This window comes from Culex pipiens, chromosome 3, assembly GCF_016801865.2.
Source record: "Culex pipiens pallens isolate TS chromosome 3, TS_CPP_V2, whole genome shotgun sequence".
In the NCBI taxonomy this organism is placed as follows: domain Eukaryota; kingdom Metazoa; phylum Arthropoda; class Insecta; order Diptera; family Culicidae; genus Culex; species Culex pipiens.
In genome coordinates this window covers 171,376,268-171,520,446 of record NC_068939.1, presented here as the reverse complement: position 1 = coordinate 171,520,446, position 144,179 = coordinate 171,376,268, and the positions used below count along the sequence as shown (strand labels likewise).

The 144,179-nt window shown below is 35.3% G+C and overlaps 7 protein-coding genes across 11 annotated transcripts in view; 3 read left to right on the top strand and 4 right to left on the bottom strand.

Moving 5' to 3' along the window:
* Window positions 1-3,317: 3,317 nt before the first annotated feature.
* Window positions 3,318-4,719, bottom strand: LOC120423976 (cytoplasmic 60S subunit biogenesis factor ZNF622). Its single transcript, XM_039587971.2, has 2 exons — window positions 3,797-4,719; window positions 3,318-3,735 (listed from the first exon to the last, which is right to left on the bottom strand). The coding sequence occupies exons 1-2, from the start codon at window positions 4,580-4,582 to the stop codon at window positions 3,379-3,381; spliced, it is 1,143 nt and encodes a 380-aa protein (XP_039443905.1). The 5' UTR covers window positions 4,583-4,719; the 3' UTR covers window positions 3,318-3,378.
* A 6,458-nt stretch (window positions 4,720-11,177) lies between these two features.
* Window positions 11,178-12,389, top strand: LOC120423750 (uncharacterized). The gene is made up of 2 exons (XM_039587667.2): window positions 11,178-11,346; window positions 11,418-12,389. The coding sequence occupies exons 1-2, from the start codon at window positions 11,326-11,328 to the stop codon at window positions 12,342-12,344; spliced, it is 948 nt and encodes a 315-aa protein (XP_039443601.1). The 5' UTR covers window positions 11,178-11,325; the 3' UTR covers window positions 12,345-12,389.
* A 10,445-nt stretch (window positions 12,390-22,834) lies between these two features.
* Window positions 22,835-132,721, bottom strand: LOC120423534 (serine/threonine-protein kinase minibrain). Of its 4 annotated transcripts, none has more exons than XM_039587384.2 (10): window positions 132,344-132,721; window positions 106,389-107,901; window positions 57,950-58,071; window positions 57,743-57,880; window positions 34,361-34,529; window positions 34,125-34,292; window positions 33,880-34,053; window positions 33,706-33,818; window positions 33,025-33,646; window positions 22,835-23,842 (listed from the first exon to the last, which is right to left on the bottom strand). In XM_039587384.2, the coding sequence occupies exons 2-10, from the start codon at window positions 107,110-107,112 to the stop codon at window positions 22,977-22,979; spliced, it is 3,096 nt and encodes a 1,031-aa protein (XP_039443318.1). In that variant the 5' UTR covers window positions 107,113-107,901; window positions 132,344-132,721; the 3' UTR covers window positions 22,835-22,976. The 4 variants fall into 4 exon arrangements, with proteins under 4 accessions (XP_039443318.1, XP_039443325.1, XP_039443330.1 ...); XM_039587391.2 differs by lacking the exon at window positions 132,344-132,721 and adding an exon at window positions 121,123-121,469; XM_039587396.2 differs by lacking the exons at window positions 106,389-107,901; window positions 132,344-132,721 and adding an exon at window positions 89,052-89,590.
* On the bottom strand, window positions 36,675-40,762 carry LOC120423555 (uncharacterized). Its single transcript, XM_039587406.2, has 2 exons — window positions 38,940-40,762; window positions 36,675-38,882 (listed from the first exon to the last, which is right to left on the bottom strand). Exons 1-2 carry the CDS (start codon window positions 39,744-39,746, stop codon window positions 37,494-37,496), a joined length of 2,196 nt encoding a protein of 731 aa, XP_039443340.1. The 5' UTR covers window positions 39,747-40,762; the 3' UTR covers window positions 36,675-37,493.
* On the top strand, window positions 121,571-123,768 carry LOC120423561 (uncharacterized). 2 transcript variants are annotated; one of them, XR_005606254.2, is made up of 4 exons: window positions 121,571-122,531; window positions 122,595-123,098; window positions 123,154-123,603; window positions 123,664-123,768. XR_005606254.2 is itself a non-coding variant. In XM_039587415.1 (4 exons), the coding sequence occupies exons 1-4, from the start codon at window positions 122,294-122,296 to the stop codon at window positions 123,615-123,617; spliced, it is 1,146 nt and encodes a 381-aa protein (XP_039443349.1). In that variant the 5' UTR covers window positions 121,571-122,293; the 3' UTR covers window positions 123,618-123,649. The 2 variants fall into 2 exon arrangements, 1 of the variants encoding a protein (XP_039443349.1); XM_039587415.1 differs by lacking the exon at window positions 123,664-123,768 and having other exon boundaries at window positions 123,154-123,333; window positions 123,394-123,649.
* LOC120423500 (uncharacterized) lies at window positions 123,705-131,074 on the top strand. Its single transcript, XM_039587344.1, has 3 exons — window positions 123,705-124,167; window positions 124,228-125,042; window positions 130,925-131,074. The coding sequence occupies exons 1-3, from the start codon at window positions 123,705-123,707 to the stop codon at window positions 131,072-131,074; spliced, it is 1,428 nt and encodes a 475-aa protein (XP_039443278.1).
* A 6,619-nt stretch (window positions 132,722-139,340) lies between the features above and the next one.
* LOC120423875 (exonuclease 3'-5' domain-containing protein 2) overlaps window positions 139,341-144,179 on the bottom strand; it is a 12,251-nt gene continuing 7,412 nt past the window's right edge. The window contains exons 4-5 of the mRNA XM_039587827.2: window positions 140,209-140,704; window positions 139,341-140,149 (exon numbers count right to left, since the gene is read on the bottom strand). Coding sequence (XP_039443761.1) covers window positions 139,528-140,149; window positions 140,209-140,704 — 1,118 coding nt within the window. The 3' untranslated portion in view covers window positions 139,341-139,527. The remainder of the gene's footprint in view (window positions 140,150-140,208; window positions 140,705-144,179) is intronic.

Sequence of the window (144,179 nt, the reverse complement as noted above, 5' to 3'; positions counted from 1 at the left end):
CTCCTGTTTTTATTTTGCTCTACTGATTCGTACTTCTTCATTCATTCTTCTATATTAATCATTTGATTCTGATTTTACTAACTTTTGATTCTCTTATCTCTCAAAGCTTTTCCACTCTTTTTTACCAATTGATACTGCTGTAACAAACTTTGTTTTTTTCCTTAAAAATATAATTTTCCTTAATGTACTAGTAATATCAAGTCTATTTATCATTCGCCTAATCTTTTTTGATTTTATTGCGATTTTTTTTATTTGAATAATTCTTTATCTGTCCTTTAAATTATCATTACTATAATCTTAGCTTGTTTTGTATCTCTTTTTATTAACTATTGTTTAATTTTACATCTAATACATCTAGCTTCTCATTTTTATTCTTTAAAATACGCTCATCATTCTTTTACTATTGATTCTTGATTTTTATAAAATAAATTCTCTTTTACTGTCTATTGTTTTCAATCTTCACCCTTTTTTTCAAACAAGTGAGGTTTGAGCCCTTACTCAATTTATGGAATGGTTAAAGAATTAACACAAATATTACTATTGTATTTTTGGTAAACTTTTATAACATGCTTAGGACCAAAAATTGTAACAAAACACCGCGACAAAAGAAATAGCAACATATAAACACGACTCAACACTAGGAAAGATTTCAGGAGAAAACAATACACAGTAAAATAACAACTAGTTTTTGAATTCAAACTAAAAATAAAACAGTTTTTGCTTTAATGAAAGTTGATAGGCACACTATAAATGATTAGGCGCTTATACTTACATCAAACCCTATGTAATGTACCACCCCCGGCCGAGTTAAAATGCGTAACCGGAAAAGAAGGTGTGCATGCCTGGCACGAACACTCAAAGCGTGTTCTAGCGTGTTGCTCGTACTGACTCAGAGCAAGGGTGAGATGTAGGTGTAAGGGCAGTGCGTGTTCGTCGGGAACCTGGTGCATAAGATCGGTCAAGGCCCGTTCTTACACTGAAAATTGCGAATTGCGAATTGCGATTCTAATTAGATTCCGTTTTAGAATTCGGATTGAGTTAACTGGGAAGAAATGCCATGTAGAATGGACCGTACAGTACCTACCTGTGCTTCCCCTGAAATGAAAATGGAGCGTGACGGAACAACAGCACGTAGAAAAATAAGGCATAATTGAATCAACAAAACGTTTTGTTGATTTGAAAATCAAGATTTTTGTTGAATCAACGCTAAACGTCAAAGCAACTTTTACAAAACAACAAAAGATTTTTGTGGAATTCAGAAAATCAAGGTTTGTTTCAACGCAAATTTGGCGTTGATTATATTCAACAAAAAAAATGTTGAATCAAACCCAAGATCAAACCTCGTACAGGCTGATTCAACAAAATATTTTTCTGCGTTAGCCTAAAAAAGGCACACCAAAACAATCGCTACAGTTCTGCCAGTTTGTTTTTTTTATACTTTTGCTCTTCTACTCATTATCTCAAATTGAAAAACGAATCTTTTGCTCCATGGACTGAACGAATTGGTTGAAATTTGAGTTTTTGCCAGGCATTTCTTTGCGTGACAGGAAAACGAAAGGAGCAGATTTAAAAAAAAAAAAACTTTACTTAATCCACCTTTAGGTGGTTGGTGCCTTCCTCGCATTCATACACCACACAGCCTCAAAAAAGTGTATAAATAACAATTATTTAATCAAAATATCTGAGATCCGGCCTCAAAAAAAGTGAATTAAAAACACTAAAGTACTTATAACTTTTGATAAGGGTGTCAGATCTTCAATCTTTTGAACGCGTTGGAAAGGTTTTTCAAATACCTTTCTAACAATATATAGCATGATGGGTTTTCTTACAAAAACCACCCTTTTTTACAATATTTCAAACTCTAGCCAAATTGTTCTTTTAGCATAACTTTTGAAGTACTTTTCCAAACTTCATAATATTTACTAGGGTCTTGTGGGACCTCAAGACGGATCGAATGAGACTAAAACGGTCCAAATCGGTTCAGCCAGTCCGGAGATAATCGTGTGCATATTTTTCGGTGCACGGACTCACATCCAGACACACGCACAGACATTTGTTCAGAATTTGATTCTGAGTCGATAGGTATACGTGAAGGTGGGTCTAAGAGGTCGAATAAAGAAGTTCATTTTTCGAGTGATTTTATAGCCTTTCCTCATTGAGGTGAGGAAGGCAAAAACCTCTCCCATTCAATGGCTTATTTCTGGAGCACATTGCAATTATTGAATCATAACAAAAATTAAATCTATCATTTTACAAAATCACATTGAAAATTGAAAAAAGAGACATTTTGGTGTAGCTCCGCTAAGAATCGGTCTAATGTGTGACTAATTAGCAATGGAATGCCAATCTGTTGCCGATTTATGACTTTTTGCTAGTGCTGGATGGTTACTTGGGTTACCTTATCAGCCTTTTACAACTGACGATGTCTCGGAAACTATTTGTCCGATTTTCAATGTAAAAAATGAAACTCTTACGAAATTTTGTGATAAAAAAATTTTCAATAAAAATAATTTAATTTTTTTAAAGTCATGCTTTACTTTTGAAAAGGTCTACAGAAATATAAAGTTTTTTATTTTATAGTGTAGACCTCGGTTTAGACCAAAAAATATTTTTTTAAATATGTTTCGAACGTGTACTGTAATTTACATACACATTGTTTAAAATTAATATTTATTTTTGAACGGATTTCAATGATTTCTGGAATTTGCTTCTGTTCCCATAAACTTTATTGTTATTTGTTGCTTTCATTTTCAAGTAATAAGTTGGGGTTATAAAATCAACTCTGCAAACACCAGATAAAAGCAATCTGGTCGTAAATTGAAATTTATAAACATCTCAAACGAGCACAAAAACGCTGCTTCGTTTATAAATGCCCAAGCAAACTAACTGCTAGCTTTGATTCCGTTCATGTTTTAGCTGCCATCTATTCCGTTGTTCCGCGCCCACAAAAAAAGTAAACCAGAATGGTAACAAAAGTTGCTCTCTTCGTGGCAATCGCCTGTTTGGCCACGTACCACATCAATCACGTGGTAAGAATTTTGTTTATTTTTCAAGTATTTCAGTTTTTAACACAAAATTTTCATTTTTACAGCACGGCCAAAGCCGCTCCCGCAGCGAGGTGTTTGGCGACGTGGTCGAGTACTTCGAGACGCTCACCGGCGGGGTGTTCAAGGTGCAGACGGCGTGGCCGGGCCAGCTGCGCGAGGATCTCGAGGGGATCGCGACCCAGCTGAAGGCGTGGAAGGACACGCGGGACGAAACGGTGCCGGCGATGCAGCAGCCCAGCTTCCTGATGCACCGTTAGAAATAATCACAAATTTTGTCTTTTTGAAATATTTTAATAAATTCAAAAATGTACACAGCTTTTGTATGAATCGCTTAGAAGTTGGTCTGCGCCCGGAAGTGCCGCTGCAGCTTGTTGGCCTTGACGCCGACTTTTTGCAGCAGTTTGGCCTGCTGGCGCTTCATGACGTGCATGTCGCGGGCGTTCCGCGCCACGGCTTCCTGCTGCGTCGAGGTCCAGCCCAGCGAGCGGTACTCGGCCAGCACTTTGTGCAGGCGCTGGGTGCTCTTCTTGGCCACGACGACGGCCCGGTTCGGGTTGATGCGTTGCTTGTAGTAGCGAAGGAGGGAACGGTGGCCGATGACGGCGCCCGACGGCAGCACCATCTGGAAGTCGTCCGCGTCCAGGGTGGGGGGAGCTTCCAGCTCCTCGTCAATGTCCATATCGTCGGCCTGTGAAGGAATTATTTTTGTTAAAAGGTGACTCCAGAAACGACCTTCAAGTAACACTTACGTGGTCCGGATAACTGCTGCTGTAGTCGTAAAAGTCCACGTACTCGGCTAGCGCGGCGCCCTCGTGCAGCATCTTGCAGTGACCCTTCTCGACCATGTGGTTCCGCACGGCGTCCAGCGAGTAGAACGTCCGACCCTTCTCGTTGCACCAGATGCAGATAAAGTCCCGGCAGATCTTCTCCGCCAAATACCCAAGCAAGCCCTCCACGTCGATGCAAAACTCCGCGTCCGGAATGAAGAACGAATGCTTCACGCTCATGTGCTTGACGTTCTGGATCAGGTCCTCGCAGTGGTTCAAACAAAACAGACAATCGTTGTTCTCGATCGGATTGTCCCAGTCCTCGTCGTTCCACTCGTCCGAATCGACCTCCTCCACCTCCCCGTCCTGCTCCATCATCACCCCATACTCCTTCTTCTCACGCGTCGACTTGACCGCAACCGACTGCTCCCCACTCTGACCATCCTCCCCCTGCTCCTTCAAAAACACCCGCAACAACTCCCGGTGCTTCTTACTGTCCAGATGCGCATCGTGCGAGTTCTTCGACTTGAACAGCTTCTTGCACGCCCGGCAGTACAGCGACTGGTCCTCCTGGGCGGCCGCGTCGTCGCTCTTTTGCTGCAGGATGCGCCGCTCAAACTCCTCCACGTTGACCGGGGGCAGCTCCGCGATCTTGCGCTTCAGGTTGTACCGATGCCAGTCCGTTTTGTAGTGCTCGCGCTGGGCTTCCGCGTTCGCGAACCGCACGCTGCAGTTCAGGCAGGTGAAGCTGGACGCCTGGCTGGCCATGGTGGTGGTGGTGGGCGACGGCGACGGGTTGGGCACTGGAGAAATTAACACGATACTTTGAACTTTTAGCGAGATAAAACAGGAATTTTGCGCAAAACTTTAGTAAAACGTGTTTGCAAGTTGTGAAATGTTGTTTTTGTTCGGGTGACGTTCGACCAGTTTGACGTTTTGGAGGGGAGCGAGATGGTTTTGGTCGATATATTGTCAGTGACGTACAAATAGTTTGAAAAAGTGGGATTAACTCGGAATGATTTAAACTTAAAAAAGGTAATTTTCTTGATTATATCTCAATTTTCAGCTTTTTTTGAAAATTGCTCAATTTTTCTATCTACTTAGATTTGTAACTGGGTGCAGAATAGTGGTTCGCAAAATGGCCTCAATTTAGAACTGTCAAAGCGGAACCAATTTACTGTTTGCAAAACTATACCAAGAAGTGGCAAGTATTGTAATCGATCTATTATTTATTTGGTCAGGAATAAAAAGTCGATGGCTTCGAGCATTTGAGGTACACTCAACCCCCGGTGGTTGGTCACTTTTTCGTTTGACACTTTTTTAGTTTGTACCCCGTTGGTTGGTCAAAGTCAAACTAAAAAGTGACGAATTGTCACTTTCTACACGGCGCTCATGCACACTATCAAAACAATCGTTTGAATCGTTAGTGTATTCGAAGTCAACAAATCTTTGGAAGCTGGTTGAAATCAAGATTGGCCCAATTCGTCGCTAACATTTCAATAAGCGCTAGGTCTCACGCAAAACCTATGTTTATGCGACGCTTTTTGAATTGTTAGCGAGATTGTTAGCGACAAATTATCAATAACTATGAATGGCACCTGCCAAATCATAATCTCGGAACTTCCATTCGGTTGATTTTCTGATTCGTAAAATTCCACCCACTTCTGATGCAATTTTTCTTCACGTGGAAATCAAAAAAGGCCTCTTTTGGCCGCCCATCGTTTAGTCTACGAACAAAAAAAAGCGAGAAGCACTTAATTTTTCAGCAAAAAATTTAACATCAATAGATTCAAAATGTTTCAAAATAAGTCACTTTAGCAGCAAAAACCCGATTTAATATCACCAGAGGTGAAATAGTGCCTTTCTTACAAAATGATGAAACTCCGAGAAATATATTGGTGCAATTATTTTTTCAAAAACATAATGATACCATCCAGTGAGAATTTTACCAAAAGCTTCGAATCTTTTAAGGCTAAACCTCAAATGCCATTTTTTTTTAATTTCAGAAGTACATTATTTGTCGCAAGACATTTAAATTTAATCAAGAAAAACATATTGGATTGACATTATTAGAAAAAAAATAAAGGGTACTCAGTCTATAATGTTAGTCTATGATTAACTTAAAAAAATATGTATCGCTATTGCACTTTGTCGATCAATTATGAGAAGCCAGAAAGAACACTTTCACGCACAGCGTAAAACGCGCAAGCGTAAAAGCGCTGGCGTTGAAGCTTCGACTTGACGACTTGTCGAGCTTTCGGGCGAGAACGAGCCGGGACTTCGAATTTGATGTTCAGTATATGATTTTGTATAAATCCAAAAATTTAATAGGAAAAAAAAGGGTAAAAATAAGACGAAAAACACTAAAATCGCTATATCTCTGGAAATACATTTTGGAAAAGCTTCAAATTTTGGGCCCAAACAGTTTATGGCGCATGTTTTCGAATGGTTTTTTGTTTGAAACTGAATTCTTTAAATTTGATAGTGTTATCTGTAAAATAGTCCAAAAAATACCTCCAAAAATGGCTTTGACCACATTTACGGGTCGAAAATTGTGAATCGAAAAATAAAATGTTCGTCTCCGACCCCACGGCTACAGATCTGGCTTTTAAAAATTGTGGGTTTTACGAGCGGTTTTCCAGTGATGGAAGACACAAATTTTTAAGAGCGGATACAGACATCGGCCATGTATTTCAGAAAAAGAGCTCTCAAAAATCAGACTTTGAGTTCCGGGTTTCGGGCCAAAATTCAATCGAAAGAACGCATCTAAACCTTCAATTTAGTAATAGGTTTTTTTCCTGGGATGAATCCTCGCCGTGCACGAATTTTTTTAGATTTCTGAAAAAAGCGTTTTTCCAAAAGCAAACCTTAAACCTTTCTTTTGTAAGAAAGGCAAAAAGTCAAACGCTCTCAAATAAAAGTGCGGAATCCAATCGATGTAAAATTTGCTGGGAAGTTTGATCGAGTCGTGAACACTCAGTTAGAAAGATAAATTTAAGTGAAATTACAAATAAATCCTTGGGGAGAATTATTCTGAATGACCCTTTACCTTTTTTGAGAAATTTACTCTGTATATAAAGAAAAATCATACAGCTATAACGTTTGAACCAACCGTCTGATCAATACCAAAATTGACTCGAATACAATTCATCCCAAATGCTTTCGATCGAGAATGGGCTGGGACTTTGAATTTGATGTTCAGTATATGATTTTGTATAAATCCAAAAATTTAATAGGAAAAAAAAGGGTAAAAATAAGACGAAAAACACTAAAATCGCTATATCTCTGGAAATACATTTTGGAAAAGCTTCAAATTTTGGGCCCAAACAGTTTATGGCGCATGTTTTCGAATGGTTTTTTGTTTGAAACTGAATTCTTTAAATTTGATAGTGTTATCTGTAAAATAGTCCAAAAAATACCTCCAAAAATGGCTTTGACCACATTTACGGGTCGAAAATTGTGAATCGAAAAATAAAATGTTCGTCTCCGACCCCACGGCTACAGATCTGGCTTTTAAAAATTGTGGGTTTTACGAGCGGTTTTCCAGTGATGGAAGACACAAATTTTTAAGAGCGGATACAGACATCGGCCATGTATTTCAGAAAAAGAGCTCTCAAAAATCAGACTTTGAGTTCCGGGTTTCGGGCCAAAATTCAATCGAAAGAACGCATCTAAACCTTCAATTTAGTAATAGGATTTTTTCCTGGGATGAATCCTCGCCGTGCACGAATTTTTTTAGATTTCTGAAAAAAGCGTTTTTCCAAAAGCAAACCTTAAACCTTTCTTTTGTAAGAAAGGCAAAAAGTCAAACGCTCTCAAATAAAAGTGCGGAATCCAATCGATGTAAAATTTGCTGGGAAGTTTGATCGAGTCGTGAACACTCAGTTAGAAAGATAAATTTAAGTGAAATTACAAATAAATCCTTGGGGAGAATTATTCTGAATGACCCTTTACCTTTTTTGAGAAATTTACTCTGTATATAAAGAAAAATCATACAGCTATAACGTTTGAACCAACCGTCTGATCAACACCAAAATTGACTCGAATACAATTCATCCCAAATGCTTTCGATCGAGAATGGGCTGGGACTTTGAATTTGATGTTCAGTATATGATTTTGTATAAATCCAAAAATTTAATAGGAAAAAAAAGGGTAAAAATAAGACGAAAAACACTAAAATCGCTATATCTCTGGAAATACATTTTGGAAAAGCTTCAAATTTTGGGCCCAAACAGTTTATGGCGCATGTTTTCGAATGGTTTTTTGTTTGAAACTGAATTCTTTAAATTTGATAGTGTTATCTGTAAAATAGTCCAAAAAATACCTCCAAAAATGGCTTTGACCACATTTACGGGTCGAAAATTGTGAATCGAAAAATAAAATGTTCGTCTCCGACCCCACGGCTACAGATCTGGCTTTTAAAAATTGTGGGTTTTACGAGCGGTTTTCCAGTGATGGAAGACACAAATTTTTAAGAGCGGATACAGACATCGGCCATGTATTTCAGAAAAAGAGCTCTCAAAAATCAGACTTTGAGTTCCGGGTTTCGGGCCAAAATTCAATCGAAAGAACGCATCTATACCTACAATTTAGTAATAGGATTTTTTCCTGGGACGAATCCTCGCCGTGCACGAATTTTTTTAGATTTCTGAAAAAAGCGTTTTTCCAAAAGCAAACCTTAAACCTTTCTTTTGTAAGAAAGGCAAAAATATGTCACGCTGGAGCTTGAACATAGAGTTATCTACGTGCGCATCTATTGCGTGTACGTACACGAAAAAAATTGAGGTTAAATTTTGTACCAGCCAGCAAAACAAACGGTGTGCTAGTGTGTGTGAGACCGGGCTTAGATAGCTCTATAGCCTTCTACTTTGCTTATGTTTACAGCTGTAGTGCAGTTGTATTAGTGAGGAGCAGTGGGGAGCATTCGAAAATCACGTTACGCATTCTGTCTTTTCAGCACCCAGATTTGTAACAGGAAAAAAATACTTCAATAATCCCAAAAATACAGAAGTACAAATCTATTTTTTTTTAATTCAAGCAAAGCTAGAAAATCTTCTATAATTTATTAAAAAATTATACTATAATTCTCGATTAAATTTTCAAAAGGTCCTATCTGCATAGGAAACCCATGAGGGATAGGTTGTTTTGAAAATTTAATCTAGAATAATTCTATTATTGAGAATTTACGAAATTACCAAAAAAAATGTTCAAAAATTACAAATAAAAACAACAAATTACTAAGTTGAAAAATTATAAAATTACCAAGAAAATTACAATAACAATTCTAACATAATAAATGACTAATTTAAACAATCCCAAAACCACCATACAAATATTTAAAAAATTACTAATTAAAAACCACAAAATTACACCAATAAGAAATTAAAAAAAACAAAAATACATAATTACTGAATTTAAAAACAGCAAAAATATAAACAAGGTGAAAAAATATTTTAACGCCAAAATATAAAAAAAACTAAAATATTGAAATACACAAATTTAGACAAAAAGACAAAAAAGACAAAAATGACAAAAATGACAAAAATGACAAAAATGACAAAAATGACAAAAATGACAAAAATGACAAAAATGACAAAAATGACAAAAATGACAAAAATTACAAAAATTACAAAAATGACAAAAATGACAAAAATGACAAAAATGACAAAAATGACAAAAATGACAAAAATGACAAAAATGACAAAAATGACAAAAATGACAAAAATGACAAAAATGACAAAAATGACAAAAATGACAAAAATGACAAATTGACAAAAATGACAAAAATGACAAAAATGACAAAAATGACAAAAAATGACAAAAATGACAAAAATGACAAAAATGACAAAAATTACAAAAATTACAAAAATTACAAAAATTACAAAAATTACAAAAATTACCAAAAATACAAAAATTACAAAAATTACAAAAATTACAAAAATTACAAAAATTACAAAAATTACAAAAATTACAAAAATTACAAAAATTACAAAAATTACAAAAATTACAAAAATTACAAAAATTACAAAAATTACAAAAATTACAAAAATTACAAAAATTACAAAAAATACAAAAATTATAAAATTACAAAAATTACAAAAATTACAAAAATTACAAAAATTACAAAAAATACAAAAATTACAAAAATTACAAAAAAAATACAAAATTACAACATATTAAAACAAAATAACAAAATTCTAGTGTATCCAAATTGCTGAAACACAAAATTCCAAAATAATAACATTATGATAAGTTTTAGTTTAACACAGGATAAAAAAAATACAAAAAAAACAAAAACACACAATACTATTTAAAAAAATGAAACTGGAAAAATAAAAAAAAAGTCAAAAGTATAAAATAACATAATTACAAAAAAAAAATTGAACATTTAAAAAACACAAAAGAAAACAAATACCATATTTTAAAAATATATATTTACTGAAAAAAACACAAAATTACTAAATTTCATAGTGACAAAAACAAAAAATACCATAATAACCAAATTATTAAAAAAAAACATGCAAAATTGCAAAATAACGATGTTTATAAATTACAAAAATATCAAAGTAACAAAATTGCAAAATGCTCGTAACAAAGGATTTAAAATGGATTTTAAATTAAATTTAAAAAAAAATTACATATAGTTGCCCTTCTTGAAAGAAAAGGTCTTAGGTCTTTCTTAACAGCTTCCAAGGGGACCAAAGTTGATCCAACGAAAAAATGTTGTCGGGTAAATTTATTTTTTTGCATTAATATAAAAAAAGTGATCAGAAATGGTTTTCAACCGTGTTTTGTACCGTTGTACATAAAAAAAATCACAGGGGGCTTTAGGGCCCTATTCAAAACCACAAAAATGATAAATTGCAAAATAACTAAACAACAAAAATCTAACAAAACAAAATTATGAAATCACAAAAATAAATTATAACTTTATCAATTACTAATCAAAAATTCCTTTATTAAAAAATCACCAAATAACAAAATTACAAAATTACAACTTAAAAAAATCGAAACATTGCTAAAATATAAAATAAAAATAAACAAAATTACACAATTACAAATTGACAAAATTACCAAATCTAAAAATAACAAACATAATATAAACCTAAAAATCACAAAATTTTAAAAATACAAAATATAAAAAATGCAGAATTACAAATAAATATCAAAATATTACAGAAATATAAAAATACTCGCTCACTTTTTTACCTATTTTCATTATGTTTTTTTGTTTTTTTTTTGTCAATGAATCACCCTAGTGCGTAATGGAGCCCCTCCCAAGTGTACCGCCAATGCCCTCGCCCATGTGTCACCTGCGAATGCGGCTGGCATTTGTTTACAAACGTTTCCATTGACAAACAGCCCGCGCGCGTTTGTTTCCTCACAGGTGGAATAATTTATTTTCGCTTGCTAATGATCGTTAATAACTTTGATTGTTGTGTCTTTCGCCTGAGTCAGCATCTCGTTTAAACAGCAGCAGCAGCGGCGCATGACTGAATTTCTCGAAAAAAATGGATAAAAAAGATCGAGCGGTGAGTCATTCGCGTGACAAAGGTTGACTGAAGTGGGTTTGTTTTCAATAGATTCTTCGTCTCCGTTGTAGAACAAACGTCGCCAGGACAAGCACCACAAGAAGCCACCTCCGTCGGCAGCAGCAGCTGGAAAGGACAAATCTTCCAAGAAGGACCAGAAGCCGGCAGCAGCACCGCCGAGTTCCGCGCCGCTAATCGTCTACGACGATCCTTACTCGCGGCGGCCAATCGAGCCCAACTGGAGCCGCGATCGGGATCTTCCCCCGGCGGCCGGACTTGGCGACTCCAGTGACGAGGACGACGCTCAGCTGCACGCCGCCGACCTCGAGAAGCTGCTGCAGCTTCCCCCTTCCGCAAGTGGCCACTTCTTTCTGAGCACCGAAAAACACTGGGCCGAAGATCAGACGGCCATCGTCAGCGGGCGGCACTTTCGGATCGACAGCAAGCAGCTGAACCTGTGCCTGGGGACGATCCCGTTTCACGAACGCAACGGTTATCCGGCGGAACTGTTCTCCAAGCGGGAGGTCGATTCCATGAGCTTGAAGGCGTCGTTCGAAACGAAAAAGTACCAGGACTATTGCCAGAAACAACAAGCCGGGAAGATGTCGGAACCTGTTCCCCGGGTGATACCGCCCCCGGTCAAGTGCCTTATCGGTCCGGATGCGCTTCCGCCCGGGCCGGAGCCACCCCAAGAGGTGGTTCAACCAGCGCCTCCCCCAAGACCAGTGCCCTGCCTTATTGGCCCCATGGCCCTGCCGCCCGAGCTGCGGCACGATCCTAACGTGACCGGAAGTTATGCAAATGCAGCTCCGTCGGCGCCGGTTGATGTGGTTCCGATTGAAGAAGAGGTTGTGCCCGTTGCGGAACAAAGCAGCAGCAGTAGCAAGGAGAACGGACAATCACAAGCGGCAAAGGCCACGGCACAGAAAGATGGGGCGACGACGAGTGAAACCAAGGAAGATATTCAGGCGTGGCTGGATGACATTTTAGACGCGTAATTTTTAAATTGAAGAATAAATGTTTGACTTTTAACTGTTATCGTAGCAAGCTACTTTTGTATCAACCAAGAAATTCCTATTACGAAAAGCCGTCACCACCAAGAAACCGATCAAGAGTTGATACATAGATCGAAGTAAACTGTGTGCGCGGTCGGACTGTTTTTTCGCTGTCACTTTTTTTTAGCATGTTTCAATTCAAACGAATTAAAGTTTCAAGAAAATACGCTTTTTATGGCGTTAACTGGTTCTAAATGTGTTGGTTGTATCAGAAGTGTCCCGATAGTGGTTCTAGGGGCACTTTGGAACTCAGAGTTGGCGGATATAAATCGTTTGCAGTGGAAGGAGTCTGCTCATGAGAGCCAAGATGCAAGCAGCACAGAAGCTTTTCGTGTGTTCCTGTGGATCCAGTTCCGAACGAACAGCTTCTTTCCTGAAGAAAAAGGGGAAACGGCAAAAGTCACGACAATATTCTCAATACATTTAAGACAAAGCCAATTATCGCTGCGAGTTGCCTGCTTCTCTAATGAAAGAAGGCATGTTGCTCAAATATCAAGAAGCGCAAAGTACCGGATTACAAAGAGCGAGCAGATCGCTTTTTTATAGAACGACCATCGTATTGGAACAGAGTTGAACACCGAACGCCAAACAGCGCTCGAACACTTGAAGGGAAACATGGACTTGATAGCATTCCATTATGTAGATAGTGTGGGAATACATACTTGATGCACGAGACAAGAAGGCTGTCACCGGGAAAAATAGAGGAGGAAATTGTTAACTGGCGTAAACGTTTCTTGAAGTTCTGGTGGAGAATGTTTTTAATAGAGCCAGAGCATGTTGAAAAGGAAACAGAAGACAACTCGTAACTTATCCAAACCTGAAAATGGGGATTGGAGGATAACCTTACCGATCAACTGATTGTGTTTGCGAAATCTATCTATCTGACCGTTTCCGACAACCTGATGAAAGAGGCGAATGCTGAAAGCGATTCCTCTGTTCAACATTAAATCGATTAGAAAAAGTTGGAGTAGGTAATGCTCGTATCATTGCTTCAAGTACTAGAAGTGTATGTAAAATGCATTTTACATTCCTACCCTACTTGAAGTTCACATCCGTGATAGGGATTTTTTTCTCCAATCCATATCAATTATTAGCACGCGATCCTCACCGTTTTCATACCAAACACCGGTTTCGGTGACAAGATCATGTTATGCCATCGGACACACGAAAACCGGAAAACATCAGATCTTGGTTTTATAAAGTCTGTAAAATACTCAGAAGGAACGTCAAATTCCAAAAATGCGGTTAAAAAATGATTCTTTTAAGTGGTACGCAGCAGAAAAGGAAAACGTTATAACATTTTTGTTGTTCGACAAAATAATGTATAGCCTCACAAAGTCGAATCTCAAAACGCAGAATCTTAAAATGCCGAATATAAAAAGGACGTGTTTGGATTTTTCTCAAAATTAAGTGAAAGGAGAGAAAAAGCCATAACAATTTAGTGGCAAAAAAATACATTATTCTGAAATTGAAAAAAATATTTAGAACTTAAAAAATTTAGATTTCAAAATTTCAAAAAAAATAGAATCCAATTGATTTTTTTTAATTTTAGAAATTTTGAAAATCTTAAATTTGAATCTTAAGTTTTGAAATCATAAATTGAACATTTTGAGAATCAAAAATTTAGAAATTAAAAAATACATGCATTGAAAAATTCTGTAATTTTTTTTAATATAAAAGAAAGTCCACGATCACGACACTAGGAAATTGAAAAATTAAACACAATTCGTACTCGCACGCAGAAAAATAAGGCATATTTGAATCAACAAAACGTTTTGTTGATTTGAAAATCAAGATTTTTGTTGAATCAACGCTAAACGTCAAAGCATTTTTTTTTTCAAAACAACAAAAGATTTTTGTGGAATTGAGAATATCAAGGTTTGTTTCAACGCAAAATCGGCGTTGATAATATTCAACAAAAAATTTGTTGAATCAAACCTCGTACAGGCTGATTCTACAAAATATTTTTCTGGGTGCGATTATTTCGTAATTTTACTTCGGATAATCTAATCACGAAATTTTAATTATTCTCAAATTTTGGTTTCATAAATTAAAAAAATTCAAAATATTTAGATTTTTCAGAATTTTAATAATTTTTAAAAATTTCATAACTTGTTTGATTTGAAAAACAAAATATTTCTAGAATTCAAAAAAATTATCGTTTTTGAATTTTTTAATTTTTTTTATTTTTTTAGTTTTATTTGATTTTTGTATTTTTTTTTCACCTTTTAAGGTATTTTTTTAATTTTCTAAATTTTGCATTTTTTGATCTTTTAAATTTTTAGATTTTTTTTTGATTTTGTTTAATTTTATGGTATTTTCAAGGGTCTTTATCATCCTTTGATTTTTTTTTGATTTTTAGCTTTTTAGAATTTTAAGAATTTTTTGATTTTTGGAATTTTAAGAATTTTAAAAATTTTAAGAATTTTAAGAATTTTAAGAATTTTAAGAATTTTAAGAATTTTAAGAATTTTAAGAATTTTAAGAATTTTAAGAATTTTAAGAATTTTAAGAATTTTAAGAATTTTAAGAATTTTAAGAATTTTAAGAAATTTAAGGATTTTAAGAATTTTAAGAATTTTAAGAATTTTAAGATTTTTAAGAATTTTAAGAATTTTAAGAATTTTAAAAATTTTAAGAATTTTAAGAATTTTAAGAATTTTAAGAATTTTAAGAATTTTAAGAATTTTAAGAATTTTAAGAATTTTAAGAATTTTAAGAATTTTAAGAATTTTAAGAATTTTAAGAATTTTAAGAATTTTAAGAATTTTAAGAATTTTAAGAAATTTAAGGATTTTAAGAATTTTAAGAATTTTAAGAATTTTAAGATTTTTAAGAATTTTAAGAATTTTAAGAATTTTAAAAAATTTAAGAATTTTAAGAATTTTAAGAATTTTAAGAATTTTATAAAATTTTAAGAATTTTAAGAATTTTAAGAATTTTAAGAATTTTAAGAATTTTAAGAATTTTAAGAATTTTAAGAATTTTAAGAATTTTAAGAATTTTAAGAATTTTAAGAATTTTAAGAATTTTAAGAATTTTAAGAATTTTAAGAATTTTAAGAACTTTAAGAATTTTAAGAATTTTAAGAATTTTAATAATTTTAATAATTTTAAGAATTTTAAGAATTTTAAGAATTTTAAGAATTTTAAGAATTTTAAGAATTTTAAGAATTTTAAGAATTTTAAGAATTTTAAGAATTTTAAGAAATTTAAGAAATTTAAGAATTTTAAGAACTTTAAAAATTTTAAGAATTTTAAAAATTTTAAAAATTTTAAGAATTTTAAGAATTTTAATAATTTTAAGAATTTTAATAATTTTAAGAATTTTAAACATTTTAAAAATTTTTAAGAATTTTTAAAAATTATTTTTTTTTGAATTTTTAGATTTTTTAGAATTTTGAGAATTGTAAGAATTTTAAGAATTTTTAGAATTTTTAGAATTTTTAGAATTTTTAGAATTTTTAGAATTTTTAGAATGTTTAGAATTTTTAGAATTTTTAGAATGTTAAGAATTTTTAGAATTTTCAGAATTTTTAAATTTTTTAGAATTTTTAAAATTTTTAGAATTTTTAGAGTTTTTAGAATTTTTATATTTTCTAGATTTTTTTTAATTTTCTTTTATTTTTTTTGAATTTTTTGTTTTTTTTGAATTTTTTGAATTTTTGGGATTGATAGAATTTTTATAATTTTTTTGAATTGTTTGAACCTATTTTTTTTTTGAATTTTTAGAATTATTTGAATTTTTCGAACATTTTTGATTTTCTTTGTATTTTTTGAACCTTCAGAATTTAAGCATTTAGGAATTTAAGTATTTAGTAATAGAAGAATTAACAAAAATATTAAGAATTAAATCAATTAATTTAATTAATGGAACAATTTTCTCTAAAATTTCCTAAACAGACAATAGGCAGAATTTTTTTATTACTTTTTATTATTTCTCGCACTCACTGTAATACACTCTTTTCTCGTCTTTATTTTTTCCGTCAATGGTTTCCACCTTTTCCACATTTGTTTTTTGTTGTCCTTCAATTAGTACTGTTTTTTTGTATCTGTTTTTTTTTCTGTCGTTTTTGCTTCTTTCATTTGTGTTTTTCTCTTTTTTCTCTCGCTAGCGCGCCACTTTCAGTGATTTCCAATCTACATCATATGTGTGTTTGTGTTTTTATGTGTTTGTTTTTTCTTTGTTTTCTGTTTGCCTTCTTTATTACTGCCTTACTCTCTTTCTCACACGCACTCTCTCTCTCTCTCTCGCTCAAACACACTCTTCTTCACACGCTCACTTTACACCTCTGCTCAGTTTCTCCTCAAATGGTTATTGCTACTTTTCGGTTACAACGCTTCTTTTTCTCTATTTCTATGTTTCCTCTCTCGCTCGCGCACCCAAAATCAATAATATGTCAGATTTTTTTGTTTGCTTTATGTCTAAATTTTTTTTGCTTGCTTTCTTGTTTGCTCCTGAATTTTTCGCTAATATTTTTTTTTGGTTTTACTTTTCATATGTTTTTTTACAAATGTCATTTTTTGTTTTGTCACATTATTGATTCATGGCTTGCTTCGCTCGTCGTCTGCTTTTTTATGTTTTTTCACCTTTCTTTTCTCGACCGTTTTTTTTTTCTGTTCAGGCTTTTTTGGGTTCTTTCTCAATTTCCCTTTTCCCCTTTTGAATCCGCACTCGCACACTCGCGCTTCTTCTTTTTCTTCTTCGGTGTATAAATATATTAATTTAGGGTTGTTTTTTCTTGTTTTGCGTTAATCATAGTACTTGTTTACTTTTTTTTTACTGCTTCGATTATTGATTAAAGAACAGAATTTCCTCTTTCTTTCTGTTTTGGTTTTTATTTTCTCTTTTTTTTCGGTTTGCTTTGTTCAGTGGAAGAAGTTCCCTTTTCTTTCTTTTTTTTCGGATCTTTCTAAATTCTACAATGTATTTGTGTGTCTGTTCTGTGTGAGTGTTGTGTTATTCTGTGTGTTTGTTAAATATTGTTATTCCGCTCAGTTCTTTTAATGCATTGTTATGTTTTGTTTGTTTTTTGTTTAATGTTTAAGTTTTGGTGTATGTTTAAGAGGGAGGGGGGATAAATGTGTCATGTTGGTACGAAACTTGTTTCTTTTTCGTTCGTTCCCTTTTTTTGGAATGTTACGCACGTGACACAATTCCGGCCCAAGGGAACAAAGCGAAACTGGCAATTCAGTGAAAAACACAGGTTCGGTTGGTTGTTTTGGCGTGACATTTATTTGACCAGCGAGATTGCCTTTCGTTTCTCCGGGGGGGATGAAAACCTATAGAAAAAAGAGGTTCACGAGTGCAAAGTTTACCTTTTGAAGGGATTTTCTTTTTCCGTTGCAGACGTTTTGTTTGCAGTTCAGAGTTGTTGTTTTTTTTTGTTTGCTGGTAGCATTTTTTTGTATTTTTTTATTATTTCTTATCAATTTGTCTTACTTAGTTGGTTTTACTTTACTTATCTTACTGGCTACGCTTTTAGTAATTAATTTAATTAATTTACTTGTTTATTTTCATTTATTTACTTTTCTAGTTACTCGCTACTTTCTACGCTTTTTTCTTTCTTCCTTTATCTGTCCCTAGAGCTTACGGCTTACATAAACGTATTGTTTTCACTTTTCTCATTCCGCTATTTTTTCATCATCTTCTCCTTCTTCTTTTTTTTTTCGTTTCCATTAGTCCTATTCGTTACTATGTACAGAGAAACATCGTCCAGTTTCCACCTTCCTCCCGCAGATTTTTTTTTTTCCGTGCGTGATTTCTCACCGACACACTCATATTATCCGGTAAATAATAATTTAATAAAGTTAATTAGTTGGTCTGAATTTTACACACCGCGCGTGTTTCACCCTCGAAAACGCGCGACAGCAGCGAGTGAGATTTCGTCTCGCCACACAGCAAAAAAAAATAAAATGTAACTAGCACAGCGTTTTTGTAGAGTGGTTTGTGTGTTTTTTTTTTACGGAATTCTTCAGTTTTTTTATGTGGTAATTTGACAAAAAAATTTGGTTACTGGTTTGCGTTTTGCTAAAAAATGTACCTACCGCGGTTGATTTACTGTTTTTTTTTTGTTCTGTTATAAAAAATGAAACACATTTGGGGGTGGTTTTTCGTTTTGCAAATAGTTGCTCTCTTTTCCCGGACAAAAGTTTGTCTTTGTCGAGTTTTTCTTTTATTCTTCTTGTGAAGCTGCCAAACAGAGTATCGTACTGAACAAACTATTTTTTTTCTTTAGCTTGTGGTGTCAACAGTCGCGCTTCAACTTGACTAATTATTTAATTTTTTCAAGCGAATCAAACTTGAGCGTTTGGTACGGTATGCCCACGTATCCTTCATCCCTTGTAGATTCTGTGCAATGTGATCCGTTCACAAAATCCTCTCTGCGGTAAACACAACACAGTAGGGCTGGCCGCTTCAATTTTTGTAACACATTCTCGGATGTACTGCTGATGTAACCAAATATTTTCAGCACGCTTTCATCGGACTGGCTGGCTTTGTGTTGGATTAGATCAGATTAGAATATTTTGTAAAAAAAACCAAACAAATTTCAAATATCAATAATCATTGCTTTGTTGAGAAAAAGAACAAACAATCAAACAGCAAGTCAACGGTCAACGGTTTTTTAAAAACTCACCACGGAAATTTTGAATTCACCACAGCTCATTTACGGCTTATTTTAGGCATGGTCCGCATTGAGAATAAGTAGATGGCTCTTATGAAAAATGATCCAATTATTTTCGATAAAAATTTCAATTAATAATTTACATGGCTTTTTACGAAATTTTATATTTTTTGAAAAATTTATTCATTTAATTTCAAATTTATTTTCAATATAAACCGTATTGGTTTTATTTAATTCGCTTTTTTGGTAACAGATTGAAACTTTTTTGGACTGATTGTAATGTACTCTAAACTAAAACGTTTTGCGACTCGTTCTAGTGAACACTGCTCGGATGAGTTTTCAAAAAGCCGTAAGAGCCACCGTGACCTCCGACACTAATATTCGTTTTTCAACAAATTGTATCAAAATTTCATTTATTTTCAGTTTGGAGCACTTAAAAGACGTGTAGATGAACAATCTTAAGCATTTTTGAAATTGGTTTTTCGTAAGTTGGGCGAATACCGATTCAAAAAAGGCTTTGTTTACCATTGGCTCTTACGTCTTTTTGAAAACTAATCCGAGACTGGAACCCCCTAGAATCAAGTAAAGAGCAACGATTTAAATTTTAAAACCGGAAATGGACATCATTTGTATCATGTTACAGCAATGATCACAAAATACCATATACATACCCACAACATTTGTAATTTGAGTATCATGCAACGGGACCATCCATAAACCACGTGGACACTTAAGGGGGGGGGGGGGTATGGCGATTGTCCACGCTCCATACAAAAAAGATTTTTTTTGTATGGACAATTGTCCACGAAGGGGGGGGGGGTTCGAGATTCCCAAAAAAGTGTCCACGTGGTTTATGGATGGTCCCAACGCAAAACTTGACAAAATCCGATTTTTTTTTTTACTTTATGAAAATTTTTATCAGTAAATTGAATACTCAAATTGCATATTTTTAAATACGCTGAAATTTTCAAAATTTGTAACGCAATTTTTTTTTCTGTGAAATTGAGGTTTTGCAGCGCGACTGTGTTTCAAATGTAGGTGAAGCCAAAATGAGGTTACTTGCCAAAAATCGTATTCTTTTCTGCTGGATTGAAGAACAAAATCGATAATTTTTCATGATCCCCTGCACTAATTTTAATGAAACTGATTGCAAAAGACGAGAATTTTTTTTTTGCTTTAAAATAATGAACATCAATTTTTGGGCGCGCAAAAATTTGTTAACTTTTTCTTTAAAAAACATGTTTTGGAACACGAAAAAATGAGTTTCCCCGTATATATCAATGAAATAAACAGTTATATAGTTGATAACAAATGTGTTAACGTATATTCAACAATTTTTATTAATTTCGGACAGACTTTTTTTGCCAAATTGTCCAAATTACTATCTTTTTCTAAATTTACAGTTTTCTCATTGAGGTTTTGCAGCGCGACTGCGTTTCAAATGTAGGTGGCGCCAAAATGAGGTTACTTGCCTAAAGTCGTATGCCTTTCTGTCGATTAAAGAACAAAATCGCTTATTTCTCATGATTCCCTGCATCAATCTTCATGAAACTGGTTGCAAAAGACGAGAAAAATTTTTTGCTTTAAAATAATGAACATCAACTTTTGGGCGCGCAAAAATTTGTGACCTTTTTCTTTAAAAAACATGTTTTGGAACACGAAAAAATGAGTTTCCCCGTATATATCAATGAAATAAACAGTTATATAGTTGATAACAGATGTGTTAACGTATATTCAACAATTTGTATTGATTTTTGACAGACTTTCTTGCCAAATAGTCCAAATTACTATCTTTTTATAAATTTACAGTTTTCTCATAGAAAAATCAAACAAATTTTGGAAAGTTGTACACCAAATTGTTGGAAATAATTTTTCTCAACCGAATCCGGCATAAGTTTTGTAAAAATATTGATTATGGAGGAAAAAACAAATTTTTTCAAAAAATCATAGGTTTACGCTATTTGTTCATAGGTGGCGACACGTGTCTTTTAGCTTTGCTGCAAATTCTCTATTGAGGTTTTGCAGCGCGACTGTGTTTCAAATGTAGGTGGCGCCAAAATGAGGTTACTTGCCAAAAATCGTATTCCTTTCTGCTGGATTGAAGAACAAAATCGATTATTTTTCATGATCCCCTGCACCAATTTTAATGTAACTGATTGCAAAAGACGAGAAATTTTTTTTGCTTTAAAATAATGAACATCAATTTTTGGACGCGCAAAAAATTGTTAACTTTTTCTTTAAAAAACATGTTTTGGAACACGAAAAAATGAGTTTCCCCGTATATATCAATGAAATAACCAGTTATGTGGTTGATAACAGATGTGTTAACGTATATTCAACAATTTTTATTAATTTCGGACAGACTTTCTTGCCAAATAGTCCAAATTACTATCTTTTCCTAAATTTACAGTTTTCTCATAGAAAAATCAAACAAATATTGGAAAGTTGTACACCAAATTGTTGGAAATAATTTTTCTCATCCGAATCCGGCATAAGTTTTATAAAAATGTTGATTATGAAGTAAAAAACTCATTTTTCCAAAAAATCATAGGTTTACGCTATTTGTTCATAGGTGGCGACATGTGTCTTTTAGCTTTGCTGCAAATTCTCTATGAAGGAAAAAACACATTTTTTCAAAAAATCATAGGTTTACGCTATTTGTTCATAGGTGGCGGCATGTGTCTTTTAGATTTGCTGCAAATTCTCTATAGAAAAATCAAACAATTATTGAAAAGTTGTACACCAAATTATTGGAAATAATTTTTCTCATCCGAATCCGGCATAAGTTTTGTAAAAATGTTGATTATGAAGGAAAAAAACACATTTTTTAAAAAATCAAAGGTTTACGCTATTTGTTCATAGGTGGCGACATGTGTCTTTTAGCTTTGCTGCAAATTCTCTATTGAAAAATACTCGTTGTTTGAAGCCCAAGTCGAAATTTTAAAAATTGGAATATTCAGAAAACGCATTTTTTCAGCTTCTTAATCATCAGGAAAATAAGTTTTTAGTACATTCTTTCATAGTCTGGAACGATTTTGTTTTGAATAAGTTCATTTTAAGAAGTAATTTTTAATGATTTATTGTCGATAAAATTATTGTTTTTCGATAACGATGATTCCGACGACGATAGAAATATTTTCGAGAACCTTATCTTTTAACAACGCTGAATTTTGTTTTTTTGGTACTCGTATAATAGGCTAGTCAAATCTGAAAGCAAGGTATATGAAAAGAGTCGTAATTGAAATTGTTTTCGAAAGCTCTAAATTACAAATGTCCTGTAGCAGAACATTAATGAAAATTAATGATTTTTTTATATTGAAAAAAATTGTACTCCTGTAAACCGTTGCGAGCCGTTTAAATTTTTGACATCGGAAGTTTAAAGTTTCTTTATTTTTTTTTTCAAAGCTGAAAAAATAACGGTATTGAAAAAGCGATTTTAATATTTAGGTCATCGATCCGAATTTAATCCAACGATCGTAATTTTTAATATCACCAATCTACTGAAAACAATCTCAATCTGATGATCATTTGCCATAATAATTGTGATTTTTTTTCTAATTTCTTTGAGGGCAAGCAGACAAAAGAAACCTAACCTCAATATTCTGATCACATGCTGGAAAATGATGTGTTGATTGCTCCCGTCTTCCATCTTTGCAGCGGCCAGGCCTACTGCGACTAAAGTCCATCGCAAAGATGAATCTTTGAAGTGCAACAATTCGCTGCTCTGTTACAGTAACCGTAATAACACTTTTTGCTCCATTATTTCAATTTCAATTCATAAAATAGCATTTAAAATCAAACAACACAGTTTTACCCCTTCTAAATTGGAAAATACGAATTTCATATATTTTCTAAACATAATGTCATGCTTCTTCCATCCACAATTGTTGAAGAAACGACCATTGACACCAAGGTATAAGTGCTCAGTACGACTACTTCTACGCCGACCATCAGTGAATAATGACCGGACTCGGCTGCACGCACACCCCAACCATGGGCGACTCGTCCCGTTCCGCAGCGACCGCGGCCGCAGCCGCCGCCGCCGCCCTTCCTAACCCTTTCGAGCTGCTACTACTACTACTACTGCTTCCGCCTCCACCTCCACCTCCTCCTCCGTTCCCTCCCCCAATTCCCCCGATCCCCACTCCACTCCCGCTGCTACTGCTAACACTCAGTGAACTCGGCCCCCCAATCACGCCCATCGGAACCGCAAAACCCCCGCCGCCACTGCCGATTCCAATCGACGAACTCGACGCCATCAGCAGCGCTGCGTCGTTCATCGAAAAGGGCGCGTACGGACCACCGATGCCGTGTAAACTTCGACTTCCGCCACCGTGACTGGTAAAGCTGCCCGACATGAGGGCTGCTGCTGCGGCGGCCGCCGCCGCCGGATCCATCCCTTGGCCAACACCAACGCCAACGCCAGCGGATGAGGTTGCGTGCGCCAGGCCCCCGACGAGGTCGATTGGCAGTGAGGTGGGGGCGTAGGAGCTGCTGGCGCTGGCGCTGGTGCTGTTGCTTTTGTGGCCAAGCAATGGATGGGGCTGCTGCTGGTGGTGCGACTGTTGGGGCGGCTGCTGCTGGAGGTACCTGCTTCGGTGGTAGTGGGTAGGATTGCTGCCGACGGCCGGCGGGTCGCAGTCCATCGCGTTGCTGAGGCTGTTGCTGGCGGAGGCGGCGTTTTGTTGTTGCTGCTGCAGTTGACTCACGGAGACGGCCGCGGCGGCTTGGGACAGGAGCAGCATACTGGTCGCCTGGGACTGCGGCAGGGGTAAGGATTGGGGCTGGTGGCTGCTGGGCTGCAACGATGGTAGACCTGACGGGGGAGAGGAGGAAAATTGAAATTTGTTAGAAAAATCATAATTTGAAAAGGTTGAACGACAAAGGTTAAAGAAAAATATGGCATATGACATGCGGTGCAAAGATGCAGTTATGAATGTCTAAAAAAAAGTATTCTAGCAATAGGTACACACTACAAACAATTCACAAATTTCAACTAAAGAACGTAATGAGAAACAAAGAAATCCTAGAAAATATCAAATCAAATAATAATATTTTTTTTTTAGAATGTGGTAGAGCTCGTAAAAAGTAAACTACTCAGCTCAGTGGTTTGAACAATAATGATAATTTTATTCGCCGTCATCAATTACGTCTACTACTGCTCCTCAATCAGGACGCCTACTTGCACCGACGAATTTTGAGAAACTTGTTAAGGATTTCCCTGCCATACCATTTTAGTAGGCGCAGGTTCCATTAGAATCGCTGACCAAATAAAAAAAAAGCAAAATCTCCCGCATTTAACGAAGCTGAACCTTGAAAATGCTAGGGCCAGGCCAGACCTACTATATAAAGTCGATCGCAAAGATGGATCGTTGAAGTGGATTGGTTATGCATTGACAAATAAAAATCATTGGAAATCCCCTCTCATGTTATTTTTTTTATGAAGTACATCAAAAATTCAAAATTACTGTGGCTCTTATTTGGAGTAAAGATCTGTGAAGTGAGTCCCATGTACACAATTTTTTTAGAAAATCATTTTAAATAATTAAAACGTAGTGATTTATTTATATTTTTTTATTAAAAAAGCAAAGGAAAAATGCAAAAAGTCTTAAAACGCCATATTTGATGAAAAAAACAAAAGTAAAAGTTATTACAATCAATTGTACAAGTTTTGTCATTAAAAAAAAAAATTTCCAAAAAAATATTGTTATTGCCCTTTGTTTTTTTGGGGCATTTCTGGAGGGGTGTGCACTTGGAGTAAAATTTGCAAACCTACGCAGAAAAGACGACATAATAACAACAAAACACATAAAAAAAACTAAAATTCTAAAAGTTTTTTACAGTTTTAAAGTTTTAAAATAAAAAAAATATTACATTTCCAAAAAAATATATGAAATTTCAAAACATTCAATTTTTGATTTTTTTTTTCAAATTCCAATTTATTTAAAATCCAACTTATTTAAAATCATTTTTTTCAAATCTAATAATTCAATAACATTTTGGAAGTTCAAGCCAAGAAGACAATAAAAAACCTTTTTTTTTTCATTCTAGAAATCCCAAAATTTCGAAATTTTTAATAATTCCGAAAAATTTACAAATTGAAAGCACAAAAAAAACATTCAAAAAATAAAATAAAAGGTTTAAAAATCAGAAAAAACAGAGATTAAAAAAACAAAAATTAAAAAAATATAATAAAACAAAATTAAAAAAATCAAAATATAAAAAAAAACAAAATTTAAAAAAATCAAAAAAAAACAAAAAATCAAAAAAAAAAACAAAAAATTAAAAAACTTAAAAAAAATAAAATTAAAAAACGTCTAAAAAGTCCTAAAATTTGAAAAATACAATGACAAATTCTAAAAAAAAACCGAAAAGCAAAACAATTTTTTTCGAAAAACTTCAATAAAAACAATTTTAAACTTAAAATTCCGCTTTGAGCATGAGATGATTGGAACAGCTTATAAATATTTCGAAGCTTTGTGAAAATTCAATGTAAAGTTCTGAAAAAACAAATTGTTTTCATAAAAACATAGATTTTTTGAAAACAAATGATTGTAAAACAACTGTATAGAAACTGACGCATAAGTTATAACATAACACGGTTGCAACGGTTTAAATCCAAACAATCAGAAAAAATTAAAAATCTGAAAATTATAAAAACCGAAATAATTAAAATAATTAAAAAAGCCAAACATTTCAAGATCAAAAAGAATAAAAAAAATAGAAATTAAAAAAAAACTTAACAAAATTTCCAATTAATAAAAATTATTTTTTTTAATTATTTGAAGTATTAAAAAAAACAAAATCATGAAAAAATTAAAAAAAAACAAAGGATAAAAATATAAAAAACGGAAAAAATAAAATAAAATAAATTGTCAGAAAAACTAAAAAATATACAGTCAACTTTCTGGTTGTCAATATCCAAGGGACCGTCGAGGAAGAGAAGCATCAGTTTACAGAACGATGCAAAATGAAGACTCGATAAAATGTAAAACACCCTTCAAAGTTTCGTTTCTCAAAGAAAAGTGTCTATGCAAGCCATGAGAAAGTGAAATTATTGACAACCGGAATAGATATTTAAAGCAAATAGAATCCAAAGGACCGTCGAGGAAGAGATTCTTCAAGCAAGAGAAAATATCGAGGAATAAAGACAACCGAAGTATGCAGTTTGAAGGGACTGAAAAATTCATCGGTACATGGGGCAATATTGATATCGAGAAGATCGACAGCCAGAGAGCAAAGCAATCCACTTTAACGACCCCCGGGTCTTTGTGGTCTCTGTTGCAAGTTTCTGCTCATTTCTAGGCGTCCGAAGGTTATGTGTGGTGAGTCACCCAAAACCTCTTTTACGCAAATGGACCGATGTTTTACTTCCCCATCCGATAGAAGGCCAGGCGGATAAGGCGGGAATCGAACCCGCGCCCCATAGCAACTTAGGGATCGGCAGCCGAAGCCGCTAACCACTGCGCCAGGAGGCCCACCCACAGCCAGAGAGTCGACTGTAATTTCAAAAAATCACGCCATTTAAAAAAAATCGAAAATGCAAATCAAACAAATTCAATAAATAAAAAAAAGCATACATTTTTTTTAGATATTCAAAATATGCTAAAATTAAGAACCTCAAAAAAGAATCAAATATAAAACAAAAACACAAAAAAATAAAAAAGAATAAAAGCTTAAAAACAACAAAAAATAAAATTAAAAAAAATAAAAAAAATCTTAAAATAAAAAAAAATTAAAAAAATCAACAAATTTACACAAAAAATATTTTTAAACTTTAAACAAAAATGCAAGTGTCTTAAGTTCTAAAATTCTAAAAAAGTACAAAAAAAAATCAAAAATTCGGAAATTAAAAAAAATAGCTCAACAACATTTCTTATTCATAAAATATCAAAAATTTAAAAATTCAAACAATAAAAAAAAACAAATTCGTGAAAAATTAAAAAGAACAAGAGATAAAAAAACATAAAAAAAGCAGAAACAAAAAAAAATTGTCCGATTTTTTTTTAAATATCACGCCATTTAAAAAATTTCGAAAATTCTAAGAATCAAAAAATTCTAATAAATCCGAAAAAAAACAAATAAAAAAATCAAAAAGATCAAAAAAATTACAAATTCACAATAAAATGAAAATAAATCATAAATTATTAAACTTAAAAAAAAAATAAAATATATATTTTAAAACTTAAATAATTGAAAGCAATATTTAAAAAAAAGGCCAACCATGCACTAACACTACCAGGGGAATGAGGTTGCAATAAAAAACACTAGATTAGTTTGTTAGTAGTGTGATGGAGTTAGTTACCTAAAATTATTCTATTGGAACACGGTTTGTTTGGCAAATTTGTCTTGAGATGACGAAACTCTACGTAACGGTGACGGTGACGCTGCTGCTGCTGCACTCGACTGGTTGATGTCGGTTTGAGTTTTCAGCAATAATAATAACAATCGTAATGACAATGTGTGCACAAAAGAACAGATGCTGCGATTCAAGTGGTTTGCTTTTGTGGTGTGGTGTGTGATTTTTCAGTGTACTTCTTAACATTTCAAACAATACTGAACTGGTTCATTGTCTCTCATTTCTCTTCCCGACTGTTTTTTTTTTTTGTTTGTTTGTTTGTTTTGTAGTTTTGTTGTGGCTGTTTGCTGGTGTGTGATTTGATTGTTTAATTTTACCTTCAAGATTAAACATTTCATCGCTCTCTACCCATTTTTTTCTAGTTTCATTCAATCTCATTCTCACAATTTTAAGCTTGGCTTAGTCCACACTTTTCACTCTTTCAATCACTCACTCGTACTTTGCTACTGAAGATGTCGACTCTACTCTTTTACCCTCTTCGAATCTTTTCTCTTTCTGGTACTCAGGTTTCTATTACTTTTTTTTCTTGTTTTATTTTCCTTTGCCTTGCTCTTTTGTTTTAGTTTGTAGTGATTATCTAAATATCTTTTTTTTGCCTTTGCTTGGAGTTCTGTACCTGTTTTTTTACTTTTTGATTTCTAACTTGGAATCTTTTCTCTGTTTTTTTTTGGGGTAGGAAGGGAACGCTACTTTTGCCGGTTACAGATTTCTTTTTTTACATTCGTTTGTCCAAAAAATAGGTGGAAGATTGAGGGGATTCCTTGCTCTGTACATCGTCGACCACCGTGTCGACCTCTTTCCAACTGTTCTGCCCAAACTATTGCTCTTGACGCTATTCTGTATGTATGTATGTAATGTACTGTGACTGTATGTGTATGAGTTCTGACTAATTCTGACTAATCCCATTGTTCATCTCTCCATCACACGACTTTCTGCCGCTGAACTTTGTCTCTCTGCTGATGTTGGTGGCCGCGCCGACTATTGTTCCTGCTGTTGCTGTTTACTGCCGTTAGCGTTACCGTTATCGCCGCTGTTAGTGTTAGAATTATTATTGTTATTATTAGTATTAATATTACTGCCGCTGCTGCTGTTGCTGTTGCTGCTGCTACTGCTCGAACTGGGATGAGACGACTGTGGTTGTGGTTGTTGGTGTGACGAAGACGCAGTCACCGCCGGATGATGATGGTGATGAGGCGGAGGAGGAGGTTGGCGTTCGCCGGACTCGAGTCATCGACGGTCGTCGGCGGCTGGAGAATGGTTTGATGTGTTTTTTTTTTGTTCGTGGGGGAAAGAGATGGCACCAAAGTAACGGTGCGAGGAAAGAAAAATATCGAGTTGACGAATTGTTTTGTGATAATTTTCAAAAAAAAACTTGAATTTCACAAAAAACAGCAAATGAAAACTAGAGGTAACATAAAATTGACAACCATCATCATTGACAATTGTTACTGTTACTATTGTTAAAACACGACGTTGAATATAACTGATTCTCCCCACAAAAACATATTCTTCGTTCAAGTGCTTGATAAAGCTGATATAACTCGTCTTAACTGCGCACCATTTTGCCACACGTTGGTTTTTGTAGATTCCATGCCGCAAAATTGTTCTCTGTATCGATCATTTCAAATAAACCAATCTACAGAATAGATCCGTCCCGCCACACTGATGGGGTCATTTTTTAGTTTGACACTACTTTTACACGGAGTTCACACAGATTTTGCTCCCCTATCTATTGGTGAAAGTACAATTATGTACGATGAGTCGAAAAAGAAAAAAAAAATGTTTCTCAAATAATCTTTGACCAACATCCAAACATGGTACCACTTTCACCAATAGATAGGGGAGCAAAATCTGTGTGAACTCCGTGTAAAAGTAGTGTCAAACTAAAAAATGACCCCGTTCGTTTGACAACAGTTGGTGTCAAACCATCGGGGTTCGAGTGTATGACAAACAAACAAACTTTTTGACAGTTTGGCAGTTTGCCTACTTTGTTTGTTTGCCTGCATTTGTTTGCAGAAAACAAACAAAGTGCGAGTCTAATAGGTAACTCCTTAAGTTGTCAAAGAGACAATCGGCCGATTTTGCGCATTTTTGTTTTTCGTATTTTTTTGAATTTTTGAAAAAAAGTTTCAAGCCATTTTTTTGTTAAAAACAGGAATATTTTTTATTTTTTTTTAAATAGTGGACATATTTATTTAGTTTCTGAAATATTGTTCTCTGGATCATTCAACCTTTCAAATATTCGGCTAGAAAAATAACGCAAAATTTTGTTTGAAAATTCCGGGAAATTTAAAAAAAAAATCGTTATTTAACTTTGAAATCCGACGATTGGTTGCCGAGCTATCTAAAATGGCTATACAGTCCAGACTGAATTATCCGATGTTTCGATTATCCGAAGGTTTGAATGGGACTTAGGGTAATCGAATAATGATTTTTTTTTCATTTTTTTTTTACTTGAACATGAAATTCGAATTCTGCGAACCCATTGTAGTCAAATTTAAATATTAGATTGCCTATTGAATTGCAAAAATCATCGCCATATAAGACACCATCCTGGATTTTAAAATTCTAAATCACTTTAGCTTAGTTTAAGATTGCACAGCAACCAAGGAAGTTGTTGTCTTCTTATTCCAAAATTGGCAAACTGACGAACCCAATCCGGCAACATTCTGATTTTAAATCATTGTAAAATTTTGTCTTAAACTATTTTGCAGACAATTCTTTAGGGGATGAATAAAAAATGATATCGATAATTCCCGTAATTTTTAAGATACTAAAATATCTGTAACAAAAATCTTGGTGAAAAAAAGCTTTAGTAGATGTGCACCGTTAAGGTTCATATTTGAGCGCGACAATCAAAAGTAAGACAGCGAAACAGTTTATTTTCTGATTCGATTTTATCCGAAGTGAACTTTTGGCAAGACCTTCGAATAATCGAGTCTGGACTGTATCCTTAAAGATATATTGAAAAAAAGTAAGGTGCTTTTCGATTTTCATTTCAATCATACATTTCTCGGATTAGTTTTCAAAAAGACGTAAGAGCCATTGGTAATCAAAGCCCTTTTTGCAACGGTACTCGACCTACTTACGAAAAAACAATTTCAAAAATGCTTCATCTACACGTCCTAAATTAAAAATAAACGAAATTTTGTTTCAATTTGGAGAAAAATTATAGCTAGTGTCGCAGGTCACGGTGGCTCTTACGGCTTTTTGAAAACTCACTCGAGATTTGAAACTTAAGTATTTTCTTTACATTTAACTGATGTTTTTTGAGCAAGATCTTTTTTTTTTTTTTTGAATGCAGTTTTTAAAAAAATCAATTACTCGGCAACATTTTTTTCCGTACTGCTATATGTGACGATTAAGGACTTATGGGGTGACCCATGGGGCAATTATGCGTAGAAACACAAAAAAAACGGTCGAAAAATTTCAATCGCGTTGAATAGTCCTCATCAATAACTAGAAATTTGCCGGAGACACCAAATCGATCAGAAAATTAATCTAAAGGATACAGATTTTCAAATATTTACATACCATTGTTGTATGGACAGAACCAATCACACAAATACTTCCACAATATTTAAAATAATTTATTTCTGATCGATTTGGTGTCTTTGGCAAAGTCGTAGGTTATGCTTAAGACCTTTAGAAAAAATATATAGATTTCCGAAATTTTACTTTCACTTTTTCAAATTAAAACTCAATTTTGACAAATTTCATCCCTTTCGATGTGTTTTTATTTTATGCTGAAGTAGCCTAAAAGTGACAGCTTTTAATTTGTAGTGCATAACGGATGTTTTTTTAGGCAAAGGCAGTATTTATTTTAATTTTTTTCGAAACATTCCCATTCTCAAACATGGTCTAAAATAATGTTTGTATGTAAAATTGAATTTGCAATCGAAAAGTGCGTTTGTGAAAAAGGTATAACGGTTTTGAATTATGTCCCTTTTTGACACTTATTTTTTCGAATTTTAAAACAGTGTCTATGCTCGTCCATCTCTAAAATGGTAGTTTATGCAACAAGTTGTAAAAAAAGAGTTTTTCAGCACGAGTCGTACATTTATTCAACGAGGTTTACCGAGCAACGCCTACAACGTTTTTTGCAATTCCAAAACAAGCTTTATGAATTTGTATTTATGTCAAACATCCATATGTTAAGTAAATTCACCGTTCAAAATATAAAAAAATATTGAAAAATGTGACTTTTCGATATTGTGCTGAAAAAATCAACTTTTCAGCACCCAGTTCCTATCATTCTTGAACGACGAAATAGCATCATTTTCTGTACCAAAAATAACAGAATCGAATAGCAACACTTTTCAAAATAAATGCTGAAATATTCTACTTTTCAGCACTTGTTTCGAAAAGTTACACTTTCCAACATTTTTTTTGATTTAAACGATTTATTGACAAAATACATGAAAATTTGACTAAAAATCTCACTTAATGGGTGTTTTTCGGAATTGCAAAAAATGTTGTATGGAACTTGTTACAAAAAAAAGGACTTTTTCAGCACTCGTCGTATTTATTCAACTCGGTGAACCTCGTTGGATAAATGTACGTAATCCTTTTTTTTACAACTTGTTGCATAAACTATTATTTTATATAGGTAAGTAAATGACTCTGAAACTTCTCTTGTTTTAACATTGTTGATCAACGCTAGAAAAAAAAAAATTCTTAGCAAGTTGAAAATATTGTTTTCAGAGATGGACGAGGGATCAACACTTTAAATAAATTACAAAAATTGTTATAACTTGAAAACGGTGCTCCTTATTAAAATTTCAAAAAAAGCTCTTTTTACAAACATAAATGCTCAAGAATCAATGACCTTAACATTTTGAGCATTTTTTAGAATGGATACTAATGTAGTTCAAATTTGGCTCTTCGCCATTCTTTACAAGGCAGAATTATTTAAAAGTCGATTTTTTTTTCTGGCAGGCCAAATCAAAACGGGATAGGAAAATATTCTGCAATATTACGTTACACAAAATGTAACTTTTTAAGGAAATTGAGGGTACGCTCTGACAGTCAAAGAAGTTTAAGTTTTAGCTATAAATAAAAAAAAACAAACGAAATAAAAAATATACCCTTGCATAGCAATTTTCAAAATTCAAACGATATGTCCTAAGAAATCCCGTCGTATGATTTTTTTTTTTGAAATCTTTAAAGTTATTTTTAATTGGTATTGTGTTAACGTCCAGGACAATTTTTAGAAACATAGAGTTGAAAGATCTGTCTGATGCGGTAGACTAAGATATGGGGAATAATTTTGTTTACTTAGATATTTCGTCTATGCATGGCTCAAAAGCCAGTGGTGCCTTTGGTGAATGACTGATCTGAAGTTTTTTTTTCAGTTTTTCAAAGAACACAAATTTGATTAGTACGGAATGTTAGTAACGCTATTAGGGTGAGTTAATTTCGTTGGTGAAGCAGCAAAAGCAACAAATTCTAGAAACAATGTTACGTTAGACCAGGTGAAGTAATGTCTCCAACACCGCGCACTCTTCTAGTTCAGACAGATGGTACACATTGAATGATGATGGTTAGTAGTTGTTGGTAGTAACAGCGTGTGGTGTGTTGTGGGTGTAACGAAAGCGTTGTAAAAAACAAAACAAACAAAACTCAAAGTAACGCCTTACCGTGACTGCTTGGGTCCTGCTGCTGCTGCTGCTGCAGGGGTTGTTGCGCCGTACTGCTGCTGACCGACGGACTCGTGCTGAGCGAGCTGCTGCTGATGGCCGTGTTCGCCGTGTTGGTGCTCTCGTCCGACGTTCGCTTGAAGAAGTTGTGTTGCAAGGCATAGTACGGTGTGCAGCGCGTCTTCGGATCGTAGTCCAGCATCCGCAGTATCAGATCCTTGAACTTCAGGTAGTCGGACACGCTGTGGCCGGGTTCGCCGTGCCTCCGGCCACCGGGGCCGCCCGTTTCCACGCCGAGGATGTCGTGGAGCTTGCGCGAGCCGGGCGCCTTGTACTTGCGCTGGTTTTGCGTCTTCCGGAGCACGTAGCTGCCGTCGGAGAGCTTCTCGAAGAACTTGCGAGTTTTGTGCGCCTGGTCGAGGATGTGTTTCGGGGGCATCCCGAGCACCTCGACGATCTTGTTGATCTGGTCGGCCTCGTTCGAGCCGGAGAAGAGCGGCTCGCCGGTGTGCATCTCGACCAGGATGCACCCGAGGGACCACATGTCTATTGCTAAGTCGTACGGGATCCCCAGCAGCACCTCGGGCGACCGGTAGAAGCGTGATTGTATGTATTGATATATCTGGAAAAGGGGGAGAGTTGCTTTAAGAGGTTGTCTTAGATCCGATCTTGAATACTCACCCTTTGTCCTAGTTGGCATGAACTGCCAAAATCTACTATCTTAATTGCTGACCGTTTGGGGTTACATAATAATATATTTTCTGGTTTTAAATCACAGTGTATGATATTTAATTCTGAAAAGAGCAGTAATTTTGATTAGAATAAAGTTTGTTTCTGCGAAAAAGGAATTCTCACCTTGTGAACTTAAAAATAACAGCGCCGTACACAGCTGCTGGGCAAACTTCCTCGTCAGGTTCAGCGACACGCCGCGGAAGTTCGTATTGCGCAGTAAGTCGTATAGGTTGTAGGATAGCAGCTCGAATACTAAACAGAGATGATTCCGCCACATAAAGTGCCGCTTCAGCTTGACTGCAAATTGCATCAGAAAAAAAAGTGTCATTACTTCAATTGTCGAACCGTCGAAGAAAGGGATTCCTTACCGATGTAGTACTTGTTCTCCGCGTCCGCCCGGTTCATCATCTCCAGCAGGTTCACCTCGATTTGTGCTTGGCTCAGGAAGGGTCTCTTGTTTTTGATGATTTTGATCGCCACCTGGCACTCCTCCTCGTGGTCGTACGCCTTGACCACCTGGCCGAAGCTGCCTTTGCCTTTAATTTCGAAAAAAAACAATTATTAATTGTAAATCTCAAATCAATGATAAAAAAAACCAACTCACCGATGAGGGAGTCGATCTCGTAGCGGTCGAGAAACTTCTCGCCGTTTTTGATGATGTAGTCGTGGTTCTCGTCGTCGTAGCCGTCGTTGTACAGCTTCCGTTCCTTCTTGTGGGACGTGTCCTCGCCCTGGGTTTGTTGAGCTCTTCGTTTCTTTTTGGCATAGTAAACCTGCGAAATAAGATGGGAGAACAAACAGAAAGATATTTAGACAATATGAAGTGATTACTTAAATTTTATTGAATTTCTTTTGTTGGCAATTGCATATTAAAAAAAAGTGTTGTTACGTTTCTTCCTCCCCTGTAGATTCAGAATTGTGGTGTTGCTTGAACACTAGTGCTCAAGCTCAACACCGTTCAACGAATCATCGCTGCGGTAAACATTACGCAGTGGGCCTGGCCACTTTTATGTTTGTGGTGTATCAATGCATTGGAATGCAATGGCGCATTTTCAATTTCAGAATTTGAAATTTGGTCTGCAATATGAAATGGGGAAAATTATGCTAGTTTAGACCTTTTCAAAAGTGATGCTTGATTTGAATATTTTAAACGGTTTTCGTTGAAATGATCAGAAAATTTCATATAAGCTTACTTTTTTACATTGAAAATCGAACTCGATTTAGGTGATACTTGGGAAATAAATCCACTTTTTATCAATTCGAATTCTATGTGGGGCTGTAAAAAAATATCTCATCCTTTCAAAAATATTTTTTCACGGGTGGCTTGCCTTCATAAATTCATTTAAAAAAAATCATTTCATTTAGAAAATTTTAACATAACAGTGACTTTAACTCCAAAAGAGAAGTTATTTTCGATTGCAAATTTGATTAAGCTATTACAAAAGTTTTTGAAATTTTTTTGAGCATAATATTTAAAAAAAATCCCATAAAAAATAAAAATTAAAACTAATAAATATGCATCGAAAATAACAAAAAGAACTATTTTAGAAGCTCAACTTATAGTGATAAAAAATTATTCCAAATTTACACATTTTTTGTGGTAGTACTGATTTTCGCGAAAACTTCGAAAAGGGAGACAAAATGTTTGATAAATATTTGCAATGGTCTAACTTGGCTACACATAACAAAGAAGTTGAATTTTAGAAGGTTTAAAATTTGGATGGTTAAATATTACCTTTTTTGTTATATTACACAGTACAAAATTATGTAAATTTGGAAGGTTGAATATTACCTCGTTTATGTTGCAATTTTACATCAATTTAGACTGAAAATGTGACATTACACCACAAAAGTGTTAAAATTACACATTTTCAGAGGTAAAATTGCACATTTTTTCTGAAATAACAGATGTACCCCTTCCCAGAACTAATATAACCATTTTTTTACTGTGTACATAAATAATCTGTAAAAAAGTGAAATCCAACAAAATACACTTTTTATTTCTGGAGCAACATTTGAAAAGGGCGCATAAGAATTTAGACAGCTGCAACTATTTGACAAATTTCGAAACAACAAATAACTAAGAGGTACACAATAAAAAACATGTTAAAATTACATCTAAAAAGGGGTACATCTTTTATGTCAGAAAAAAGGTGTAATTTTACCCCTAATAATATGTAAATTTACATCTGGCAGACGGTTGGAAAAAAATATCTGTAATCCCAAAAAATATCAAACCTGCGATAGTTACATCTAGCTTACTAAGTCCGCGCCCTAACCCGCACGGCCAACTCGCCTCTGTAAAAAACTGAACTGAAGTTTTCACAGCGCCGAGTTGGCCGTGCTGGTTAGTCTCTTAGACAATTTTATAGCAAATTTCTGAACTTAAAAAAAAATGTTTTTTGGAAATGGTCACTCATGGTCATCTTTTTTTTAAAAATTGAAAAACTGCAAATATTTCGCTAAAATCAAACTTTCGGTGGCTATATCTTGAAAACGGAGCCCTTCATCAAAAAATCTGTAAAGTACTTTTCGATTGCAAATTCAATTTTGCATTAAAAAATAATGTCAAACTTGTTTTTGCTTGAAACTTAATTTTTTTCCAAAAATCACTATTTTTTCAAAAATTCATAACTCGGCGGCAGATTTTTTGACCATGTTTCTCTATAGCTCAAAAGTTACGGATCCCCTAAAACATATCAAAAAATCTCGAAAATAAAAAAATACGTATTTTGGGAAATTGAGTTTTAGTAAATGAAAAGTTGATTAAATAATCTGCAATTTTTTTTCCGTGTTCCTATTTTTTTTTTTTTTTTCAAAAGTCCTCAACAATACCTACAACTTTTCTGAAGACACCAAATTGATCAGAAAATTCACTCAAAAGTTACAGCTGTTTGAATATTTACATACTAGCCTGTCCCATTTTGAGGTCATGTCTTGGAATTTTAGGTGCTCACTTCTTAAATGGTAGATTATGATGTTAGGAACAATGTTTTCTTAGACAAGAAAAAATAATAAAATACTTTTTCGCACCCCCTAATCGATTTACTGAAAAAAGTCACTTTTTTTAACTTTTTTTTGAAATAGGCTTGTAATTGTTATTTAACTTAAGTAAATTAGGATCGCTTTATCTTAGGATGATAGGTAAGAGTCTAAGGTACAAGATGTACTATCCAAATATGACCAAATTCAATGTTTTTCCGAAGTTTCAGGAGGTTTTGTGTCGAAAAAATTGCATTTTTTCAATTTTTTTTTCAAAAAAGCTCATTTAATTTTGGGTAAACGATTTTTGCCAGTAATCAAAGTATATGGAGCTTGTAGAGAATTTTCTCACGAACATTTTTCTCTAAGAGACTTTTGACTTTCGTCACTCCTGAGCCGAGATATTCAAGTTTTATTGAGAAAAGAAAATCCAATTTTCAAAAAACCCTCAATTTAATTATTCATGGCTTACTGATTGCTCTAAAAACTGCATGCTAAAGACTTAGAGGTTAAGTAAGACTTTCTTTATGTAATTTTGGCTTCTAATTCTTATTCTGGAGTCAGATTCCATGTAGATACTAGTGGTTCTGAGTTAAACACGATTGAAAAAAATATATAATAAAATAAGCGAAAGAAAATTTATTAGAAAAACTTGATAACACATATACTTATCCATAAAATTATGAGCTTTGTTTTTGAATAGAAACTACGAAATTTCACGATTTTTATGTTTATTTGAAACTAAAAACTATACGTTACTGAGTTTCGTTCTGCTGAGCGACGTAATCGCCAACACTCTTCTTGGACGAGTTATTTTGTTCTCTTCGATTTTTGGCGACCGCGATAATTAGTTCGGATTTTTCGCAATCACTTTTGGGTCCAACGTTATTATAAGTACTGCAGATCGATATTGCTCTCTCTGCGCAGTCATTGATCACGCTGAGAGACTCACACAGTTGTTGCCCCTCGATGAAGTGCTCGTTTGTAGGCCACGATGCAGGATCCAAGAATAGAAAGCTTGTTGATATCCGCAAGATGTTGAAGAAATCAAGGGTATTCTGCGAAACGTATTCTGCTACGTTGTAAATCTTTCCAAACTTAACCAGTTTATGAGAATCCCGCCGGTCACGCTTGATCGTCAGTCGAGAAAACATTTCTTTTTTGGTTTCATCTGAGACCTTCGGGTCGAAAAACGCCAATCCAATATTAATGTCCGATAGGTACCACAAATGTGTTACCATTTTTGCGTACGTTGCTTCTCCAATTTCACGATCAGGGTAGTTGTCCAGTTTTTCCAGAAATTCCAAATCATTTCTTGGTGCAGACGTCGCCAGCGGTGCTTTGTACCAACCTTCAAGGTAGACCTTCAAGATGAATGTAACGAATCTCTTCAGCTGTTCCGGGAAGCCATCTTCGCCGGGATATTGTCCGCGCAGCAAGTACATCTTCAAGCAATATATAGCTTTGCTCATCCACCTCGCGTGGTGAGTAGCCCCTGGAATCCGGAACGAATAATTACACTCATCAGATACACACATCAAGCCCAACTGAAGGAGTTCTTCGTAATCTCGGCGAATGTAGTTCTTCTGCAACAATTCTTCAAAAATAGATTGAAGTCTCTGCTTGTCATCTGCCGTTATCGCATCTCCTTCATAGGGCTCGTACTCAGTATGATCCAAATAATGCCATTGATCGCGGAATGGTTTAAACAAAACTTCGTCAGGTGCAGTTGTCTTGCCCGGGAAACACACTCTGAATGCACACGATAAAATCAGTTCGTAGATATGGTGGCGACACGGAAAATCGAGAAGCTTTCTCCCCAAAAGCTTGTCCAGGATCGCAGCGGCACCGTTTCGTATTCCGGAGTTAACTTTAGCGGTGTCATAACTTTTTACCTTGATTGTACCGGTTAGATCCCAATCTTGCAAACATTTGTACACAAACTCAGCAATCGTTCGGCCGGTGCCATCCTCGATGAACTCTGCGGCCAGTATTTGCTCCGGAATTCCATTGCCAGTCACAACCACTGCAATCTTTTCCCGTTTGGATCGATTCTGCAAAAGCTGTTTCCCGTCAAAATGGACGGTGAGCGCCTTATTCCTGTCATAGGACGCCTTAACCGAATCCAGAATCTGGGAGCGCGCCTATCATATAAATTTTAATTAACTAACTACAAATAAAAAATAGTGAATGAAAATTACCTGCTTTCGTCTACGACAGCTAGTACTCTTGCTCAAAGAGAGATTTTTCACATCTTGTCCCAAAGCTGATGCCACAGATGCGACCAGCCCAACAGCACCGCGGTTGGAAACTTTTTCTCTGTCCAGATTTTCAACCACTACACTATTCAGGACGGCAATCCGTTTCGCTTTCTTCCTTGCCAGAGCTGGAGAGGCTTGCAGCGCAAAATCTGAATCATTACCTTTTTCACTTCCTTCGCAATCGTCAATGGTCGGCTCAACTGTAGACTCAATGGTTGGCGGGATCTCGTCGGGTTGTTCTGCTGGGTTTTCTTTTGGTTGTTCTGCATCATGCGTCGCCTTGTCGATCAGTTTGCCGAACAAAAGTGGTTCTCCAGCACATTGTTGCTTCTTCCAGAATGCAGAACGCTGAGGATCGTTGGCGATTTGATCATCAATTTCAGCATGAGAGATGTCGAATAGCTCATCGAGGCTATCCTTAAAGCGCTGAGACTTCGCAGATGATTTGTGCTTACGTGCGGCGTCTAGTTGCTGCTGAAGAGACTTCACTTTACGCGATACATTCCGTAACAGTATGGATGGGAAACCGTTAGTTTCCCAAAAAGATCGTACGGTGTTGGATACTTCGCCAATGCAACAAGTGAATTGCCTCAATGCATCGTTTCTCAAAAACCTCAGATACGACAAAACCTCTCGCTTTGAAGGCAAGTGATCACGTGCGAGCTTTCGGCGGGGATGTCCAATGAAGTAATCTGGCTCCTTCGAATCTTTCTTACATTCTCGTTTTAGCGGCTTAGTTTTAGGCATAGTTACTATAATCAATAGACAAGTATAAAAAAATATTATGATGATTTTTTAATCACAAAAACTTACCTATTGAAACAAGATTCAACAAACTGTATCGAAAATTAATCAAAACTGAGTTTGAGCAATGATGAGTAACTTGAAGAAATGTAACGAACTCAAAACACAGCTTACACGTGTTCAAACACAACACAACAGAATGTTTTGATTCCTTTTAGCATAGCTTACTTTGATTGTCGAAATATGCATTCTCCCAACATCATTTTTAAGTTCCTTAAAACATAGCCCCCTTTGTCAAAAAAGACTGCAGATATTAATTATAATTCCTACTTTACAGCTGTCTTTTTCAATCGTGTTTAACTCAGAACCACTAGTATCTACATGGAATCTGACTCCAGAATAAGAATTAGAAGCCAAAATTACATAAAGAAAGTCTTACTTAACCTCTAAGTCTTTAGCATGCAGTTTTTAGAGCAATCAGTAAGCCATGAATAATTAAATTGAGGGTTTTTTGAAAATTGGATTTTCTTTTCTCAATAAAACTTGAATATCTCGGCTCAGGAGTGACGAAAGTCAAAAGTCTCTTAGAGAAAAATGTTCGTGAGAAAATTCTCTACAAGCTCCATATACTTTGATTACTGGCAAAAATCGTTTACCCAAAATTAAATGAGCTTTTTTGAAAAAAAAATTGAAAAAATGCAATTTTTTCGACACAAAACCTCCTGAAACTTCGGAAAAACATTGAATTTGGTCATATTTGGATAGTACATCTTGTACCTTAGACTCTTACCTATCATCCTAAGATAAAGCGATCCTAATTTACTTAAGTTAAATAACAATTACAAGCCTATTTCAAAAAAAAGTTAAAAAAAAGTGACTTTTTTCAGTAAATCGATTAGGGGGTGCGAAAAAGTATTTTATTATTTTTTCTTGTCTAAGAAAACATTGTTCCTAACATCATAATCTACCATTTAAGAAGTGAGCACCTAAAATTCCAAGACATGACCTCAAAATGGGACAGGCTATTACATACCATTTTTGTATGGACAGCAGCCAAAATTGTATGGAGACTTGTATGGGTGAACCAATCACACAAAATAGTTTATTTGGTCATAGGGAAGGCCCCCACAACGTTTGAGCCAAATCAAAAAATACAAATAAAATCCATTTCCGGTTTTGGTAGAGAATTGTTCATATGCGTTTATCCTTTGCTATTTTCATCGGTTTGATGGATGGCCGAGCGGGCTAAGGCGCCAGTCCTTACAGTTGGTGCTGGGTTTGACTCCCGTCGGTTGCAACTTGTTTTTTTGTGTTTCCAAAAAGTTGTACATGCAGTGTTTAATATTAAGTGTCTTTTTTGACGAAGGTGATGTGCAAAGTTGAGGCCAAATGAAAAAAATACGAAAAAGAATGAATCCATTGACGATTTCTTTTGTAAATAATTATAAAAGCATTGAACAAAAATTAAGTAGAAAATTCGAGTTAAAATGATGAAAACAAACATCAGCATCAACAACAACAACAACAACAAGTCCTGCAGCAGCTGCCATTTTCAGACAGGACGACGAGAGGGTGGTTTTGTTTTTGAGTCACACAGTCTCCCCATCGAACCCCCACCTCCCCTCTTTTCTACTGAAAACACACACACACACATAATCAAGGGCCACCCTTTTTGAGTTAGTAGTGGTAATAGTTTGACTGATAAATCTCCTTCTTCCTTCACGCACACAACCACACACATGTTCGTGGTGGGGCTCGCAAAAGTAGCGCACAGGATCGATACCAAGTCCTGTGTGACACACACACACATACAAACACATGCACAACTTTGCAAGAGCTTTTCTTCCCCTCCCCACAACCTTCTTCCCTTCTTTTAGGAATCAGTGAGCTTTTGCACTTGTCAGGAATCCCTTTTTCCCGCGTGCAAGTATGTGTGAGTTTAGTCGAGGACGCTCTCTCTCTCTCGCTCGGTTGGTGGAGCGGGTTGTTTTGATTTGGTCTGGTGGGGTGGAGGAAGAAAGGCGGTGGCGAGGGGGAAAGTGCAGGCAAGTGCTTTTTAATGAATTAATTGATGGTTTGGCCCCCCCTCGCTCGCTGTTTGGTGTTTTGGTGCGAGTCGCTGGCTGGGTTTTCCTCCGTATAAGACACGATACGGGCAATGTTTTGTAACGATTAAGGACGAGCCCAAATAAGCGGCGGGCGGGATGATGTCCGGTTAAGATCGCTTAAGGTGACGCCGTCTGTCATTCATTAGGATGAAAAAATAGTGTTCAATGTTCATAGCTAATTTTTTTGTCGAGAAACAATTGTATTTTTTTTTTTTTTTTTTGAAAGTGTCCTACAAATTTTCAAAATGTGCAATATGGGTATCCAACGAGGCGCAATTTTGTATCCTTTTTTACTTTATAAAAGTTGTTTTTTTTTAATACTAAATTTACACAAATTACCATTTTTTTTGAAAATACTCAAATTTCCAAAAAATGCAATATGGGTTTCAAGCGGAGCGAAATTTTGTAGGCTTTTTCACTTCATAAGATTTTTTTTAAATACTAAAATTGTCACAAAATACCGATTTTACCGATATGAAACGAGAAGAAATTTCGTGTGCTTTTTAAATTCATTCGAGTTTTTTATTTAAAATACTAAAATTTGCGCAAATTTTGGTATTTTCGAAAAATACGGCTTATTGTACAAAAAATTTATATTAAAAATTAGATTTTTATGACTATGAATTTAATTTAAAAAATACTTTTTAACTATTTTTTTTAAATTTTACTGCATAAATCAGGGGTCCAAAAAGATATCTTTTGAGCTATAGTACGTGATGGTGCAAAATCTGGTTCAGGAGAGATGAAATTAAAAAAAATTATTTGAAAAATATAAAAAAAATCCGGATAAAAAAATATTTAAAATATTTAAAGCAAAAAAAAAATAATAAAATAAAATAATAAAAATATTTAAACAATATTCAATATGCAATCAAAAATATTTTCTTGACAATATTTTTGATGAAATCTAGAGTCTTTTTTGAAAAGGTCCTACTAATTTTCAAAATGTGCAATATTGGTATCGAACGAAGCGCAATTTTTTATGCTTTTTCACTTTATAAGAGTTGTTTTTTAAACACTAAAATTTACCTAAATTACCATATATTTGAAAATACTCAGATGTTCCAAAAAAATGCAATATGGGTTTCAAACGGAGCGAAATTTTGTAGGCTTTTTCACTTTATTAGAGTTTAAATACTAAAATTGTCACGAAATACCGTATTTTTTCGAAAATACCAAAGTTTTAAAAATTTGCAATATGGATATTAGAGACGAGATGAAATTTAGTATGCTTTTTAAATTTATTAGAGTTTTTTTTAAATACCAACTTTTGCACAAATTTTAGTATTTTCGAAAAATACGATACTTAGGCCGATGCAAATATTTTTAAAAGTTTTTGTCCCTCGGCTCTGGCCGGAGTCGGGGGGGTTTTCAAAAAATGTAAAATTTGACGAAAACAAAAAATTTTAGCGAAAAAAAAACTTAAGCAATAGTAGACATCGCAAATTTTCAAAAATTCAAAAGATTTTTAAATCAACCCAAACATGCTAAAAGTGATTCTAAACGCAGGGGCATTCATTTTAAATTGATTTTAACTAATTGCACTTAAATTTTCATAAAATATTGAAGTTTTTTGAAAAAATATTTTTTTGCCCCCTGATTTTTCGGGCCAACATTGAAGGGGGGGGGGGGGGGGGGACAAAAAATTTAAATAAAATTTGTACCAGCCTTAAGATTTAAAAGAAAAAATTCTTTGTCACCCTAATGTAAATTTATATTATCATACAATAATATCTTGTTGAGTGTGATTGTTTAAATTTTATAATCTTGATAAAGAAAGTCGGCAGCGAAATTATGAAAAAGTATTGATTGTATCAGACTTGAATTATGTATAAGCACTACCGATCAATTTACGCCGGTTTAGCGTCCCAGACCACCAATTCACCAATTGTCGCCTGATAATCTACGATTTCGCAAATCGACTTTTTTTTCATACATTCTGACTTCGTGCAAAGTTGTAGGTTATGATTAGGACTTTCCAGAAAAAGGTACACGGAAAAAATCTGATTTAGAAGATATCTAGAATACTTTTTCAAAAACAACCAATGCGCCATGGGTTTCCTATATACATAGGACCTTTTGAAAAAGTAAGCGAGATATGATATTTTGAAAAATAATTGTGCTTTTGAAACATATAAAAAAATCCGGACAAAACAAATATTTCAAATATTTCTTATAGCAATATTTAATTTGCAATCAACTTAGCAATCGAAAATATTTAATAAATTTAATCAAAAATATTGATTGATCTAATCTAGACTCGTTTTTTTGAAAAGGTCCTTCAAACATATGAAACAAAAAAGCTTATAGACCTTTGAAAAAATGCTTGAAATGTACCGATTTTATGTAATAGCTAATTGCAAGTATAAATTTTTCGATTTTCTTTCATTTTTTTTTGCATTTAAAAAATATTTCTGGTTTTTAAAAAAGGTCTTATGAAATGGATGAAAACCCTTCAAGATGGCCTGTCTGTATATTTGCTGACTATATTTAAAAGATTGGAGAATCCGAAAGGTATGTTCAGGACATAATATTTTGTAGAGGGACAGGATTGTGATCATTATCACGATGGGACACATATTTGAACATTTTTCCGATGGGACAAACAAATGTGTCGTTGATTACTGAATTTTTGGAACAAAGTGGTAAATATTATTAATGTAGGTTAAAGTAACACAACAAACGAAGCTATTCCAATATTTAAGTCAAAATCGACAAAAATGCAAATGGGACATTTATGCGAACATGGGCAGTATACGACCTTTAGAAAAAACTCTAGACATCTTGAAAGAAAGCACCCATGAAAAAATATGTTTGAAAAGCTTACAAAATTTCCTACAATTTTCTACTTGGAACTTAGAATAACGAGCAATTTGTTTCTGAGATACAGCCCCACAAAGAAGAATTCGAATCGATGAAAATGAATGTCTTCAAGTGTCACCTAATAAGTCTGTATTTTAAACTTACAATATCTCGGAAACTATTGGTCCGATTTTAAAATTAAAACTTTTGCGAAAAATATAAAATAATAATAATAATTTGATCCAAAATGAGAAACATGCAAAATTATCTATTTTAGACATTTCTGAAAGTTAAGCTTAATTTTAAAATTCAAAAATAATTTGCAATATTGTAGAACCTAGATAAATTAATCCGGAGTAATCCTTTTCTCGATAGTACAACAGCAAATCTTTAAATGTTTTTGCAAAATGATTTTTCTGCTTAATTTTATGTAACGTCTTAAATAATAATTCAGTAATTCGGGATAAAATTGTCCATATCTTTCAATCTTTCAAAATGTCCAAAATAAGAATATAATAAGCTCTTTTCAAATGTTAGACTTGAAAAAAAAACCTAGCTTAATCCACATTGATGTTGTTGGTGCCTTCCTCTCATTAATCAGTAATTCCACAAAACAAAACTTGATATTAAAAAAGGTCCAAAATTGATTAAGAGTTTCCTTGGAAAAATAATTGAACTTTTCCAGTAGCTTAAAAACACCCCCCCCCCCCCCACTCGTGAACAATTCTCCATACAAAAAAACTTTTTTGTATGGATCGTGGATAATCGCCATACCCCCTCCCCCCCCTAAAGTGTCCACGTGGTTTATGGATGGTCCCCTATGAATTTTTGGGTATTAAAATTTTCGTTTAAATGATAAGAAATGTTGGCGCTTAAAAAAAAGATTAAAATTGTTTTAAAAAAACGTCAAAAAGAAATCAAGATTATTATTTTTGAAAGACTCTATAATCTATTGTCTTTTATATGACAATAGATTATAGGGTTTTTTTTTTTCAAAAAAAAAAAATAACTCTAGAAATGAACTTTTCAAAAAAATAATTTTGGAACCACTTTAACTTGATTCCTACACTAATGACCACACAAATGACTAAACGAACCAAAGAACACTTGAACAATTGTGAGCCTTTCATATGAAATTGTTGGACATGGATCATTTATTTCCAAATTATCAATGTCCGACCTACAAAAAAGTTCTTCAAATTTAACTCCAATTATTCGTTTTTTTTTTTCGTTTTCGTTTTTTAGATGTATTGGAAAGTTCTCTCAAATAACATTCTAAATATATTTCTGATAAAGATTTTACTTTCAAAAACCACCATTTGTGAAATCTTGCGGACCAAGTACTTCACTACATATTTAAAAAAAATATAAAGAAAGTTAAGATTGTAAAAATTAATTCCAAAAGCTGAGCTGTTAATCTTTTTGCCAAAACTATTCAGCATTTCCAACACACACCAAACCAAACCCAATCCTCGAGACTGACTGACTGCAGTCCAAATTCCGAGTTTCCAGCACGAAGGCTGCTGCTGCTGCTGTTGCCAACTGAATAACCTTTTCCGAAGCTCTAAACTCCACTGACGATGACGATGATGACGATGATGTCGACAGGCCAGGCCAGGCCGGGAGTCGCCCAAGCAGGATAACACAGCGGAAAGGGCGAGGAAGGCAAAAACTGCGAACTGCAGACTACCCAGACCCAGACTCAGACTCAACTCAACTCGTACCCAAAAGAGGAGAGGCAGAAAAGGACCTGCCGGAAGCTGGAAATCGGGGGACCACCGGCAGGGGAGGGGAGCAAGAAAATCGATACCATTTGGGTGGTTTGGGTTTGGGCGCGATGGCGATGATGATGCTGTGGGGAGCTTCTCGTTTCTGGTTGAGCTGAAATGAGTTTCGACGACGACGACGGCGAGATTCAACGACGTTTGGAAACTTTTGCAAAATGCTCAACGCTTTCGTGGGGAAGGATCGAGATGTGAGTTGCTAGCCAGGACCAGGACCTGTGGAGGAATGGTTGGAACGGGATTTTTCTTTTGTTGGTTTTCCGCTTCAGACGTTATTTCCACTAGAAAATGATTCGGAATTCGGTAATTCGGAATTTTATAATTCAACAAAGGAAAATATTTGCAATAAATTAAGAAAATGTTAAACAGCGTGAAATTAACATTAAATTTGAAATTTACCCAAATAAAAAAAAAAGTTACAAAATGCTTCTAAAACTATTACAGAAGAATTCTAAAATATAAAATTATGAACCCAGTTACAAAATGCGGCTAACCGAAAAATGACGAGGTGAACAGGTATTTACTCAGAAATATTTCCAGAGCATACCTTTTCTGCTTTTAAACTAGCCTACAGTCCAGTTATAAAGTGCCCAGTTAAAAAGCAGTCCAGTTGAACAACACCCAGTTATCGAACGAGTACTGTTTGAGCTGAATTCGTCAAATTTCAAGCAAATCATTATAGGAATCAAGTTTGAGAAAAAAAAAACCAAGGAAACACAGGAACTTCCGACATAGTTTGAGTTTCACATTAAAAAAAATACAAAAGCAAATTCATTTCATTGATTTTTGGCCTCAAAAATGTAAAATTTCCATTCAAATTTATATTTTATTATTCCTCGATTTTCAAAAACTTCATTATCTAAATCAAAAAGATGTTCGAAATTGGCAGAAAAAAAAGCTTCATTCTGACTGAAACTTGAAAAACCTAGCATTCTTCGATTTATCTGGTAACCCTGCCTCTAACACTAAACCTTGCCTCTAAAAGAGTCTGAAAATTCACCAAAAAATAATTTTTGGACTAAATTTGAATCTTAAACAACACAGAAAAAAAATCATGGTAATATTACATCTGGAAAGGGGTACGTCTTTTATGTCAAAAAAAAAATGTGTAATTTTACCTCTGAACATGTGTAATTTTTCCACATTGCTGTTGTAATGTCGCTTTTTCTGTCTAAATTGAGGTTAAAATTACAGCATAAAAGAGGTAATATTCAACCTTCCAAAATTACACCTTCCTTTTTTTATCAATTTTGGCTGTGTTTTTGACTAATTGCTCCATGTGTGCTCTCTTGTGACAAGTCCTATCTTTTTACAGCAGACGTCTCACAAGATAGCACACAAGCGACGTAATGTTCCCTTCTTTTTATGTCAAAATAAGTAAATTTATGTTAAAAAACTAACTTAATCCACCTATGTGGTTGATGCCTTCCTCACTTTTTACCAAAAATGGGTATATGAGTGGTTTCATCATTTTTTTAGATCCAGAAAAAAAGAACACAATGTATAACTTATGTGGTCATAACTCGAGACAGGGTTGCCAGATCTTCAATGTTTTGGACTCTTTGGAAAGGCCTTTCAATTTCCTAACCAACGATGGGTTGGATGATGGATCCGGACATAGTTTACATACATTTAAGTGAGATCCGGCTTCAAAAAAAAAAAAGTGCATAAATATCACTTAAGTGGTCATAATTCGAGACAGGGTTGCCAGATCTTCAATGTTTTGAACTCTTTGGAAAGGCCTTTCAATTACCTAACCAACGATGGGTCGGATGATGAATCCAGACATAGTTTACATACATTTAAGTGAGATCCGGCTTCAAAAAAGTACATGAATATCACTTAAGTGGTCATAACTCGAGACAGGGTTGCCAGATCTTCAATGTTTTGGACTCATTGGAAAGGCCTTTCAATTACCTAACCAACGATGGGTCGGATGATGGATCCGGACATAGTTTACATACATTTAAGTGAGATCCGGCTTCAAAAAAGTACATAAATATCACTTAAGTGGTCATAACTCGAGACAGGGTTCCCAGATCTTCAATGTTTTGGACTCATTGGAAAGGCCTTTCAATTACCTAACCAACGATGGGTCGGATGATGGATCCGGACATAGTTTACATACATTTAAGTGAGATCCGGCTTCAAAAAAGTACATAAATATCACTTAAGTGGTCATAACTCGAGACAGGGTTGCCAGATCTTCAATGTTTTGGACTCATTGGAAAGGCCTTTCAATTACCTTACCAACGATGGGTCGGATGATGGATCCGGACATAGTTTACATACATTTAAGTGAGATCCGGCTTCAAAAAAGTACATAAATATCACTTAAGTGGTCATAACTCGAGACAGGGTTCCCAGATCTTCAATGTTTTGGACTCATTGGAAAGGCCTTTCAATTACCTAACCAACGATGGGTCGGATGATGGATCCGGACATAGTTTACATACATTTAAGTGAGATCCGGCTTCAAAAAAGTACATAAATATCACTTAAGTGGTCATAACTCGAGACAGGGTTCCCAGATCTTCAATGTTTTGGACTCATTGGAAAGGCCTTTCAATTACCTAACCAACGATGGGTCGGATGATGGATCCGGACATCGTTTACATGCATATAATTGAGATCCGGGTATTTGTGAAAACACATTTTTATGCATAACTTTTGAACTACTTATCGAAACTTCAAACAATTCAATAGCGATGTATGGGACCCTAAACCAAGTCGAATGCAACTGGTTCGATCAGAATCGGTTCAGCCAGTGCTGAGAAAACTCAGTGAGAATTTTGGTCACATACATACATACACACACACATACACACACACATACACACACACATACACACACACATACACACACACATACACACACACAGACATTTGTTCAGTTTTCGATTCTGAGTAGATATGTATACATGAAGGTGGGTCTAGGAGCTTTTAATAGAAAGTTCATTTTTAGAGCAGGATTATAGCCTTACCTCAGTGAGGAAGGCAAAAAAACGTGAAGAACATGAGAATAAATACACAGAAAAAAATAATGTAAATTTGGAAGCTGTAATTTTGGAAGGTTCAATATTACCTCTTTTATGATGTAATTTTACCTCAATTTAGACTGAAAAAGTGATATTACACCAGAAAATTGATAAAACTACACATTTTCAGAGGTAAAATTACACCTTTTTTCTGACATAAAAAATGTACCCCTTCCCAGACGTAATATTACCATGATTTTTTTTCTGTGTAAAAAAAATGCTAGAAAAATGATAAAAAAAAGTATTAGAAGAAGCCTAATACCACCAATAAAAAAAAATCAAAAAAAGATAAATGCTTATCAAAATATAAAAAATAATGAAGAAAAATATAAAACAAAAAAGGTTAACGTTTTGCTTAAAACAAACTCCTAAACACGGCACAAAAAAAAACAATTTTCGCAAAGAGAATTCGAGAAAAAAAACAATAAAACATTTTTTTTTAATTTAACGTTTAATCACAAAAATCACGCAAACTTGCAATTTTGCTTTTTTACATGTTTTTGATAACTAAATGCCATATTTTGAGACAAGTGATAAAAATTCTTTTGGCCAAGCTATAAATTTTAGAAAATAATATTTTGCAAAAAAAAAAATTTGGCTCAAAAAACATAAAATTAAAATTTGGACCAATTGAAGGGTATTGTCACTTTTTGGGTCTACAAAACGTAATTTAACTAAACTGTGCATCTCACTAAATCTGGCAGAAATCTTCCTCATGAAAATGCTGACATTATTTTCCTCTTAAATTAAAAATTTAAGCAATAAATATATCACTCTTCACTTTTTTCTTGGCAAATTGCTAGTTGCGAAATAGGTCAAAAATGAGAGAAAACTGCCACCAAATCTCTTAAATTGTTACTTAAAGTTACTTTTTCCCTTTTCAAAGGCCATTGAAGAAGTTTCAAAAAAAATCACCACGTGCAAAGCTTTCAACCAACTAGAAGGTAGGTCGAAAATAGGCACATTGAAGATCGGATCCTAGGAGCAATAGACCCAAAATAGGGGTAAAACATGTTTTAATTTGTCTGGCTCATACAACGATATGAGGTATTTTTTTTTTTGTCACAAATGTTATTAATTACGAGCATTAGCATTTTAAAAAAAAACAACTTATTTGTGTAATATAAGCTAGGTTGTCTATAGCAGCCTTTGAGAATGCATCAAATTAAAAGTGCGATTTGCTTAGTGGGCCCAAAATAGGGCCTATCTCAGAAAGAAAAACGATGTGGTTTTCTGAGTGTCAAATGAGTGTTTGCGATCGATTTCCGATGTCAGAAAGATCTTTCAAATACAATATTTTCAAATTTTGGAAGCAGAGTCTAAGTTTTCAAAAGGTTGAAATTATGTTGTTGTCCAATTTCAGGTGAAACTTATTTGAGAATGCCGTGGGAATTTTCCCTTGCCCTCTTAAAAAAAGGAGAGCATCAACAATTTCCGTCGACCTAATCCCATATCCTTGTCTAGGGCGTCCAATTTTCCCGGGTTATGAATTTCCCGGGAAACGGGAAAAATATTTTTCAAATCCCGGGAATACCCGGGATTCTGGGCAATTTTTTGAACAGTCATAAAATCTATGTTTTCATTAAATTTGTTATGTTTTTAAAGCTTACAATCATAGAATTAGCTCAATACTGTTAATTGGTGATAATCATAACTTCAATCTGAACAAGAACAGCAGTTTTTAGGTCGTTTAAAACATATTAAAAATGTTTGTTTATTGTTCTTTGCTATGCTTTGGATTTTTAGTGAATCATAATTTATAATCCAATGTGATTCAAATTATTTCATATTAATAATCACAAAATTCTTATTAATATATTTCTATAAAATTTTTATATGAAATGACTACAAAAGCTTAACAAATTTCATTGAAACTGTAAAAAAAACAAGTAACGATAACCAAGGGTCCTGATTTTCGGTTCAATGAACAGAAACCACTCACTCATCGCCTATCCAGTCGTCGCCTAATCTAACCCGCTAGCATTCATGAGCGAATGATACTTGCAAGCAGCCAGCGAGTGGCCCGAACTGTTCACTCAGCGAACAAATACATCGTGAAAATTTTTGCCTACTCCGTCGCTCGACGACACTCACACACTACCATGCTCAGCGAAGAGCCATTCTCACAAAATGCCAGCGCGGCAGTCTTTTTGTCTTCACGCCCTCAGTTTGCCATCAATTTGATTTTTTCTTGGTGGAAGTTTCTTTGAATGGTGTCTATAATGTTATGAAATCAAAATAAATGCACAATTTAATTGATAACATTGATTTTAGGCAACCCAAATGAATGAGTATAACGCAGCGCATCAGAGAAAAAATGTGTTCAGTTCAGAGTGATCGGTGACGTTCGGCCTGCCTGAGCCGTTCGGAGACTGAGCCGATCAGAGAGAGAAGGAGAGTAACAGCGAGAGTGTTCGGGAGCGAATGGTGAGAAAGTGACAAACAGTAGGAATTCATCAGGGCAGTATCGCGTCGCCTGCTATTTGTGCTCGCGAATGGAATGGTTGATTTTAAACAATCAGGACCCTTGACGATAACAAATAAAATGAATCCAACCAATGTAAAATTTTAGAAAAGTTTAGAATTTCATGTATTATATAAAACATATTTTACAAACTATCTTTAAGTCACTACAGCCAACTGGGCTAAATCGGGACTGCAGTCTGAATAGGTACAGGATTTTTTAGAGCAATAAATTTGAAAATTTGTGTACTAATTGTTATGTTAAATAAAAAAAAATCAGAACATTATGCTGTCTTAATTTGTTACTATTGTCCTAAATTGCTCCAGATGCCGATGTTTGATGAAAAATAATAAAATATGATTTTTTTTTTCAATTTTAAAATCATCATTAAACGTAAATATTTAAAAAATAAATAAAATTTAAGGAAAAATATTTAAAGCGCTAGGCATTTTGTGGATCCATAAACTAAAATTTTAATAATTTTCCCTTATAAGCCAAATAAATGATGATATATGCCGAATACAAATTTGTTAATGATTTAAAAATGTTATCGATTACTAAGTATTCAACTGCTTATCTATTTCCACAACCAAATCTGAGTTTCCTGACCAAAAAAATGATTTTTTTTTCAATTTCGGGAATTCCCGGGACAAAATATCAAAAATCCCGGGATTCGGGAATTCCCGGTTTAGGGAAAATCCCGGGATTTTTGTCCCGGGAATTCCCGAGATGGACGCACTATCCTTGTCCCCGGAAGTACCGTAGAGATGGTAGAGACCAAACATGGACGACTGTCATGGTATTTAGAATCAGTTTCTGGTGGATTTTTTCTGCTCCCAGTTATTAATTCCTATTATGCTATGATTGGTTTTTACGTTTATTTTTAGAAAAATCAGTACAACCAATCCAATTTTAGAATGAAAAAAAAAATTGAAGTCAGTTGAAAATTAAACGTAGCATCTTTAAAATTATTTAAAACAATTTTTTCAACCATATTTTCGCTCTTTAACTTTGTCTTCTATAGATTTTCAAAGATTTTTTTTAAGTAACTAATTTTCATGTGGAAATTCGTTTAGACGAAACCCTTCCACAAACTACCGCGATATCGAGTTCCAAGCTCCAACCTTCTAGTCGTCGTGCACAAACAGTGAAGCACGACGACGACGAGACCTGCGATTGGGGTTCGGGTTTGGGGTCCTCTCACCAACACACACACACAGAGTCACAGCGCCCTGCTAGAAAAAAAGGATCTTGCCGAAGAGGGCAAGACACCGCCGGGCGGGATGTCTGTCTGTTACAGCATCACAATGTTCACAATATGGTAGAAAGAGAACGCCAGTAGGAAAAAAAGAGCAGTTTGGCAGAAAGAAAAAGGACAAAATTGTAGGAAAACCTGCAAGGATTCTGAGAAATTTTTAATGCTTTTTGAATTGATGCATTTTTTTAAATTGAAGAATTCAATTCTAATTTTGAATACATATTAAAAATTATGCGCTTAAAGCTTCGAAGAAATAGTTCAAAATTATGGACTCTTATTTGGCAGTAACGGAAGAGTTTTCAGATTCATGTGATGTGAGGAATTCACATTGAAATTCCAATATTGAAGGGTTAAACAGTGCGTTGCATATATGTGTGAGTTTTCGTGCATGTGTTTGCGAGGAATGCGTGCCCGTCCAATATCGAATATGTCAACCGCGCTGAAGTGGAAAAAATATTTCATCTTTTGAAGCTTGCACAACATTAAAACGGTATACATTGATTCAAATGGAAAAATCTCTAATTCAACTTTAAGTTCTAGTATATGAGGGACATCCATAAACCCCGTAAACTATATATTTTTTCTAAATTTCAAAACTTTAGCTCAACGGCATAATAGTCGTGTGGGCTAAGGCGATGCCATCAGTTTGGGGTGGGTTGAAATCCCGTAGAATTGAAATATTGTCTTGGATTAAAATTTACGTGTACATAAAAAAACTGAACAATCAGTGTGTAATTTTACATTACTTTTCTCGCGAAAATGTTTTACATGCATTTGCATGCAATTTTACTTTCGCATTTTTGTAGACTTTTTACTTGTTTGCTGTGAAATCCTATTTATAATTGAAAGAAATATGCCTGTTTTTTTCGACAATTCAAAAAGTATAAAATAAAAAAATCTAGAAAAAAAAACATTAAAATTACACTAAAATAAATCAGCTAAAAAAGTATATTTTCGATTAATTCTTATGTTTTTTCGAGATTTTTTTTTGTTTATTGAATGAAACTTTGTCCATACACTCACTATTTCCAAAGAAGCCAAAATGGACATGTGAATATTCAACAATCTGTATCTTGAGCAGGGGTTTTTTTTTTGATAGATTTGGTGTCTTCAGCAAAGTTGTAAGTTACGATCTGTACACGGAAAAAAATGTTTTTTTTTATTTGACTTTTTATTATTTTAATTTTATTGCAACTTTTGCGACAGAGTTTACGGTGGTGCAAAATTTGTATAAAAAGACATGAACAATAGTTATTTTTTGAAAAAAAAAATCAAAACTGTTCAAACCATTAAATTAAATTAAATCTGCATTTAAACAATATTTTACGAAGAAAAGGATCCAAAAAAACATTGAACAGCTTTTATGGCACTTGTATAAAACTTTAACTGTTTAATTTCAAAAATACGTACCGTAAAACGGGGTGACTTTGATAGCCGGGGTGACTTTGATAGGTTTGCGATTTTTCCGCAAAATGAAGAGTACAATTAAAATACGTAAGGAATGGATTAGAAACATACTGACCGTGGTAGAGAAGTGTTCAAAGTACCTCAAGAAGAACTTTTCATAAAATTTTGACAAGTTTAAAAAGTTAGTTAACTATAGTTAAAAAAATGTGGATGAAAGTCATTATTTTAAACATCTTAAAGTGTCATGATTTTCTCAATGAACATGATTTTTAATTGGAAAACGGAATGCATTTTCGGATTCTTTGGACAATTTTCCACTAAGAGAAGGTTAAAAAAGTTTGTAAATAATAAATAATATGTGTTTTTGAAACACAATTAAAAAAAATCTCACAATTTATAGGCAATTTCAGTTGAACAAATTTCATGTAAAATGTGAAAACTTGTGATTCGTGCTTTGAATTCAGTATAAAATGCAATATAAATCGATAATTTTATAAACAAAACTAGTCTTAACAAATTTCAGGCAAAATTCCGACTTTTTAACAATTTTACCTAAAATTTATATGTATTTTGCTTAAAAGCTTATACTCTTAGTCAACTAAATCCAAACATTGTTTTTTTTTCTTAAAAACTATATCAGCTACTTTAGTGATGGTACATTTAACGTAAAAATAAAGTTTTAACATCTTAAATATTATTTTAACAAGAAAATCTATGACTATCAAAGTCACCCCGGAATTAAAACAAGGAATTTTTAACGTAACTATTTTTCTAAACATTATTTAAAAAACTTTTTTTTCCGAAATAGTGCATGGACCTTGTGTGGTCTACCCCAGTACATGTTTTAAAAATAATAATCTTGAGAAAAACCTTACCTGTTGGAAAATATTCTAAAAACAAATTGAAATCCTATCAAAGTCACCCCGGTTTACGGTATTTGATAATTTTAATTTTTTTCGATATTTTTCAGAGGACGAAAAATTGCAACTTTTGCGACAGAGTTTACGGTGGTGCAAAATATGTTTCCAGAGATGTAAAAAAAAAAAATATTTTTGAAGAAAAAAAAATCAAAAATATATTCAAACTAAATTCTAAAAATTATTCTTAAGATGCAATGATCGACATTTTAAGGTATAATTTTTAGAAAAATGTTATTTTTTGCATTTCTGAAATATTTCACGAAGAAAAGCATAAAAAAACATTGAAAGGCTGAAATAATCCAGCATTTTACTTTTTTGACATTGTTCGGGCCAGACTTGGCCCCACGAAAACGGCGAAGATGGCACCAACCAAATCTTGGTGTGCCGGAGCTGAAAGCGACGGTGGACACTTTCGGCGGACTGTAGACTGGTGGACGCGCCCGTGGGCGAAGGAAAGAAGCACTTCTTTAAACTAACTAAACTTAATTTATTTGAATTAAAGTGCGGATGTTTCCGTTCCAACTGGTGGAAAAGGACTGGTGACGTAAACAACACGCGCGCTCGGTCGTTCCTCTTTTCGCGCGTTTTCTTCGCCTTCTCGATCGCAGCAACGGGTGCCGTTGCGCGCAAACATCACAGGGTGGATCGCAAACCTGCCAAACCGCGTTGTCCAGTGTTGCCGATCTTATCGACGCGTTGGGGCTCCAACAGACATTGTTCATCGATTGCTGGTTGCTAAGAAAGGCAGCCTCTTTAATTTTATGAAAAATGTTTTTATTTTCTTTATTTTCTTTTTTCTCATTTTTCAACTCGGAATCGAACCTATTGGTTTGATTTCCAATGTTAAAAATGAAAATTTATTTCGAATCATTAAAATTAAGACCATTTATATTTTGAATGGGCTAATAAAACGTATTTTGGACATCTTAAAATGTTGATGACAGATAGTGGGGGGAAGTTGTGTTACGCCTCATACTTTTTTTTGAATGTTGGGAAGTTTTGGCTATGGACATTTGAAAATTTCCAAAATATCTGTGTTTTAAAAATTCGAAATTATTTCTATAGAGAAAAGTAGAAAATTTCACAAAAAAAATATTTTGTTGCAATACGAGTATTAAACAATCCAGAATTTGTATAGATATTGATAGTAATAGCTTTTATACTCAAATACTCAAAATACGTATTTTCAAAACAAAAAAAAAACTACAGATTTTTTTTGTTTTTGGGGTACATCTTTCATGGCAGAATAAATATGTAAAATTACCTCTGAAAATGTGTAATTTTAACAAGTCTAAATTGAGGTAAAATTACATCATAAAAGATTTACGCAATTTTTCACTGTGTACTTTCTTAATTGTTTTTTTTTTATGTTATATATAATAAAAAAATGTTAAAAATAATTTAATTCGCTCGTATAAATCAAAACATTTGAGACGCAAGGCAAGTTTTATCAACTGTTTTTAGGTCAAGTTTGAGACAAATTTCTTACATGGAAAGCGTAAAGAGCCTTATATTATATTGCTCATCAAAAATGAAAATCGACTAATTGCCTATTAAATGCTTACAAAAGGACACTCAAATGCAGTTTATTATCTCGCTTTCCTTCCCAGAAAAATCGAGAATCGAGCTCTGATTAACTTTAGTAGGTACATCATTTCGATGGAAGCATCCTAGTCTAGCCTAGCATAGCGACACAGTAAAAAATTGTGTAAATTCGGAAGGTGTAATTTTTGAAGGTTGAATATTACCTCTTTAATGATGTAATTTCACATCAATTCAGACTGAAAAAGTGGCATTCCACTAGAAAAGTGGTAAAATTACACATGTTCGGAGGTAAATTTTCCAGGTGTAATATTACCATGATTTTTTTTTTCACTGTGTAGCTGACCAGCCCCCGTTGGACGGTTAGATAATGAGATGCTCAAGAGCTGGGTGGCGGCTGGATCGGGCAGAGAGAAAGAATCCTCTTGAAAAATTCAATTGCTCTGGCCTCTTGGCGGCGACCGACGGCCCCGGCCGGACCAGTGTGGACCATGGTCATTATTGAGAAATGCACTGTGGCCAGAGTTTCGGCGCTGCTCGTTAAAACGGAACTCTTGGTCAAGGGTCCTTGCGCTAGTCGCCGGGATTTGGACCGTCCGTTTTTTTCGATTTTATTTTTTGTCAGAACAGCCGAATCCAACCTTTAAAAGCCAAGCCAATACAGCCTAAAACTCACCTCGTTGATGTGTTTGTAGGTTTTGATCAGGTCAACGCTGAGCTTCCGCAGCGGTGCCGTCGCGGGGTCCCGGAAATGCGATGGTATCCGGGCTTGCATCGCCCGGATGTCGGTCGATGATGTAGGACTTATCGAACGCTAGGGGGGAAAAAAAAACAAGTTTTGGTTTGACCACATGATTAAGGGGCTCGTGGCAAATGACGCTACCTGATGTATATCACGATGAACGGCAGGTAAGTGTTCTTCTGTAACCAGTCTTCCGTAGAGCGGCGCGTGGTGCCGCTGCCGCGTTGAGTCAGGAACATTTCCGGATGCATATTGTGCTGCTACTGTAAGCATTGAAGGAGAGAAAGAGAATGGAAAAAAAGTTTGATGAGTATTGAAAACAAGTGATTTGGTTTGGATCTAGAAGGACTCTTTATGCTGCAAAGGTTGGTTAGCAGAAACATTTTTTTTTTCAATTTTGCCAACATGCCTCAGTTTTAGAATTCTTGAAACAAAAACTGAAATTGGCCTATTTTTTTAATTGAATTGGAAGTTTCAAAATTTAATTTTTGATTGAAAGGATTTATCTTTTATTTCCCAAAATGTTAATATTTAATAATTTTAAGCCCATTTAGGTTTTTTTTAAATCATTGAAATAAACTTAATTTATTTTTTATTTATGTTTTCAATGCTCTCTGAAATTTTACATGTTATTCCCAAATCTTCTTATAATTGTGTTTTACTAATCTACAGGGTGGCCGAATTCCCGACTTTTCCAGAACCTAAAAAATAGGAATTTTTCAAAACAAAAAAATGTTTGCCAACACTGTTTATGAAATGTAATTTCAAAATAAATTAAAAAAAACCTATTTTCAATTTTGTGAAAATAGAAACATAACAAGAAATTTATTATAAAAACTACTTAAAGCATGGAAGCACTCGTAATTTTGTCCAAAAAAAAAAAAAACTTAAATACCGTAAAACGGGGTTTTCAACTGGTAAAAGTTTTTTTTTTCAAAATTATTATTTTTAAAACTTGTATTGAGGTAGGCTACTCAAAATCCATGCACTATTTTTGAAAAAAGTTTATTCAATGGTGTTTAAACCAAAAGTTGCGTTAAAAATTCTTATTTTGAATCCCGGGGTGACTTTGACAGCCATAGTTTTTCTTGTTGAAATCAGATTTAAGATTTTAAAATTTCTTTTCACGTCAAAAGGACCATCAATAAGGTTGCTGATGTAGATTTTGAAAAAAGCTTTTTTAACAAAACACATATAAATTTTAAATAAAATTGTTAAAAAGTCAGAATTTTGCCGGAAATTTGTTGAAACTAGTTTAAAATTTAATATGAATCGATAATTTTATAAAACAATTATAAAATTATCGATTCATATTAAATTTTAAACTTAATTAAAAGCTCCAATGAAATTTTTTACATTTTTTATAAAATTTGTTCTTTTGAAAATGTTTTTAAATTTGGAGATTTTTTTGAATTATTTTTCAAAAACACATATTTATATCATAAAAACTTATTTTATTTCCCTAATGGAAAATTGTCCAAAGAATCCGAAAAAAGCATTCCGTTATCCAAATCGACATCATATTCCTTGAGAAAATCAAGAAACTTTGAGAATATTAAAATGAAACTATTCATCGACATTTTCTTAATTGTAGTTAACTATCTTTTAAAACTTTTCAATTTGTTATGAAAACTTCGGCTTGAAGTACTTTGAACACTTCTCAAACACGGTCATTATGATTCCAAACCATTCCGTACGTGTTTGATTTGTACTTGTCATTTTGCTGAAAAATCTGAAACCTATCAAAGTCACCCCGTTTTACGGTAATCCAAAATAATAATAAAAAAACCCAAAGAATACATAAGATTCTGTGATTCTATTTGAACATTGCGTTTTTGTTTTTAGTTTCAACAGTCAAAAAGTAAAAAATAACATTTTTTTAAATACTCATGCAGAAAAATCTTTTTTTCCTTTTTTATGTTTTGTATTTGATATCTAATTCTAAAAAAAAAAATGATGTTTTAATAAGTCAGTATTTTAATGTATTACAAAAATTTAAGCTACGTTTTTTTCATTTTTTTTTAAACTAAAAAATGTATCTCTTAGTTGATTTTTTTAAATTTCAGGTTATTTTACGTTTTGTCATTCAAATAGTAAAGAACAGAAAACAACATTTTCGCAACAGTTTTGTTTAAAAAAGTTTCCAATCAATTGGTTCTGAATTCAAATCAACAAAACCGAAAATATTAGATAAAAAATGAAAGGAACTTTGAATTTGTTGTTAAGTGCTGAAAACGAATTGAGTGTATCTGTATTGAAAATTAAGCAAATATTACAAAATTATTCAAAAGATATAAAATAATTTTCAAACAAGAATTCTTGCGATTCTAGACATTTCCCGATTTTTTTTACAGAAAATCACAAATTTCCGACTTTTTCCATTTTTTTTTTTGCGAATTCCAGACTTTTTCGAGACTTTAACGATTTCCCGACTGAGTTGCCACCCTGCACTGTCACAGAGTATGCTTGTGGAAGTAGAATGCAAAAATTAGCATGGTTTTATCAAATTGAATTAATTATCATAAATTTGCACTAACAAATTGAAGATTAATATAAATATCGTCAAATATTTACAATATCTTCGCACCTGTGAGACCAAGAGACACATTAACTTTGAAAAATATTTGCAAAGGCATAAAAACAAAATTATGAATTTTAGAACTAAATCTGTTTGACAAATTTTATGTCAAAAAAATTACCCTCTAGAAAGGTGTAAATTTACATTTTTTTAATGTGAAACTTTACTATTTCCACATAAATTTATGTAAAATTGCATAAAAAGAGGTAATACATTTATCCAACAACCAACTTTTTCGACCATATAAAATTATCATTCTTTTCATAACTTTTTAACTGTGAGTTTTTATTAACTCACGGATTTGTTTCCAGTTCTGATTTTTATTATAATAACTTCTGTAAACTGTCCTCTAGCAAATAATTTTTAAAAAAGAATACCTAAATTTACGCAAAGACCAAATTTTCAGCTTAAGAAAATATTCCTCCATCAAAATTACAAAATAATGCCTCCAACGTAAAGTTTGTTTTCGATTCCAAAGCCACAAACCTTTGCCGAAAACGCGCGTCATTTCACGCGCGCACCTGTTCGCCAAACAATCATTGCCCCCCAGCAGCAGCAACAGCAGTCATTTTTGTTTCGTCCAAGGTACAGGTGAGAAAGCAGAAAACGAAAAAGAGAGCAAAAATAATACACGCACACGTGTGTATTTGTGTGATGTCTGCCTTCACAAAACATAATTGAGTTGAAAAAGTTATCGCAATTTGAAAAAAAAAACATATTTTTTATGTTTTATCCGTAGTTTAGTAATTATTTAAAATAAGTTTTTAATCTTAGTTAAAAATACAAATAAAAACATGAAAATATTAAATAAAGGCTCCTTTAAATGTTTTGCTGTCGTAAATTTTAAAATTAATCCCATTTTATCGATATTACAAAAAATTAAGCACGTGTCTTTTCTCCGATATGGATGATGACACAGAGCTCCCTCCTGATTCTTTAGTCTTCCCAACCAACCATACTCACACAAACAGAAAAGGCAAGACAAAAATCAAACTTCTTCTGCCTGTTGAGCGCCCAGCAAAGATCGAAGTTCGTTAACCTTATTTCCGGTTCAATTATTTTGTTTCTCCCCGCTCCCTTCTGTTTTTCTGTTGTTTTTTTCGTCTTCTTTTCTTTTTGGTTCGGTTTAGTTCGTTTGCTCAGTTTGGCAGCTCCCTTTTCTGGTGTGATTCTATACACACTTCTGGAGCTGTTGCTGTCGATGTGTGATGTAGGAAGAGTGAGAGGAGAGGAAGAGAAACCAATTTTTGTGACTTCATATTCGAAGGAATGGGTTAAAAGGGAATGATATTTGACTTTTCAGAGTTCAGGGCACTGTGAAAACAAAGAAAATGTTTTTTAAACAATAAAAAAATGAATAAGACTTGAATTTAATTTCTCTATTTAAAACGTATTATTTAATTTATTATAAAACAGTCCAGACTCAAATTTAATGCATTATTATTATTTTTTTTTTAAATGCCACTGACCATTTAATTTTTAAAGCTAACAATGGTTTTAATAAATGTTATTCTATTTGTTTTTGATTTTATAAAAACACATTCTAGTTCCAGAAATATTTGAGCAACCTTTTCCATTCTTTTAAACATGAACAGTGTCTTAAATAGTTTTTATGAGAAAATATTGATAAATTTTTGAAATATGGGCAGTTCTTTAGAATAATCCAAATTAATTAAAATTAATTATATGTTCACTGAAAGAATACATTTGTTATCGCTCTTGTTTTTTTGCTATTCAATTTCTAACATGAGCAACTCTCTACGAAATCGGCCGATTTCGACCATTTTTATTTTTTTTGTATTTTTTGATTTGGCTCAAACTTTGTGAAGGCCTTCCCTATGACCAAATAAGCTATTTTGCATCATTGGTTCACCCATACAAGTCTCCATACAATTTTGGATGCTATCCATACAAAAATGGTATGTAAATATTCAAACAGCTGTAACTTTTGAGTGAATTTTCTGATCAATTTGGTGTCTGCGGCAAAGTTGTAGGTATTGTTGAGGACATTTGAGAAAAAATAGGTACAAGGAAAAAAAATTGCAGATTTTTTAATCAACTTTTTTTTCACAAAAACTCAATTTCCCAAAATACTTATTTTTTGATTTTCGAGATATTTTTATATGTTTTAGGAGACAAAAAACGGCAACTTTTGAGCCGAAAAAATAAAAAAAAATAATGATTTTTGGAAAAAATCGGAATTTCATGCTAAAACAAATTTGACGTTATTTTTAATGCAAAATTGAATTTGCAATCGAAAAGTACTTTACAGATATTTTGATAAAGAGCTCAGTTTTCAAGATATAGCCACCGAAAGTTTGAGTTTAGCTAAATATTTGCAGTTTTTCAATTTTTAAAAATAGTGACCATGAGTGACCATTTCTAGAATTTTTTTTTTAAAAAGTTCATAAAATTTGCTATAAAATTGTCTAAGAGACATTGAAGATTGGACCTTTGGTTGCTGAGATACAACGGCTTAAAGGAAAAGAAACACGAAAATTGAAGTTTTCTAAGTCTCACCAAAACAACCCACCATTTCCTAATGTCGATATCTCAGCAACTAATAGTCCGATTTTCAATGTTAAAACATGAAACATTCGTGGAATTTTTCGATCTCTTCGAAAAAAAAATATTTTGAAATTTTTTAAATCAAGACTAACATTTTAAATGGGCGTAATATTCAATGTTTGGCCCTTTTGAAATGTAAGACTTGATTTTAAAAAATTCAAAATATATTTTTCGAAAAGATCGGAAAATTTCACGAATGTTTCATGATTTAACATTGAAAATTTGTCCATTAGTTGCTGAGATATCGACATTAGAAAAAAAGTTGTTTGAATATTTACATACCATTTTTGTATGGACACCAGCCAAAATTGTATGGAGACTTGTATGGGTAAACCAATGATGCAAAATAGCTTATTTGGTCATAGGGAAGGCCCTCACAAAGTTTGAGCCAAATCAAAAAATACAAATAAAATCCATTTCCGGTTTTGGTAGAGAATTGCTCACATGAACAGTTTTTGGAAGAGTTTTTTACAGATACACGAAAAAGAATTAAGACACAGGGTTGAAGAATGGACATAAAATTATTCAAAATAAAAAAAAAAAACATTTATAAAAACACATTTTTGTTCCTGAAATATTTAAATATTTCAGATATGGGTAGTTTTTTTGAATAAAAATATGAAAAAAAGTTTAAATTTAATAAATTAATTCAATTTCCACCATGAACAGTTTTTGAAAAAGTTGTCTGACCTATTTTCTAGATTTTCTCTAATTTTAAAGTTTTTTTTTTTAATTTTTACAGATACACGAAAAAGAAATAAGACATTGGGTGGAAGATTGAACATAAAAATATTCAAAATAAATAAAACACAAACAATTGATAATTAAATTCCTGAAAGAAAAAAAAAGGGGAAACTACACGTTAAAAATTTGGAAGAGGCTCAATATTACATATTTTATGATGTAATTTTACCTCAATTTTGACTGAAAATGTGACATTGCACCAAAAAAGCGGTAAAATTACACCTTTTCAGAGCTAAAATTACACGTATTTTCTGAAATGAAAGATGTCCCCTTTCCAGATGTAATATTACCATGATTTTCTCTACTGTATAATGAAGTTTTTTTTATAAACCTCTTAGAAATCAAAATGTATGAGAAAATTTTGCATTGAAGGATTATTGCTGTATTTTTTGCAAATAATTTGTATCAAATTTGTGAAATTTTCCAATAGCATAAGTGTGTTATTAGACTTTTTGGAAACAATGAGTTTTTTTTTTTTTGTAAAAAATGTTTTAAATGTTATCATAACTCTTTTAGGATGCAAAATTACATCCTTTAAGACTGATAAAGACCTTAGAATGTAAAAGTTGGACGGGAATATACACATTTTTCAATGGATAATCACACATTTTTCGGACATTATAAATGTATTTTTTTTATGTGAGAGTAGACATTTATTCATCAAAATTTACGAGTTTTGAAATGTTTTTTTCTTCAATTATAAAGTTTCACCCATAGTTAGAATTTACATCAATACCACTCTACTATTTCAAAATAATTGAACTAAACAGTCTAGAATTACACACCAAGTTTGTTGACCGAAATCAGCAATTTATAAATTTGTAAGTTTAGATCGACAGTTATGTCAAAATGAACAAAAATGTCCGAAAATCGATCGTTACGATGAACTTCGCAACCGAATATCGGGTTGTTTTTTCATTATTTTGTAATTTTCAGTTGCAAGATTCAGTTAATTTGGGTAATAATTCATAAAATTCCGTAGAAAAATCATTTAAATTATAAATTTCAATCTTTACACTAAAAATAACGACATTCATTAAATTCTAGACAAAAGGTTCGACACAGTGGTCGTGCAAAATGTGGCCCCACCAACACATTCGTCAGCACTTTTACACTCCACCACACACTGGAGTATTTTTCGTTGGTGGTGGTGGTGGTGGTGACGGTGATGGAAGAAATTGTCTGCTGACACACAGTTATAAACAAAATCCGCGCAACGTGCCATAAGTGCGCTGCGCATTCTTCGCATTCCTTGGCGGTTGTTGTTGCCTACCGGGGCTGTTTTTGTCACATTTTTTTTAGGTTTTTTTTGCTTTGAAATCGGATTTAATTAAATTTAATATATAATTTATTTTACATAAATACCATGTATTTTTTTAAACCAGCAAAAAACAAGTAAATTTACAAGAGCTTTTAAAACTTATATTTTGTGTCATTAAAACAACTAAATTAATAACTAAATTAATAACAAAAAATTCCCCAAAAATCGGGTTTCTCGCCTGTAACCAAGTCACATGGCAGCGGCAGCAACAACAGTGTCGTCGATGACGTTCGTCGTGTGCTCTCACCGATATGGTGCAATCATTGGGGCAAAGGAAGTGAGTGCATTTCCTACGGCGCACTTTTCTTGCTCTGTTATTGTTGTCACCGGTGCAAGTAAATATTTTGCTGTCTCCACGCGACACGGCGCAACAAACTATCACCGTCATAGGAAAAATAAGTGCACAGTGAAAAATTTTGTGATTTTTTCGAAAATTAAAATTTGAGGAAAACTTTTCATTGAAAGTTGCAAGGGTCCTCATAAGTGATTTTCAAATTTTTTAATTTGTTTTTTTTTACTTATTTTCACACTATCACTTCCCTTCTGTTTGCAAACCAATTGACGCAATGTACCGCTGTTTAGAATGAATATTAATTGCACCTTTTTTCCGCTTGCAAAACGACGATGCAAACAACAACAACAGGTCTGCGCGCTGGAACCGGTTAGGGCTGGTTTTGGGCTTTCTCAGAAGCGCCAATCGACCTCAAAAAGTCACGTGCATAATGCAGGTTTAATTCAGCCTATTATTTTTTTTCACATATCAGGCAAGGGGCAAATTAATATCTATGTAACCGCTCCCGAATGGTTCGATGGTTCCAGGAAGGAAGGATTGTTCGGAACAAAATACCATGCCAATACGTGGAACCCTTTCTGACCTTTAGAATTCTAGGAAAACAAAACGAACGATTTATCAATGCCATGGATCATACTGGTTTGAATTGTTTGACCTGATTTCAATAATGCATTTTTATTTTATTTGTTTTTTTTTTTTGGTTTTGTGAAAAAAGCTTAATCTGATATTTATTTGAAGGAAGATTTAGTAACAGTAAATTAATAAAAGTTTTTGAAGAAAAAACACGTTGTACAATTGAGCAATTGTTTACGGAATCGGCTGATTTTGTGCATTTTTTTTTTGTGTGTGTGTGTTTTTTTTATTTGGCTCAAACTTTTGAGGAGCCTTCCCTTAGACTGTACAATTTCGGCAGCTGTCCATACAAAAATCCTAAGTAAATTTTCGAAAATGTGGTTCACGGTAAAAAATCTTGCCGATTTCTTAGTAAACTTTTTTTCACATAAATTCAATTTCCCAAATTTATATCTATCTTAAAGAAAAAAACTGCAACTTTTAAGCAAAGCTTATGGACAAAAATTTTGCCGCCAAGTAATTTTTTTTCTTAAATTTAGATTTTTTGGAAAAATATAAATTTCAGCCAACTTTTTTTAAATCAGTTTTTTATTTATCTAAAATTAAATACGCAATCGAAAAGTGAGCAACTCTCTACAAAATCGGCCGATTTCGACCATTTTTATTTTTTGTATTTTTTGATTTGACTTAAACTTTGTGGGGGCCTTCCCTATGACCAAATATGCTATTTTGTGTCATTGGTTCACCCATACAAGTCTCCATACAATTTTGGCAGCTGTCCATACAAAAATGGTATGTAAATATTCAAACAGCTGTAACTTTTGAGTGAATTTTTTGATCAATTTGGTGTCTTCGGCAAAGTTGTAGGTATTGTTGAGGACTTTTGAGAAAAAAATAGGTACACGGAAAAAAAAATTTGCAGATTTTTTTATCAACTTTTTTTTTCACTAAAACTCAATTTCCCAAAATACGTATTTTTTGATTTTCGAGATTTTTTGATATGTTTTAGGGGACAAAAATCCGCAACTTTTGAGCCATAGAGAAACATGGTCAAAAAATCTGCCGCCGAGCTATGAATTTTTGAAAAAATAGTGATTTTTGGAAAAAATCGAAGTTTTATGCAAAAACAAGTTTGACATTATTTTTTAATGCAAAATTGAATTTGCAATCGAAAAGTACTTTACATATTTTTTGATAAAGGGCTCCGTTTTCAAGATATAGCCACCGAAAGTTTGATTTTAGCGAAATATTTGCAGTTTTTCAATTTTTAAAAATAGTGACCATGAGTGACCATTTCTAAAAATATTTTTTTTGAAAAGTTCAGAAAATTTGCTATAAAATTGTCTAAGAGACATTGAAGATTGGACATCGGGTTGCTGAGATAGAGCCGCTTTAAGAAAAAGAAACACGAAAATTGAAGTTTTCTAAGTCTCACCCAAACAGCCCAACATTTTCTAATGACGATATCTCAGCAATTAATGGTCCGATTTTCAATGTTAATACATGAAACAATCGTGAAATTTTCCGATCTTTTCGAAAAAAATATTTTGAAATTTTTAAATCAAGACTAACATTTTAAAAGGGCCAAACATTAAATATTACGCCAATTTAAAATGCTAGTCTTGATTTAAAAATTTTCATAATAATTTTTTCGAAAAGATCGGAAAATTTCACGAATGTTTCATGTATTAACATTGAAAATCGGACCATTAGTTGCTGAGATATCGTCATTAGAAAATGGTGTGTTTTTTTGGTGATATTAAGAAAACTTCAATTTTCGTGTTTCTTTTTCTTAAAGCGGCTCTATCTCAGCAACCCGAGGTCCAATCTTCAATGTCTCTTAGACAATTTTATAGCAAATTTTCTGAACTTTTCAAAAAAAATATTTTTAGAAATGGTCACTCATGGTCACTATTTTTAAAAATTGAAAAACTGCAAATATTTCGCTAAAATCAAACTTTCGGTGGCTATATCTTGAAAACGGAGCCCTTTATCATGCCCTTTAATATGTAAAGTACTTTTCGATTGCAAATTCAATTTTGCATTAAAAAATAATGTCAAACTTGTTTTTGCATGAAACTTCGATTTTTTCCAAAAATCACTATTTTTTCAAAAATTCATAACTCGGCGGCAGATTTTTTGACCATGTTTCTCTATGGCTCAAAAGTTGCGGATTTTTGTCCCCTAAAACATATCAAAAAATCTCGAAAATCAAAAAATACGTATTTTGGGAAATTGAGTTTCAGTGAAAAAAAAGTTGATAAAAAAATCTGTAAAAATTTTTTTCCGTGTACCTATTTTTTTCTCCAAAGTCCTCAACAATACCTACAACTTTGCCGTAGACACCAAATTGATCAAAAAATTCACTCAAAAGTTACAGCTGTTTGAATATTTACATACCATTTTTGTATGGACAGCTGCCAAAATTGTATGGAGACTTGTATGGGTGAACCAATGACACAGAATAGCATATTTGGTCATAGGGAAGGCCCCCACAAACATTGAGCCAAATCAAAAAATACAAATAAAATCCATTTCCGGTTTTGGTAGAGAATTGCTCAAGTACTTCACACATTTTTTTTTTTTTTCATAAAATCTATAAAGCTACTTAAACTTTAATTTTTACATCAAAATTTTAGTTTTTCGATTTTTTAAATAGTTTCTATCTCTAAATTTATTTTCTCTAGAAGAACACTCCAAATATCTGAATTGCAAATGTAACATCCTGCAGCAGATCTGTTAAAATCTAATAAAACACGTATCGAATTGAAAAAAAAGGTTTCCATGATTCTCCATTCCTGAAATATTTTTTTGTGATAAATGAGAAAATTCCCAATAAAGTTATCCAAAAGAAATTAAAGATTGGTTACGGCAAATAAAAGATAAAGAAACAATAAAATTTAGGTTTTTTAGGGGTTACATACATGTAAAAAATCTCTTAAATTCATATTTCCGATTATTTATTTAATCCTTTCAAAATATGATTTCCAATCACTCCTGAAAGTTTCATAAAGATGTTTCACGATTTAAGTGAGTCGAAGACGATTTGAGTTTAAAGTTTTGCTATGCGCAAAGCGAACCGTCAAACTTTGTGAGCGTTTTTCTCAATACACCGAGTTGATTTGCGGGTGCCACGATATCTCGAGATGGGATGGACCAAATTGGCTGAAATTTGGAGTGAGGAAACTCTAGACGTATCCCGTGTGCATAACAAAGCCCGATTTTGAAATTTAGGTTTAGAAAAAAAAAATTAAAAACTGTTGATTTTTTATATGAAAAACAGAAAAATATTTTCATATTTTCTTTTAAATAAACTGTTTGAGAATTGGCCTTCGTCATGCACACGGGACTCATTTTGTGAGTCTTCAACAAAATTTTGAGTCGAATTGGTCAACGCAGTGTTGAGATATCGTGGCACCCGGTTTTTTTTAAACTGCAAATTTAAAATAGCTATATCTCGGCAATGGTACATCCAAATGTCTTCATATTTATTTTGTTAATAGATGAAAATGTATATTTTAATGCCCTGAAAACAAATTTAAAAAAAATAGTTTGTGCTCATACCAACCCTTGACATTTTTGCCAATTTACATGTATGTAACCCCTTAAGTCTCACCTAAATGGCCTTCAATTTTACAGTATCAATATATCAGACGGACCATCAGCTTTTTAATGTTAAAAAATTAACATTTGTGAAAACTTCTGATCTATTCTAACATTTAAAATGGACAAAATATTGAATATTGTAATATTGAATATTGGAATTTAAAAAAGGTCAAATATTGAAAATTTGACTGAAAAACCTTCTTTTAGAAACTTGTTGCATAAACTTTTTGCAAAACTAGTTATACATTTATTGAACGAAACTCTGCCAAGTTGGATAAATACGACGAGTGCTGAAAAAATCGTGTTTTGCAACGAGTTGAACACAAATTTTGTTGCAACTGCGAACAGTGTCAAAAAGTGTTACTTTTCGGTACAAGATCTGAAAAGTGGTGATCATGATTATTTCGTCACATTAAAGTGACGGAAAAAATCATATTTTCAAAACAGAATTTCAAAACAATCATTGAAAACTTAGTTTTGCCCTGTAGAAGCCATGACCAAGCTTGATCATCTCTGAAAAAAACGAAAAGAATCAAAAATTTCTTCAAAATAAATGCTTACGACCATATATAAAAACTGGTTGATTTAAAAATTTATGCATTAAAATAATTGATCAATTATTTTATTTTAATGCATAAATTTGAAAACCATCCAGTTGAATGTTTTTTGTATGGTCGGAAGCATTTATTTAAAAAAAAATCTTTTCGAAAAAAATATTTTCAGAGATTATCAAGCTTGGTCATGGCTTCTACAGGGTCAATAAAAAAAGATTTCATTAAAAATAATAATTTTAATTGACTATAACATTCAAACGGTGCACGAAATAACATTTTATGTGAAGTACTTTTTGGCTGTAAAATTAATTTCTTGATCCCCAATCATAAATTCCTAGGCAACTTGGGCTTAGACAATCACCACTCAACATGGCGAAATCCAGTCAATACACTTAAATCACCATCTCGTTGCGCGAAGCGAAAATTAATTTCTAAATCTGTCTAAAAATATCAAAACAATTTGTTCAACTTTTTTCACGTTTTTCAAAAATCGTTATTTTTTTTGAAAAATTGGCAGCACTGCCAACTAAATTTTTAACCCCGTTTATTGTGCAACTGAGTGCAACCTCTCTGACGTCATTGCAAGACGGTTCATGTCCGTCAACGTGACTTCTTTTCGGAACTCCGCACATGTTTTTTTTCGCGTGTTCACCACAGGGCAGTGTTAAGCTGACTTGGCGTGGTGGCGCTGTTGACGTCTTTTTTTATGACTCAACCCGAGTTGAATAACTCCTTTATGCCTTGTTTGGTTTGGCGCGCGCGTGTCGCCAAATTTCACGGCTGTTTCCAATGTTTGCATCATTCTGGGGTGCATTTCTTCAGAAGCTTTGTAGATGTATCTTTTAAGTAACTTTTAATATGAATTTAAATAAGTTGGCGACTATTATTGTAGAATTTGTAGAGTAAGATAATCTAAGTAAATATCTTACAAAAGAGAAATAAAAGCAAATATGGCGCCAACGTCTCACATATGTGTCTTAATGACCATATGGCAGGGATTGCAGTTTGATTTATTCGATACTTTTGCTTGCTGGAAAGTGGTGGTGGCCACGAGTGCATTTCTTGACACCCTTAATGCAAACAAGCCCCACACGAAAGAAGCAATTAAGTGCGGCAGATGGTAACGTTATCACGGTCTTGGAAGTTAAACTTGAGTGCAAATTTGTATTTATAAAAAAAGAGATCATTTAACTTTAAAAAGTTAGATTTGGTACAGTTTCAAACTAGAAAGAACGATTTATTGCGGTGTAACAATGCAAATTATAACCATACGGTGCGAACAGTAAAAGGTGAAAGTGTAGTCTTGTCCATGTTAAAAAAATGGACTTCAAGAATTTAATTTGATTTTTGAAAAAAAAATAAACGTTTTTCACAGCTCAAGTTCAATTTGATATATTGTTAATAATTTTAAAATTTAAATCAATATAGATAATTTGGATTATCAGTGCACTTCCGTTACCAGGCAACTAAGTCAACTAATCCTCAAAACAAGTCCACTCCGATTACAATCAACCGAGTTCGTAAACAACGACCCAATCAGCACTTCATCACTGCGAAGTGATGTGTGCACGTGCACCCGGAATCTAGACCGTGTTGAGTCAGGTCAACAATTGGCTCCTGGAGACTGGACTCTCTCTCTCCGCTAATCCCCAAGCTGTTTGTGGAGCCGACTGCTGGATCGAACCGGTAATCCCTCTTTAAAGTGAGGGAAAAACCCCTTCGCAAACAGATTTGTTAATGGTTTTGCGCATTTGCAGTACACTGACTGACATTAGTTGCGAATTGTGATTTCGCAATGAAATGTGGGAATCTGAGCTTCTGTTTCAATTTAAATCAACAAATAGGCACTCTCCATAGCATCGTTGCTTGGGTGGCACGTCGACGAAAGTTACTTTTAACTGGTGAAAAAAAACTTTGTAATTGTTGTGGCAAGAGGCTTATTTTGATTTTGTAATTAAGTTGTTTTTTTTTACAGGAATGAGACATTTGATCAATCAGGCTCACTGCATAGCAACATAGCTTGGGGTGGCACATCGACGAATCTTACCTATAGTTATAATTATTTTTTAATTCACTTTTTAAATTTCTTTTTTTTTCAGCAACGATCAAGCATAACAAATCGCCCAGTTCGGTTTATTTACCCCCCAAGTTATCCACACACAGGTGAAACTTTACCGTTTCAGCTCAGGCCTGACGATGATGATGATTTTCGAAGCTGTGATTCCCAGCCCACTGATGCTCTCTCTGTGCAAAATGAAAGAGAAATCGCGTTTTCCACGCTCCGAGAGCGCGTTGTAAATTTAGATTTAATTATCCAACGGAAGCCGCCACCTTTTTGGTGAATGAAGAAGCACACTGCGCGTAACTGTTCCGAGGTCATCGGACCTCCCCGCAGGCTTTAAAGAGTAACGCGGCTTGCAGGTGCTGCCAAGCAAAGCGAGTTTGGCAACTAGTAACAAAATGAAAATTTGGCGTGATTGAAACTTTTGGATATTCTGAAGATGTCCTGGAGTTATACCCCAATGACCTCTTGGCGATATACTTACAGGTCTTAACTCCTGGGAGTTCTTAGAGTACCAAAGACATGCCAAACACATCAGCAAAGTAGTCTGATAAATCTGTATTTTACAGATTTTTCGATCCCAAAAATCACAAAAATCTGTATTTACAGTTTTTTTTAAATTGATTATAATTAAAAATTTTTACAATTTGGTATTTGAATAATGCTTCAATATGATTAAAAAGCATAAATGTGCTATTAAAATTTTAAAAATGTCTTGTATTGCTTCGAATTTGGAATGATACAGATTTATTTTTAAGAAAATACAGATCTCTCATAAAATAATCTGGCATCGTTGCTCAGAACATCCCAAACATATCAGCAAAGTAGTCCACCACACTAACTGAAGCTATGTAAGTGTCAAGGTTGTGAACGATAAAGTCATAGAGGCTCGATAACGATAGTTCTCGTAGTTATCGTCGGGACGATAACGATAATCTATCGTTATTTCGATAATTCTATCGGCAATAGTAAACGATAACTCATTTCTAAAATCGATTATGTCAACCATATCATGTTAAATTTCCAATGCTTTCACAAGAACATATTTCTTTGAAAATCTTATTAGTTTCAAAGTGAAATATGTACTCAAAATTGTTCACAATTGTGCTTTTTCACTTAATTAGATATTTTTTTGAAAATACTAAAATTTAAAAAAATACCGCATTTTTTCAAAATAACTCAAATTTTCTAAATATGCAAAATGCGTATCAAACGGAGAAAAATTTCGCATGCTTTTTCACTTTATTATTTTTTTTTGAAAATATTACAATTTTAAAAAATTACCGATTTTTTTCGAAAATACTCAAATTTTCTAAATATGCAATATAGGTATCAAACGAAACAAAATTTTGCATGCTTTTTCACTTTATTAGATTTTTTTTTTTTTGAAAATACCAAAATTAAAAAAAATACCATATTTTTTTCGAAAATACTCACGTTTTCTAAATATGCAATATGGGTATTAAACTAAGCTAAATTTTGCATGCTTTTTCACTTTACTATTTTTTTTTAAATACTAAAATTTTCACAAATTGCCGTATTATTCAAAAACACTAAAATTTTCACAAATTACCTTTTTTCGAAATTACTCAAATTTTCATAATTTGCAATATGGGTATCAAACGAAGCGAAATTTGGTTTGCTTTTTGAAAGAGTTTTTTAATAGAGTTTTTTTTTGATGGAAAATAAAAAAAAAGCAAAATAGGTTTTTTTCGAAAATACTCTAATTTTCAAAAAATTTCATATGGATATCAAACGAAGGCTAATTTTGTATGCTTTTCACTTTATTCAGGCTTTTTTTGATAAATACTAAAATTTTCACAAAATACCGACTTTTTTCGAAAATACTCATTTTTTTTAAATTGAATCGAACGACGCAAAACTTTGTATTATATGAAGCATGCACAATTTGAATGTATGTATGAAGCATGCAAAATTTCGCTTCGTTTGATACCCATATTGCAAATTTACAAAATTTGAATATTTTCGAAAAAATACGGTATTTTGTGAAATTTTTTGAATTTAAGAAAAAAACTCTAATCAAGTGAAAAAGCATACAAAATATAGCTGAGAAATTCTCTACGAAATCGGTCTTTTTTCTTAAATTTTAATTTTTGTATTTTTTAATCCAACTGAAACTTTTTTGGTGCCTTCGGTATGCCCAAAGAAGCCATTTTGCATCATTACACAGTGGTCGGAAACGCAAATTTAGCAGGAATAATTTATTTCCGCTTCAGGGATGCATTTTCGAGCTTCGGTGTCTAAGAAGCATTTGTTAAAAATGAAATTCTACATCTTTTGGTCAAAACGATATTAGGGTGGTCCAAAAATTTCTAATATTTTCAAAAACTATCTTCGCTTCTAGATGAGATAGAGGTATACTTTCTTCGACAGTATTGTAGTACTAGCCATTTCAAACAACTTTGTCCAAGACACCAAATCTCTATCTCTTAATCTGATCATTCTACAGCATTTTATATGAAAAGCAGTAGGGTGGCCCATCAAAAAAGTGTTTTTATTGCGTATCTTTTTTGTATTATTTTTGGCAATTTTGGTGTCTTCGAGACATATTTAGAGCATAAAAATACGCGTCTTTTGAAATGTCAACGAAGTCGCTAGGTCATTTTGGTAAAAAGTTACAGCGTTTTTAAAGTTTTTAATAGGCCTTTTTCAAATGTTTGTATCTTTTCGAGGGGGACACAAAAAAATACGCTCCACGGTGCATCTGAAAGCTCAAAACTTCTTCTTTAATATGAATATAACATCTCAAAAGGGTTTTTCTTAAACCCAAGTTACAGCGATTTAAAAATGGTCATTTTATGAGATTTTGTACCATGCTCTATGAGAAAATTTACATGAATATCGCATAAATCAGTATCAAAACTGCTCTTAGTGAGCTCAAATGCAGGTAAAATTGGTTTGTGGACAAACGTGGTCGAACCTGGTTTTTATGGCAACTAGGGTGGTCTTAGATGACCTAGGGTGGTTCATATTCGTTCACTCTTATAAGATATGATTTTTGTTTAAATTCGCATAGCAAGAAAAATAAAAAAATAACAAAATTCAAATACTTAACCTGTTTTAAATAGTAAAGCAGCTGAGGATATGATATCTGATTAGGGTGGCTCAAATTAATTAGACAATAAAAAGATTAATGATTAAAGATTTTATTCGTTAGAAAATGTATTTTAACATATTATTATTCCTCTACGTTTTGGTAAATCGTCTTTATTTGTATTTTTTTAAAAGGATAAAACTTTCCATGCATTTACTGTGTTAAAGGGTTCCATTTTGCATCATTAGTTGTTCCATACAAAGCGTCATACAATTTTGCCCATACAAAATTTTAGAAATTGATATTGAAGTTGATTTCCCAAAACTCTTATTTTATTTCTGAAAATTTGTTATATTTGTAAGGAAACATCTTTTAGGCTAGTGTTCAGGTTTTGTTGTAAAACCTGTTACTAAATTTTTTTGACTAAATGCACCGTTATCATTATTTGCATTTTTAGGTAAAAAGATATAAATTGGAAAAGGATTCTCGTATTGGCATACTAATTATACAAAATGACTCCTTTTGTCAAAGAAAATGCATAGAAAGTATTATCCTATTTAAAAAAATACAAATAAAAGACGATTTACCAAAACGTAGAGAAATCATAGTATGTTAAAATACATTTTCTAACGAATAAAATCTTTAATCTTTAATCTTTTTATTGTCTAATTAATTTGAGCCACCCTAATCAGATATCATATCCTCAGCTGCTTTACTATTTAAAACAGGTTAAGTATTTGAATTTTGTTATTTTTTTTTTATTTTCTTGCTATGCGAATTAAAAAAAATCATATCTTATAAGAGTGAACGAATATGAACCACCCTAGGTCATCTAAGACCACCCTAGTTGCCATAAAAACCAGGTTCGACCACGTTTGTCCACAAACCAATTTTACCTGCATTTGAGCTCACTAAGAGCAGTTTTGATACTGATTTATGCGATATTCATGTAAATTTTCTCATAGAGCATGGTACAAAATCTCATAAAATGACCATTTTTAAATCGCTGTAACTTGGGTTTAAGAAAAACCCTTTTGAGATGTTATATTCATATTAAAGAAGAAGTTTTGAGCTTTCAGATGCACCGTGGAGCGTATTTTTTTGTGTCCCCCTCGAAAAGATACAAACATTTGAAAAAGGCCTATTAAAAACTTTAAAAACGCTGTAACTTTTTACCAAAATGACCTAGCGACTTCGTTGACATTTCAAAAGACGCGTATTTTTATGCTCTAAATATGTCTCGAAGACACCAAAATTGCCAAAAATAATACAAAAAAGATACGCAATAAAAACACTTTTTTGATGGGCCACCCTACTGCTTTTCATATAAAATGCTGTAGAATGATCAGATTAAGAGATAGAGATTTGGTGTCTTGGACAAAGTTGTTTGAAATGGCTAGTACTACAATACTGTCGAAGAAAGTATACCTCTATCTCATCTAGAAGCGAAGATAGTTTTTGAAAATATTAGAAATTTTTGGACCACCCTAATATTGTTTTGACGAAAAGATGTAGAATTTCATTTTTAACAAATGCTTCTTAGACACCGAAGCTCGAAAATGCATCCCTGAAGCGGAAATAAATTATTCCTGCTAAATTTGCGTTTCCGACCACTGTGCATTAGTTTGTCCATATAATTTTCCATACAAATTTGGCAGCTGTTCGTACAAAAAGGATGTATGAAAATTCAAAAATCTGTATCTTTTGAAGGAATTTTTTCATCGATTTGGTGTCTTCGGCAAAAGTGTAGGTATGGATATGGACTATGCTGGAAAAAAATAATACACGGTAACAAAAATTTTGGTGATTTTTTATTTAACATTTTGTCACTAAAACTTGATATGCAAAAAAACACTATTTTTAATTTTTTTTTATTTTTTGATATGTTTTAGAGGACATAAAATGCCAACTTTTCAGAAATTTCCAGAATGGGCAAAAAATCTTTGAGCGAGTTATAAATTTTTGCCAGTTGACGCTCGGACGCTGAAGCGACCGCAAGTGCTTTAGACTGTGCTCCGGCATCAGCGTTGCTTTGTCACACGTTTGTGACCTAACCTCTTTTTTCTAAACGGAATTTACTACGGAACCAAAAATGGACAAAACCAGGAAGAACACGTTGAAAATAGTTTTCGGGACCGCGGCCAAGATACCACAGCACATGGACGTATTGCGATTTGTTGGAGGAACGTTGAAGATATCAGCAGCCAGCGTACATTCGATCTACAAGGACGAAAACGAACAACAGTTTTACATCAAGTTCATTGATGACGTCGCGTTTAACCTGTTCACCGCCACCATCGAAGAGCAGTACTCCTTCGAGTACATCGACCTCAGCACCTCCGTCGTTCGCCTGGATGTGGCCAGTAGCCTGTTCCGGTACGTACGAATCTTCAACCTACCGCCCGAAATAGAGGATAAAGACATTGCCACGGTTTTGGGACAGTTCGGCGTGATCAGGCAACATGTTCGAGAGAAATACCCGGCGGCGTACGGATTCTCCGTGTACAGCGGCGTAAGAGGTGTGCATATGGAGATTTCCAAGGAAATACCCGCGAATCTGTTCATCGGCCACTACAAGGCGCGGCTCTATTATGAGGGCCTTAAAAATAAATGTTTTTACTGCAAAGGGGAAGGTCACCTGAAGGCCACCTGCCCCAAGCTAGCCAGTAACAAAGCGCAGCAAAATGGCGGACAGTACAGCCATGTGCTCGCAAATGCGATCATCGGGTCGGGAACAAAGCAGAACGTTCCATCGCTAAACATGACGTTACTGCCAGTGCCACCGTACAGAGGTGCTGGATGCAAGGACGGTGGACCCGAGCGACCGCCGATTGAGGCCGATCAACAGACCGGCACGAGCGCAGCTGACACGAGCGCGGCTGGCACGAGCGCAGCCGATGCGTGCGTAGCTAACACGAGTTTCGCGGCTACAGGCGCTGCCGAGACGAACACGCTGCAGGATCGCAGCGTTTCCAACATTACGATCCTGAGCGACAACACGATGGATCAAGGGGATGGAGAGGGAACGGAGTCGTATCCGGACATCTCGTCTGACGAAGCGAGCTCGCCCTTCACTTTGGTTGACCGATCGAAGCAGAAAAAAACGCAGCTTACCATCCCGAACGAAGACACGAGCAAGCTGGACAGCCCGATCGATGCGATCGGTGATCGGTCACGAGGATCGACCCGAACGCCTGATACGGAGAGAGGATCCAGATCTCGCAGCCAGCGAAGGCCGGGCCGGCCACGTAAGTAGACGACGATAACTCGGTACGATAATATCACTAAGACATTCAACGTCAGGGTGTGGAAGGGATGTTCAAAAAATGTTTCTATCCGTCGGTTTCGCGAAATTTTATCCATTCTTTTGCAATTTGTTCTAATTCATTCATATTTCTCTAATGGCTCTCATACGTAATATCGCTACAATCAATCTTAATGCTATTTGCTCTACGGTGAAAAAACTTTTATTGCGAGACTTTGTTTGGAACAACGATTTGGATATTATATTCATGCAAGAAGTTGCATTTGAAAATTTCGCATTTATCAATTCTCACAAAGCTCTGATCAACATAAGTCCTGATGGAAAAGGTACGGGAGTGCTTTTACGCAACAATATTGAATATTCTGATCTTATAATGAACACCAACGGAAGGATAACATCGCTATGTATCGACAATTTGAATTTTATCAACATTTATGCACATTCAGGGAGTGGTTTTAAGAAAGAGCGAGACCAATTATTTACAGTTGACACACTGATTCACTTCAAGGAAGGTAGAGAGAATGTTATGCTCGGCGATTTTAATTGTATTATTCACACAGAAGATTCAAATAGTGCTGTGAAAAATATATCTACGGGATTGAAAAACTTGATTTCATCAATGAATTTTATTGATGTTGAAAAGAAAATTAAGGGAAACGATACATTTTTCACCTTTTACCGTAACGGATCAAAGTCACGTTTGGATAGAATTTATGCTTCCAAATATTTTTGTGATTCTGTAACAAAAATTGAAACTAATCCAACAGCTTTCTCTGACCACCATTGTGTTTTTGCAAAATATAAAGTTTTAGATTTATTAAATGTTTCTTACTTGGGAAGGGGATACTGGAAATTAAATTCATCTCTGTTGAACGATGATGAAATAAACTCAAAATTTGGCAGTGTATATAGAGATTTGCAAAAAAGAAACTCTCATAGTGATATTAATTTTTGGTGGAATTCAGTATTTAAATCGAGTGTTAAGAAATTTTACAAAAATGAAAGTTATTTGTTCAATCAGCAGTTTAATCGAGAGAAGAATTTTTACTATGTTTGTTTAAATGAATTATTTGATTTACAGAAAACTGGTGCAGAAGTCACATCGGATCTGGAAATAGTCAAATCAAAATTGATGGAGATTGAGAATAGACGAATTAATTTATGCAATTACAAACTTAAAGCAAATTCACTGTTATCGGACGAAAAATTAGGCTTGTTCCAAATCTCTACGAAAATTACTCGTAGCATGACTTCTAACGTTATGAAATTAAGAATAAATGGGGAAATTACATCCGACACAACGAAATTAAAAAAAATATTATTTGATCACTATCAATGCAATTTTCAAAAGCAGCCAAATTCTGATATAGAGTACGAAAACGTGTTAAAATTCATTAAAACTAGTCTGGACAATGATGATCATCAAGCTCTTCTTAAACCTATTGAAGAGGGAGAATTACTATTGATTATAAAAACAGCATCAAAACGAACTAGCCCCGGACCCGATGGACTTTGTTATAATTTTTATCTAAACCACTTTGAACTTTTGAAAATTGACCTTTTAAATTTATTTAATTCGTATCTAATCCATGGTGCTTACCCACCGGCCAGTTTTTCTGCAGGTATTATTACACTCATCCCGAAGAAAGGAGATAATTATGATTTATCCAACAAACGACCAATTAGCATGTTAAATACAGATTGTAAACTATTTACAAAAATTTTATGGAATAGAATACAGCCACTGTTAGATAAACTTATCGGGCCTGGCCAAGCAGCTTGTGTCACCGATCGTTCGTGCGTTGACAATCTCCGCACATTTCGAAATATTCTCATTAAAGCAAACGCATCAAAAAAATTCAAAGGAATTCTCATGAGCCTAGATCTAGAAAAAGCTTTTGATCGGGTTGATCACGACTTTCTATGGGCCGTCTTGGCGAAATTTAACTTCCCAGCTAGTTTTATAAATTGTTTAAAAAAGTTATATAAAAATGCAACTTCACAAATTTTGTTCAATGGGTTTCTCACTTCCGCAATTCGTATCTTAAGTTCAGTAAGGCAAGGATGTCCATTAAGCATGGCATTATTTGCCCTCTACATTGAACCACTCATCAGAATGTTATATGAAAATATTTTTGGTTGTCTCATTGCTAACAATTTTGTGAAGGTTGTTGCATATGCAGATGATCTGAATATTTTAGTAAGAAACAATCACGAGTTTGATACTGTCTTGCAGTTGGTGAGTTATTTTAGCATATACTCTAAAATAAAACTCAATTTTGCAAAATCTCAGTATCTTCGTTTTAACGGTTGCTTATCTGGTCCACATCAAATTAAAGAAGTGGAGTCTCTAAATGTTTTAGGAGTTTTAATTTGCCAAAATTTCAATAAATTAGTTGAAATTAACTATGATAGCTATTTGAACAAATTAAAATACACATTAAGTTTACATCAGAAACGTATTTTAAATCTTTTCCAGAAAGCGTGGTTGTTGAACACTTTCGTTCTGTCCAAAATTTGGTATATTTGTCAAATATTTCCTCCAAATAATAAACATTTAGCAGCGATAAAATCAATCTGCGGACAGTTAATTTGGCAAGGATTTATCTTTAAGGTTCCTAGAAATGAATTATATTTACCGGTTATTAAAGGTGGTCTCGCTCTGACAGACGTAGAATCAAAAGCAAAGTCTCTTTTTATTAAAAACATTCTTTATAGTAACGCTGATGGAAACGCACCTTTGGACAACTTCATGTTAGGACAAATCAATAATAGTACTTTAACTAGAAATATGCGAGAATGGATCGTAAAAGCTGATGAACTCAAACTTGAAAGCCATTTAAACAGCAGCAAAAAAATTTATGATTTCTTCATTCACAGTTTAAACATCAAATGTAAAACAATGGAGGACATGCCTAATTTAATGTGGTCTAATTTGTTAAACAATTTAGATTCAAATTTTTTAAATTCAAAGTGTAAAACCGTACTGTTTTGCATCTTCAAGGACATAGTTTTAAACAAAAAGAAATTGCATTTATACGGAATAAGAGGGACGGACTCGAAGTTTTGTGAGAATTGCGGTTTAGTAGAATCAGTTAGTCACTTAGTAAAATATTGTCAAACATCCGAAGAAATTTGGAGATGGTTAAAAAATATTCTGAACAAAAGACTCAAAATTTTAGTAAAAGATCCTGATGAGCTTCTATCATTGAGTATCGGTGATAGGGACTTTAAATACAAAGCAGCACTTTGGCTGACTGTGCAAACGATAGTTTATAATTTAGAAAAACGAGGTTTTGGGGATTTGAATGAATTTAAACAAGGCATAAGAATCGTTCGTTTCAATAATAAAGCTATTTTTGAGCGCCATTTTAAGCATTTTTTGAACATCTTCTAGAAACATCCAAAGTTAAATTATCTCTACCGAGCTTATTTGTCGTCTTATTAGCAAGTGGTGAAATGTAAATTCAAGAAAAATGTTGTAAAATAAAGTGAAAAAAAATGGGTGCTGAAAAGTTGAACTTTTCAGCACTTGTTTCGAAAAAAAAAAAAAAAAAAAAAAAAAAAAAAAAATCAATACTGATTTGTTCAAAAATCGAAAAATAGGTCGAAATTTTTTTTCAACTTTATTTTTTGATGTAAAATCAAATTTGCAATCAAAAAGTACTTCAGTGAAATTTTGATAAAGTGCACCGTTTTCAAATTAAATCCATTTTTAGGTGAGTTTTTTGAAAATAACCGCAGTTTTTCATTTTTTTAAATTAGTGCACATGTTTGCCCACCTTTGAAAAAAAATATTTTTGAAATGCTGAGAAAATTTTCTATATTTTGCATTTTTGAACTTTGTTGATACGACCCTTAGTTGCTGAGATATTGCCATGCAAAGGTTTAAAAACAGGAAAATTGAAGTTTTCTAAGTCCCACCCAAACAACACACCATTTTCTTATGTCAATATCTCAGGCAACTAATGGTCAGATTTTCAATATTAAAATATGAAACATTCGTAAAATTTTCCGATCTTTTCGAAAAAAATATTTTTTAAACCAAGACTACCATTTCAAAAGGGCCAAGCATTCAATATTACGCCATTTTATAATGTTAGTCTAGGTTTAAAAATTTTGAAAATATTTTTTTTCAAAAAGACCGGAAAATTTCACGAATGCTTCATATTTTAACATTGAAAATCGGACCATTAGTTGCTGAGATATCGACATTAGAAAATGGTGTGGTGTTTTTGCGACCAATTTTTCGATTTTTTGATAAAATCAGTAATAATTCAAAAATTTATAACTCGCTCAAAGATTTTTTGCACAACCTGGAAAATTCTGAAAAGTTGGCATTTAATGTCCTCTAAAACATATAAAAAAAAAAAATTAAAAATAGTGTTTTTTTGCAAATCAAGTTTTAGTGACAATAAGTTAAATAAAAAATCACCAAAATTTTTTTGACCGTGTATCATTTTTTCAGTGTAGTCCATATCCATACCTACAACTTTGCTGAAGACACCAAATCGATAAAAAAAATCTTTCAAAAGATACAGATTTTTTAAATTTTCATACATCATTTTTGTATGGCCAGCTGCAAAGTTTGTATGGAACATTATATGGACAAACTAATGATGCAAAATTGCTTTTTTGGGCATACCGAAGGCACCAAAAAAGTTTCAGTCGGATTAAAAAATACAAAAAAAAACTCGAATGACCGAAATCGGAGAGAACTGCTCAGCTTCTTTTGATACCCATGTTGCAAATTATGAAAATTTGAGTATTTTCGAAAAATAGGGTATTTTGTGAACAATTTGGGTACATATTTATAATTTGAAACTTACTACATTTTCCAAAAATATATTTTTAGTGAAAGCATTGAAATTTAACACGACATGGTTCAATGAATCGATTTAAGAAAGATTTTAAAAATGAGTTATCGTCCACTATCGGCGATAAGATTCTCGCCGATAGAAATATCGAAATAAAAATAGATTATCGTTATGGTCCCGACGATAACGATAACCATTATCGTTATCGTCAGACGATAATATCATCGACGATAATTCAATCGATTAACAACCTTGGTAAGTATATCCCAGTGTCAAAATCCGACGACCTCATGCTTGTTACGTTGGTAGAACTCAATTCTTACAGAACTCACGAAAAATCGTCGAATCCCCTCATCGACTTCAACTTGCAACCCAGGCCAGGTCAACGAAACCATACCCATAACCTTTCCTGGGTGCATCTACAGCATGTGCTGCAACAAAGGACCTTCTGCGAAGCGCAGACATCTGCTTGCAGTCCCAATAAAGCCATGATGCTTCGACAAAGTCAGCACTCGATGACTAATTCGAAGACCCGCCCGCCGCCGGGTGAATGGCTTCTCCCCCTGAACCCGTACAGTCGTCGTTGACGACGCCAACGACGCCGGCGGGGGCATCAACTTTAATCTTTACCTTTGTACACAAACAGAGACGGGGACTGGATTCTTCTTTGTGTGTCAGAACGCAGAGAACAACGCGATTCGGGTCTGGTGTCAACCTTCTCAACAGCAAAAAAAAGGTTCAGACTGTATCGAAGGTACCTCTTTTTTTCTGCGACGAGCCCCGGATGTTCATCGACCGCACCGCGCGGTCACTCGGAGAGCATAATTTAGTCAAAGTCTTGCCTTGAGCGTGTTTCTCGCAACAAGACAAAGAATTCCCAGACGGACCAGACAGAAGAAGATTTTCGGAGGTATCACCCGACGACTCGTTGCGCCAGACGGAGGAGGAACAGCAACACTCTTCTAGCGAAGAAAACCCTAACCTAACCGGAGGGGTGTTCGGGGGGAGTAGTCTGGTCTGGTAGTAATAAATTTGCCAAATTCAAACTCGACGACGGCGAGCAGCGCGAGAGTTTGCTTCATTAGGCGATGTTCGGAAATTTGGTTGGTCGGGAAGACACGATCGGAGTCCGGAAATCTGTGCCAAGTGCGTCTCTCGTCCAACGAACGGAAGTGTCTGATTGAATTACCGGAGAGGCGTCACGCCACTGATTGTGGCTACAGGGTAAAATTGTGCGATTTTCTTCGTCGAGTTGTTAGATTTAACATAATTTTTTTTAATTGAGAAATTGTTAAAGAAAAGATTTAGAAATAAAAATTGCATCTCGCTGAAATCACCATTTGTAATAAAACTTGGCGTTTGCAAAGCAATAAACAGTTCGCCATAAAAATCTCGATGCAAGTGATGATGGAGGCGGCCCTCAAGCTGCTGCCGATGACAAGCCGCTGTGAGTCATCTTCTTCTCGGTCCAGCTGACAGACAGGCATGCCGTCATAAACCAGCAAGATGCGAACTTCCTCAATCGTCAATTGTTGACCAGCTTCTTAAGAATAACCCTCAACTCCACAGTTTTTTCTTTTCGTTTTCAACAAAAAACTACAATGTTGATACAATTTCTTCAAAAACTCTTTCATAAACAAAACAAATTTCAGTATTTTTTTAAGACTACCGCCTAAATTTTTATCGAAACCACAAATAAAAGACATCATTTTAAGAGCTTTGTGCAAAGCTCTTTGTCATATTGGTCATGTGTAACATACCCACCTGCATATTTTAAATTTGCGTTTTTTCGCAAAGATGTGATTTTTTGAGAAAACTCATTTTTTTAAATTTGTAATCAACTCGGAAAAATAAAAAAAAAATCGATTCAATAAACGATTTTCAGGTTATAGTTATTTGAGGGTTAACATAGAAACAAGTATATTTTAGATTTTTTAAAGTAGTGTCCATGGTTGTACATTTCTGAAAATACTTTTTGCAAAAACTAAGGAAGTTCTTTACAATTTTCAGTACCGGATTTTTAAAATCGAACAAAAAGTTGCTGAGAAATAGCATTGCAAAGAATTGATATCGACAAAAAAGATTTTTTTTAAGTAAAAGGCTCGGTCCGATTTTCAAAATTTTCCTTACAATTTTTAGGTTATATTGTTTTTTTTGTAATTTTGAGTACATTTTACAAAAAAAAACCTTTAACTGTTTCAAAGAAAAACTAAGCATATGTGGCTATTTTGAAGTTAATGAAAAAAAATTGTCAGCAAAAACGTCTTATATTACATTGCTCATAACTTTTCAGGATCAACTCGAATCGTTTTGCAATCTTCGACAAAATTGTAAATTTCACATTAGAATCTCACTCTCAGAAAACTTCTACACAATTGTTACCACCTTTTGTGAAAAAGGTCTAAAAAAATCATTAATCGTTTTTCTAGTCACCCTAATAACCAACCGTTACTTTGACTCGATTGGCGCCTACAAATAAAAAAAAAATCAGTGTCTTAAAAAACTTAACAACTCAAACACTGATTTTTCAAATAATTTTTATGGGCTTGACAAAAAGTTAACATTGGTAATAGTTTCAACACAATTTAGTTCTGTTTTGTAGAATTACGAACAAATCGAATCAGTAAAACATTATTTTTCCATTGTAATTTTTGGCAATTCACTCAAGTTGACTCATTTGGGCGGTCGTTGAACTCGGATGGTCTTAAAAAAGGAAAATTGATTTCATTATCCGAAGGGTCCAGGGATAGCTTTGGATATTCGGAACTGCGAATACTGACTGAACTGGAATGTTCCCAAAAAAAAAAAACATATTTTGAGAGCTTTTTAAAAAATACGAAATTTCGTGTAATTTTAAATGTTTTACACAAAAAAAAATCTGAATTTATGCAAAATTTGTCTTATATTAATCTGGTGCGCAAATGTTAAAGTATGAAAATTTTAGTATTTTTATAAATAGTTTTTTTTAATTCAGTAAATTTTGATAATTTCAGTTTTTGTTACTAAATTCTTTGTGAATTTTGTTTGTTTGCAATTGTGATACCCCTAATGTAAATTGTTAAATTTGGGATTTTTCAAATGAACTTTTCAAATTTACTTATTAAAAAGTAAAAAAAAAAATGCAGGGGACCAAAAAATGCAGGAAAAACTTTAATTTTTGTATTTGCAATTTCACAGGGAACTACAAGGATTTTTAGACATAGTGGATTTTGACCCACAGATTGGAAAATGACGAAAAACTTTTCAAAAAATAATATGTTTATGAATTTAATGAAATTCATTTTAAATACTTCAGAGAACCATTAAAACTTTTTGTTAAAAAAATCTAATTTAGCTTGAAATTCGAAATTTAATTTTTCAGCGCTTAATTTTTCAAATTAAAAGAAAATTTAGTATTTTTGTTAAAAAAAGCAAAGACTTCTCAAAAGAGCCTAAACCGAAAAAAAGGGCTCCAAAATTTTCTGGGGGTTCCTTGGCCAAAATAATTAGACCCGAATTTTTTGTTTGGCCATTAGCGTGACCTACATCGTGCTAGGGTGGTTCGAAAAATGACAATTTTCGTCATTTTTCGCAAAAACCACTTTTTTCAAAAATTATATCTCCGCGTCATTTCATCCCATTTAAGCTGTCTTAGACGCAAAAGAAAGGTGATTAGTTTGACTATTTGAGAAAAATAGTAAGAAGTTTCAAAAATCTAGCTTAACATTTGAAAAAGACGTATGAAAACTTAAAATGGCGTTTTGCCCGTGTCTGGACCAAAGAGCTTATGTCAGAAAATATTTTTATCGGATTCCTCGGAAAATTTCACATAAGATATCAAAAAAATTGGCGATGTCGAACCGTACGTTTCCGAGACAAGGTTTTTTGAAAATAAAAACTGAGTTTTTCGACGCGCCACGCGCAAAAACAGGAAAATGACGAAATCTGCAAAAAATAAACTTTTTTCACTAAAACAGCGATAACTTAAAAATTTACATGTTATGGAACCAAAAATTTTGCAGCTTTTAGTACCCTAAAATGTATAGGTCATCGCTGAAATTTTGAAGTTATCGCAGTTTTGAAACTTCTTACTATTTTTCTCACATAGCCAAACTAACCACTTTTCTGTTGCATCTGAGACAGCTAAAATCGGATGAAATGACGCGGAGATATGATTTAAAAAAAAAGAGGGTTTTGAGAAAAAATATGAAAATTGCCATTTTTCGAACAACCCTAGCACGATGTAGGTCACCCTAATGGCCAAACAAAAAAAAATCGGGTCTAATTATTTTGGCCAAGGAACCACCAGAAAAACTTTGAGCCCGATCGGAGAACAGTTTTTTTGGTTTAGGCTCTTTTCAAATGGAATTGCTAGGTAAACATCAAGGTTGAAAGAAAATCGATGAAATTTTCGTCGTCAATATTATCGTCTGACTATAACGATTATGACTATCGTTATTTCGATAATTCTACGATAACTCATTTTAAAAAACATTCTAAACCCGATTAATTCAACCATATCATGTTAAATTTTCAATGCTTCCACTAAGAATATAATTCTTGAAAATTTAATAGGTTTCAAAGTTTAAATATGTACTTGAAACTGTTCACAATATACCGTATTTTTTCGAAAATACTAAAATTTTCAAAATATGCAAAATGGGTATCAAACGAAGCGAAATTTTGAATGCTTTTTCACTTCATCCGAGTTTTTTTTTTTTGAATTACTTAAATTTTCACAAAATACCATATTTTTTCGAAAGTACTCAAATAAAAAAAAATGCAATTTGAGTATCAAACGAATTGAAATTTCGTACGCTTTTTTAATTTATTTGAGTTTTTTGTGAAATGCTAAAATTACTCAAATTTTCAAAATATGCAATATGAGTATTAAACAAAGTGAAATTTTACATGCTTCATACATGCATTCAAATTTTTTTTGAGGTATCAAAATTTGGCTTCGCTTGAGTATTTTCAAAAAAATACGGTATTTTATGAAAATTTTAGCTTAAATAAAGTGAAAAAGCAAACCAAATTTCACTTCGTTTGATATCCGTATTGCAAATTAGGCCGATGCAAATATTTTTAAAAGTTTTTGTCCCTCGGCTCTGGCCGGAGTCGAGGGGGAGGACAAAATATAAAAAAAAATATAAATATTAAAATGACATGCCATAGTTTCAACATACATAAAAAAAGGTTAGGTCGTTAGCTCAATCCAGGTGTAGGAGTCGTCTCCCTGGGTCCTGCCTCGTTGGAGTCGCTGGTAGGCAGTTGGACTCACAATCCAAAGGTCGTCAGTTCGAATCCCGGGGTGGATGGAAGCAGAGGTGTAAAAAGAGGTTTGCAATTGCCTCAACAATCAAGCCTACGAACACCTAGTTTCGAGTAGGAATTTCGCAATCGAGAACGTCAAGACAATACTGTAGAGCGAATAATTTGATTTTGATTTTGCTTCGAAACTTACGAAATATATTTAAGAAAGATTTTAAAAATTATTTAGCGTCCATTATCGGCGATAAAATTATCGTTATCGTCCCTACGATAATAATAGAACTAACGTTATTGTTATCGAACATCGATATTTTTATCGTTAACAACCCTAGTAAAGGGTTAGACGATTGAAATTAGAACAAAACGGATCAGTTTACAGCATCCCTCTTCGAATCAGTGGTGTGGGGTGTCCACAAACGAAGTAACGTCGCAAAGATGTCACGCTCACATTCCTTCGATTGGGAAAGGTCAGCACACACGCACACATTCCGAGCAACTCGGACACGGACGGGTGCGTTGATCCTCCAATCCTATCCCTTGGCGGGGCTGATGTCTTACCGTGGCCACCACCAACGCGAGCACCCTTTTGGTTGAGCTGCAGCGGCTGCTGCGGCCACGACTGGCTCGTCGAGATGTAGCACAGGGCGGCGCTGCTCATTGTGGTGCTCTGCCTTGAACCCCACCCGTGCGCAGATTAGGCCTCAAATTGAATCTATCCAAAGATATCTTCTTCACCGTTCAATCGCTGAACGCGCGATGATGTACTCCGCCGCACCGTTCGATGAAAAACTCAATGTCTATTATTATATATCGTGCGGTGGAGAGAGTGCGCGCGCGAGCAATTTTCGCCACCACCGCCGATTTATTTTTGTTTTATTTTTGCTGCTTCCTAGTTCTTGCCACTAAGCAAAGCAAAACAACACACACGACGACGACGGCGACGACGCAACTCTTGGCACTTGACGGTTATGCAACACTCACAATAACACAGTTTCGTCGTCGGAGTTATTTTCCACTGACGAAATCCACAAATCCACTAAACTAACTCCGTTCCGGTGGGGAATTGCCGCCGGAAGCTGCGCGACCTTCCCGGTTCCTGGAGACATCAACGCTTCAGCCGTCTTAAACTCGGCGCACGACGCGAACTCGCAGACTTGACTAACTAGACGGACGAACGGACGGGGACGGGGTGCATCCGTTCCGTCAGAACTTCAAAGCACGACTGCTTCTGCTGCCGCCGACTGTCACCGGGGCGTGTTGCAACAGTACGAACGTATACACACACTTTAAGTCGTAACTGGCGCGTGTTGGAAACCTTGGACACGAGCCCCTTTTGGTGAAGGAAAATTAGGGGAAGGTGGGGAAAACTAGTACAGCTTGTTTTGAGTATAAATCAAATCATTCGATCTACAGCATTGCCTTGGCGCTCTCGATTGCGAGATTCCTGCTCGAAACTAGGTGTCCGAAGGCTTGATTGTTGAGGCAATTGCAAACCTCTTTTGGCACCTTGGCTTCCATCCACCCGGGATTCGAACTGACGACCTTTGGATTGTTAGTCCAACTGTTCAAGATTTGACAAGGAAGGCGCTGATTTATTTCTCAATGATCGATTCCTATGCAACCTGGAAATTCTAGTGTACTTTTTCAAAAGGTCCTACTTTCATTTTTGTTTCAAACTTTTAGTTTATAGGTGATATAGAGGTGATCTGCCCAAATACTGGAAAATGGCATTTTTCAACTAAAGTTTCCGACCAACACGAAATTTGGATTTGGAAGTGTTGATGCTCCACTTGTTTAAGGGGTCAAAAGGCAAATCACCACGGTGTCCCCAAGTATGTTTCGCTTGGAGTTGGACGGTTTTTGGGAATGTGAATGGTCTAAGGGAGCCACCCTAGGCGAGTGGTTACGACCGTTTGCATTGCTGTTCGAATGGGAATCGAACCCAGGACCATTCGCTTACAAAGCGAACATCGTAACCATTCAGCCACGACTGCTCCTCTTCAAACAGGTCTTGTTACGATTGTTTTTTGTAAAAATTGCTTATATATCGTTTAGGTAAGGCTACCAACTGTTCGGATTTTTTCCTTACCATACGGATTTTCAACCCTTTTCGCGGATTTTTAACAGGCCGGAATTTTTGTACGGAATTTTTCACAAAATATGGATTTGTACGGAATTTTAATAACTGTAAAAAAATTAATTGTTTTTTTTTTTTAATTTGTCCAAAACGATTGCATTGTTATTTCACTGTCAGATCGATTTTAAAGAGATAACTTGGATAGTTTTCCAGAAATTCCTAATTTCAGAGTGGATTATAAATTATTGTTCTTTCCAAATTCTTTACAAAACGTGTTTATTCAATAAAAGATCCAAAGGCTTTATAAAGTAAATTAGCAAATGTAAAGTTTTTTAACGGTCCTGTAAGCTATTGTGTTGCACATGTTTATTGGACCTTTTCAATAAAAAAATCCAAATGTTTTCGCGAAAACACTGAGACTGATATTATTCGTAAAAAGCAACTTGACATTCCGTGAACTTTTAAGGGTTTAACAAATAAAAATGAAGATTTGATTCATGCAAATCACGGTTTATTTTGTGAATATGTTTGAACGTGAAAGTCATAAGCACTTTGAGAATAAAGTGGAATTTGTAAGCTGCAAAAACGATACAGTTTTATATCTTTAATTCCCAAAATTTTAAATTTATCTAAATAATTCCTTGAAAGTTTTTCTTATATCATGGTGTCATATCGGATTTTTGCTGAGCAAGAGTAGGTAGCCTTACGTTTAGGTTAGACGCTAGAAATTTGGTTTGATCGACAAACTACTATTTTTTCCAAAAACTTTTCCGAAGACACCAAAGCCCTAAAACGACAACCAACAAAGTCATTTTTTAATTTTTTTTTTTTTGTAAGGCGGTTGCAAATATTTTTTGATGTTTATATTCTTCAACTCTGGCCAAAGCCGCAGGGGAGGAGTGGGGGGGGGGGCTTGTATAAAAGTATTGGCGAAAAAAAATTGTTGGCCGGATAAAAAACTTTTTACGGTACCGTACATCCGAATTTCACAAAATTTCCAAATATTTTTAATGATACCAAACATGCCTTCCTTATATGGTTCTAAATGCAGGAAAATGCATTTCAAATAGTTTTCAGTCGGTTAGACTCCTATTTTCATTGAAATTTTTAAATTCTTTGAAAACAATTAATTTTATGCACCTTTTCTTTTGGGAAGATTTTTTTTTCGAATTTCGTTAGGGTGGCCCCATACCTATTTCCCTTGACAATAAAACATTTTTAAATTAAGATACACAGCAAAAAAACCGGTGGTAAAATCGCATGCAGACGCATGCGAATCACCTTTGTGAAAAAAGCATGTAATTTTGCATGAGGAAACGTCCGTGTGTCCAACTTCCGGTCTACACCAACCGTTTCTATTAGAAAGCACCAACACAATCAAACGATTTCCGTAAATTTCACAACAATTTCTTCTCCGAAACACACCCTTTCTTTCCGCTCCCCCTAGACACTCACAAACCCAAGCTCGACCGCATGTAATTTTGCATGAGGAAACGTGTACACAAAAAGCATGTAAGCAAGAAAAAAAAGGGGCACGGACTTGGTAATCTGGAAATGATTCTCACCGGATTGCTGTTATTTTTGGGGTGTGCGAAGTCTTTTTTTCTTGCGTACATGCTTTTTGTGTACACGTTTCCTCATGCAATATTACATGCTTTTGCTCCCAAAGGTGATGTGCATGCTTTTGCATGCGATTTTACACGGAATTTTTTTACTGCGCAGAGTGGTTCGGAAAGGGGACAACCTTAGCTGGATTTTGCCGATTTTTTAAAAATTGGGGTCGAAAAGGACCCCCATTTTTTAACATTCCAACGCCCAAGGCTCCAAAAAAGTTGGAACGGTAACTTCAACTCAATGGTTCTCGGGCATTACTCAACCAATTGGGAAGATTCTTATTTCCAGTGATTTGTTAGGATGTCTAGATGATTCTAGAACTTTGCAGAACTTTATTTGATCAAATCTGTAATTTTTGCGATCAAAAACATCGTTGATTGAGTAATGCCCGAGAACTAGCGAGTTGAAGTTACCATTCCACCTTTTTTTGGAGGCTTGGGCGTCCGTGTGAGTTCCAGTGTTAATTCCAAGGGAAGGTTTGAAAAAATCAAAAAGGTTGCGAAAATTATACACAAGTTTAAACACAAGTCTAGAGACGGAGTTGGGTCCAAGAGAGTCAAAATTGTTTTTCAGTTGAAAAAGCTACACATCGAAATTTACACGTACATTTCTATAATTTTTGTTAATAAATTTAAAATTTTATTTCAAAAACAATTCTTGTAAAACAGGAAATTTCAAAAGCAAAATGATTTCAAATTTTATTTTAAAAAATTATACATTTCCAGAATTGTGAACTAATTTAAACATTATTTTTATTTTCAGTACTTAACCAACAACAAAAATGCGAATTTTGATACATAAAATGATTAGCAAAAAAACTATAAAATTATGTTTTTAGGATGTACTAATTATTTAGTCATTTTGATCACATTGGTACTGATCAGAAGATTCAAACAAAGATAAATACAAAAAAACAATAAATCAACAAATTTAAGGTGATTTTGTTTAAAATTTCTTGATAAATCTTGTACTCAAACACGCTTGCTCGTCTTTTTTTTTTTTTTTTGTTTATCAGGTAATTTTTGTTTCAAGTATTTTCGTAATATTTTGGATATATTTCATATTTGTTGCCTGATTTCTAAAGATTTCGATCTTAACTCAATACAACCTAACCCCATCTCTAAGCAGGCTTCAATCTAAAAATTCGCCAAAAATATTTTTTCAACCATCTTTAATAGTCCCAGACTATGCCTCTACCCATTTATTTTTAACAATTTATCAAAAAATGTTTTCAAAAAACATGTTAAAAATATAAATTAACTCTAAAACTAAAAATGTTACTGATAGGAAGTGGTAAAATAAGCCAAACAAACAAAAACTGAACAAGGTAAATGCAAATCAAAATACTTAAAATTTAATATAAAAAACATAAATAAAAAAATTAACAAGAAAATTTAAAAAAAAATCCAGAGGCCTCCTAACCCCACGAAAATATAAATTTTTGAAAGAAAATTTGGCCAACAGACTACTGATTAAAATAATATGTTAAAAACGCTACGAGTCTTACCCCAACATCCCCTACATTCTGTGCAGTGCGAGAGGTGTCTTGGTAATGGCGCTGATGCGCGAGAAATTGCACCGAATCGGGCGAACAACGCCGTTTGTCTCAGTACACAATCCGTCAAGAGGCTGAAGATCGCTCACTGTAGTTGGTGGAACCCGTACACGTAAAATACGATAATTTTTTTTTTTAAACTTGATTGTAAAAATTGCGAGAACCTTTTTGCAGGTCTGGAGAACTTTACCTGCGGTAAAAGCGGCGCGTAGGCGAAACTCATTTCGGGTGACCAAATCCAAACAAAACCTTCCCCGATTCAATTTACATTTTAACAACATCGCCCACTGCCCAAACTCAGCCCTGTGCACTCCAAAAAGCGAAGTATTTTTGCGTGTTGCAAAGGTTATGTTTTGAAAACGACCACTTGTAGCACGCGTTTTGACAAGGGTGGACGACGTTGTGGGGGTGGCCTTTTCCCGGAAGCCTACACACGGGCGTAATCGGCATCCGTCAGCGCTGACGTTGGAAACACCCTGAAAGTTTCCTGCCCGAGACGCCCACGGCTCCGTCGGACGCAGACTTTTCCATTATTTCGTCTGAGAAAGCTAAAATAAGTCTTCCAACGATTCAATTTTGATCTATTTTTCGTTTCGGATGCGGAGGGAGGGGTTTTTTATAGCCTTTTACTCACGTTGCCGCTCTTTCTTTCAGTCGGGAGTTTCGACGTCGCGCGCAGTGTTGCTGCCGGCAAAACACGGAAAATCTATAAATATTGTGAACCGCGATTGAATGGACAGGTTTGGGCGCAAGCGGGGCTGATGTCGTTTTCGAGGTACGTATGACGTACGCCACTTGTGCAATTACTCGAGCACTTTTGAGCAACGCACACTGGTCGACGTCAGTCGATGTCGTCGTCATCGCCGGTGAACCCGTCGATAAATAAAGCCACCCGGAATCTCTGCCCGACCTTTCCCCCACACCACCCACTTCGATTTCTTGCGTTACTCATCCACAGCTCCGCGAAACAAAAAGCCTTTTAAATACTCGGTTAAATTAAGCCCTTGCGACTTGCTCTCGCCGGCGATTAATTCGACAAAGTGCACCAGGCCTGCAAAATGTTTCCAACCCAGCGTACACATGAAGCAAACCAAAATGTCAGTTCACTGCTAGCATATGACTGTAAGCCTACTGTGTCCGTTCAACCACTCCTGCCTGACTCGTGCCGGTCGGCTGCTGGAGAATGAGAGACGTGAAAAAATGAGCTACACTCACTCAATTCGTGTCGTATGACTGACTCATAAAATTCTCTTTAAACACTATTTTGACTATTTTTAAACAATTGAATGGTTCTAGACTGTGCAAAACACTTAAAACAACCATAACTTATATTCAAAGTTACATTTCCCGGCATAAATCCCAACTTTTTCTGTAAAAACTTGTTTCTTTATGTGTGTGCGTGCAACGTCGAATGAGCGTTGGTCGACTACTGCCTCGCATTGCAGCTGCTCAGTGAGCTAGGGCACTCACGACTGAGTCGAGTTTGTTTATGTCACGGTTTTGCGGTTCAGTGAATGGATCTGAAAAAATCGTGTATGCGTCGCCGATTTTCGCGTCTGGACCCCTGACATTTTCAGCTCTGAAGTGCACTCTACCAAGTTGATGTTGTTTAACGCCTGATGGACCTACCGACAAGATAACTCTAGGAAACTGATATTGTTACTTAGCACTCCCTAACTTTTTGTAAGTGGTTTTCGGCCATTCTCATACAGCAGTTTTAAAATTCATGGAAAATTTTAATGTTTTTAAAAGCACTTTAAACTAACGCTTATTATCTTAAATTTGTTTTTTTTTTATTTTTGACATTGGAAAAACCATAGTCTATAGTTTTATTCAATTCGGTTTCAGTATGCACACAGGATCCTGAGAGTCTTTAACCCAAATTTCCCAAATCCCCATTACAAAAATGTTGCGAATAACGTCATGATTCGAAATCCGGACACTTAGTAGCATATCATTTATTTTCTAGCTGGCAAAAAATCCTGTAATGAATTGGAAATGTAGAAATATTATCAGGATGTAGCATAAACAGTCCATTTTAAAAAAATTTATGCAAACTATATTTTTTAAGAATTTCAAATCAGAGTTATTAAAAAAAATTACTTGTCGTGCTTCGAATACCGGACACTGATAAAAGCTGATTCGAATTCCGGACATTTGTTTTTGATTATGATTCGCACAAATTTGGACTGAAATTTTAGCGAATGGCATTCTTTAGGTCTCAAATAAGCTGTTAACAACAAAACATACGATATTTTGCATAAAATTTCCTAAAAATTTTGAAAATCAAAACGATAATTTTCTGCTTTGCCCTCTCGGTGCTGAAGCCGCCTGTGAAATATTTCAGTGAAAAGTTTCACTTTTTTGGTAAACTCATATTTTTATGTTATTTAATTGTTTTGGCATTGATTACAGCAACCATACAAATTTGAAATGAAAGTTTATGTTAAAATTCATCAAATAACACAGCTTTGACAATTATTATGCGAACTTTTATCCAAAAAATTGATAGAACAAGTTTAGGTGTCCGGATTTCGAAGCGTCCGGGAATTCGAAGCATGTCGTTAGGTGGGATGTTTGTATACTCTAAAAAAAAACAATGTTTTCAAGGAGATAATTTATGACAAACTACTTAATTTTTTACAAATATTACATTTGCAGAAAATGCATTTTTTTTACAAAAAAAAAAAAAAATGATGCACAACTATTTGGTGAGCTTAAAGCACATATGTTGAAATGTTTGGGTTGATCCAAGAGGATTTACTTATCAAAGTTTTATTTAAAGAGTAGTAAAAAAATAAAAGCTTTTTAAAACATTCATGCAAATTTATTATATCTGAATCTCAATTCATTGTAATGATAATGCTATATCGAAGTTCAAAAACGAAAATTGCAGATATTTTTTTCAACCATTTAAAAAAACAAATCTCACTTTTTGAAAAATAAAAAAAAAATCATGATTTTACCTGAAATTAATTTTTTAATCTTCCGAAAATTTGACATATCAGCCTTCATACTGACCTTTATTTTCTTAAGTACATTTTTTGTCAAAATACAGGGGTTTTGAAAATAAAAATATTGGTTTGTTTAAGATTTTGTCCAAAATTTTGTTGTTTTTGGCCATTTCTAAGAGTAAGATTTGATTTTTCAGTTTCAATAATATTTTTAGTGAAATGTTCGTCAAACTTTCCCATAAGTTTACCTTTGAAATCATTTCAATTAAACCCAGATACACACATAGGAACCCTTATGGTACTTAATCCACCGCACAGTGGGAAAAATCGAGGCAAAAAACAGACTTAATTGATGCAGGTTTATTAGAACATTTAACTAAGACTTTTCTTGCAAGAAAAACTCCGAGGAATCGATTGATGATGGTGAGATTCCGAGGAAATTTGCTGTTTTTATTAGTTTTTAAAATGTTGCTGAAACGTTCCATACTTTGACGTAACCCTTGCTTAAGTGAAAAATTTCTTCGAATTGATTGATCATACACAGTAAAAAAAATCATGGTAAAATTTCATCTACATTGGCTTTGATAGTCCAGTTTTCACAGCGGCGAGTTGGACGTGCGGGATGGGGCGCGGACTTAGTAAGCTAGATATAACTATCGCCGGTTTGATATTTTTTTGGGATTACATTTTTTTTCCTAGCGTCTGCCAGATGTAAATTTACACATTATTAGAGGTAAAATTAAAGCTTTTTTCTGACATAAAAGATGTACTCCTTTTCAGATGAAATTTTAGCATGATTTTTTTTACTGTGAGTGAGAACCCGCAAAATGTACATGAAATTTAGAGGTGGGCAAAACCGCTCTTTTTTAGGAGCCGCTCATTTTCGTTCGCTCATTAAAAAGAACCGCTCTTTTGAACGGCTCTTTGGCTCTTTTTCAAAGTTTGGATAGAAAGGTTTTTTATGAATAGTGCTTTTTGGAGTGCACAGAACATATCAGCAACATATTTAAAACTAATAAAAACAGCAAAGCAAAAACAGGGTAAATCGGCCTTAAACGGGCCTTACGCAAATTTCCACGGATTCTGATTTTCACAGAAAAAAAAATCATGGTAATATTACATCTGGAAAGGGGTACATCTTTTATGTCAGAAAAAGGTGTAATTTTACCTCTGGAAATGTGTAATTTTACCACTTTTCTGGTGTAATGTCATTTTTTCAGTCTAAATAGAGGTAAAATTACATTTTAAAAGAGGTAATATTCAACCTTCCAAAATTACAGCTTCCAAATTTACATTATTTTTTACTGTGTTGCTCATAACTATCGATAGGATTGTCGGATCTTCAACTTTTTTTAACTCGATGGAAAGGCCTTTTGATTACGCATCTAACAATGGATTGGTTGATCCGAACATTATTTTCATCAAAAAATCTGAAATCCGGCTTCAAAAAATTGTTTAATTTACTAGATTAAATTTTCAAAACAACCAATCTTTCATGGGTTTCCTATGCAGATACGACCTTTTGAAAATTTAATCTATAATTAATTGTTATGGTTATAACTTTTGATAGAACTGTCATATCCTCCATCTTTTGGACTCAATGGGAAGGTCTTTTGATTATCCATCAAAATGGGTTGCATAAATGATCCGGACAATCCTTTTCATCAAAATATTCGAGAAAAACGAAGTTGACTTTATAGCTGTCGGCCACCATTGCTAGTACAAACCACTAGTGTCTTCCTTTTAACTACAAGGACTTCGCCGCCCTGAGCTCCTAAGTGTTTGAGTACGGCACGGTTTGACGGCGCCGGATGCCACTATTTTCACTTAGAGTTTTAGAGCGCCCGCCGCGGGATTCGAACCAACAACCTCTGGATTGTGAGTCCAGTGCACGGTCCGATTGATCCACACTGGCGGGACGAGAACCGACCACAAAAAAGTGTAAAATTAACACTTAAGTGGTCATAACTTTTGATAGCATTTTCAGACCTTCAATCTTTTAGACACGTTGGAAAGCTCTTTTCAATCAAATGTATAACAAGACGGGGTAAGCAAGCAAATGTATGCCACTTACTGGCCAAAAAGATCAAATTTAATGCACTTTTGATCATAATTTCTATTTCCGCGAGACCATTTCTCATCATTTTGTTGGCACAACGAAAGTCGCCATCAATATCTTTTCACTTGCGCTAACGTTTTCAAAGCGCTTAAGATATAAAATTGCTTCCAACGTTCCAACTACCGGAAGATAAAAGAACTAAGCTGAAAATGGAAAAATGGGCGTAACCCAATGCATTCTCGTTTGATTAAAATACATTTGGGAAATATTTTTTTGAATGCTTGTAAAAGGTATAGAATAACTTTTAGTAAAAGTGAAAATAAACAGAAATGTTCACAAAAAGTTGCTCTACTCGTTGGTGTACTTGGTTTCAGTAAATTTCAAGGAACACTCCAGATTATCCAGCATCATTCAAACACGACCGCTGATTAGGCTTAAAATGGGTCTATTTCTCCTACCTACACACTAACACAGAAATTTGCTCTGAACTTGATCCTGAGTCGACATGTTAACGTGAAGGTGGGTCTAGGAGGTCAAAATAAGAAGTTCATTTTTCGAGTGGTTTCATAGCCTTTCTTCAGTAAGGTGAGGAAGACAAAACCGCTGTATCTATACAAAGAATTGGACTTAGGACGAAGGTCAATATGGAGACTTTTATGGCAAATTGTTTGGAAAATCGATTCCCGGGAACGGTTTCTAAAAATGTTGACGTTTAGACAGTTGACAGTTGAAAAAGGATTATGTATTTTAAATAATTTTTTTAGAAGAGACATACTAAACAACATTTTTCTGCAAATATTTGAACGAAAAAAATCGTGGGCCTTCAATTTTCAAAAACATGTCCACAAAGATTCATTTGTTAACGGAGAGTTTTTGTGCCACCAAAGTTGCTCAAACATAAAAAAGTAAGAAAACAAAGTACCTAATTATAAAACGAATCCAAAAAAAAAAGTCTAGTCTAGAGATTATCAGCGCCCGCGAGTATTTTTAAACCGAAATTACTTCCCTAATCACCGCGCGTTGATAAAGTGTCGTGACGCTCAGTGATCCACACACAGAACCGTACACCACCGCAAAGTTCGCATAACACCGTTGTCACGCGAAGCTATCTGACGACGCGACATCATCATCGTCGACGTCGCTGTTAAATTGGCCGCGTGATTCGCCGGCGTCGCAGGCGCGATTATCACTTTCACAGAAGCGTGCGCGCGATGAGCAGGAAGTTTTGGAGCGAAATGTTTGTGAAAATGGTCGCCAAACTTGGCTTCAGCGAGTTGCATTTGATGCACAAACTGCGTCGACCTGCCGAGTCGTTACCAAGTCAGCTGATGGCGCTGTAACAATCAACAAGTGGCAACAATGTAACGCTCATCGCTGAGGTGTTGATAAACGCGCGCGCGCTGCACTTTGCTGCGGTGCGTATTTATAGCTGCTGTTGCGGCGTCCACTTTATCAGGTGTTTGGTCGTACTTATCACCTGTAGTTCACGTGTACAAATGGAGGGGGTAACCTGCTGTTAAGCTGACCTAGTTTAGGGCGCCAAACGTTGATAACGTTTCTAATCTAGGCGTACACGTGTGGAGGATCTCGTAATACTACTGGAAACAGGACGCGTGCCAGGTCTTACAGAGGGATTGGAAGTCGTCCAACGCTGCCACGGGAAATACTCCTTCCCAAGAAACTAACCCAAACCGGACCCGCTCTGATACGCCCCAAAAATACTCAAACCGTCAAAATGATTGATTGCTGTCTGTCCCAGCCCCAGCGCGGGTTCAGTTCAACCGGTGGACTCTGAGCGGTGCCCGATATCTGGCCGGCACAGATCGAGATTACGCGACACGCCGGCAACCGGTTACCGCACCCGGTGCGGCGCTTTCTTCGTTTCTGGGAACTGATAACGTGGCCGCGCGCGCAACCGGACGTCACCCGCCAAGTCACGCGTTCTAACTCGCGCGTTTGTGAGTGAGTGTGGAAATAGAGCGTCGTCGTTGTCGTCGGCAAAAATTCGAATCTGGAACGACGCAGCGCGTGTAACAGGTCCGTGCTTTATAGGTTAGGTACACAAACCACGCCGAGGGGTACGTCGCGTAATCAGGGACGGGGTCCTTGGGGATTCTGCTTGGAAATTAAGATTGAATAATTTTACATAACCAAATTTCGAACTTCAATTCCCAACAAAAAAAACGAAACCTTCGTTGGACCCCTCGACCCCCCCAATTCATATTGGTGGGATGTTGCACTGTACTGTTGTGTTGTCTTCGGGACAGTCTGGCTTGTGTCTCCTGCCGCTCAGGGGTGGGCTATTTTTGCCCGCACGCGGATATTGCCTCATTTCGACGACCTACATTCGTCGCGGCGCGGTTTTCACGACAAATGACGAAATTGACGACGACGACGACGTGTACCTGTGGAACGAGCAAGCGTGCACCTTTGTGATTTTGAGATTTTGCTAGTGTCTTAGCTTTTAAAGAAACAAATATTGAGTATCTCCAGCCAAAAAACAGGATTTTTTTACTTTTTACTCGACCCTCTTCGATATCAATGTGTTTTTGTGTGTATGGAGCCAGTTGCACTACTCACACCCCACAAAACATCAATGCAATCATCAATTGGAGCGTTTGGTACGGTATGTCCACGTATCCTTCCTCCCCTGTAGATTCTGTGAAATATGATCCGTTCTCAGAATCGTCTCTGCGATAAACACAACGCAGTAGGGCTGGCCGCTTAAATTTTTTTCGGGAGTTCTCGGATGTACTACAACTATAAATAATGACAAGAAAAGTGCTCGGGGCGTAATCTTATCACAAGACTTTCCAGCATGCTTTCATATAGCTGGTTGCGTTTGTGTTAGATTATATTAGATTAGATTAGATATGGAGCGAGTTGCACTCGAGAGTGACATTCGAGAAGGACATAAAAAAAGCAAAGCAATCCACTTTAACGACCCCCGGGTCGTTTGTGGGCTCTGTTGCAAGTTTCTGCTCATTTCTAGGCGTCCGAAGGTGAGTCACCCAAAACCTCTTTTACGCAATTGGACCGACATTTTACCTCCCCATCCGATAGAAGGCCAGGAGGATAAGGCGGGAATCGAACCCGCGCCCCATAGCAACTTAGGGATCGGCAGCCGAAGCCGCTGACCACCGCGCCACGAGGCCATAAGATTTTTTAAATATTGTTAAATTTTGTACCATCAACTGGGGCGAATCGGGACACATAGGGCGAATTGGGACAGCAGTTTTTTTGAAGGAGCACAATGTTTTGGTTTTTTTGGTTGGTCTTGATTTAAAATTTTTGAAATTTTTTTTTCAAAAAGATCGGAAAATTTCATGAATGTTTCATATTATAACATTGTAAATCGGACCATTAGTTGCTGAGATATCGACATTAGAAAATGGTGGGTTGTTTGGGTGAGACTTGGAAAACATCAATTTTCTTGTTTTAAAACCTTTGCATGGCAATATCTCAGCAACTAAGGTTCGTCCGAAAAAGCAAAATATAGAGAATTTTCTCAGCTTTTCAAAAATATTTTTTTCAAAGGTGGGCAAACATGGGCACTATTTTTAAAAAATCAATAACTACGACTATTTTGAAGAAAGTTACATAAAAATGGCTATAACTTGAAAACGGTGCACTTTATCAAAATTTCACTTAAGTACTTTTTGATTGCAAATTCAATTTTACATCGAAAAATGAAATTGAAAAATTTTTGCGACCAATATTTCGATTTTTTGAAAAAAAAATGTATTGATTCAAAAAATCATAACTCGGTCAAAGATTTTTTGCCCATCCTGGAAATTTCTGAAAAGTTGGCATTTGATGTCCTCTTAAACATATCAAAAAATAAAAAAAATATAAAAATAGTGTTTTTTTGCAAATCAAGTTTTAGTGACAAATGGTGAAATTAAAAATCACCAAAAAAAATTTTACCGTGTATCATTTTTTTCAGTGTAGTCCATACCTACAACTTTGCCGAAGACACCAAATCGATCAAAAATCCTTCAAAAGATACAGATTTTTGTAATTTCACATATCATTTTTGTATGGCCAGCTGCCAAATTTGTATGGAAAATTATATGAACGAACTAATGATGCAAAATGGCTTCTTAAGGCATACCGAAGGCACCTAAAAAGTTTCAGCCGAATTAAAAAATACAAAAATTAAAACTAAAGAAAAAAAACCGATTCCGTAGAGAACTGCTCTATTGACGGTTTCGAACCAATTCTTCTTGCACAATACTATTTGAAAAATGTAAGATATCAATTTAATTTTCATCCAATTTGATAATGAATAAAAAAGTAAAAAAATCTTAATTTTTCTTAAGCGAAAAGAGATTTTTTTTAAATTAAAGGTAAACCAATTACTTAAATGTAATAATTATAAGGCAAGAACTATTTTCTGCATTGAATGTTTCAGAAATTATCATTATACGGCAATTTCCCACGAAAACAGGATGATTCGAAAAAAAGTTCTCCGATCGGGCTCAATTTTTTTCTGGGGGTTCCTGGCCAAAATTATTAGACCCGTGTTAGGCTATTAGGCTGACCTACGTCGTGTTAGGGTGGTCCGGTGATAACATCACAATTTTTTTTGATAAGTTATGTAAAATTTTCCAAGGGATCAGGTAAAAATATTTTCAGACAGGCTCTTTGGTCCAGAAACCTTAAAAACAGCTTTTTAAGTTTATACGTCCTTTTCAAATGTTCAGCTAGATTTTTGAAACTTCTTACTAATAGCCAAACTAATCACCTTTTTTGCGTCTAAGACAGCTAAAATCGGATTGAATGGCGCGGAGATATGAATTTTTGAAAAAAAATTGTTTTTTTTGCGAAAATCGACGAAAATAGCAATTTTTTGGACCACCCTAACACGGCGCAGGCCAAACAAAAAAATACGGGTTTAATTATTTTGGCCAAGGAACCCCCAGAAAAATTTTGAGCTCGATCGATGAACTTTTTTTTTCGAAACATGCTGTTTTCGTGGGGAATTGTTGTATAAGATATAATCTAGAGTTTTTAAACATAATAAACATAGCTTATAGGACTTTGAAAAAACTCTAGCAATCTTGAAATAAAACGATTTTTTTTTTCAAATATTTTTTTTCTGTACATTTTTAAAAATTTGTTCGGAAAGTAAAGAAAATATTAATTACACTTGAATTTTGGAAATTTCCGGGAAACGAGATATGTAAAAGAAATCTTCGTAAATTAAATATTTTATCAAGAAAAAATCGATTTTTTACGCTCTATCTATTGATAATGACAAAACTAGTTTATATTCTAATACTTAGGGCAGCGAATGACCAAAAATTTAAAATGAAAAGTAATAAATTTGTTTGTTTTCAATGAATTCAGTTACAAATAATTCTTACTAATTTTATGAAACGTTAATTTGAGTTGCATCATTATTTTAAGGAACTATATAAAACCTTTTGATTTTTTTTCTGAATCTACAAATACAAAATCGTTTCTTGAGCATTCTAAGGCTCAAAATTGTAGTTTAAAATATTTACGAATAATTAATTCATAATTAATAATTTAACATAATTCGCACTTAGTGATTTTAAAAAATTTGCACAAACTTGTTATTAGATTTTTGTAAAAAAAAAACAAATACAGCTTATACAGCTTATATATAATTTCCCAGTATCGGAAATTCGGCAATATGATAAACAGCGACTCAAAACAACAAATTAAACTTTTTTTTTTGTTATTTTTAAGGTTAACTGTAAATATTCATTGAAGAAATATTTCAGTTATCAGGAAAACGAAAATGTTCACAAAAATAGACTACAATTGATATGCTCGAGAGATGATATGGAAATCGAACTTAACTTGAAAAGCTTTTCTCCATTACTGCCCACCATTGAAAAAACGGCTAATATCCACTTTTGGCAAAAACGAGATATCAGCACCAGGCGGTAGAGGATGCTCCAACACATCTCCTGCAACTTGAATTTCACTGAAATAGTGTTTAGACTCGGCTGCCGATGCGAAAAACCAAACGGCTAATATGCCACTCTTAAGCTAAGAACAAGATTGTCCGTTCGACGCAGTGGTGAACGCAGAACGCTGTGCCAGTTCGATTTTTCCATCAACTGTCAGTCGAACAATCTACAGGGGTTGCTTTGTTCAATGGTCGATGACTGGCAGGCTATGATGACAGGCGCAAAAATTTGCGTTTGCGTTCAGGCCTGACGGACAATCTTGTTCTTACCTTTATGGGAAATTGCCTTGACGGAGATTTTGTGACAAACACGTTTTTCTCGGAATACTTGATTTGGCATAATAGCCGAATTTTCAATTATGGGCAGATTAGAAATAATTTAAAAAAAATAATATTTGAAAAAAGAACATTTGATTTCATTTCTGGGTGTAACTGCTTAATATTTTTAAGGTAAATTTTTGGGTCCACATTTGTTTTAGCTTTTCTTATTGGAATTAGTTAAAATTTAAATTTTCTGAATAAGAAGATTAGAAAAGCATTGGTTTATTTGAACTTGAACTTCGAACATTGACCATTCAATGTTCTAAACAATTTTGAATTTTTCAAATGTTTTTCTGATTAGTTTATATGTTTAAAACTTCCCGGGAGTCTCGACCGAATTTCCCGGGAATCGAGTGGTCAAAAAATGGTCGATTTCCCGGGAATTCCCGCTCGTTACCCTCTACTAAGAAGGTGAAAGCTGCCAGAAATAAATAAATTAACAACAACAACAGTTTATCTTCAAACCTCGAGTTTTGAATGTTTGTCCCTTAGAGATTAAATGAAGTCTGTGTGGGGTAAAACTTAGCAAAATATTGAGGTCACAGATGAATTTTGCTCTTTTGCACAGAAAAAAAAATCATGGTAATATTACATCTGGGAAGGGGTACATCTTTTACGTCAGAAAAAAGGTGTAATTTTACCTCTGGAAATGTGTAATTTTACCACTTTTCTGGTGTTATGTCACTTTTTCAGTCTAAATTGAGGTAAAATTACATCTTAAAAGAGGTAATATTCAACCTTCAAAAATTACAGCTTCCAAATTTACATTATTTTTTTCTGTGTGGTTCATATAAAAGCTGATGAGCTGAACCTGAACCAGTTGTTGATCGCATATCAAATTTTAGATTTTTTTGGATTTTGGCATGATTTTTCTACGAACCACGTGCATTTTGAATAGAAATGAGGTCTTTATTTGATATTTCCATGGCGGTTAAATATCCCAATGATTGCATTTTTCGAGCTCAAATCCACCCAAATTTACATCAACATTGATAATTTGGTTTTTTTAGTTAGAGATGATTGAGTAAACTACTGTTAGTCTGTAATTCTCTGTACTTTCGGAACATACACAATTGAGATGTTTGAATATTCTACTGTGAGAAAAAAATCCATAACAATCGGTTAAAACCATCATTCATCATTCATTTCTATTTCACTTATGTCCGATTTTTGTTTTCATACGCATAGTCCAGACCATGAATGATCATGACAGTCGCTAAGTTTTTCAATCAAAAAAATGCTTAAAACAATAAACTTTTGTCGATTTTTTTATCGAAGTCCGTCAAAATTTGGTAAACTGTTCTTGGCAAATTTATGGTAAATTTTCCCCTATGCAGCATTGATAGAAACAACAAAAATAACTCTACTTACATTTCTGCTTTGCTTTGTCCGTCAACATCTTGGTGCTTGCGATGATATCCGATTCTATCCAATGATTAACTTGTTGCTGCTGCTGCTGCAGATGATGATGATGCGGTTGATAATGTAATGAAGCTTGCTGCTGAATTGGCGGCAACGAGTGCTGCTGCTGCAGCAGATGCGAGTGATAATGGTGATAAAACGGTTGACGATGCTGCTGCTGCTGCTGCTGCTGATGAAGATGATGGCGGTGATCCAAGTTATCCTGCGAGTGCGACTTGGCCACCTTCAGCGATTTGAACCCATTGACGATATTGTCATTGATTAACGAGTCCAGATCACTGCCAAAGAGGAGATCGTCAATGTTCCGGTTGACGGCGAGGATGCGGTTGCCGCTGCCGTTGCTGGAGCCGCTGCCACTGCCACCACTTCCGTTGCCGTTTCCTCTGCTCCCACCCGCACCACCCCCTCCACTTCCGGACAGTACGAACCCTCCTCCTCCGCCTACGCCTCCTCCTCCTCCTCCACTCAGACTATCCTGGCTTCCGCTGTGTGCCACTACGACGCCCACCGGCCCGAGGTGTCCTGCGGCCAAACCACTGCTGCTGCTACCACTACTGGTTCCGCTGGTGGTGCTGCTGCCGCCAATGCCTGTACTGTTATTGTTGCTTCTTCCACCGGACGACCCTCCACCACCGTTGTTGAGTGCTGCAGCCAGATGAGGGGGGACTATCATGCCCCCGGTCGGCACATTCAACCTGGCGTTCAACTTGATTGATCTGGCCCGCTTCCTTTTGCCTTTCGCCGGAAATTAGATCTTCCGGCACTTGACCCACACACAATTTTCCTCCCCCACTTCACTTCGTTTCGTTTTCTCTAAAATTTAACTTCTTTTTTTTAGAGATAATACACAATTCTTCACGTACCCACTCCGTACGTACGGCCCTTCTGCTCTGAACACACTTCTTCGCCAGTGACACTTTCGGACAGATGCACAATGCCCAGGCTGAACGCACTTCTTCCTGCTCTTCAGAGACAACAATACAAAACACTCATCTTTCCGCGATTCTTCGGCTAGAACTGCGCTAGCACACACATTAAAACCATCTTCTTCCAACTTTTCCGACAAACCTTCTTCCCTTATTTTCCTTTTTCGCCCTACGCCCACTCTCGAGCGATGACACAAAGGGAAAAATCCGAACGCGCTTAGTCACCACCGCCGACGACGAAGATTTTCCAGCTGCTGCTGCTGCCGGAACCGAGTTTTCCCCCGCCGATGTGCACCGTGTGACACATAAACAAGTTCTGAAACGCCCGTCCCGTTGTTCAATTCCTGAACACACTCTGGTTGTTGTTGTTGTTGTTACTGTTGCTGTTTGTTTAGTTTTATATTTGCCTTTCTTTATTATTATTATATTCAGTCGAGCGGTCCGGCTTATTTGCGCAGAACTTAGTTGTTGCGCTGGTCGGCGCTTTGTTTTCCGAAGGGATGAGCTGATTTAGGTTTAGCTGCCCTGCGTCAATCCTGTGTGTGTGGGGAAAAGGGACGAGAGATGGGAAAGGGATATAATTAATTAGCGATCATTGATTGGAAGCAAAGCAAATGATAGAAATTTACAGCGAAAGTGATTGGCAAATAAGTTGTTTTATATTTTTTTTATTACTCGTAATCCTGCCTAGAAGGTGCATCGCAATTTCCTGGAAATGGAGCACTATTTCGCCAGAGTAGTGTTTGCGAATAGGTTTTGACCAGGTTATCATCACAACCAACTAGTTTTCAAAAAAAATTAAGTTATTTTTAATCTTCAATTGAAAAGCATTTTTGGATTATTTTGATTGCAGAATGATTAAAAAGAAAACCCAACACAACAGATAATAATAAACACTGCAATTCAAATGTAAAGGCTAAATAACAAAAATGTAAAACAAAAAAAACATCACAAAATGCCTAAAGTAAGGTATAGGTTTTACTTTATGGCTGGACATGAATTTTAATCGGAAAAATCGCTAAAAAATCACACTGCATCGATTTTCGACTCTTCGTCGCCAAGTTGTTGAGCTTGGAATCCTGGCACGAGAATGCTGGCGCATATATTTTGTGGCTCGAGATATACTTGTTTGTAGTAGCTTGTATACCGATGTTTCCTACAACCCGGGCAGACGGTAATAACAAAATTAATAATATTTCAATAACAAATCCTGTTAAAATAACAAAAAGTGTTATTATTTTATCCTGAAGTTCAACTTCAAGAAGAAAAAATAATAACAGTTTCTGATAAAATAACAAAATTTGGTATTGAAGTGATATTATATTGAAAATGTTTAATAACACGCTAATAAGAGGAAATGTTATACATTTCAAAAACTCTCCTAATAACAAAATTTGTTATTCGTTCGGTATACTGACTTAGAAATAAAATTACCATAAATCGCACAAATGGAAAAGTTTCTAAGTGTCCATAACACAATCTGTTATTATTTTTTCTTTTGTTAAATATGTTTAGATCTTTGGGATAATTTTGACGAATTTCGTCAGGGTCATTATTTTGGCCATGAAATGGGGTCCTTAAGCTAAAATTATTCTGAATAGTTGAAATTTTGAAAATTGATTTTTTTTATTATTTGATATACCCCCTAAAGGACTTTGCTAAAATTGGCTAGAACTATGGGATAATTTTGACCAATTTCGTTGGGATCATTATTTTGGCCATAAAATGGGGTCCTCAAGCTATTTATTATTCTTTAAAGTTGAAATTTTGAAAGTTTTTTTTTTTATTATTTGATATACCCCCTAAAGGACTTTGTTTAAAATGGTTAGAACTATGGGATAATTTTGACCAATTTCATCGGGGTCATTTATTTCACCATGAAATGGGGTTTCAAGCTAAAATTAATCCGATAAAATTAACTTTTGAGAGTTCATTTTTTTAAATTTTGTTATATCCCCTAACGGAATTGATTTATTTATTGAGAATTTTTGAAGTGTGAATAACAAAAACTGTTATTATTTTCACAGAGCCAGGAAATCGGAGCTGACGTTGAAGTTCGAGCTGGAGTGAGACCTCGGAACCTGCATTAAATTCAGCAAATTTTCAGCAACTTTTACTTGGAGTCGGAATCTGTGAAGTCGGGTATTTTTGGAGAGCTGAAGTCGTCATATCCTGCATCCAGAGTCGGAGATGTCTTCAAAGTATGGATTCAAAGTCGCTTGGAGGATCCCGACTCTGCAGCCCTGACTAGTACCGAGGAGTTATGGCAACTGCAGGTTTATTTGCAAATTACAAATAAACCAAAACAATAACTTTTGACATAGGACTATGTCTCTACTTACTATATTGGGGGGCCAGTTCAGAAATTCGATCCAAAGCGTCACTTTTAAGCGTTAAAAAAGGGGACATTTTGAACGCTTATATCTTTTTTCCCTGTGAATCAATCCAGACGGTTGGACCACCAATCGAAAGAGGAAGACTTCAGCTATTGTTTAACTACATAGATAGTCTGACTAAACATAGTTAAAGCACTTAAAACATGCAATCAAAATGAGTAATTTTTCAGTACAAATCGGACAGATGACCAATCAGAGCGAGCGTATGCATTCGAGACCGCGCCCCTTTTGTGCCGTTCTCCGGCTGTGCCGCTATTTAAGCAGAAAATTTAACAGAGCAAGACACTTTGGAACGAGCACTCGAACTGTGCACGTCGGGCCGGCGCGGAGCAGCAGCAGCAGCAGCGGCCAATAGAAGAAGAGGACCAGCAACCAGAAGGAAGAACCACCAGCAGCAGAAGGAGGAAATTTGAGCGAAGCGGACCGATGGAAGTCGCTATGATGCGGCGGTTCTCATGAAAAATGGCCAATTCGACAGTGGTGGAAAAAACCTGGAGTGGCCGGTGCCCTCGAAGCAGGTTCCCTCGGGACGGAGGGGGGGGCGGGGGGGGGGGGGTACATTTACAGAAACATACGAGTTGTGGCAATATGGGTATCAAAATTCATGGTTTTTGATACTGAACATAATAATGGCCATTTCGACAGTAGTGGCCACAACCTGGAGTGGCCGGTGCCCTCAAAGAAGGTTCCCCCGGGGCCTGGGGGGACATTTACAGAAACATACGAGTTGTGGCAATATGGGTATCAAAATTCATGGTTTTTGATACTGAACATAATAATGGCCATTTCGACAGTAGTGGCCACAACCTGGAGTGGCCGGTGCCCTCAAAGAAGGTTCCCCGGGGCCTGGGGGGACATTTACAGAAACATACGAGTTGTGGCAATATGGGTATCAAAATTCATGGTTTTTGATACTGAACATAATAATGGCCATTTCGACAGTAGTGGCCACGACCTGGAGTGGCCGGTGCCCTCAAAGAAGGTTCCCCCGGGGCCTGGGGGGACATTTACAGAAACATACGAGTTGTGGCAGTATGGGTATCAAAATTCATGGTTTTTGATACTGAACATAATAATGGCCATTTCGACAGTAGTGGCCACAACCTGGAGTGGCCGGTGCCCTCAAAGAAGGTTCCCCCGGGGCCTGGGGGGACATTTACAGAAACATACGAGTTGTGGCAATATGGGTATCAAAATTCATGGTTTTTGATACTGAACATAATAATGGCCATTTCGACAGTAGTGGCCACAACCTGGAGTGGCCGGTGCCCTCAAAGAAGGTTCCCCCGGGGCCTGGGGGGACATTTACAGAAACATACGAGTTGTGGCAATATGGGTATCAAAATTCATGGTTTTTGAAACTGAACATAATAATGGCCATTTCGACAGTAGTGGCCACAACCTGGAGTGGCCGGTGCCCTCAAAGAAGGTTCCCCCGGGGCCTGGGGGGACATTTACAGAAACATACGAGTTGTGGCAATATGGGTATCAAAATTCATGGTTTTTGATACTGAACATAATAATGGCCATTTCGACAGTAGTGGCCACGACCTGGAGTGGCCGGTGCCCTCAAAGAAGGTTCCCCCGGGGCCTGGGGGGACATTTACAGAAACATACGAGTTGTGGCAATATGGGTATCAAAATTCATGGTTTTTGATACTGAACATAATGATGGCCATTTCGACAGTAGTGGCCACAACCTGGAGTGGCCGGTGCCCTCAAAGAAGATTCCCTCGGGGCCTGGGGGGACATTTACAGAAACATACGAGTTGTGGCAATATGGGTATCAAAATTCATGGTTTTTGATACTGAACATAATAATGGCCATTTCGACAGTAGTGGCCACAACCTGGAGTGGCCGGTGCCCTCAAAGAAGGTTCCCTCGGGGCCCGGAGGTTTTTTTACAGAACCATACGAGTTGTGGCAATATTGGTATCAAAATTCATGGTTTTTGATACTGTACATGAAAATTGACATTCCGACAGTAGTGGCCACAACCTTGAGTGACCGGTGATCTCAAAGCAGGTTTCCCCGGGGCCCGGAGGGTCTTTAACAGAACCATACGAGTTGTGGCAATATGGGTATCAAAATTCGTGGTTTTTGATACTGAACATGAAAATTGACATTTCGACCGTAGTGGCCACAACCTGGAGTTGCAGGTGCCCTCATGGAAGGTTCACCTTGGGAGAACATTTATGACAATTTTGCCGACAAATCTATGAAACAAAATAAAATAATCTTATTTCAGATTTCACCAGCAATCCAAAAACACATTCAAATTGTTTGGTCCTATGTCTTTCGGTTATGTCTCTGACATACCATCTTGAACTTTTTTTGTTATGGAGACATACCAGTTCAATAACATTTTTTGTTATTATGCTGCTCCTCCTCTCCGCACCACATAACTAATCTTGTTATTCCTTCATGATTCTGTCTGTGTTATCGGTTTGTTATTGCAATAACAACATAATAACAGTTTAAGTTATTCTTGAAACAAATCTTTGTTATTGATTTTTGTTATTTTAACAACTAATCCGATCATCCCAATAACATATTTCGATCTTCTCACAATATCAAAAACTGACCTTCCCAAGTTATTTCCGTCTGCTCGGGAACATGTAAGATATCGTAGCTTTTCGGTTTCTTTTGCCCTGTCCGTTTTTGCATAACTGTCCAATGTTTATGCAAAAACTTTTGTGACATAGGGCATTCATCCGGCTACATTCAATTTGTTTCCTGTGTGCTCCTAAAATCGCCTAAAAGTAGGCATATTTTTTTCGTGGTTTCGTAAGTTTATTTAACAGAGTTCATTGATTCCCCATTTTAGTCAAATTTGAATGGTTGGTTGCGTATTAAATGGAAAAGTGCATTTTTCATCACCCCCATTTTGATCGCCATCTTGGATTTAAAAAAAAATCACTATAGAGTAGTTTAGGGGTCATACTAAGACTCAACTCAATTTGTCAGTTTCTGATTATTTTATTTAAAAAAAACAAAATCGAGCTTTGTCACGGTATATGTCCTGAGAGTCTTCACCCCAAATTTTTGCCAATTTGGTCTATCCCATTCTAGATATCGTGGCACCCGGAAATCAACTCGGTGTCCCGAGAAAAACACTCACAAATTTTGACAGTCCCGGGCAGACGGTAATAACAAAATTCATGCCATTTCAATAACAAATATTGTTAAAATAACAGAAAGTGTTATGGAATCTTCTTGAAAAATCCATTTTTGCACAAGGGTTTTATAACAGTTTATGTTATCATAACAAAATTTGTTATTGGTCTGAAATAACATTTTTTGTTATGGAATAAAAAATAATAACAAGAATAACTAAAACTGTTATTAGTCTGTTATTACAATAACAATCCAATAACAAAAAAAAACATAACGTCGAATAACAAGTCTTGCTATAAAGAACATAAAATGTTATTGGCCTAGTATTTTCAAATATCAAACAACGTTATTACCAAGTTATTTCCGTCTGCTCGGGGTCCGCTTTGCACAGTGCAAAAGTTTAAACTTAAATCGTCTTCTTCTCACTTAAATCATGGCATATCTCAATGAAACTTTCAGGAGTGATTGGAATTCATCTTTGTAAAGGATTTAATAAATATTCGGAATTATGAATATTGAGATTTTCTACATTTATGTTACCCAAAACAATCGAAATCACTTTAGCGTAGTCTAAGGGAAATATAACAATTCTAAGTCTATTTCTATTATCGGCCTACCAGCACTTTGATCATGAATTACAGCTTTCATAAAGTGTTTTTGACTGTTCCAAAGTAACAAATAACTCAAACAAAAGTGAGCAAGCAACTCTTCATTGTTGATATATCTGAAAATGGTGATTTAATATCGGAAAACTGCAAAAGCGATGAGAATTGGTCGAACGGCTTAGAGTGATTAAAATGGGTATTTTTCCCCTACCTAAGCTTAACAATCAAAAATAACACAACAACAAAAATCGAGATTCGATCACCCGAAGGTTCGATTGTCTGAAGTGATTTTTTTTCGAGACCTTCGGATAGTCATGTCTGGACTGCATTAATTTTGCCTAAAATTAAAAAAAAATCCGTTTTAAAAAATTGCAGACTTTTTGTCAAGAAAATACAGTCTGAAAATCTGAGTCGATGAGTATAAATAAAGGTGGGTCTAGGAGGTCAAATTAAGAATTTTATTTTTGATTGAGTGATTGTAAAGCTTTACCTAAGACTTAAATTGAAATTCAAGTTCAGAAATTTAAAAATGCATTTTACGGAAAAAAAAAAACAAAAAAAAAAGTCCTTTCTATACCAATTGTCTTTTTCTTTTTTTTTTATTTTATTTTTTGTGGGAAATAAGTATGCGGCGTTTTTTTTTTTAATAAAACCCTGTAATTTACATCAATAATTGTGCAAGCAAAAAGTTTGAAAATATGGCAAAAAATATCAATATAAAATAAAGAAAGTTGAACACACCACCATAAAGAAAGTTGACTTTGACCAACCAACAGGGTACAAACTAAAAAAGTGTCCAACGAAAAAGTGACCAACCACCGGGAGTTGAGTGTAAAACAAATTCTTGTTTACAAGAAATTTTTGATTTTCAAAAAATGTGGTTTGTGGATGGTCCCAAACCATGATATAATGGAAAAAGCTTAATAATAACAGAAAAGTTAAATACAATTTTAGGTACCTACAAATCAAAAAGAAAAACATAATTCAACAAAAAGACTTTTTTTTTGTTTCGCAAAAGTTGCTCAAAAGCCCTCCGGTTTAGGAGGAAAAAGGAAATTTTCGAAAAATGAAAATAAAGGTTTTGTTTACAGCATTCAACAATAAACTCAACTTCGTTTATCTTTGTGTGGGGGCGTATCAGTCAGCCCACGGTTCACATCTGCGCGTTGAACTTTCTTTCTTTCGTTATTGTGTGCAGCATTGACATTTTCAATTGCATGCAATTTTTATAAAAAAAATCTCTTCAAATAGGATTTATTTGACCTGATTTATCGTCATAAGTAGGTTAAAAGCAAATTTTGTGTCAACATTTTGGAATGTTTTAAAGATCATACAGGTTGCGAAATTATCCCGCCCTGCCGTGAACGAACTACACCTTAAGAGATTGAGGCCGCCGTCCTGTGATCTGTTACCTGTCTGTAGGCAACGCATAGGTACAACAATCCGCGACGAATGAAACTGTCTCATGAGTCATTTTGGCGGCCCCGAAGCCAGACGAAATGAGATCACTGACGTGGCCCAGTTGGATTTCCCCAAATTTGCAAGCAGTCATGCTGACCTGACGGTTTGGGGAGGGATTTAAGGCGTGTAGTAGTAATTTCGCAACTGTTATTTTGTCAACCTGATAATCAACATTACAAAATGAATAAATAACGACTTTTAAAGTTACAATAAGCAAAAATTTAAAACAAAAATGTTAAATAAATCAAAGACTGTGACTGTGCTGAATTTCAACCTGCCACCCAGACACGGATATTGCGCCCGTCGATCACGCACTTTAGAAGACTGCCGCCTCCCACCCTCACTCTATTAAGCTCTGGAAAGAGTGGAAGAGATGCAGCCGACAGAGAGACTGTGCGAGTTGAAGCGAACCGACATCCACCCACCCACCCCAAACACTTGGACGAGGAGGGTCGGCGCCGGAAGCTTCAGATGCGAAGGAATCCCACACACTAATACATCAAACTAGGTGCCATGAACAACACACACCACACAGACTTGGCAAGGTTGTTTGAACAGGGTCTAGACCACAGGCAAACAGATTTACTTAATTTTCAGGTTCGAATAGTAGTCCAAACAGGGTCAAAGTTGTCCCCAAAATTATACTTTTTAAATTAGCAAAATTACATGAAAGAATTCAAAAAAAAAATAAATATTGAAATAACAGGCCATAGTTTCAGCATTTGCATGTAAAAAGTGTTTTAAAATGCATTTTACACTAGTTCAGTTATTTTGCAACCATTAATTTTCAAAAAATTAAAGATTGACGAAAACCAAAAATTTTAGCGAAAAAAAACTTAACCCTCTACTGCCCAATTTTTTTTTTCGAAAATATTTATTTTTCCCGTGTTCAGGAGGTCATTTTGAGCAACTTTTGTTCTACGAAAAACTTGACTTCTCTTGTTTTATGTTTTTCTTGTTTCATTTTTAGTATTTTAATTTGCGTTTATCTTGTTTAGTTTATGTTTGTTTTTGGTAGTATTTGGCCTACTCTACCACCTAATATAATTACATTTCGCCTATCTAATTTTTTCATGTTTTTACAGTCACTTTTTCAATTTTTTGCATGTTTTTCACGTTTTCTGCTATAGAATCGCACCATTATCATTTAAATTGCAAAAAAATGCGTAGAGGCATAGTCTGGGACACTACAAAAATTACTGCATACTTCTTTTTACTGAAAATATAGGAAATGTTAGTAAAAAACACAGCCAAAGTTGACCCCTAAAAAAATGACATTTTTAAAAACATTGGCAAAGTTACATAAAACAAGTTAAACTTCCAACCCTAAAATTTCCTAAAATTTTAAGAGTTCTTCTTTCCAATGCTTTTTAAAGATCAAAAATCGGTTGGAAAATTGATTTTTGGCGATTTTTTAGATCGAAGCCCGTCTTAAGGCGGGGTTAGGTTGTAGAGGGTTAAACATCGAAAATTTTCAATTTATTTTAGATCAACTCAAACATGCTAAAAGTGATTCTAAACGCAGGGAAACGCATTTTAAACTGATTTCAGCTGATTTTACTTAAATTTCCATTGAAATTTTGAAGTTTCTTGAAAAAATATTTGTTTGCCCCCTGATTTTCGGGCCAAGTTTGAAGGGGGGGGGACAAAAACTTTAAATAAAGTTTGTACCAGCCTTATAGGACATTTAGGGACCAGCCATAAACCACGTGGACACTTTAGGGGGCGGGTTGTCCACGCTCCATGCACAGTAATTTAGATTTAAAAAAAAAAGTGTCCACGTAATTTGTGGATGGTCCCATAAAAAACCCTAGAATTAAAGAATGATTTCAAACAAAAAACGCTTTATAAAAAGGTAAATATATATAAAATATAAACCATCAGAAAAAAACTAAATGAACTATTAACACTTTTTGAAAAAAAACAGAGGCTTAACAGCAAATTTAAAAAAAAATGAAATTTGATTCAGAGTAGAAACAAAAACAATAAGTCTTTGAAAAATAACCAAAAGCTTAATATTACTTATAATTATAGTTTTTGATACTTCATTTCAACTGGAAATTGCTAAAAGTTAAAACTAACTGAATTTAAAATTTTATTCTTAATTTTATTTTAAATCGAAGAACGCTTTAACATGATTACTGTTATTATTCTTTCGAAGAATTTAAAAAAAATATCCAGGAATTCACTTTAAAAAGTTATTACAAGTTCCCATTTAATTTGTTTAAATTTTGATATTAAATTTAATTTTTATTAACTTAACTGTTTAATTTATTTCAATGAAAAAATCAGTATGATAAGATTACATGTTTTACCACTTATTTTATTCGAAATGTTTGAAGATGCAAATTTTTTAAACATACATGCAAGTAATCTAAAAATATTCACCACAAAAAAACCATTGCCAAACTCAAGTTGAAATCTTTTTTTTTTTCAAAAAATCAATCAATGTGACAAAATGAAACAGTTTCATTACTTTAAGCTGGTCATAATTGTTAAAATTATTATATTTTTTTATTTATTTTTAACCTTGTTGTTGTTTTGACTTAAATGTGTTGCTCCTTGTTTGATAATCTTATATTTACACAGCAAAAATCCGATGGTAAAATTGCATGCAAAAGCATGCACACCACCTTCGTCATAATAAACACTTAATATTACACACTGCATGTACAATTTTTGCAAACACCAAAAAAAAGTTACATCCGACGGGATTCAAACCTTACATATTTACATATTTCAGGGTATAAAATCACATAAAATTGCATAAAATAATGCAATATTTAAATAAAATAAAAATCTTTTGATTCATGAACAATATTATGAAATGCTTTGTCGAATGCATCGAATATTTATTAGGATTTTTAATGTCTTAACCCTCTACTGGCCAATTTTTTTTTTTTGAAAATTTTTATTTTTCCCATGTTCCCATGGTCATTTTGAGCAACTTTTGTTCTACGAAAAACTTTACTTCCATTGTTTTATGTTTTTCTTGTTTCATTTTTAGTATTTTAATTTACATCAATCTTGTTTAGTTTATGTTTGTTTTCGGTAGTATTTGGCATATTCTACCACCTCCTATCATTACATTATGCCTATCTAATTTTTTCATGTTTTTACAGTCACTTTTTCAAGTTTTTGCTTGTTTCATTTTCTGCTATCAAATGGCACCATTATCATTTAAATTGTTTAAACATTCGTAGAGGCATAGTCTGGGACACTAGAAAAATTACTGCATACTTCTTTTTACTTAAAATAGAGGAAATGTTAGTAAAAAAACACAGCCAAAGTTAACCCCTAAAAAAATGTCATTTTTGAAAACATTGACAAAGTCACATAAAACAAGTAAAACTTTCAACCCATAAATTTTCTTAAATGTTAAGAGTTCTTCTTTCCGATTCTTTCAAAAATAAAAATAAAAAAATTGTTGAAAAATTGATTTTTAGCGATTTTTTAAATCGAAGCCCGTCTAAAGGCGGGGTTGGGTTGTAGAGGGTTAAATAACCTTATCATTACAAAATAGATTGAAATATGGAAAGAAACCTAAAATTTTAAGTAAGCAGAATTCCCGATTACTTTTTCAAAACAATCAATGCGCCATTGGTTTGCTACGTACCTAGGATCTTTTGAAAAAGTAAACGAGAATTGAGTGAATTTTATTTGAAAATTGTATAAAATATTACAATACTATTCAAGAGTTAGACAATTATTATCTAATGAGTAGGTATTCTTGGGATCCCCGACTTTTTGAATCTAATCTAATCTAATCAGACCCTAGCGCAACCAATCTTTCGAATGGATCCTGGAGAGTGCCTTAGGATGATTCCCGACTTTTTGACCAAAAATCACAAATTCCCGATTTTTTTGGTAAATTTGGGGGAATTTCCTACTTTTCCGATTTCCCGACTTGCATGACCACCCTGGTTCTTCTTAAAAGATTTTTTGTTCGTAACAACACTGGTATCAAACGAATCCAGTTTCACAAGATACCGTGGTTTTTTAATACTGTGGATGTTATTCCAAGTGATATTTCGACAATAAAGGTTAAACAAAATATGAAAAACATAGAAAAACTGAAACATATTAAAAATTTGTTCAACATTCCGATTTGTGTAAAACTCAAAGTAAAACTTTTATTTCATGTTTCATAAAAAAAATATATTTAGTGAACATTTGAATATTTTTGAATATATTTGAGGTTGAATTTCTACATATTTTTAGTTATCTTATAATCATACTAACTATACACAAAAAAATACCGTTTCTTCAAACGTTCATTAGTTTGAGACAAGTAGCAGTAAAAAGAACTTCGTAGTCATTACCTACAAATAACTTTTGCGATCTAAGCTTATTGCCAACCGACAGTGCACAACCCAAGGTGCAAACCCTGCTATTAAAAGTATGAGAGTAGATGTGGTTTAATGTTTTGACGAGGTGAGTGTGAGTGTGTAAGTGCAGCAGAATGCATAAATAAATTTTAATGTTTATGTGCGCCACCGTTGAGGCAAATCCCAAGGTATGACTCACCCCAGTAGGAAATTGCATGAGAAATAAGATGAATGTGTATCTTTTTTCTCTGAACAACTCTCAAAATTAAAGTTTGTCGTAATAACAACCTTCACAGCCAGTATTGATTTTGTGCAATTGACACCCATCCGAAGATCCCGCCATACATGGCGACCTAGAAGGTCGTCATTCAGCTTGGGCGCGATCGCCGAATGAGTAATGTGCACTTTGAGGTGCACGCGCGTGGTTTGACGACTTTCACGGAACCTCCCTCTTCTCACTTTGGCATATCAACAACCCGTCCGTTTATGGTCTGGTCGTCGTCGGACCCTAGCCGAATGGCAAATGTCAAGGACGATCGAGCGGCGCGCGCATGACGACAACTAATTACTGTCATCGCTGGATGTGTTAAGGTGCCTTTTCTGCATCTACTAAAATCTTTTTTTGTGTATTTCTTTGACCGCACGTTACCAAACTTTATAATTTTCAATAGGGACTTATAGGAATCCAAACCGGAACGAATGGAACGAGTCCGGAATAAATCGGTTCAGCCAGTTTCGAAATATCCGAATGACAATTTCCTGAGTCGATTTGTACACGTGAAGGTAGATCTAACGTATTCGAGAATTTCTTTTTTTTATATTGTAGCCAGTGCGGAAGGCTAAAAGCATGAAATTTGCAATACTGTATTGCATTTTGGTATTGTACACCACCCCAGCCCACTCAAAAACTCAATCAATCATTCTCTCTCTCTTTCTAGCAAAATTTGTCGACAAATCGAGATGCACCAGTACAGCATCCGCCGCACAAACACTAACAAAGATTCCCACCAACTTTAAAACCGTTTCCAATTAGGTTTTTTACCTTTTCGGTAATTTCTGTTGTTGCTTTTACCATTGTTGTTGTTGTTGTTGTGACAGCAACTCTATCCATCCACTCGAGAGAATGTGTTATGAGAGAATTATGGTGCTGTTGTTGTTGTTATTGTTGCACACCAACACACGCGCTCTACCCTTATGTGTAGAAACAGCGTGTGAAGTCGTGTGAAGACTTCGGCCTGGCGGTGTGCGTGTCGAGCGCCGCGGCCAACTATGCTCGTGTGTTGGTGAAGCATCAAAATGGTGGACGTCATTTTTTACCCATTTCTTCGCGCACAGCAACACACACACTAGCGAGCACCAGACAGCAAAAGTTTCATGTCTCACGGGCGCGCCGGGTGGGGGGGTTGTGGGGGGAGGGCGTACCTTTTGGGAGGGGGGAGGTGACAGGAGCAGACGAAATAAAAATCCGTAACCAGGAATCGATTCTGGAGCGCCTCCTTGGATGACTGCAAAACTGCAGTGTGTGCATGACAGATGAAAAAGGGGAGGGGGAGGGGGTTTTTTGAAAGGGGAATTTTGTCCTATTTGAAATTTTTCTTCTTCTAATTTTGGGCAATATTTACCACAAATGTCTTGCTAAGGCGTGCAAATTTAATCCTAAATAGTAATCCTTTGGTTTAGCTGATGTTGTTGTTGATGTTGCAGTAATCCTCTAAGAAAATTGTTTCTTTCATCATTTTTCTGTATCATGTCTGCAATGTGTTATGCTTTGCACAAAAACTTCCAGAAAGCTTATAAAATCACTTTTTTCTGCACTCTAAATTTGCTACACTTGTTTCAAACGTACACACCTTCTCTTTACAAAAATAGTGTTGGATAAACCTAGTTGGCCACTTTTATCAAACTTTTTCTGGTGCAATAATGCACCTTACACCAGGAAAACACTCTAAACTTAAGGTCCAGCTTCGGTGTGGAAAACCCACTGAGAAATTCCCGATCGCGATGGTTTTCGCACCATTATGTCGACTCGAACGTCGCCGTCACCGCGAAATATCCAAAATAACACATCCACCGCCGTCCAGCAGCCGTCGCGAATCGCAACATTTGGAAATTAATATCGAGACGACGAAAAAAAAACTACCCTCCCGAGAAATTATTACTTGGATTTCGGTGGAAATGCTCTCTGCTGCGCGCTCGCCGTCGCTCGCAAACGGTAAACACCAATATACTGAAGCAAAACCTTATGTCGACCATCGGAGCAAGCTGGCAGCAGGAGAGTGCGCGCTGTCAAAACTAGAGTACTTTTTCAAAAGGTCCTATGCGCCAAAAGTAAACAAACTGAGTTAGTTATTGCATTATATTCTGTGTACTCAAAACTATACTATCTGCTAACCCGATTTCTTGAAACTCTTTTGTTTTAAAATATATTATTTATCTACAAAACAACCTACAACTATTCCTAGTAAATTTCAAACTAAATGGTTATAGGTCATATTACCAACTTATTGTTCTATGTGCATTCCAGTCCAACGTGTACATAGAACTGTAGCAAATCGACCTATGAGCAATTATGAATATATTTTAATCATCATACACATACGCTCTCATCAAAATGACCTATGTTAAAAATAAAATGAATATTTAAAAAATAAATTATACGTCGATTTTGTATGAAACAGAATCATTAAAAATTTTACAATCTTCAATGTATGTACAATGTATCCGATTCTCGCGAAGAGTGTAGTCATCAGCCAGGAGAGAGCATGAAATGTTTCAATGCTGCCAAAGCCGAAGGGAATAGTGCAAAACGACCTAACCGCCCTCTCTCGAATTTGACAGATTGAACGCGAGCATAAATTGGATTGAACAAAAAAGCATAATTTTTGTTTTGACATTAGTGAGAATTGCTCTGTGGTTTGCACACGTGTTATTTCAGTTTGTAAGAAATCCTCTAAACAATGTCCAAATTGCAGTTACTTCTCGGTAAGATTAGTTATTTTTTTTAATCAAAACGTAACGTCAATGATTATTTTTAATAATATTCACTCAGATGCTGCTAAGCTTTTGAGCGAAGAAGACTCCGTGAAGTCAAGCGGTAAAACAACAAGAAATCTGGGTTCATTTTTGGATTTGAACCTTAGTGTCGGCTCCGGTACTTCTCGGCCGTCATTTACCGGCGGAAGATCTTTTGCGGAAGTCTCCCGGTCCTCTACAAGCAGCGGGAGATCTCGGTTGTCCAGGAATGGAATTTTCTATTCTGGTAAAGTTGCTGTGATTTGTTTTAGTTCATAAAGAGTGTATTAAGTTTTCGTTTTGTTTATAGCTTCAACTGAACCGCAACCTCCGAATTTAAGCTCAGATTTGGACTTTCCCATATTGACCGTAAAAAAAAGCTCCAGCAAAATTCGCCCAACAGCTCGTACTCCTCGAAAGACCCTTGTGGAGCTTAACGGACCAAGGCGTCATCCACAAGGAACCGAGTCCAAGGTAGGTGCCGAAAACCTGGTGTCGGGAACTCAAGGTGTGCAGGTCAAGTTAGCGAATCGCTGGTCTTCGGCATCTGTTGATCATTTGCATACAAACGGCGGTTCCGACTCTGGGCTTCCGTTGACAGTTGTGAAAAGTTCGAACAAAATCCGCCCACCTGCTCGAACTCCTCGAAAGCCTTTGGTTGAGCTGAACGGGTCAAGGTGTCATCCGCAAGGTACCGATGCCAAGACAGGTGACCATTGGATGCCATCCGAACGGCCAACTTCGGTACTGCCGTACTTGGAAAACTCAGAGAAGGAAGCGACACCCACATCAAGTCCTTTGAAGGAACGGAACGGTATGTAATATGTTTAAACGGAAAGATGCAAGTTACATAAATCATTTTGTTACAGAGACGAAACATCAGAAACAAAAAGAAGATTCCGGAAATTTGACCGTGCTTGACATTACGTTCGGCGATTTCAACGCGCCAATCACATCTACGCCTAAACCACGAATACCTTATTTGCTGCGGGACTCGGTCGATAGTCAAAGAGAAGAAATTGAGAATTTTCCAGCAGTTTCCGTTGATGGTTTGTATTTGTTTTTTTTTTTTATGGTCAAATAGTATCTAACGTGACTTATTTCCGCAGAAATGGACGACAGCTCGCTGAAACCTTCTATCGCAGATCGGTGGTCATTTGCAGGATGGGCAGGCCACGACCCGAGACCAGATGTCCAATCCCTTACAGTTTGCATCCCGATGGAAGGTCCAGCTGGAGCGTTCCCCGGCGCAATCGATCTTTCGGTCCAAACACGATCTGGAAAGGAATTGTTGGATCGTCCAGTTCCGGCACCGGCCGGTATGCAAATCTAACCTTTTTAGCGTATTGTTGGTTACAACCTGAGCTTTTTCTTTACAGTTTTGCGTTCCACTGAGGGTAAACCGCAGCCGAAGTCGGAAATGTCGACAACCCCCCCTTCGTCTCGGGAAACACCGACTGATCGAAGTTTTCAACAGACGCCGCAGGATCATCGTAATCTGATATCCTCGGTGCATCAACGTCCGGATCCGGATCGCGCTAAACCGCAGCCGAAGTTGACGGAAACGTCGGCAAGCTCTCCTTCGCCTCGGAAAACACCGACTGGTCGAAGTTTTCAACAGACGCCGCAGGATCGTCGTGAGCCGATATCCTCGGTGCATCAACGTCCGGATCCGGATCGCGCTGAAACGCAGCCGAAGTTGACGGAAACGTCGGCCAGCTCTCCTTCGCCTCGGAAAACACCGACTGGTCGAAGTTTTCAACAGACGCCGCAGGATCATCGTGATCCGATATCCTCGGTGCATCAACGTCCAGATTGCGCTCATGTCTTAACCGACCGCACCAACTCAAATACCGCATCGAGTCCAGCTTCAGCACCGGCCGGTATGCAAATCTAAACTTTTTAGCTTATTGTTGGATACAATCTGAGCTTTTTCTTTACAGTTTTGCGTTCCACTGAGGGTAAACCGCAGCCGGAGTCGACGGAAACGTCGACAACCCCCCCTTCGTCTCGGGAAACACCGACTGATCGAAGTTTTCAACAGACGCCGCAGGATCATCGTAATCTGATATCCTCGGTGCATCAACGTCCGGATCCGGATCGCGCTAAACCGCAGCCGAAGTTGACGGAAACGTCGGCAAGCTCTCCTTCGCCTCGGAAAACACCGACTGGTCGAAGTTTTCAACAGACGCCGCAGGATCGTCGTGAGCCGATATCCTCGGTGCATCAACGTCCGGATCCGGATCGCGCTAAACCGCAGCCGAAGTTGACGGAAACGTCGGCAAGCTCTCCTTCGCCTCGGAAAACACCGACTGGTCGAAGTTTTCAACAGACGCCGCAGGATCGTCGTGAGCCGATATCCTCGGTGCATCAACGTCCGGATCCGGATCGCGCTAAACCGCAGCCGAAGTCGACGGAAACGTCGACAAGCCCGAGTTCGCCTCGGGAAACACCGGCTAGTGGAAGTCATCAGGTGACGTTGCCGTATCTTGAAGTCAACGATTCACCATGTGATGGAGGTGATCAAAGTATGGACGAGAGTGACGCAGGCTCGGGTGAAGATTACTCCAGCGGTAGTGGCGAAGAATGGGAGCCAAACAGCGAAGACGAAGATCATCCAGCAGATAAATTGAACGATACTTCATTCCTCAACGATTGTACGATTCGAGAATACTTCGAGCCCTTCAAAAACTTTATGCCGGATGATGAGGAACCTGCCAAACACAAAAACGGCTCGCAGAAGTATACCCGAAAAGGAGTGCGAGCAGCAAGAGAACGAGGCACCGGATATGTTCGCCGAAACGGCACTGTGGTCCCGGGTAGGAAGCTGAAAGCTCCCTGCAGTTGTTCCAGATCTTGTGGCGAAAAGTTTACAGAAGAAGTGAGAACGGAAATGTTCGTTAACTTACTACAGATGAAGAGAACCAGCCAGCATCAATTTTTGGCATGCCATGTCGCAGTGACAAAATCAAAGCGTACTCGAGTAAGTAAATACACACACACACGGGGGGTGGGGGCGGGGGGTTGGGTGGGTAGCGGAGCATATATCCCCATTCTAGGTCAACAAAATTAGGCTTGGTCAGTCCAGAGAAATCATAATTTCGCTGGACGCCGAGGAGTAAACATAAACCTGGACCTGGAAGCAGATGAGCAATTCTCTACAGTATCGGTTTTTTTTTTAATCTTAATTTAATTTTTTTTAAATCCAGCTGAATGGCGTAGGACTACGTAGAGTTTTTATATGTGAACATAGGGTTTTTTCACTTATTTTTATTAGGTCCTTTTAGGTGCTACGACTAGGTTAGGACCGAGGAACGATGATACAAAAAACAAAATCAAATCAAAATCAAAATCAAATCAAATCAAAATCAAATCAAAATCAAATCAAAATCAAATCAAAATCAAATCAAAATCAAATCAAAATCAAATCAAAATCAAATCAAAATCAAAATCAAATCAAAATCAAATCAAAATCAAATCAAAATCAAATCAAAATCAAATCAAAATCAAATCAAAATCAAATCAAAATCAAATCAAAATCAAATCAAAATCAAATCAAAATCAAATCAAAATCAAATCAAAATCAAATCAAAATCAAATCAAAATCAAATCAAAATCAAATCAAAATCAAATCAAAATCAAATCAAAATCAAATCAAAATCAAATCAAAATCAAATCAAAATCAAATCAAAATCAAATCAAAATCAAATCAAAATCAAATCAAAATCAAATCAAAATCAAATCAAAATCAAATCAAAATCAAATCAAAATCAAATCAAAATCAAATCAAAATCAAATCAAAATCAAATCAAAATCAAATCAAAATCAAATCAAAATCAAATCAAAATCAAATCAAAATCAAATCAAAATCAAATCAAAATCAAATCAAATCAAAATCAAATCAAAATCAAATCAAAATCAAATCAAAATCAAATCAAAATCAAATCAAAATCAAATCAAAATCAAATCAAAATCAAATCAAAATCAAATCAAAATCAAATCAAAATCAAATCAAAATCAAATCAAAATCAAATCAAAATCAAATCAAAATCAAATCAAAATCAAATCAAAATCAATCAAATCAAATCAAAATCAAATCAAAATCAAATCAAAATCAAATCAAAATCAAATCAAAATCAAATCAAAATCAAATCAAAATCAAATCAAAATCAAATCAAAATCAAATCAAAATCAAATCAAAATCAAATCAAAATCAAATCAAAATCAAATCAAAATCAAATCAAAATCAAATCAAAATCAAATCAAAATCAAATCAAAATCAAATCAAAATCAAATCAAAATCAAAATCAAATCAAAATCAAATCAAAATCAAATCAAAATCAAATCAAAATCAAATCAAAATCAAATCAAAATCAAATCAAAATCAAATCAAAATCAAATCAAAATCAAATCAAAATCAAATCAAAATCAAATCAAAATCAAATCAAAATCAAATCAAAATCAAATCAAAATCAAATCAAAATCAAATCAAAATCAAATCAAAATCAAATCAAAATCAAATCAAAATCAAATCAAAATCAAAATCAAATCAAAATCAAATCAAAATCAAATCAAAATCAAATCAAAATCAAATCAAAATCAAATCAAAATCAAATCAAAATCAAATCAAAATCAAATCAAAATCAAATCAAAATCAAATCAAAATCAAATCAAAATCAAATCAAAATCAAATCAAAATCAAATCAAAATCAAATCAAAATCAAATCAAAATCAAATCAAAATCAAATCAAAATCAAATCAAAATCAAATCAAAATCAAATCAAAATCAAAATCAAATCAAAATCAAATCAAAATCAAATCAAAATCAAAATCAAATCAAAATCAAATCAAAATCAAATCAAAATCATATTAATTTTTTTTTATTTCTTATTACAGGTTTTGAATTCGAGGCGCAAAAACACCCGGAAGTACTTCCTGCCGGGAGTTAATGGGCGTATAGAAGTGTGTAAAAAAATGTTTAAGTCGACATTCGATGTCGGAGATGCGACTATAAGGACCATTGCTCAACAACTCTCCAATGGCATGCCAACAGATGACGGGCGGCTGACCAACAAGAGCAACAAAATTGTGGACCCTAAGCACGTAGAGTTTATTCGAACGCACATTCAATCCTTCCCAGCAAGTGAAAGCCACTACAATGTGGCAAAGTCTGAAAAGATGTATTATAATAGTGACTTGAATTTAAGTATCATGTATCGTTTGTACAAAACTGAGTGCGAGGGCAAATATGAGCCTGTGTGTTACGACACTTACAGACTAATATTTAAACCAATGAAAATTAGCTTCAGAAAACCAAGAGTGGACACATGTGGAGAATGCGATAAACTTTTTCTGCAGGCTAAGCTTAGCGAAGGAGAACAAAAAGAACAAATATTGGCGCAACACGCTGAACATCGAAAAAAAGGTGACTTGATTTATCAAGAGAAGAGCAAGGACATGCAACTAGCAAAAAGCGCGGTAGACATATGTTGTGCAGCATTTGACTTGGAAAAGCAGCTTCCGACACCCAGCCTAACGTGCGGAAAAGCATTCTACGCTAGGCAACTATATACTTATAATCTAACGGTATACCAAACACTTGAAGGAAACAATTCATCAGATTGTTACTTGTGGAATGAAACACAAGCCAAACGAGGGTCCCAGGAGATAGGTAGCTGTGTTTTGCAACATTTGGAATCGTTGCCTGCCACAGTTCAAAAAGTTATTTATTACAGCGACCGCAGCGGCGGACAAAATAGAAACAAAAACATAGTTTTCATGTTTATGCTTTTCATTGAACGCTGTAAAGCAATGAACAGGAACTTAGTAATTGAACACAAGTTCATGCAAACGGGACATTCCCATATGGAATGCGACGCAATTCATGGGGCAATAGAGAGAGCTAAAAAGCGAAACAGCACAAACATCGAAACCCCACACGACTGGGCGACATTTATTTCGGCTATTTATCGAACGACACCAATTAGAGTACATGAATTAGACCAATGTGAAATACTAGCATTAAAATCTTTGAAACAAAGGTACAAAATTCCTAAGAAAAACATGTTAGGAGATCCCTTAAAATTCGGTGACATTATGGTCTTGCGGTACAATACAAACTGCCCGGGTTTAGTTAATTATAAATATCACGTTAGTGATGAATTTTATCGATGCTTCAAGCTACTACCGACCGAGGAAGTAATGCGAGGTATAAATCACATTGTTTTATCCCCAGCATTCTTTGAACCGCTACCAATACCTGATGTCAAATTGAAGGATCTACAAAAACTCATGCCTTTTATCAAACAAAAAGATTTTTATACAAGTTTCCTCAAAAAGTTAGTCCCAGGAAAACGAGGTCGCAGGGCGGCGTGCAATATAAGAGATGATTTTGATGCCGATTTGTCAGAAAGTGAGGAAGAAGAGGAAGAATATGGTACTTAGATGTAGGTTGTAGGAGTATGAAGACAAAGAAAACGATGTAAATGTGTTGTATAAACTGTAAAAATAAAAAAACTGTTTTAAACGCTCAATTTTGTTTCTATATAAATAGAGTGCGCACTTAAGGCTAGTATGGAGATCGAAAGGAAAGGGGTCAAGAAACAGCTTTACGAACAGCAGAGCAAAGGAGAAGGAGCGTTTTCTTGGGGCTTTTCTTCACCCTATCTGGCTTGCTTTCGCTGCCGCTGCTGCCCATTTGAAATTTTTTTTACCGATTCATCCGAAGTGCATACACCGCTTTAAGGCTAGTATGCAGATCGGAAGGAAAGGGGTCAAGAAACAGCTTTACGAACAGCAGAACAAAGGAGAGGGAGCGATTTTTTGGGGCTTTTCTTCACCCTCTCTGACTTGCTTGCGCTGCCGCTGTTGCCCATTTGATTTTTTTCTTGACCGGCTCCTTCCGAGGTGCGTATACCGCTTTAGAAAGAAACCGGTCAAGAAAAAAAAATGAAATGGGCAACAGCGGAACCGAAAGCAATCCAGAAAAAGTAGCCTAGAAATCTCCCCCTCTCTTTAGTCTGCTATTTGTTAGGCCTTTTCTTTGGAGCTGCGTTCTGACCCTAGGAGAGGGTGAAATGCAAATGGACAAAAGCGAGTACAACTAACTTGGACTAGACTAGACTAAAAAACGCTGCATTTTGTCGTGATTGGGTTATCTTTTTTGTTTCAACTTGGAAACAGGTTTTGTTTTTCTTCTCTATAAAAAAAGTCTTTATATCCGTCCATCAGTGGGGACATAACCACGCCCATTTATTAATTCAAGTGGCATTTAATCGTCATCCTCCTCAAAAGTCGTGAATGAGCCCTGTGCTGACGGAAAAACTAGCAATTTGGGATTGGGTCAAAGTATTTTTAAACAGTGAGTGTATCCTGCTCACGTTAGGGGAGTTAACATTAGGATTATTTACAAACTTATATTGGCTCAATTACATTGTTTTGTTTGAATTCTGCTCACAATCACCTTTCTGACGTTGTACACGAATTCTCGTTTGCGCAAGTTGGCGGAGGGTCGACCAGAGAGGACCCCGTCGATGTAGAGAGCATCCAGGACGTCCAGGTACCGGATCTGACAGCCCTTGGCCGTGTCCTTTCCCGCCAAGTGCAACGCAAGATCGAACGGTGGTTCTATCTAATTTCCGACGCAATGAAGCTTAAGCTTTGTAGTTTCTGAAATTATTTTATTCGATGTACAATCGCTACCTTATTATTTATCCATAAAAAAAACGCACCTGTATTCGACCGTACATTGATTGCTATTGCTTTAAAAAATTAAACACAACAGTAGTATGTGCGCTCACAGCATGATAGGCGGATAGGACAATTTTCCATGTCAAAATATCCAATGCGCCAAGGTAAACAATAATCATTGTTTACATTGGCGCATTGGTTAATTTAACATCATAAATTATCCTACCCGCCACCCATCTGACAGAAGTATGATTGGTTATAATGGTTTCTCTCTCCTCTCACGCGCTGGAAGCATTGAAATATTTCATGCTCTTCGTCAGCTGCTGCCTACACGTTGCGAGAGGGTTGGACATACACTGTTATCAAAAAAGTATTGCTTTTTTAAATCGAGATTTAAATTTTATTTCATAAAGTTTTATGTGCAATGCCACATGAATATAGTCCAATGCGTTAAGTCTTATGTGCAATATTTGTCCTATGAACGTGTCCTATGTGCACTCATAGGTTGTATGAACCAAATTGCTTCAGAACTAAGTGTAATATTAACTTTTATATGATCCCGAGTTGCACACTTGAAAAGCATAACTCTAGACCCATTTGGGCGTTTTCAGAATCGAAAAATACCCAAGCGTGTTTAAATGAGATTTAAAAATGTACACCAAAACTTTGTCATCAAATTTCTCAGATTGAGGTTTTTGCACATAGGACCTTTTGAAAAAGTACTCTAGAAAACACACGCACACAAGAAGGTGGGCTGTCGACGCACCTCATCGCATCGAACGTCGACTCGCTGCGTGCAGGCGTATTGGTGAGAGCGGCACCATCGAATGTCGACGCGAATGATTCTGACAGACGATGACGATGATGGGTGGTCGATGATGGCGGCGCGCACACACTCACACGCAATCCGAGACCGAAAAGAAGAGTCTATTCACCTTTTTGGTCCGTCAGTCGTCGTCGTCGTCACCGTCGTCTGGCGGCACGGCTTGCGTGGTGTGTGTGGGAAAGAGAGCGCGGTTGTTGGATTCAGCAGTGCTGGCAGATGGTCGACTGTTCGGGACGCACAGGTTGCTGTCCGCCCAGGAGATTCCCAGCGGTTGAGACGGTCGAACGATTTTTCATAATCAACGGAAGTCCTGGAGTTCTTTGACTTGTCGGGGATAACACGAATTGTCACTATGTGGTCCACGCATGATCAGTCGCTCCGAAAGCCAGCTGTCTCATCGATCTTCGATTTATTTCTGCACAAGATCACCAGAAGATTTATTTTTTAAAGCTCTTAGCGCACGGCTCAGCTTCTTACAGCAATCCAGCATTTGAGATGACAACAGTCAATTTGTTTTTGTTTGTGAGTATTCCTACGGAGATTCGATCTATTCAGCATTCGTACACTTCCTGGCTGCTTCAATCTCTCTCGGTTTATTTTTCTGTTTGAGTATTAAGCCATCTCAGGGTGGCAGACTTCAGAGGTAGCAGCAACTGTATGAGTATAAAACGATTGCTTCACGTGATCTTCTAGGATGTGATCACACTTGGGATATTTTCCTTTGCTTTTCTCAGCATAGCTGGACCATACAAACGTCAAAAGATGTCATAAAGGATTCATATGTTACCACCCTAGTCGGCAACGAAATCCGTCCAGGCTATCTTGTCCAGCCTACAAGAGCGTTTTACAGTCTTTTCCAGGTTTGCGTACACTTGGCGAGGACACGCCATTTCTACTCTCGTTGTTCCACTTCCGAAATCCACTCGTTCCACGAAATTTTTGACTTTGTGTACTAATCGATGAGGAGAGAGCTATCCCCCAAGCACCATGCCATGGTTACCACAGAGTTCCGTAAACAGTTCGCCGTTTTTGCTCATCTCTCCAAGACCATGTCACCCCACGATGCGCTCCAGGTTTGTGTTGTCTTCGCATTGAAGTCTCCCGTAAAGATTCGGATGTCACCTTCCGGGATCTCATCGACAACTCTGCTCAGCTGACCGTAAAACAGCCCCTTCTCCGGCAAGTTGACAGGATCATTTGGGTCGTAAACCTGGACGATGGTATGGTTCCTAAAAACGTACCTAAGAATCTGGCTTCGATAATCTGTAACACAAATTTCTGGAAAGAAAATCAAATCCTGCAAAAAAATGAACGATGAAGTTTTGTAAACAAACAGATCGTCCTGCTTCATGGTGAAGTGGTTTCGAGTTGATGTTTACATTTGGAATGCACTATTTGTTTACACTTCGTCTTTGATCCATTTTTACAATGTTTTGCTTGAATCTCAAATCTTTCTAGACGTACCTGAAAATCAATTATTAAAAATGAGCAAACTAAAAAAATAATAGTGAACAACAATAGATTTAATTTTGACATTTTCTTACCTTCAAAACCGCTTCCTATTGTTCCGTGTCTTGGCAACACTTGTTGGATTCCCGAAAATCTGTACACCGCACAATGCCTTCTTTTCACTCAAAATCTCACTCCCTTTCTCTCTCGGTTTGCCACTGCTTTCACACTGTCCCACTCACTCTCACAAGAGAGCAATATGTGTTTAGCTGTTTGCTTTCTCTCTTTCCCTCAAGTTGGGGCAGACACACACATACACTCTTGCTCAGACACGGATTCTGCGAAGCACCACCCCACCGCGTCTCTCCACTTCTTCCAGCACAATTCCAAAGGGAGAAAAAAAATATCTTCCAAAAATCCAGCGATTGATTCACATTTTCCACTCCAAACTCAATCTCTCAAACCGGATCAAAGCTGGCCACTTCCGGCCGTCCGAACGGCAACGCACGGTCCCCAATCGAATCGGAACTAGACACGCACACACACACACACGAGCCGAAAAAAAATGTTTTATCCAAATTACCCCCCCAATTTTCTGTCTCTCTTTTATTCCCCCTCAACCCCTCCTTCTCACTGCCTTCACACACTTTTACACACAACCCTTCTCCTTTTAACCCTCTACCCCTTTATCTTCCTCTTAATTTACTTACCGTCAACTCGTCCATAACCACTATCAATACATTACCATCCCACTCTTCCTACTAACTCCCACCTTCTTCCCCTTCCACCACTCTTCCCACTTTCCATCAACAACAATCCCCTCAAAAATAATTCATCCACATACAATAATTAAATAATCCTCATTAATCCTCTATTCATCAATAATTTTATTTCATCCCTCAAAAAACCCTAATGCAATTCCTCAAAAAATTTATCCTTCAAACCCAACACTATCTCCCATAATTACAAAATTATTACCAATTTACCAAACCACCTAACCCACATATCAAACCTTAAACCCCCTAACCCACCCAAAGACAATATTTAACCATCACCAACTTCTACCTACTCTTCAACACCACCAAAAACCCACAAACCAACTCTTCCCAACAATCATACATTCACCCCCCCCACTCCAACCCCCCCCCCACACTTATTAATTCACACTCCCAATCAAAAATACAAAACACCCCCAAACTTAAAACCCCTCCACATAACCCACTCCCCCTACCTACCCCCTAAAAAAAAACAAAAATAACAAAAACCAATTTTCACATACCCAATCACCTAAAACTACACCAAACCACCAAAATCCAAACCATAAAAAAACAAATCCCAAACCCCCCCCCACAACCAATCACAACCCCAAATATAAAACCAAAACTTTACCCTACCCACACTCCCTACACCCCCCGACCCACCCACCTCCACCATCCACTCCACACCAACTCCATACACCCCCAACCTAAACCCCCTCCCCCCCTTAACCTATAACTCCCCTTAATAATCTAAATCCCCTTCCAAATACACCTCAAAACCAACTCAACCTAAAACTCCAAATTTCATATCAAAATCATTTTCCTATATACATCCAACTCCACCACAATCCCCAATCGTTACCACCCACCACTCATAAACCATATTCACAAAATAATATCACAACAATTCCCTCCCCTTACCCTCAAAACTAAAAAATCCACTCCAAAAAATCAAAAAACATCAACACCCACACACCAAAACCAAAAAACCCCCCAACACAACCTCACAACCCCCAATACCACCTTCAAAACATATCATATTAAACATGTAAAGGCCATTGCATTATGTTTTAAGTTTATGTCGGTCATAATCACTCTAAAAAACAGGGGCAAAAACATTACTTGAAAAAAAATTTAAGAAAAAAATCTAAATAAAGATTTCCAGCGATTTGTATGTATAACGGTAAAAGCACATTTAAAAACCATTTCTGACCACTTTTTTTCATAAAAATGCAAATAATGACAAAATCAACATTTTTACGATGGATCACCAATGGTCCCCTTGGAATGAGCTGTCAAGTAGTAAAATTCGACCCCACACCTGAACAAATATTAAAAAATAAGAACTACAAAATAAAGAAACACAAAATTTAAAAATTCATGAAATCAAATATTTAAAATTAAAAAATCGAAATACAAAAATAAAAAATTAATTAAAACAAATAAAAATCAAAATTTGTAAAACTATTGTTTCTTTATACAAAATTAGAAACAAAAATCAAAAAATTGAAAAAGTTCAAAAAATCGAAAATTCTGGTTAAAAATCAAGTTAAAAATATGACTCAAAATTGTTCCTAAGTTAGTCACGAGAAAGGCAAGATTGTTAACGATAAAATTATCGATCACGATAACGCTAGTGAGCAATTCCAGCCAAAAACAGGAATTTTTCAGGTTTTTTTTTTCTCGACCCTCTCCGATTTCCATGAAACTTTGTAGATTTCTTTTATTTTTAAGTTTAAAAGCCAATTTTAAGAGTGAGCCCACGATTTTTTTCGTTCAAATTTTTTGTGAAAATAGCCTAAGATGTTACAAAAAGACTCACGAAAAATGCAGGATGGATCAACTCACCTGAAAAAAATACAAAAATCATTTACTGAAACTGTTTTATTTTTTTTTCAAAAACCGGATAAGAGAGTCGATTCTCCAGACAATTTTACATAAAAATTTCCATATTGTCCATTGTCCTAAGTCCAGCGGGTTTAAAAATAAAAATGTTGAAAAAATAGATCTTTTGATGTTTTTTTTTTGCAATTTCTATATGACAGACTTGATTTTTTACTCTCGAAAATATTTTTACCGGAAAGCTCGTCCAATTTCCCATAAGTTTGTCTTTGACCACATTTCAATTGGATATATGGGCTTACAGATATAAGCTAATTACATTGCTCATAACTGAAAATAGAATATTTTTTTCAGTGTGGTAGAAACTAGGATAGTAAATTTGCTTACGTTAATATAAAAACGATATAAATCAAAAAGCTGTCAAAGGCAAACTTATGGGAAATTGGACGAGCTTTCCGGTAAAAATATTTACGAGACTGAAAAACCAAGTCTGTCATTTAGAAATTGCCAAAAACCACAAAAAAACCCGTTTTTCAACATTTTTATTTTTAAAACCGCTGAATCTTCCCACGGATTGGACATAGGACAATGGTCAATATGAAGACTTTTATGTAAAGTTGTCTGGAGAATCGATTCCCACTACTGGTTTTTAAAAATTTTGACGTTTAGACCACTTTTCAAAAAAACAGTTTTAGTAAATGATTTTTGTATTTTTTTAGGAGAGACATACCATCCTGCATTTTTCGTCAGTCTTTTGGTAACATCTCAAGCTATTTCCTCAAAAAATTTGAGCGAAAAAAAAATCGTAACATCACCTTTAAATTTAAGTTTTAGACTTAAAAATCAAAAAATCTCATTGATGTGGCGTGTATTTTTGTTTGAGTGTATTTTTTCAGAAAGCCCGTCCGATTTCCTACAAGTTTGTCTTTGACTACTTTTTGATACGGCGCAACGGCTTCGAGATACAGTAATTTTTAAATTACAAAATACAAAAATATTTAAATACCTTACGCCCTTCTCAAATGTTTGTTTCGAGTACTATTGGCTCCATATACACAAAAATGGCTTATATAGGCCTAGAATAACATGTCTACAAAGTTTCATTGAAATCGGAGAGGGTCGGGTACAAAAGTACCAGAAAAATTCCTGATTTGAGCTCTTTTACAAAAATAAGATCAAATGCATTAAAAATGTCGCTTCGTTTGATACCCATATTGTAATTATTAAAATTTAAGCATATTCAAAAATAAACGGCATTTTGTGAACATTTTAGTATTTTAATAAAAACGGCTCTATTTTTGAATTTTTTAATATTTTTTTTTATAAACTTCTTAATTTCCGAATTTTGATTTATTATAAACTGATTTAAAACTTTCTAATTTCATTTTTTTTAACGTTTTTTCAATTATTTTACGTTGTTATGATTATAATTATGATTATAATTGGTTATGGGTATCACACCAAGCAAAATTGTTTATGCCTTTTAACTTTACTAGAGTTTTTTTAACTAAAATTTTCACAAAATACCGTATTTTTCGAAAATACACAAATTTTTAAAATTTTCAATATGGGGGTTATGGGTACCAAACGAATCGAAATTTGTAGAGCATTTTTATTTTATTAGTGTTGATATCTGTTAAAATACTAAAAATTTCATAAAATGCCGTATTATTTCGAATATACTTAAATTTTTATAATTCGTCATAAGGCTATCAAACAAAGCGAAATTTTGAATGCAAATGCACTTTTTTTCACACTTAAATTGTCACAAATTTTTGTGATTTTTTAAAATGCTCAAATTTATTATTATTTGCAATATGGGTTGATACTAACGAAACATCGTTTGATACTCATATTGCACCCTGTCTCACCCAAACAACCCACCATTTTGTAACGTCGATATCTCAACAACTAATGGTCCGATTTTCAATGCAGGCCAAGGATTGATACCTAAGAGCATGCAATGGCACTGACCTTGTTGCGTGCTCTTCGGTTGACGTCCACGTAAGGAACATCCTGGAAGGAGCGTAACTAACTACATCCGTAGTTCTGTTAGATCATCCGAATTATCTTGATCAGAACAGTATAGCTCTGGTTCCTTGCGAGTGTCCTATTTTCTTACCTCCACGTTGGCTTGGTTTTCATGATGACCAAGCTGGTGGCCTGTGGAAACGGATCGTAAACCTTTGACCACCGCGGGTCAGAGTCGAGACGGCTAAAAGAAAGGGGCGCAACAATGTAGGAAAGGGAAGTAATTTGTGATTGTAGACGGTATTGTTTTGATTCGCAGTATGTTGAGTCAACTGCTGTGGATGTACCTGAAACATCGCACAACGAGGTTTCTCTTCTCTTCATTCCAGCTACCACCTATCTCCTATTTTTATTTTGCTCTTCTGATTCCCAATTCTTCACTGATTCTTCTATTTAATATCCAACATTTGATTTTAATTTTTACTAACTTTTAATTCTCTTATCTCTCAAAGCTTTTCCACTCTTTTCTATCAATGGATACTGCTGTAACAAACTTTGTTTTGTTTTTTTTTTGCCTTAAAAATATACTTTTCCTTAATGTACAAGTCTATTTATCATTCGCCTAATATTTTTTTTTTTTTTTCATTTTATTGCGAATTTATTTATTTGAATAATTCTTTATCTGTCCTTTAAATTATCATTACTATAATCTAAGCTTGTTTTGTATCTCTATTAACTATTGTCTAATTTTACATCTAATACATCTAGCTTCTCATTTTTATTTTTCAAAATACGCTCATCATTCTCTTACTATTGATACTTGATTTTTATAAAATAAATTCTCTTTTACTGTCAATTGTTTTCAATCTTCACCCTTTTTTCAAACAAGTGAGGTTTGAGCCCTTACTCAATTTATGGAATGGTTAAAGGATTAACACAAATATTACTATTGTATTTTTGGTAAACTTTTATAACATGCTTAGGACCAAAAATTGTAACAAAACACCGCGACAAAAGAAATAGCAACAGATAAACAGACTCAACAATAGGGAAGATTTCAGAAGAAAACAATACACAGTAAATAACAATAAGTTTTTGAATTCAAACTAAAAATAAAACAGTTTTTGCTTTAATGAAAGTTGATAGGCACACTATAAATGGTTAGGCGCTTATACTAACATCAAACCCTACGTAATGTACCACCCCCGGCCGAGTTAAAATGCGTAACCGGAAAAGAAGGTGTGCATGCCTGGCACGAACACTCAAAGCGTGTTCTAGCGTGCTGCTCGTACTGACTCAGAGCAAGGGTGAGATGTAGGTGTAAGGGCAGTGCGTGTTCGTCGGGAATCTGGTGCATAGGATCGGTCAAGGCCCGTTCTTACACTGAAAATTGCGAAAATTGCGAATTGCGAACTAATGGTCCGATTTTCAATGTTAAAATATTAAACTATTTTCGAAAACAGTATTTAAAAAAAATCAAGACTAACATTCCAAAAAGACCAAACATTCAATATTACGCCCTTTTGAAATGTTAGTCTTGGATAATTGTTTTGGAAGTATTGTTTTCGAAAAGATCACGAATGTTTCATATTTTAATATTGTAAATCGGACCGTTAGTTGCTGAGATATCGCCGTTAGAAGATGGTGGGTTGTTTGGGTGAGACTCAGAAAACATCAATTTTTCCTGTTTTTAAACCTTTGCATGGCAATATCTCAGCAAATAACGGTCCGATTTACAATATTAAAATATGAAACATTCGTGATCTTTTCGAAAACAATACTTCCAAAAAAATTATCCAAGACTAACATTTCAAAAGGGCGTAATATTGAATGTTTGGTCTTTTTGGAATGTTAGTATCAACAAAGTGTGCACTATGTTGTGCACTAATTTAAAAAAAATAAAAGCTGCGATTATTTTCCAAAAATTCACCTAAAATGGATTGAACTTGAAAACGGTGCACTTTATCAAAATTTCTCTTAAGTACTTTTTGATTGCAAATTCGATTTTACACCGATAAATGAAGTTGAAAATTTTTTGCGACCAATAATTCGATTTTTTGAAAAAAATCTATATTTATTTAAAAAATCATAATTCGGTAAAAGATTTTTTGCCCGTTCTAGAAATTTCTGAACAGTTGGCATTTGATGTCCCCTAAAACATATCAAGTTTTAGTGACAAAAAGTGAAATTGAAAATCACCAAAGGTATTTTACTGTGTATAAACCCTTAAAAAGATACAGATTTTTGAATTTTCATACATCATTTTTGTGTGGACAGCTGCCAAATTTGTGTGGAAAATTATATGGACAAACTAATGATGCAAAGTGGCTTCTTTGGGCTCACCGAAGGTACCAAAAAAGTTTCAGTCGGATTAAAAAATACAAAAAAAATATCGAATGATAGAAATCTCAGAGAATTGCTCTAATATGTTTAAATCGGTATTACAGTTTTCACTGTTGCTAAATTAGGCATTCGCTTTTTCACAAAATAAAAAATAAAAACCTCTTTTGGAGTTAAAACTTTATTGTAACATTCTAGTTTTTTCGTCATTGTATGTTAACACGTTAATTTGATAGATAAACGCAAAAATTTATTTCGTCGCGAACGATAAATGCTTTCAACAAGTGTGAGTGTGCAATTGCAATTTTTGTCTTTGTTCAAGCTAATGCTTTTCGATTTCAAACGCTTCTGCCATGCATGCATGCATTCTAATTCCACCTTCGCGACGACGTCGAGCTCCCCTCCAGCGCAACGGTCCCGTTGACGCCGGCCGGTTCGTTCGCCGCCACTTCCGCCTCCCAGTCGTCGGTCGAGTTGAGCAGCGTCATCGAGGGTTGCGACAGCGTCGAGTCGGAGTCGTCCGAATCGTAGCTCGACTCGAGCGACTCGAAATCGTTGGCCGTGGCCAGCTCTTCGGGGTCGTCCTCGGGGCGAACGGTGCGGAATTGGTCCGTTTCGGAGGCTGACGGTTTGTTGGTAGCGGCGGCCGAGGCGTACAGAGTTCGCGAGTCTTCGCGGTTCGAGTAGAACGTTGTTTTGTCGGTTTTCGATTGTGGTTCGAGTGTGGCCTCCTCGTCACGGTAGGAGGAAACGTCCCGGGCGGTGCTGTCGTTGTCACTGAGCAGGGGGAGAACCGCCGAAGATGAGGACGAGGACGAGGTCACCGCTGAAGAATGGGTTGACTCTGAATTTAGGGTGGTGCTTCCGTTGCTGTTGCTGCTGCTGCTGCTGTTGGTTGCGGACTGGGTTGGCTTCCGGATGGGACGACTCACTCCGGCCATCGCGAGGTCTTCCTCGTTGACGCGACCCTCGTCGGCGCGAATTTCCAATCTAAAAATAAGGTATAGAGATATAACTTTGAAGAACTTCCAACCTTCACCCCAACTCACCTCTTAACATTATGCTCGACGGACCACAAATCCGGCATGAATTTCGGCTTCATGCTGTGCAAAAAGTGCTCCCGCCACATCCGTTCCAGCTCCCCAATCCCACCCGGCTGCTCCTTAAAGTACTCCACGACCTTCTCCCCGTGCGCAAAGTAATCCCCGTTCGGAATAGCCGTCTGAATGTTAGCATAATGTTCCAGCACCTCCCGCGTCAGCTGCACCCCTTGCCCCCCTCCCAGCAGCCGCTGCATTTTGCGCCGAAGACTCGCGAGCCGTTCCGGCGGAATCCGGTCGGCGCAGTAAACGAGGGCTCGGGCCGCCTTGCGCAGTTCGGCCATCGATTCGACGCGGATCTCCTTCGGGTTGTCGTTGGCGGTGAACGGGGCCGTGCAGAGCGAGGCCAGCTTGAGGCGCATGTTTTCGTCGTTCATGGTGCTCCGACGGTGGCAGGGCGCGCACAGCAGCAGCACGTCGTGCGAGATGTGCTCCTTCATGACCACTGGGGTGGATGGGATGAAAATGAGGCAAATTGTTAGGGTGTTTTGCACGGGTTAAAAATTAGATACATTATTAGCTTAGATAATAATAATAGTTTTGATGGATGGTAAACTCTGTAGTGTTTAGTTTTTTTTAGAAAATAAAACAAATGAAAATATAAAAAAAGGATATTTAAAATTCTAACATTAAATACAAACTGAAATTTTAAGTTTTAATCTAATCTAATCTAATCTAATCAGACCCTAGCGCAGCCAATCTTTCGAAGGGATCCTGGAGAGTGCCTTAGGTTAGATGACGCCTAGCACTCTTCTTGTCATTTATTAACATTTGTAGTGCGCCATTGCATTGAAATGCATTGAAACATCACAAGCGTTAAAGCGGCCAGGCCTACTGCGTAAAGCCGTATCGCAGAGATGACTCGTAATTGGGTTGAGTTTGAGCACTGAGTGTTCGAACAACAACACAATTCTGAATCGACAGGGGAGGAAGAAGCGTGGGGACACACCACCATACGCTCCGAGATTTGGTTGTATTCGTTGGGAGCACCATGCTAAGAAGGTTTGGTACTCCGGGACCCTCTGGGATGGGACATTGTATTTCCACGAATGCCCTGGACACTATTTGCCGTGGTTATAGCGCCACAACTCGCTCTCTGTAACAGTATTCCTAATTCCAGTCCACGCTCACCAAGTCGTCATGGCCTAGTGGTTAGCATTTTTGCTTACCAATCCAAAGGACGGGGGATCGAACCCCGCCTCGAGCGACTTTGATTTTTCGTTCATATTTATCATTTCAAATTCATGTGTTCTTAACTTTCTCGTTGGGAGCAGATGGGCATCGAACCCAGAACCATTCGCTTACAAAGCGAACACCGTAACCAGTCAGCCACGGCCGCTCCGCGAAACTGAAATTTTAAGTTTTAAAATTCAAAATTCTAAGAATCTAAAATATCAAAATTCTTAAGGGTACACAGCAATAAAGGAAGTTGTTGTCTTCTCATTCCAAATTGTCAAACTTTGTTGTTAATAATTTTGCATAATACAGTACAGTATGGGATTAATTCATAAGGACATGGAGATGGGAATGACCGGCAGTGGACGCCTGTCATGGTTGTGAGAATCTGGTTCAGGCTGAATTGTTTCTATTCCCAATTATCTATTCCTATAGGCAACTTGGGCTTAGCCAATCATTACATCACATGACGAAATCCAGTCTGCAACTGACCGTCTCCTAGCGAAGCAAAGCGAAGTACAGCAGGGGATCAATTCAAAATTACTTCGAAAGTTACCGTAGATTACAAAAATACTAGAGAGCAAAATTATGAGAAAAATAAAAATGTCGTGACTCGATTATCCGGAGTGAAATTTTTGCGAGGAGTTCAAATTAATTTCGAGTTTTAAAATTTCTATTTTTTTTAATTTTGATTTTTTGTATTTTTTTTTAATTTTTGAATATTGGTATTACAGAATTTTAGTATTTTTAAAATTCTTGTTTTTTTCTTTATTTTCGATTTTTTTAAATACCTGTATTTTTAAAATTCTAAATTTAAGAACTTTCAAAATTCTAAATGCGATTTAAACGTTCTAATTTTAAAATTTCTGGAATATTTAAAAACATTTCACTAGAAAATTAAGCAGATAATTGTTATGACTTTCCCTATTAATTCTCGGCATTTCATGATTCGGGAATGTATAAACTCTTCCTGGATTCTAATATGTAGTAGTCTGTAGGCCGTAGGGCCGAGAAGGTTTATATCTGGAGCTTTTTTAAAGGACCAATAAACCAAATATCCAGTTTTTGCTTTTTGGGTGTTTTTGAAACCGCCTTGAGTCAGGGGTATTAAAAAACACCCAAAATGCAAAAACTGGAAATTTGGTTTATTGGACCTTTTCAAAAAAAAAACTCCAGATATTTTCCCTACACAACTTTTTATCCAGCGAAAAATTTCATAAATTTTGATAATTACCGTGCAATCTCGTGAAATTAAAAAAAAAATAACAAAATTCAGCAAATATTTCATCAAAAAAAAAAAATACAAATTAGCTAAGTTAAAAAGCGTGATATAATTGAAGAAAGGAATTTAGGAATTAATTTAAGATAAATTTTTTTATAAAAAAAAATCAATAACTAAGATCTTCTCAGAGTCCCGGGAAATTTTCACGAAATTATGCAAAGAAAAAAAAAATATGGTAATATTCATCAGGAAATGGTGACATATTTTGTGTTAAAAAAATGTGTAATATTTATTACATAAGAAAATTATGAGTTTTCATCAGTTTCTGGGGAACATTCATCAGGTTCGCATTTTTACACATTTTTCAGGTAATATTACTAAAAAATGAGGTTATATTCAACCTACCAAATTTTCAACATTCCAAAATTCAACTTTTTTTTGCTGTGTATAATTTTGTTAAATGGTCCCTGTGGAAATCGAAAATTTAAAGAATTATGTTTAAATTAAATTTTAAAGATTTTCTCATTTGCATTTTGTTTTTTTTTTTTTTAAATGGAGTTTTTGACGGAAGAGAATTTTTTTTTGCAGAGCTTATAACAAGTGTGTTTTACATATTTCACTCGATATTTCAGTTCTATTCGGCAGATAATTTCATGTTAAGGCTCTGGAAGGCATCATTCCCGATCAACCATGTTTGTTTCAGAAAAAAACATTCAAATCTTGATTCAGAATGTTTCAATCGAAAAATGGTTTTCTTTGTGTTGTTTGTAGAAGCATTTTACATTTTGTGATAATTTTTTTCATTTCAATTTACTATTTGTGGACCTTAAATTCAGAACCATCATTGACAGCCATTGTCCCAAAAGTGAAAGACACCATCTACCACCTTAAAGGACCATCCATAAACCACAAGTACCGGCAAGCCGGGGGCAAAGTTCAAAAATTCAAAAATTCAAAAATTAAAAATTCAAAAATTTAAAAATTCAAAAATTCAATTCAATTCAATTTATTTTGTCAGTAAATAATCAATTTACAATTCCGTATTTCTTATAACCTAATAGAGTTTTGGAGTTCCTTTCAACTATGGTTTACACTATAATTCATTTTGATGTAATTGGATATTCTAACAATGGATTTGGCAAGAGAAGGAAAAATTAAAAAAAAAAACCTTCTAGATTTGCTAAGGAAAAGGATAGAAATAGAAAAGCTTAAAACTAAATCACAGTATGTTTTGTCTATTGACGTCGAAAAACTTCGCTGCACAAGGCAGCTTATCCGTTGTAGATGTACTTCATCATCAGCTCACTGAGAGCTTGGAATTGTTCTGCCTTGTTTCGGCAGGCACGAAAGCGCGTGAGCATCTCTCCAGCAAGGGCGAAAAACTCAGGAAGCGTGAAGAGATCATCACCGGTAACGTCAGCTTGTCCCGGGGGAGAACTGCCCCCAGAAGCGGCTACTCTAGCGTACGAACCTCCCCAACCGGGAGGGAACGCTGGGTTGGTCGATGGAGCCGCTCCGCCGC

Coding starts and splice junctions, on each gene's coding strand:
- LOC120423976 (XM_039587971.2), bottom strand. CDS start 4,582: ATGGCCAGCCAGGCGTCCAGCTTCACCTGCCTGAACTGCAGCGTGCGG. Junction 3,736..3,796: donor GCAGCAGTTATCCGGACCAC/GTAAGTGTTACT, acceptor ATTCCTTCACAG/GCCGACGATATGGACATTGA.
- LOC120423750 (XM_039587667.2), top strand. CDS start 11,326: ATGGATAAAAAAGATCGAGCG. Junction 11,347..11,417: donor TGGATAAAAAAGATCGAGCG/GTGAGTCATTCG, acceptor TCTCCGTTGTAG/AACAAACGTCGCCAGGACAA.
- LOC120423555 (XM_039587406.2), bottom strand. CDS start 39,746: ATGCCTAAAACTAAGCCGCTAAAACGAGAATGTAAGAAAGATTCGAAG. Junction 38,883..38,939: donor GCTGTCGTAGACGAAAGCAG/GTAATTTTCATT, acceptor TTTATATGATAG/GCGCGCTCCCAGATTCTGGA.
- LOC120423534 (XM_039587384.2), bottom strand. CDS start 107,112: ATGATAGTCCCCCCTCATCTGGCTGCAGCACTCAACAACGGTGGTGGA. Junction 34,054..34,124: donor GGAGAACAAGTACTACATCG/GTAAGGAATCCC, acceptor TGCAATTTGCAG/TCAAGCTGAAGCGGCACTTT. Junction 33,647..33,705: donor CATGCCAACTAGGACAAAGG/GTGAGTATTCAA, acceptor CCCCTTTTCCAG/ATATATCAATACATACAATC.
- LOC120423561 (XM_039587415.1), top strand. CDS start 122,294: ATGATTATTTTTAATAATATTCACTCAGATGCTGCTAAGCTTTTGAGC. Junction 122,532..122,594: donor GAATGGAATTTTCTATTCTG/GTAAAGTTGCTG, acceptor TTTTGTTTATAG/CTTCAACTGAACCGCAACCT. Junction 123,334..123,393: donor TCCAGCAGTTTCCGTTGATG/GTTTGTATTTGT, acceptor TTATTTCCGCAG/AAATGGACGACAGCTCGCTG.
- LOC120423500 (XM_039587344.1), top strand. CDS start 123,705: ATGTCGACAACCCCCCCTTCGTCTCGGGAAACACCGACTGATCGAAGT. Junction 124,168..124,227: donor TCCAGCTTCAGCACCGGCCG/GTATGCAAATCT, acceptor TTTTCTTTACAG/TTTTGCGTTCCACTGAGGGT. Junction 125,043..130,924: donor AGAAGTATACCCGAAAAGGA/GTGCGAGCAGCA, acceptor TTGGTCCGTCAG/TCGTCGTCGTCGTCACCGTC.